Raw genomic sequence first — 144,179 nt, 5'->3', positions numbered from 1 at the left:
CATGCAAGTGAGAAAATTGTGGCCCAGAGAGGTGGAGCCTCCCACCCAAAGCCACACAGGCTGACCTGGGACTAGAATTCAGGCTCCTAATGATTTATCATGGAGTCTTCCCAAGACACGTGGCCTCTTCTGAAGCCTAATGTGGGGTGGTCGAGGATGTGGGCTGGCAGCCTGGCTCAAGTTAACTGAAGGGTAGCCAGCCTCTGGACAAACGGTGTCCGTAGGCTGCATTCTCTGCCCTCCAGACTCTGCTCCTAAACAACGTTGTGAGAAGCCAGCTTCCAGGAGGGCCTGCCAGGGCAATGGACCCGGCTAGTCTGTTTCTCGTGGAGCCAATATATGGCCAGGGCAGAGCCAGCGAGGTGTATGGAAAAATTCTGACGTGGGGTCAGAATCTCCGGGTTTTGGTCCCTACTGGGACCCAGCAGGCACCTATGGCAAGTCACTTAAAACTGAATTTCCTGATCTCAAAACCAGGCAAGAGTAAACCGCACTTGAAGCGCGCGGACGCAAAAGTAGGAATTGTTACACGCCAGAGCAATACCATCTGAGGTCAGTTTCGCGTGCTATTGAAACGTCTGGCCTTGCCGCTCTAGCGAGGCCAAAACTGCAGCAGGGGGGGAGAAAACTACAACTCCCAGGAGGCACCGGGCGGGCCCGTACGCGGGCCAAGGGAGAAACTACAACTCCCAGGAGGCACCTGGCGGGCCGGCGCTGGGCGGTGACGTCATGGGGGTTGGAGCTGGGCGCTGATTCGGTCCGAGCTGCCAGCGGGGTGGCTGCCGCCGCGGGTTGTTACAGCTGCTGGAGCACCCGCGGCCCCGGCCCCCGGGCACCCCTCCTGGGCCCTAGACCGCCGGCCCTGTACGGTGAGTCCGGGGGAGCGGCTTCGGGGTGGCCGAACCGGGAGCCTCCTCTTCGGGCTAGAGGCGGCGCGGGAAAGAAGGTGGGGGCTGCTGGGGAAGCGCCCCGGGCTGAAGGGGACCTGGGCAGGGTGAGCGGAGGTGGGAGGAGGTGCATCAGCCGAAGGGATGCCCACGGAGGAAAGTGGGGGGGGGGAGACCGAGTCTAGTGTGTCGGGAGGAGTGCTCGGGCCGGGGGAGGGGGCGGGGAGAGGCTCGGCTTCGGGGATAAAGGTTTGGCCGCCTCCAGGGCTGGGTGAACGCGTGGAGGTGGGGGTGGGGCTTCGGGCCGGGCCGGGCCGGGCCGGGCTCCGAGTGCGAGGTCCCAGGCCGGGGAGCGGAGCGGGAGGCCCCTCTTCTGCTTGAGATCCCGCGCCGAAAAACCCAACAATAGCATAGACTCCACCTCCTCGTTCCACCCTCTTCCCCAGCTAGTGGGGGTTCGCCCCGGTACTCGCCGTCTTTCCATTCCCACGGCCCTCGCGAGTCCGGGAGGCAGGGCCCGAGCTGAGAGGTGAGCGACTGTGGCCCTGCGGGTTGGGCGGTGGGCACGATGAAAATGGCATTGTGGAATGCTGCCAGGGTCTCCCCGTTGGGCTTGGATGTTTTGTGCTCCTCCTCTAGAAGGCAAAAGGTTTGCTGCTTAAAGGGCTGCCCTTACTTGGGGGAAAGAATGGGAAGCGCTCACCTGGCGGCTGTCCTGGGGCGCACTGTGGCCCAGGCTTAGGTGCCAGATTGACAGGTTGGGCAGGGATATTTGTGTGCGGAGCTGGGGGGGGGGGGGGGGGGGGAGGAAGGGAGGGAAGGAGTAGAAAAGAGCTACCAGCATGAAAGTAGTTAACAGAACGGAGTTGCTGCAGGCTTTGGTTTGAGGCAGGTTATGAAACCATATCAGGCACTGCCAGGGCAGCCCCCTGCCAGCTAGGGCAACAGAACTTTTCAGCTTCAGCCGCTGTAGACTCACTCGGCCTCTGCCAGGCTCTTCTCCCCATTTCTTTCCTCTGGGTGAGGGGTGATTGGATTTTTTGTTTTGTTTTGTTTTACTAATGGAAGTGATATGTACCCTTAGTCACACAAGCCTTAAGAGTGCTTTCTGGCTGCCAATCGTTTTCTTAGTTTCTTGATTTCTTCTGTCTTTTGGTGGGGTCTTCTGGGATTTCTGCTGTCAGGGCAACTAGTGTTCGGTCTTCAGGAAGACGCTTCCGAGGGTACCAGTTAGGTCCTAAGTCTAGGCCCCTCCTAGATTCATTGATCTTCATTGGATGCCCTGTCTCAGCAAGAAAGAAGTGTAGGATGATCTGGGATTCAGCAAAGCCCTTGGTACTGCTAGACAAAATACCAGGGACAGCTACAGGTCTCTGCACTCCTACACCTTTGTTTATCTAGGTTAGGGAGAAATGGGGAGGGACAGCAGTTTCTGGTCAGACTTGGGGAGCTCTGCCTCTCTCCTTAGTAGTAAGTCCTTCAGAGGCCTTACTTCTTAGCCAGCTCCCCACCGCCCCAGGCTTTTGCGTAGTATGTGTCCCAGGAGCCGTGTTAGGGCAACTGAAGCTCCAAGGCCCTGGGAAGGTAAACAACCGAGCCAGTTCCTGTTTTCTAGTTCCTTGGGTTTCTGTTAGGCCCAATTATCCGGCCTAATGGGCTGAGCTGATGGGCCCCAGGAGCATTACTTCTAGGATGCACCCTGGGTCATCTCACACATGTTTGCATGTTGGGAAGTGTGTTGTGGGTCACATTTCCCCTGAGGTCTCTTAGCCTAGAGCTCCCTAAGAAGAGGAAACTTGTTCTCATTATTCTGGAAGTAAGGAACTGATCCTTGAGAATCCTGGCTCCCACACAGGCTTGGCTGTGATCCTAGCCAGAGATAGATAGCAGCGGAATCTGAGGGGGGTTGTTGCAGCAGGGTGAGGGAGATGGCTTTCTGGGTACTTTCCGGATGCCCCCATCCGGGACCCCTTTCTGCACCCCCAGGAAAGATAGGGTTGTTTCCATGGTGATGACCTAAGGTCTTTATCAGGCAGGACCTGCCCTCACCTAGGGAGGTGAGCCAGTACAAAGGCAGTCTGTTCCCACCTCCCACTGGTTCCAGGGCCCTTGGGGATCTGGGGACAGCTGAACTCTAGACAAGGGGCTGCTCATTCCCCTCCTTATGTGCATCCAGAAATGCAGCTGGGTTGTGTTGTTTCTGGGGCATCAAGGGCAGCCCTTCTGGTACCTCCTGCTGCAGGACTTCTGCTACTGGAGGTGGGCAAGGAAAGCATGGTGCAGGTGCTGGGGAAAGAGGCTGAGGTGAGGCTGGGCTGGGCAGAGAGGAAAGGGGGCAGGAGACAGGCCGCAGGGGTGGTTTTTATGTCCTTGGGAGAGGCGTGTTATTGTGGGTTTGAGCGACTCGTGGGAGCCGTAGATGTTGGCCGCGTTCTCCATCCTCGCCCATCCAATGCTGGGGAAAAGGGCACTGGTGGTTTGGCAGCAGAGTGGGTGGCATCACAAGGGTTAGCCTGAGTGGCTGTCAAAGGGATAAAACATCTTGCCTGGGTTGTTTTGTGTCACCAAGAAAAAGGCCTCAAGTCTGGGTAGAGGTTGTCCCTAGTCTTTTGTCTTCTCTTTTCCCTCTCTCCCTCTTTCCACTCAGTTCTCCTGGATCAGGGTTGGGAGAAATCCAGGATTGGACAATTAGGGGAGAGGGTAGAAGCAATGACCCCTGTATATTGCATCTACTGCTGCCTGTTCTCATGGGCCCCACCCCCTTTTGTTCATTCTAATGGTGCAGGGAGCTCAGAGATAGGAGATGCCCCATATCAGGCCCTCAGCAAGATAGTCCAGAGGGGTTATGTTGCGTGATTCTGAGGGGATAGGCCTCTTCTTCCCTCCCCTGGACCTTGTGGGAAGAGGGCCCTCCTGGGAATGTTCTGGAAGATGAGATTGGGGAACAGGCAGTGGTTTCTTTGCTCTGGGCTGGATGCCTCTTGATGACCTATCCACCCAGGCAGTCCCAGTGCCTGGAGGGGCACCGTCCGGGTTGGCCAATGTGTGGGGCGGCCTGGTGTTTATCCCAGTCGAGCGCAGTGGGAAATGAATGGAGTTAAGTCCACCCAGCCTTTCTTGGGCCTCCTTGCTTGAGAATCAAAGCCAAACTGCCCGGAGTTCCTGGGGAGAGCAGAGCCTCCCTCCCTGAGGGATTTGGGTGGCGTGAGGGGGCAGGGAAAGTGGTATGACCTGTCTCACCCGTGCTGCTTGTTTGCAGAGCAGCGGCACGAGAGGGGCAGCAGGATGAATGTGGGCACGGCGCACAGTGAGGTGAACCCCAACACGCGGGTGATGAACAGCCGCGGCATCTGGCTGTCCTACGTGCTGGCCATCGGGCTTCTCCATGTCGTGCTGCTCAGCATCCCCTTTGTCAGCGTCCCTGTTGTCTGGACCCTCACCAACCTCATCCACAACATGGTGAGGGCCTGCCTGCTGCCTGCCCGGGCCATGTGGGCTGCTCTTTGGTGGGGCTGAGGAGTCGGAGGAGCCCCCCCAGACGTGGGCCAGATGTCAGGGTGACGTGCTGACAACACCTGTCACCGGAGCCCGGACGCACCTCTCATCTCTTCCTCCCCCCCGACTTCTGGGTTCCAGCCGCATGCACTCTGAGGATGACAACCTGCCGATTTGTGCACATCTCCAGCATGGGGTGGCTTGGGGACCTGGAGGGAGGGCCGCTGGGAGCTGTACTAAGGGCTCCAGAGAGTCCCCCGGACCCAGGCGCCCAGCCCGGCACAGAAATGCCCCTCTCCCGAGTCCAGATCTCCAGCCCCTCTGCTCCCTTGGCCCCTACTTGCTAGCTTGTACTCTGGCAGGCAAGCAGGGGCCATCCGCTCGACCCCAGCTCTCTGGCACAGGGAAGCTTACACTGGGCCAGAGGGGCATTTCTGCAGCTAAGTTCTCCCCATGCCTTATCCTCATGCCAGGCCTGCGCTCTCACCCAGTGGGTCCCCTTTGTCTCCTGCCAGGCTCCCAGCTGCTCCATCCTGACCTCCAGCCCACAGCCCTCTGCCCCTCAGAGGGCGGCTCCACATAACCCAGAGCCCACTTTTTTGGGGTGGAGGAGCTGAGCTGGAGGGCCTTTTGCTTTTTGTGTCCTCTAACGAAGGCCCCTCCCTCCAGGGCATGTACATCTTCCTGCACACGGTGAAGGGGACACCCTTTGAGACTCCGGACCAGGGCAAGGCGAGGTTGCTAACCCACTGGGAGCAGATGGACTATGGGGTCCAGTTCACAGCGTCTCGGAAGTTCTTAACCATCACACCCATCGTGCTGTGAGTGCCTTCAGTAGAGAAGGACGCCAGCAGGCAGGCCAAGGCCTGGGGAACCCTGGGCCCTGCCAGGCTTAAACCTGCCGCCGGCTCTGGCTTTTGGCATGGGCGGAGGAAGGGACTTTGGAGTATCCCCGGGTCCTCTGCTGGGCTCAGGCCTTGCGCCTCCCTGGCCCTGTCTTTCACCAAATGGGCCTTCCTGCCTACCAGTGATGTAAGCCCACAGACCTGGGGTCAAGCATGGGGACTGGGCTGGGAGGGACCTCTTTAACGGGGTGATCTTGCCACTCTGCTTCTGTTCTGGGGGTCTTTCCCATAACTCCTCAGCTGTGAGGATCTGCCACTCCCCACCCAGGAGTGAGGGAGGAAGGGGTCCTCCAAACAGAGTCTTATGCCTCTTCCCAACCTTCCCACCTAGGTACTTCCTCACCAGCTTCTATACCAAGTATGACCAGATCCATTTCATCCTCAACACTGTGTCCTTGATGAGTGTGCTCATCCCCAAGCTGCCCCAGCTCCACGGAGTCCGGATTTTTGGAATCAATAAGTACTGAGGGCGCAGCCCCTTCCCCTGTCTGGCTGGCGGGGGGAGGAGTAGGAGCCTGTGCTGTGATGCTGAAGACAGAAGGAGCCTCTGGATCCTGCTAGAGATGGGGGTTGAGCCTCTGGGCCCTAGTTTCCCTCCTCACTTCCCCCGGTAGCCGACTTGAAGTAGCTTGTAGTGGGGTTCGGGTGGACCCCCCCAGGTCTCTGACCCTTTCTGATTTTTTTGATCGTTTCCTTTTGCCTTTTGGATAGAGACTTCGTGGGGGCAGTCATGGAATGGGCTGGGCTCCCGGCTGAATGCAGACATGTGAGGTTGGGACAAGAGAAATCCCCTGCTCACTTGCTCATCCTCAGACTGCTAAAGCACTTTAACCCCTGCAAGGGGAGCAGGGGGTTACGGTACAGCTTCTGGATGGTTTCACTTTAATTCTTAAGTCTTTAGGATGACACTCAGTGTGTGCTCGTATATATGAAAGCAAGCGCATGACGGTGCCTCATTCCTCTGGGTAGAGAACTGTCTATTGCAAGTCTCATGCTTTTGGCAGCTCCCCTCCCACCCACCCTGGGCACTGGATTGGAGTGGGGAGGGTAAGGAGAGGGGTGGTGGGGCTGGGTGTGGATGGCCTGGTCCCAGAGGTGAGGGGGCTGCGTCCACTCTCATCTTGGCCCTGGTGGAGGTGGGGAGGGCAGTTGGGGCAGGGCTGGGGATGGAGAATTGAGACATGAAAGAAGGGGCCACACAGCAGCAGAGATTGGTGTAAGGGAGGGGGATGGGGATAGAAGCCAGACCTAACCTCAGTCTTTGGGAAGTGGACAGGATGGGGCAGGCTCAGGGGCTGCCGCACAGCCTGGTGGTGATAATAGGACGACAGGAGGCTGTGGGGGGTTGGGAGCTCCCGCGTCAGTGTGGGGGGTGCGGAGGGGTGGAAGAGGCCTGTGAGTCATCGCTAGCACCGGTCCAGTGTGACACTGCCTTGTGCGCTAGTGTGAGGGGTGTGGGGGAACTGGGACATGTGATGGGTGGTAGGGCTCTTCTGCATCCTCCGCCTTCTCCTCATGCAGACTGGAGCTGGTGCAGGGCCTCTTGTGTGGCGTGTACCTGTGGGGCTCTGGGGCCACCCCCAAACGGGGGGCGTGGGCCACAGAATGGTCCCTGCCCAGGCAGGGTAGCAGAAGGAGCCAGGAGTGACCTGCGGACGCTGTCGCCTCAGCTGCCGCCGGGAGATGTGGGGCAGGGGCCTGAGTGTGGGCTGGAGAGAGGGGCTGCTTTCTCCCCTGCTTGATCTGACCAGGGTCTGGGTTACTTTTGAAAAGGTGTGGGTGCCCATGCCCCGCCTCCCAGGGCCCTGAGGGAGGAGGGGAAGTCATTGGTCCAGTTTCCTGCCTCCCGATTCCCCTGCTCCCCACCCCATGTGTCATAGGGAACTTTCACCTCAAAATCTTTCTAAGCAATGTGTGAATAGGATTTTTACTCCCTTTGTACAGTATTCTGAGAAATGCAAATAAAGGACAATGTGTTTCTGTTTCCCCTGAGTCTGGCTGTTTCCTGGAGGGCCCCGGGGGAGAGGGCAGGAGATTGGGCCACAGCTCCTGCTGAGGCCAGTGTGTGAGCATCTGGGCCCCTCTGCCTAGATGGAGGCCGGGGCTCTGGGGCTGCGGCTCTTCCTGCTGCCGCCCTCCTGCCGTCCCTGGCAGAGCGAGTCGGAGGGGCTGGGAGGGAACTGGCAGAGGCAGCTGCAGGCCAGAGTGCAGGGTTCTGCTCTCTGATCTTCGTGCCGGTTCCTCTGTCTGAACTTACACCTCCGGTCTCCTGGGGCTGGCTGCGCCAGGCTGTCATGGCCAGGAAGGGGATCAGTGACTCGTGAATGAAGCCGAGTCCCGAGGGGTGCCCAGTCCTTTCCTCAGGATGCCTTCCCCTGTTCTCACTTCTTTTCCCTCAGTGCTCCCTCCCTGGGAGCACTGCATTTCCTCCTCGCCTTTCTGCCTTCAGGGGAACCGGTGCCTCCTCTCCTGGCCACCGCCCCCAGAGAGTGAGTGGGGGGTTGGGGAGGGAGGAGGTAAGCCTCCAGGACTTGTTTAGGCTCACAGGGCCAGGAAAGGAGGGAGCCCTTTAGTGAAGGAACTCTGATCTTTGGGCTTCTGGGCCTTTCATTGTGTGCTCTCTCTGCAGGACCAGGTGCTATTCCTGGATCCCAGGTAGAAGGGAGGAGCCGCCCCGGGCAGTCTGGGCCCCTCTCTGGCTCTGGGCCAGCGTCAGTGTCCTTGGAGTGGGTGCTGGGAAGAGCGCGGGGTCTTTGCCCAAGTGCACCGAGTGAGGCCCACACAGCGCTGGGCGGAGCGATACGGCCCCCTGGGCCCAGTCGTGAGGGTGGGGGTGCCCTGGGAGCTTCCATGCACTTGCAGGAGTGCAGTCAGGGTGAGGGGCTGGCGCACATCAACAATCATCTGCGGTCAAATCCTGCTCTGCCACTTAGCGGCCTCGTGGCCTCACTTCTGTAAGCTTCAGTTTCTTCCTCTGTGCTAGAAGGATAATCCGTGTCCGGGCTGTTCGGAGGATTAGCACAACACCTGGCACCTAGTAAGTACTTCATGTGAGGTAGCCACAGTAGCATGATTCCTGTTGTTACTACCAGGATCATCGCCTTAAACGTTGCTTCGGAGCGGGGCCCAGAAGACAGGCCAGGCTCACTCTGTGGTTATCTCTGAGGACTGAGGGCTGGGGGCCAGAGGCCTCTGCCTGGAGACAGAGGTGGGTGGAGAACACAGGCGGAGGCGCATCTCCGAGAGGGCTATGGGGGAGCACGTCCTGGGCACTGCCCTTCTGGGCACCCAGAAGAATTCCCAGGCTGGGAGGGAGGCCGAGTCCTCCTTGCTGGCCGGCCTGTTCCCCTCAGCGGTCAGCGGCTCTTGCTCTCGGTCTCCAGCCCTGCCCACCACAGCATGGCATTTTGGTAGCTGGTTCCAGCTCGACCGCCCTCCTCATATGCCCGGCACAGCCACAGCCGTTGCCTGCTGGCACTTGGATTGCACTTGGATTGGAGGCCCAGTATGCCTCCTTCTGCACCATTCTCTGGCCCAAACGCACCTCGAATACGTACTAGGTGAATACATAGGTATCTCTGTCCTGGCTCCCTGAGTCCAAGAGGAAGGAAGAGTTTCTTACGGCTAGCCTTATCTACCTCCAGCCCAGCCAAAACAGGGCTTATCTGAACGCCCGAGAGGTGGGGCCCCTAGCCCTACCCAGCTTTCCCGTTCTTTCAGTTCCCTTCTAGGGCTTCCTGAGACACAGTGGCCAGCACCTGTGCAGGGATCTTACAGAGGGCAGTCTCACAGCCGCCATTCCTGGTGAGCAGCTGAGGTGAGTGGCCCCTGGGATGGGCCTGTGGGTCCTGGGCACTGCCTTTCTGGGCACCCAGAAGAATTCCCAGGCTGAGAGTGAGCTGAGAGCTGGCCACCATGATGGGTGAGTAGGTGCCTGGGCCAGCCAGAAAGGACTTAGGGGAAGGCGGCCAGAAGTAGGTAGGATGGGGAGGCGGAGCCCAGAAAGCTTGTGAGGGGAGTCCTGGCCCCAGGAGGAAAGCAGAGGAGCCTGAAGAAAGGGAAAGAGATCTCAAGAGGAAGGAGTTGCAGAGGGATGGAAGGGGAGAGAAAGAAGGATTTGGCAGGGCACCTGGGTGGCTCAGTCAGTTAAGCATCTGACTCTTGATTTTGGCTCAGGTCATGATCTCGGGGTTGTGAGACTGAACCCTGCGTCAGCCTCCGCACTCAGTGGGGAGTCTGCTTGAGATTTCCTCTCTCCCTCTGCCCCTCTCTCTCTCAAATAAATAAATAAATCTTAAAAAAAAAAAAAAAAAAAAGAAGGATTTGGAGGTAAGAGCGCCTGAAGGGTCCATTGTGGTGGGGACAAAGAGCTCCTGCTGAGTAGAAACAGGGAAGGACCAGCTGCATGTGGCAGGCTGCACTGGTAATGGGCCTATGGAGGGTCCCACATGGGGCACTAGAGAGGTACAGGGGCCAATTGTAGACCAGGAGTGGGTGAAGGGGAGAGTGGGTGGGGGAGATGCCCCAGGTGGGCTTTTGGGATTCATTTTCTTTTACCCAGAGTAAAGGAACCCTTCAGAGGCTGACCAGTAACTGAAGAGACAGGACCTGGGGATGGAGGGGCTACCGAGGGCACCCACCCCCAAGCCGCTCTTACACGCCATCCTTTGTCTCTTGTTTCCTTCTGAGGCTGACTTACCACTATCTAATTGGGAGACGGTGGGTAAGAACACCCATGCCACTGACTTGCAGAATACAGCAAGGGAGGGAGGCCCAGGAGTCAGAGCCAAAGGAAGAAGTAATCATTGGGGTTGGCAATGTGAGGTCTGGCACCCCTTCCTGGGTCCTCTGTTCACCAACACTGGTGGGGCTCTAGCTGGAAGATGGTGAGCCTGCCTTCCTACCCCTCAGGCCCCTCTGAGCAAAAGGGCAACTCGGCTGTGGGAGATGCAGAAAATAGGTCTTGCTCTCCTTTCCATTTGGGGTAATCTCCATCTTTCCTCCAGAAGCGTTCTCTAAAGGACAGAGGAGAATCTAACATTTGTGATGGTCACCCTCCTTAGTGTGTAGTGACCACCTCACCGTCTAGAAACAGGGAAGGCAAATAATTCCAAGTCCTGATTGTTCTAGAATTTTTGGGTCTTCATTGACCCCAGGCTGCCAAAGGTAGATTTAAAAACCCGAACCAATATCCCCCTCCCCCAAACTGATATTAGCTTCTTTTTCTCCGGCTGGTCCAGGCACAATATGGAGCGTAGTTGAGGAAATCCCAAGAGTTGTGGTCCAGGAGATGGATGCTGGAGGGGATATGACTGCTGTCAGAAGCATCCTTGACGCTGACAGATTTCACTGCTGCTCTCTGGTGAGGGGGAGGAGAAATTTCTGGGGGCACCAGTACCACAGGACAGACCTCACCCTAGAGGACATACTGGAGAGAGGAAAGGGCGAAGGGCTGTTTGATAAGCTGGGTTCTGGGCCCCGAGGTCAGGGTGAGGGGTAAGAGATGGCCAGCCAGGAGACTTTGCCCACTCCTGCTCTATCTAGCACACTGTCAACTGTCCATTGCCAGCAAGCACGGCAGCCAGCCAGCAGAGAACTTGTATGTTCTAGAACATATGTCCTGTGTGCACATGTCCATATTCCTCAGTGTAAGAAATGCACAAAAGATGTTAACTAACTGGAATTAAATAAAAACTTGAAAAAATGCACAAAAGAAATGCACAAGGGGCGCCTGGGTGGCTCAGTTGTTAAGCGTCTGCCTTCGGCTCAGGTCATGATCCCAGGGTCCTGGGATGGAGCCCCGCATCGGGCTCCCTGCTCAGCGGGAAGCCTGCTTCTCCCTCTCCCACTCCCCCTGTTTGTGTTCCCTCTCTCGCTGTCTTTCTCTCTCTGTCAAATAAATTAATAAAATCTTAAAAAAAAAAGAAATGCACAAAAAAATATGCATGGGGAGAAAGGAACTTTCCCCTATTCTTTTAGTGGAAATTTATTTTTATTGGCAATTATTCCTAAATTGTCTTCCTTTCCCATGTTTTCCCCTTTGTAAATAATTCACTTTTAAATTAGCTGAGGTCTTCTGGTGTGTTTATATGTTTATCATTTAGATGGGTAAATAAACTGAGGCAGTTTGCTTAGTGGTTAAGAAAGGACACAGGCCTTAGAGCCGAGAGCACCTGGTTTCTAAGCCTGGCTCTGCCTCCTACCAGCTGGGTGACCCCTGGACAAGTTCCTTTCTCCGTCTAAGTCTGTTTCCTCATCTGTCAAATTGAGAAGACTTGCAAAAATCAAATGAGACAAATTAGGTAAACCATTTCTCACAGTGGCTGTGCAGAAGGAGCATGCAGTCACAGTTCAGCCCCATCCTCCTGCTGCTGGCTGTTATCCTTCCTATTCCCTGGAGATCATGACTAAGTAGGTGACCAGGACTCCCTAAGGACTTGCAGGATTTATAGAGGAATCTATTCCATCCCCCTGCCTCCCAACTCAGTTTTTTTGGATTTCAGAAGCCCCAGGGTAAGTGCTGTTGAGCCCTCACTGGGAGACTTATTTCAGTGTCTCACACCTGAGGGTGAGGACTTTTCCGGCTCAGACATCTCTGCTACAGCCCCTCTGGATCTCACCAAGAGATGGAAAAGAATCTGAAGAGTACCACTGTACAGTTTTAGAGCGCCTGCCATGTGCCAGGCACTGCCGTATGTCACCAAGAGCAGGGCCGTATGTCACCAAGAGCAGGGCCCAGATTACTTGGAGGCGGTGGGCCTTTCCACAAGTGGGGTTTCGTTAAGAAAGCGAGGGGCTTCAGGCAAACTTCAAGGTTATCATTTTTCAAAGACTCTGAGTTAATTTTCTGAGAAGCAAATTGCCAAGAGGCAATTTACTAAAAGCGGGTTCTCAAAAAAAAAAAAAACCAAAAAACCGAAAAACAAAAAAACAAAAAACAGTTTGCTAAATGACCAGTTCATTGAAAACAGGGGAAAAGAAAAAAACACTTTAAACTAGGATTCGGATGTTTTGCCATGATCATATTACTCTCCATGGGCAGGGGAAAGCGTTAAGTACAGAAAAAAATCAACTAAGTCAGTTAACTTCCTTTAAGGGAAAGTCTTGTCTGTTTGCATAAAAAATTCAGAGGCAGAGGTGAAACCAAACTAAAAAAAAAAAACCCTTACTAATGAAAGATTATTTTTTAACTATATGGTGCTGATGGTATGGTTAAAGTGTACATAGGGTTTTGTTTTGTTTTGTTTTCCCGTTAACTAAAGTCCACATACTTCACTCTGGTTATCTTGGTTCTTTTTTTTTTTAATTTTTTAATTGTTATGTTAATCACCATATATTACATAATTTGTTTTGGTGTAGTGTTCCATGATTCATTGTTTGTTCATAACACCCAGTGCTCCATGCAGAATGTGCCCTCCTCAATACCCATCACCAGGCTAACCCATCCCCCCACCCTCCTCCCCTCCAGAAACCTCAGTTTGTTTTTCAGAGTCCATCATCTCTCCTGGTTTGGTTATCTTGGTTCTTACCTAATATCCTTTTTCTGTTCCGAGATCTCATCCACGATACCACGTTAGCTTTAGTTATCTCATCTCCTGAGGCTTCACTTGGCTCTGCCAATTTCTCAGGCTTTCCTTATTTTTGATGACCTTGACAGTTTTCGGGAGGACTGGTCAGGGATATTGTAGGATGCTTGTCTACTGGAATTTGCTTGATTTTTTTTTTTAAAGATTTTATTTATTTGACAGAGAGAGACACAGCGAGAGAGGGAACACAAGCAGGGGGAGTGGGAGAGGGAGAAGCAGACTTCCTGCTGAGCAGGGAGCCCGATGTGGGGCTCGATCCCAGGACCCTGGGATCATGACCTGAGCCGAAGGCAGACGCTTAACAACTGAACCACCCAGGCACCCTTGCTTGATGTTTTTTTCTCACGGCTAGATGGAGGCAATGGGTTTTGGGGAGGGAGACCATGGAGGTAAAGTGCCATTCCCACTGCGTCATAGCAAGGGGTGCTATCAACATGACTGATCACTGTTGGTGTTGACCTTGGTCACCTGGCTGACGTGGTGTTTATCTAAAGTTTCTCTCCCGACACTATATCAAAAACTAATGATGTAATGTATGGTGATTAACATAACAATAAAAAATAAAAAAAAATAAAGTTTGTCTCCTGTAAAGTTAGCCTTTTTCCCCCTTCTCCATACTATACTGTTTTTGTGCGTAACATTTCGTTTCTCTTTCCTCTTGGACAAAGTACGTGCAGACTTGTACATTGCTCAAGAAACAAATGGGCCCGGGCGTTAGTGTCACATACATAGGACTGATTTGAGGCACTGTTGCCAGTTCTGTCACGTTTCCACCAGTTCCAAAATGCGTGTTTCTATGGAGATCCAGCCCTTCCGCCCCGCCCCCCAGCAGTAGAAGCTCTTCCTCCTCTGTACGGGTCAGCCTCAGCATGACCTTTACTCTTCTCTTCCCAGAAAACTCCAAAGGCTGAGTTCCAAGTTCTGGACATAGTAGACTCAAAGGGAATGTTGACAGTGAAACTGCCCAAAGAAATAACAACTGTAGGGGCCTTCCATAGGTCCCACAAGCAGAGAGTCAAGATACTGGAGCCCCGGATACCCCAACAATATCTGGATTCTCTTGAGCACTGGGAGGCTGGAGTTGGGCAGCGTGAGGAGGAGGAGGGGGAGCGCCCATTTGGAGCACTGCAGGCATCTGAGGTGAAGGTGTCCCGGCCGGTGCAGCCCCTCAACGCCCTACTCCCAACCCTCCCCGAGCCCGCTCCTCACTCCAGCCTGCCATCCTCTTACCCCTTCAGGGAGCCTTCTCATTCTTTCTGGATCAGCCTCCGGGAAACCTTCAGACACCCCCACCTCAGTCACATCCTGCTAGCCTCCAGGGTGATTGATTCCTCCGACTTGGACCAAAACCTGCTGGTTTCAAGAGGCCACTCTCCTTGTTCTCCTACTGAGTTGCCCAGATCTGTGCTTTGTGCAGCTTCACTCCGCCTGTGGCAAGCCATGCCGCCTCCCTCAGTGGAGTACGAACAGCTTGCGACTGGGCGGGACTGGCTCCACTAACCGCTGTGTTTATCCCCAGCGTGCAGTAGGTGCTCAGTAAGACAGCCGAAATGAAGGGCAATGAAATCAAAGTACCCCTGCACAGAACGTTTCCTGCACAGAAAGTGCCACCACCCCACCCCACCAGGGTGGCGCTCACAGAGCGCCACAGAGGTTCTGATGGCCCTGGGCATGGTGCCTCCAAGGGACTTAAAGGGACATCACCAGCCTTCCCCCTCAGCAGGGATTTTGTTGTTGGTGTGGGTATTTTCTTTCCCTGCTGAAGTTGTCGGAAACTGTGGAGCAGCTCAAGGGAGGAGACTCAGCCTTGCTCAGGGCTAGCCCTCCTAGAGTGCGGTGATGCCTTTTGTTTTCCTTTTTTAATTGAAAAGTGAAAGGCTTACACTGAAATTTTACTGGTCCTTTGAACTACCCCTCCCTACCATAGTGTTGCTGGGGAGGGGTCTTTGGAGTTTTTCTAAGGGAGCTCAGTTTTTTCTAGAATGCCTGTTGTTTCTAGAATGAAGCTCTGTGGTGTGTGTATAAAGAATTAGGGGGAGGTTATTAGGTAGAGGGAGTTTAGCAGAGGCAAGGATGTAGGTCTTCCTTGAGGGTCTTTTGGTTGCAAATTTGGATGAAGTTCCATGAAGCTATTTTTATATCCTTATGGAATCAAAGATGTCTTCTGGAGCCCAGGGCTGTGGACAGTGTGGCCAGGCCCCAGGGACCAACGTGAGGAATTGGAGCCCCATCTCAGAGAAGTGGGTGTTATGACCTGGGAAAATGCCTGTCTCAGTGCCATGGGCAGGGCCCATGCTTTGGACTCATACAGACTAGGGTCTGAATTCCAACTCTACACTTACTAGCTGTGTGACCCTGGACCATTCACAACCTGTTTCTAGGCCTCAATTTCCTCATGAGAAATGGGTGCAGTTCTGCCTACATCACAGAATTGTGGTGAGGGGGCAGCGAAACGATGTGGGGAGTATCTCATGGTGCTGGCACACTATAATCTTCCAGAGATGCTACTGAGTTCCCTTCCCACCTCCTACTTCCTTGCCCCTACCGTGGGTACAGTGAACTATGATGCGGTGCCATGTGCCTTGGTTTTCCAGCCTCAGAGACCCTCCATCTCAAATAGGAACTAGCTGAAGGAGAGGGAGAAATGTCACTGGCAGGTGGGGCTCCTGGGATCCTGAGCTCTAATCCCCCGCTCGGCTCCCTCCAGGAAGCTGAGGAGAAGACTCCCCACTTTGTTGCAATCAATCCGGAGAATGAGAGCAGACCTTTATCTGGTGACAGAGATTCTGGAGACGGCAAGGAAGGAAACCCTGAAAAGTGAACGGCTGTGTATGTTGTGGAGCCGGGTGAACGCAAGGTTAGGACCCTGGGGGGCAGGGCCTGCGAGCGAACCAAGCCTTGAACCACCCACGGTAGGTCGGGGGATGCCAGCCCAGACCCCAGGCTCTTCAGCTGTTCTTCCAGACCTCCCTGAGCAATCTCAACTGCTCCTGGGCCTTCTTAGGCCTTCTCTTCTCGCTCCAAGAAAGTGTGTGTAGCATTGCTAAGTCCCTCCGCTGTTACTCTCATGTGATGCTCTGTTTTCATTTGCTTCTCAGCGTTTCCTACGGTTCATAATTACATGGGGATTTTTTGCTTATTGTCTGCCTCCCTTTCTGAGAGATAGGAAGGCAGGAGCCACGGTGCCTGGAATAAAAAGGTCCTCAATAAATATTTATTGAATCAACAGTGGAAAAAACATGAGTTTTGGGGTCAGATGCGGGTTCATATTTCAGCTCTGCTACTGTGTACACTGTGAAACTGGCTTACCTACTGATCTTTTTTTTTTTAATATTTTATTTATTTGACAAGAGTGAGAGAGAGCACGTACCTGCATGCATGAGCACATGAGCAGGGGGAGGGGCAGAGGGAAAGGGAGGGGCAGACTCCCCACCGAGCAGAGGGCCCAACTGCGGGGGATCCCAGAACCCTGGGATGACCTGAGCCAAAGTCAGATGCTCATCCCATTGAGCCACCCAGGCGCCCCTACTGATCTGTTTTGAATCTCAGTTCTCTCATCTGTAAAACGGGGATTGTTTGGGAGATCTAGCAAGATAACCACGCAAAGCACCTAGGGATTAATCAGTATGAGCTCTTTTCTCCTAATACCAAAGGTCAGCGACCAACCTCCTAAAGGGGGTCCTGGGCTATTGAGTAAAGCAGCTCATCTTCCCCAGCCTGGGGACAATGAGTAAGCAAGGCCTGGTGGGGGCAGGGGAGGTTGGGGGGAGGTTCAGCTAGGCTCTGTGTCAGCCTGGAGGGGCCCTGGTGAGCTTGAAGGTAGGGGGAAGTTCCAGGGAAGGGGGAGGGCTCAGGACTGGGTAGGAGGACTGAGATTCCTTGCTCAGACACCCAGGATTTGCCCCACCATGATACAAATCCTTCCCTAGCTAGAGGTGTTAATGCCTATCTCTTTCTGAGTTTGTTTTCATTTTTTGTTTTGGTGAGGGGCAGAGTGTAAGGATTGGGGAGAGACATGAAAGAGGAAATCACAGAGACAGAGAAAGAACTTGTCTTTCTGAGAACTGGTTCTCTCTCTCTCTCTGGCACTAGTTTAGATAATTTGTTTCTTGGGCAACACAAAAGCCTTTCCAGAAGGTGAGTGGCTTCTAGGCCTTCTGTTCATCCTTCCAGAATGGGCAAGGATACTGTTTTTTAAAAGAGCATAACAAATGGCCTGGAATTATAGGGTTCTTAGGGTTGAGAATGGGATAGGGTGCACCCGGGGGTGGGAACCGTGGTGTGGGCAGGAAAAAAACCCTGCCTATTGGAGCAGGTTGGATTGCACGTTGGCCTCGGGTTTCCAGGCTCTGACAACTTTGACTTGCAGTGTCTGGGAAGAAGGATGCTTTATTTTAACAGGAAAAGATTAGAAGAAGGAAAGAGACAGAAAAGTGGTCTCATGAAGAATGGGGTCTGCAGGGGCCTTGGTGATAATGGAGCTTGTTGGCTGGGTAGGTCGAGTTTGTTTTTTTTTTTTAAGATTTTTATTTATTTATTTGAGAGAGAGAGAGAAAGAACATGAACAGGGGGAGAAGCAGAGGGAGAGGGAGAAACAGACTCTGTACTGAGCACAGAGCCTGATGTGGGGCTCGATTCCAGGACCTCGAGATCATGACCTGAGCCAAAGGCAGCTGCTTAACAGACTGAGCCACCCAGGCGCCCCAAGGGTAAGTCGAACTCTTAATTGCTGTCTCTACAGGGAAGTCCTTGAGTTTAGAGGATTTCAGAAACATGAAGGAGGAGCAGGACATGGTGAGAGGCCTCTAGGATCTGACTGAGAAGGAACAAAAAGATGTGCTAAGCTGCCTCAGAGGGCAGTTGCCACTCTCTGCTAAAGTGAGACTGGTGCTCATCTCCCCCATTTGCTGGCCCTAGGTGTTTGAGGTCCTGATCTCTGTCTGGGTCTAGACTCATCTAGAGATGGAGGGTCTAGCGGGTCTTCTCATAAGTAGCCTTTTCAATGCTGCTGGGTTCTTGGTAAAGGCACATACAGAACCCATTCTGGATATCCTGGATGCTTTGATTAGTGAGGAGGGATGTGGCTGTATGCTGGTGTGGACGAATTGCAGAGCAGAGGAGTCTGTGGGGATTCAAATCCTAGGAGGAAGGGGCCATACATTGCCTTTTACATTTTGTGCATGATAGACCTTCACATTTTAGAACCTGGCATTTTCCCTAGGCCAGGGATTAGGGGATGCCTCCTCTACCTCCTGGCACAGTCTGACCTCCTGCAGGCTAAGAGGGAAGCAGGCGCCATAGCAAGAGCCCATTTGGAATAACTCATCTATCACTGCCAGGGGCCCTCTGGAAACTCCTTCTGATGCTTGTCCCAGGTCTGATGAGACACTGAAGCCCTGTCCCACTGTGTGCTTCTCCTCTCTGCCAGCCACCCTATTCACCCTCTTTTTTTGCCTCCAGAGCGTCTGAGGAGCAGCATCTCGTGGCTGAGGCCCTAGAGAAGGGGACCCTGCCCCTGTTGAAGGACCAGGTAAGACAGCCTGGGCTGAGGGCCAGGGTCATAGCAGAAGTGAATGGCCATGCTCTCAAGGGACTCAGAAGTCCCAGGGTACAGTTCTTCCTACTTCGTAGCTCTCTGTCAGCTCGCATCCATTCAGCTGGCCTGTGGCAATTCCCTGGAACACTTGGTTTCCAAGACAACTTGGGGTGGGCTTTTTAGACTCTGTTGCTAGCCTATGGGCGGGGTGGGGGGGAACTGTTAGTCCCAGGATGACAGTGCCAACACTGATTAGCAGTGCCTGTCACTATGTTGAGAGAGTATAAGGCTTTCCAGGATCTGCAGGGAAAAGTGCCATAATGGATTACTACATCTGCCACCACCCAGGATCAAGAAGTGTGGCCAAGTATTTGCCATTTCTGGTATGTTTCCTTGTTCCTAGCTTTACAGTCTGGTGTGTTTCTTTCCAGGTGGATCTGTCCTGGAGCAGAACTGGAGTGAGCAGCCCCATGATATGGGCTGGGACCCTGACGCACGACTTCTCTGTGCCCTCTATGTTGCTCTCTCCCTCCTGCTGCAGCTGGGTGAGAAGCTGACCTCAGTGCCTTCCTAACTATCTGTTAGCCCTTGAACCATTCTTCCCACAAGCCTCTGGGTGCTCCCCTCTCAGGCCATCCCTGACCCCCAGTTCCCCCCCACCCCCCCCGACCCCCGTCACCAGAACAGTGTCTTTATAACAAACAGCCGACTATTTTGCAATACATTACTTCCCCTACATGATAATGTCCAAAAATCAGCCTGGATTGTATGCATGGGCTTCTGACTAAAAGTGGCAGATTGGTCATATTAATTTTCTCTCCCTCTTGAAACCTCACTAAATAAAGTAAAACAATAGAAAAGATGTAAACACACAATGATACAGAGAACGGGGCAGCAGATAAGAGATTCTAACACATCTGGGCGCCTGGGTGGCTCAGTTGGTTAAGCGACTGCCTTCGGCTCAGGTCATGATCCTGGAGTCTCGGGATCGAGTCCTGCATCGGGCTCCCTGCTCAGCGGGGAGTCTGCTTCTCCCTCGGACCCTCTTCCCTCTCGTGCTCTCTATCTCTCATTCTCTCTCTCAAATAAATAAATAAAATCTTAAAAAAAAGAGAGATTCTAACACATCTTTGGAAACTAGAAGGTAATTAAAGGCATTCTAGCCGGGAGGTGTGGGCCTGAGGGGAGCGGGGAGTGTGGGAGGAGAATGCTGTTCTCTCATCATGAACCTTTTCTCTTTAATATTTTTTAAGACAAGGTAATTAAAAGTAAAAGAAATATATGCTTGTTGTAAAGTATTTCAAATATATCTCAAAGTCAAAGGTGATCTCCCCTTCTTCCTCTAATATAACCACTGTTAACAATTTGGGGCTACGTTAACAGTCTTCCTGTGAAGCAGTGTCTAAAATGGTAATTTAAACACGAAGCTAGGATGATATAACAAATTTGATTTCTGTCTTTGGTACTCAAGTTGTTTTTTCTTTTAGATTGGTAAAAATATTATATGTAACAGGACTTCTCATAAATGCTGTTGGGAGTGAACTGCTTTAGAAGATTGTTTGACGGTATCTACTAAATCTAAACACATGCCTATGAGCCAGCCACTCCACTTCCTAGACACATAGCCAAGAGAAAGGAGTGCATGTCTCCACCAAAAGACACACATATACAAAAACATGAGCTTGGGGGCGCCTGGGTGGCTCAGATGGTTAAGCGTCTGCCTTCGGCTCAGGTCATGAACCCAGGGTCCTGGGATTGAGTCCCGCATCGGGCTCCCTGCTCCTTGGGAGCCTGCTTCTCCCTCTGCCTCTCTCTCTTTCATGAATAAATAAATAAAATCTTAAAAAAACAAACAAACATGAGCTTAAGAGCCCCAAGCTGAACACTACTCAAATGTCCAATAACTTTAGGATGGATACATATATTGTGGCATATTTATGCAAGAAAAGAGAACAAATTACTGCTACACATAACAATATGGATGACTTTCACAGGCACAGTGCTAAGCAGATAAATCCAAACACAAAAGAACATATTTATGTTTGAGTCCCCTGAGAGGCAGGTGCCAAAACAGAATTGGATGTGCAAAAGTCTTAGTAAGGGAAGAGCCTGTGAAGAATAAAGGGCAAGGGAGCAGGAATGGCAAGGCTTCAATGCAGGTCTAAAACCTATGAAAGGAGAGAAGGAGGGGAGGATTGAGTAGGAAGAGTCTCAGACTGCAGGGCACTTCTGAGAGTCTCTTTGCTCAGACCTGAGCAGAAGTGGTCTACTGGAGGAGTCCCCATCGGGCAGGATTGGCCAGGCTCTAATATCCACACCCATGCTCAGCCTTTGGCTAGAAGCAGCCCAGGAAAGCTTGATCTCAGGAGGGAGATCTATAAGGCAGGAGGTAGGGGCTCTTAGTCAACTGTGCTTCCTGCAGCAGGTTCTCTTAAAGAAAATCCTCCATGACCACCACAATACTGTATGCTTCCATTATATGAGGCTCAAGAGCAGGGAATAATAAGCAATGGTGGTAGAACTCAAAATAGTGGTTATCTTAGTATCTGAATAGTCTTAACTGAGAAGAAGCATAAGGGAATCTTCTGGGGTTCTGGAAATATATAAAGATTCATTGCACTAACATTTAAATCAGTATACTTCACTACATTATATATCAATGAAAAAAGTTAAAGAAGTACATAATGTATAATTCCATGTAAATGAAGTGAAAACCAAGCAAAACTAAATGATAGTGGTAGAAGTCAGAATAGCGGGGGCAGTACTGGCTTGGAAGGGGCATCAGGGAATCTTCTGGGGAATTGGAAATACTTTATAACTTGATTGGGATAGTGGTTATGTGGATGTTTACATGTATACAAATTTAATAAGCCATACATTTAAGATCTGGGCACTTTAAGTTTGTTTTTAACTTCATGTTACTGTAAGGTTTTTTTTTAACCTCAATAAAAATTTTAATTTAAAAACATTGCATACACATGAAAACATACTTGAACAAAACAGAATATAAAAAATTAAATAAAAATTTCCTCTCAAGGGGCGCCTGGGTGGCTCAGTCGTTAGGCGTCTGCCTTCGGCTCAGGTCATGATCCCAGGGTCCTGGGATGGAGCCCCGCATCGGGCTCCCTGCTCCGCGGGAAGCCCGCTTCTCCCTCTCCCATTCCCCCTGCTTGTGTTCCCTCTCTCACTGTGTCTCTCTGTCAAATAAATAAATAAAGCTTTAAAAAAAATTTTTTTTCCTCTCAAATCCCTTTACCCTATAACATAGTCCCACTTTCTTTAGATAGTCACTAAACTTTAGTTCTTGTTATTATTTAGTTTTAGTTTTTGTTATTTTTTACAACTAAAAATGATATTCTTACATTTGTTCTTGAGTTATTAATTTTAGATAGTATTTATTGACGTCCCAGTACTAAGGAAGAATATTGCAAAGAACAGACATTGAACAAGAAGTACAAACCAGGAAGAATGTTATTTAAAAAACACAGGGTACTTATGAAAGTGTTTAGTGAAAGACAACAGGGTGGTCCCCTCCTACCTGTGACATTGTCCCCTTCCCTCTTCCTTAAATTTGGATTCCAGCCACACCAAACTATTGGCCTTTTATTTGAACATCTGCTTGTACAATGACATGCTTGCTTGCTTATTTGTTTATTTATTTATTATTTATTTATATTTTGGGGGGAAAATTAAGTTATTTATTTATTTATTTATTTATTTATTTAAGTAATCTCTATACCCAATGTGGGGCTTAAACTCATGACCCCAAGATCAAGAGTTGCATGTTCTTCCGACTTAGCCAGCCAGGCGTCCCTACCTTTCCCCACATTATCCATCCTTTAAGCTACAGTTCAAATATCTTTTCTTCAGTAGTTATCCCAGTTACCCAAAGAATTGGGTTACTTCTTCTGTATGGCCCATAACACATTAAATACATCCCAATATGGCACTCATCATATTGTACTGAAATTATTAGTACATATGTCTCTTTCACTGATGTGAAAGTTTCTAGAGAACAGGGTTTAAATCTAACTTTTCTTTGCTGGGGCTCTATAAACAACTGTTTTCTTCAGAAGTACCTTTGAGTTGGGGGAAAATTTGGGAGACAGATCCAGAATTTCATGAGGCTGGCTCAACTTCAGAACTACCAGTTACCACTAGGAATTTTTGTTCTGTCCTCTCAGAGTCTCAACAAGGGACTACTTGTCCAAGGGAGATTACACTGACTCAGAAACTTGAGGTTCATATTTAATCTACAGATTTCCCTTATCTCACATTCCTGATTCCAATGTGAAATTCAATACATTAACTGCATATGTCTATAAGGAATTTCCTGTTCCAGCTGCTGAAACTGTGATAGAGATGGCTTTGGGGGCAGTTGGGACAGTCATTACTTGAGCTTGGAGAGATGTGGGAGATTCCACTAACTCTTACTCATTCTTCAGAACTCTTAGCTCAAGCAATACCCACTTCTGATAGTTTCTATATCTCTCCAGGCTGAGTTAGAGACTTCTAAAGACACTGTGCTTACCCTTTTGGGGAAGGAAACCCTTTTGGAGAAATGCTAGTTAAGCTAGCTGGAGGTAGAGACGATCCTATGGAGTTGGATGTCTTGGATAAAGGGAAAAACTACTTTGTAGGAAACAAATCAGGGAATTTATTGATTTTGCTCCTAAGATGGAGTAAAGGGACAGTGAAAGGAGAAAGAATGGAGGGGGGGAAGCACAAGCAAGACAGAAAGAGGCTGAAACTATGTGAGGTGGTAAAAACTTCTAGATATGAGATAGCAGAAGAACATTCAAGAATGGTGATACCAAACTTGTTTCTGGAAAACAGGGTTTAAATCCAGTAAGCTAGATTATTTGCTCCAGCTCTCCCATAGAAAACAATTATTTAAAATGCTGGTTAAGATAATTTATTTTTTTAAAGTTTTATTTATTTAAGTAATCTCTACACCCACCATGGGGTTCGAACTCATGACCCCAAGATCAAGAGTTGCATGCTCTTCTGCCTGAGCCAGCCAGGGGCCCCTGGATAAGATCATTTAAAACATTCATAAAAAGCATCAAACTGCTGACAAGAAGCGCAAGCCAAAATATAAGTAAAAAGGAGACCCAGGGAGGTAAGTGAAGTATCAGAACACTAATGCAATTTTGCCCCACATGAAGGAGACTGAGATTTGCAAATCCAGGCAAGCTGGGGCTTCAGTTTGGCCAGCCTTGTGGATTGATGAATCCAGAAGTCAAGGCAAGGACCCACTCAGGTGGGGAATCTCATTAAAGGAGACCTTTCCCATATAAAACTGGAATCTCAAAAGGCTACATCACTGAGGTAAAAGTGAATCATCCGGAAACCCATCCTCTTGCCTCACCTGCAGGGGATATAGAGAAGACTCTTGGCACTGAGTGAAGAAGAGGTTAAAAAAAGAAAGAAAGAAAAAATTTCTGAAATATCATGGCCATAGACTTGTGTTTTCAGAGAACTCAGCCTGGATTTGCATCATCTAGGTATTTCAGAGAATCTCAAATTGCAAACTTAGTTTGCGAGGGTCCAGGATTGTTTGTGTCCCTAGATGTCAGTCAGAATTAAACACGAGTCTTTTCTGGAAGAAGTCATCTTCATTTCCACAAATAACTTTTTAAAGAAAATAAGTGGTAAAAAATATCAAAGCATATAAAGAAATGACAAGAATAAGCAGAAACAACAAACAGCAGAAACAGGCTTATAAAGATATCATTATTGGAATTATTAGACTAGATTATAAATATATGCTCATTACATTTAAAGAAATTTGAAAATGAGCTTGATAATACCAATGGCAAGAAGAAACTATTAAAAAGTCACCTATCATATTTGAAAAGAACCAAATATAACTTTTAGAAACGAGACATTTGATCCTACATTAAAAACATAATAGATAGGTAAAAGAATAAACTGGATGTAACTGAGGACAGAGTGAAATTGAAATCGGAAAATAATACTCAAAATATAGAGACACAAAAGATGGAAAATATGGAGTGAGGTCAAGAGACATAGAGGATAGCATGATAGGTGTTAAATATATTTATGGGGCGCCTGGGTGGCTCAGTCATTGAGCGTCTACCTTCGGCTCAGGTCGTGGTCCCAGGGTCCTGGGATTGAGCCCCACATTGGGCTCCCTGCTCTGTGGGAAGCCTGCTTCTCCCTCTCCCACTCCCCCGCTTGTGTTCCCTCTCTCACTGTGTCTCTGTCAAATAAATAAATAAAACCTTAAAAAAAAGAATGAAGGTAAATAAAGTTATTTTTAGACAAACAGAAATTGGGAGAGTTTTCCAACAGTAAGTTCTCACTAAAGTAAATTCTTGCAAAAGGAAAGAGACCCCAAATGAAAGGTCTGAGAAGTAAATGAAGTAATGGAGAATAATGAAGAATAATGAAATAAGAATTAAAAAACCTGGTAAATATATGGTTAAATCCAAATGAACAGTAATTGTGGGGCACCTGGCTGGCTTAGTCAGTGGACCATGTGACTCTTGATCTCAGGGTCATGAGTTCAAGCCCCGTGTGGGGTGCAGAGATTACTTAAAAATAAATGAACAGTAATTGTATATAAAAATAATTTAAAAATATTAATAGTATCTTGTGGGGTTAAATAATAATAACATAATATAATACTACAATGAATTTATTAAAAGTCTCTATTAAAATGATATATTTTATCTGGGAAGAAAGAAAAGATATTGCTTAATTTTGGACTTTGATCATTTAGTATGCATGCTATAACTTTTAGATAACCATTAACAAAATAGAAACAAACCAGTGGAGGGAAAAAAGATACAATGATAAAAAACCTACCAACAAAAATACAGGAAATGAATGAAAGAGAAACCTAGAACAGGTGAAACAAATAAAAAACCCAAAAGAAAATATGGAATGAAATCCAATGTATTAGAAACTACAGTATGCGTACATGGGCTTAATGAACCAGTAAAAATGCCAATATTGTCAGAATGGATAAATCTTATCTATTTGTTGTTTATGAAACATCTAAAACATAAGGATAAAAAACATTAAAAACAAAAGGATAGAAATATATTGGATATGTAAATACTAACCACAGGGAAATGGGTGTGGCTATGTTAATATTAGGCAAAATAGTTTTTTTTAAGATTTTATTTATTTATTTGACAGAGAGAGACACAGCGAGAGAGGGAACACAAGCAGGGGGAGTGGGAGAGGGAGAAGCAGGCTTCCTGCGGAGCAGGGAACCAGATGCAGGGCTCGATCCCGGGACCCTGGGATTATGACCTGAGCCAAAGGCAGACGCTTAACGACTGAGCCGCTAGGCAAAATAAATTTAAGGCATAAAGCATTATTAATGGCAAAGAAGGTTACTTCATGATTATAAAAGTTTCAATTTACCAGCAAGACATAACAATTTTGAATTGCTATAAACAATTGATATTAGCCTTAAAATATAGAAGGCAAACATTGACAGATCAGAAACCAAAACAGTCGGGGCGCCTGGATGGCTCAGTCGTGGGATCGAGCCCCGCATCAGCCTCCTTGCTCGGCGGGAAGCCTGCTTCTTCCTTTCCCCCTACCCCTGCTTGTGTTCCTGCTCCCTATCTCTCTCTCTTTCAAATAAATAAGTAAGTAAGTAAGTAAGTAAATAAATAAATAAATAAATAATCTTAAAAAAAAGTCAAATGAACAATCACTTCCCTTAGTAATTGATAGAATAAGCAGCTAAAAATATCAGTAAGCATATAGATGTTTTGAACAACATGATTAGCAAACTCAACCTAACGGACATATTTAGAAAGCTGTACTAAGCGACGACTGTAGAATATATGCCCGGAACGTTTATAAACATTGTCCATATGTTGAGCCATAAAATAAGTTTCAACATATTTCAAAAAAAATGAAACCATATATAGCATCTTCTCTGACCGCAATAAAAACCACATGGAAATCAATAAAAAAACATTACTAAATATCACCATATCTTAGGGAAAGTAAGGCACATATTTATAAATAACTCATGAGAGTCAAGGGAGAAATCCTAATGAAAATTAGAATTTTGGGGATATTTAACAACAAGAAAAATATACCTATCAAACTTGTGTGATTAAACTATTTTGTAGAGGTAAAAATATGTATCACCTTAATTATTCATGTTAGAAGACCAAAGGAAAAATAAATCAAAGAGTTAATTATGTCAAGAAGCTAGAAAAGAAAAGCCAGCAAAATAAATCCAAACGAATGGAAGGAAAGAAAAAGAGCACAAGTTTGTAAAATAGGAAACAAATAATAAAGAGTTTCAATAAAGACAGTTAACAGATCTTTGAAATGATTAATAAAATGGACATACCTCTGACTAGAGTGATAAAAGGAAAAAAAAGTAGGCACATAAAGTGGACAGTCCTATAGATGCTGCAGGCATTAAAAAGATAAGAGAATATTAAGAACATCATTATACCAATAAATCTGAGATTTTAGATGAAATGGGCACTATACTAGAAAACTATAATTTGCTAAAAGTAAACCAAGAAAAAACAGAAAATATTAAAAATCCTATAACCACAAAGGACATTATATCAATAGTAAAATATCTTCCCACAAAGAAAATTCTAAGCCCAGTGGTTTCTCCAGTAAATTCAATTAAGCATTCAAGAATAAATGGTTCCAATCTATACAAACTCCCAGGGAGCAGAAAAAGAGGGAACACTTCCCAACCCATTTATAATGCTAGTATAACCTAACAAGAACAAAAGAAACTAAAATGCAGGCCACTTTTACCCACAAAATTATATGCAAAAATAAGAAATTAGCAACAAACAATGAATCATGGAACACTACATCAAAAACTAATGATGTAATGCATGGTGATTAACATAACAATAAAAAATTTAAAGTAAAAAAAAGAAATTAGCAAACCAAATCAAACAATAAAAAAAAGATAATACGTTAGGACAAGGTTAGATTTATCTAGGATTTCAAGGCTGCTTTAACACTGAAAAATCAATTTTTGTAATTCACCACATTAACAGTTTAAGAAAGAAGGATAACATGATAATCTCAATAGATACAGAAAATGCACTTGATAAAATTCAATTTCCATTCATGATAAAAATTCCTAGAAAACTAGGAATAGAAGGGAATTTCCTTAACCTGATAAACATATTACAAAATATCTGTAGTAAACATCATATTTAATGGTAAAATAAGCTGTCTTTCTGAGATGAGAAACAAGAAGAGGATGCCTGCTCTCACTATCTATATTGACATTGTATAGAAGGTCTAGCAAGTACAGTAAGTAAAAAAAAAAACAAAACCCACCAATATATAGGGATTAAAAAAAGAAAATAATATTACTTGCAGGTGATCTAATATGTATATAGAAAGTCCAAAAGAATCTACAGATAAATTATTAAAGTGAATAATGATTTAGCAATTTGTTAAAATCAATATACACAAAGCAATCATATTCTTATATATATCAGCAGCAAAAAAATGAAATTTGGAAAAATACTCATTGTAATAGCACCCAAAATATGAAATACCTAGGAATCTATCTAACAAAATGTCGTAAAGAGTTCTAACACATTAAATTTTAAAATCTTATTGAGAGGGGCACCTGGGTGGCTCAGTTGGTTAAGCGTCTACCTTCGGCTCAGGTCCTGATCTCAGGGTCCTGGGATTAAGCCCCAGGTGGGGCTCCCTGTTCGGTGGGGAGCCTGTTTCTCCCTCTCCCTCTGCTGCTCCCCCTGCTTGTGCTCTCTCCCTCTCTCTCTATCTCTCAGATATATACATAAATAAAATCTTAAAAAAAAATCTTTTTTTTTTTTTTTTTTTTAAAGATTTTTTATTTATTTTTTTTATTTTTATTTGAGAGAGAGAGAGAGAAACAGCATGAGAGGGGAGAACGTCAGAGGGAGAAGCAGGCTCCCCGCTGAGCTGGGAGCCCGATGTGGGACTCGATCCCAGGACTCCAGGATCATGACCTGAGCCGAAGGCAGTCGCTTAACCAACTGAGCCACCCAGGCGCCCTTAAAAAAAAATCTTATTGAGAGACCTGAGAAGACTTAGAGATACCGTGTTGAAGGATTACAAGACACAATATTGTGAAAATGTCAATTCTTCCCAAATTAATTTATGGATACAATGCAATCCCAACAAAATTTCAACAGTTCTGTGTGAGTGTATAACTTAAGCTGATTCTAAAATTTAATACAGAAGTGGAAAGGGACAAAAAGAGCTATGATACTCTTGAAGAATGAGGTGGAAAAACTTGCCCTACCAGATATCAAGATGGATTATAAAAGCTATAATTTTAGTGTAGCATTAGAGCAGGGATAGAAAAACAGAAGAGACTGCTTAGACATAGATTCTCCTGCATAAATGAACATTTCATATATGAGAGAAGTATTGCAGATTAGTGGGGAAAGGCTAGACTTTTCAATAAATGGTACCAGGACAATTGGGTAACCACATGGATAAAAAATGAAATTTGATCCCTACCACACAGCATATATAAAAATTAATTCCAGGTGGATTTTAGATCTAAATGTGAAAGGTAAAACTACACTAATATTAACATTAAAAACTTGTGTTCACCAAAAGGTATCATCAAGAGGTGAAAAGATAAACCATAGAGAGGGAGAAGATATTTAAAACATATGTAACTCATAAAGCAATAGTATCCAGTATCCAGTATAGGGAGCTTGTAAAAATAAAAAAAAAAAGACAACAGAAAAATAGACAAAAGTCTTTTACAGAACTTTTTAAAAGAGAAAAATCCTAAAAATAAATAAATAAGAAAATCCTAATGGATATGTTCGGTACTATCTACAATTTTGGGCATCCACTGGGGGTCTTGGAATGTATCCCTCACAGACGAGGGGAGATTATTGTACATCTATATAATGAAATACTATATAGCAATGGATACAAATGAACTAATGCTGTATGAGATTAATCCTGAGAAAGAATCAAGGCATAAAAAAATATATTTGATTCTCTCCACATGTTAAAAAAACAGAGAGGATCCAAAGTGATAGCATAGTATCTGTTTATCTAAACTCCACCTCACATTTCTAGCAGTCTTCATAAAAAACACTGACACTCTAGAACTATACTTTGGCACCAGTCATGTTTCTGCAACTTCAGGGGGCTTTTAGGCCTCGATAATTCATTATTGTGCCATAGATGTCTGAAGTTACATTACTTCCTAACAGCTACAATTTGTTTTCTTGGCTACTGAATTTTCAGTTCTGAGGAATGGGTTACTGGTGAAATAAATAAGCCTGCTACGGTAAGAAAGTAATTTAGGAATCCACACTTTGGTGGTAAAAGAAAAGAAAGAAAATAATTATTATGAATCATCCTTTTTGGAGCAGGGATATGATCAGGGAGCGGTGCACAGGAAAGGGTTGGGTTTCTAGGATGCTAGATGTATTTTTTCACTTGGGTGGTAGGTAGTTCAGATGTTTATTTGATAATTATTTGTTAAGCTATACTTTTGTATGTAATGCATGTTTCTGTATGCACATTATAATTCACAATAAAAGTGGTGGAAAAAAGAAAGAATGGTGATGTTTACTGTTCTACTTGAAGCTTTTTGTGTGTTGTGGCAGTGTAAACCCTTCCTCCATCTGCCTTCTGAAATCTTCCCTAAAGTCTACCACCGAAACAGTCAAGGGACAGAGGGTCCTAAGCTACCATCTAGGTTACAATAGCACTTAATCAAGCAGTACTGTACTAATCTGTCTCAGACACGAGTCTGTGCCCTCCCTGGTGACAGAGACAGAGACTATTGAGTGTGGTAGTGAATGAAAGATTATTGACTGATGTATACACAGTATGGAGAAAGCCATGGATTCCTAACTGTATAGACTCGTTTATCTATCACAGGTCCCACAATCTAATACAGAACTTTGAAATTGTTGGTGTTTATGGTTTACAAAGTTCTTTCTTATAAATTATATGACTACATAAAGTTACACTGTAAGGTTGAAACTGGGATTAGTTTCCCCACAGCTGAGATGAGAAAATGGTCTTTGCTAAAGATGTACTAGAAACTGAGGGAGTTAGGACTAGAATCAGAAGGCCAGGGTCTTTCCACTGTAGACTGCAGATTTTTCCTCACTTGTTTTCTGTCATTCAGGACAGACATGTCTTGGAAGATGCTTTAAAGACCATTGAATATTAGACTCAAACAAAGCTTGGTCAGAAGGAAAGAAGAGAGAGGCACATGCACACATCTCTACCCTCGACTTAGTCATCCTCTGCATTTTAATTTGTTTGACTTTCTTCTATGTGACCTACATTTCAGAAAACTTCCACAGAAATGAGGGAGGGTCCAGGAGCTTTTTCAGTCAAAAGCTGTGTGATCTATGTCTGCAAGAAACAGACTTCAAGCTCCTTTGGACTGAGGTGTACTTCCTCTACCCTCTAAGTTGTTATGCAACATCTTCTAATCAGTGGTTGGTGGTTAAACCCACTTTTTCTCTTTTTTGCTTCCTGTTTCCTTATCTCTTTTGTTTTCCAAACACCTTCATTGTTCTCTATTTGTTTCTGGATTTGGATACCAGATATCAATGTGTTACCCTGGGAGGATCCAAAGTGATAGCATGGTATCTGTTTATCCAAACTCCACCTCACATTTCTAGCAGTCTTCATAAAAAACACTGACACTCTGGAACTATACTTTGGCACCAGTCATGTTTCTGCAACCTCAGGGGCTTTTAGACCTACACAATTCATTATTGTGCCATAGCTGTCTGAGGTTATATTACTTCCTAACAGCTACAATTTGTTCTTTCTTAGCTACTGAATTTTCAGTTCTGAGGAATGGGTTACTGGTGAAATAAGCCTGCTACAGTAAGAACACAATTTCATTCTCAGCCACTGACACCTGCACAAAGCTGGCAATCTTGTGTTTTTATCCATTATTGTAACTTAAAAATTCTTTTTCTTGAGATCAGGTCTTGTTTCTGACTGTAAAACTATTTCTACGCATAGAGCTAAAGGTAATCATACTAATCTGTCAGTTTATCTACATTCTTCCTTCCGAGGGATAAAGAAGCTTACAAAACCGAAGGAGGAAGGCAAGAAGGGCCCTGAGAAACATTTATCACATGCATGGGCTGTGGAGTAAGGAAAGCTTGCCAAGGATGAACACAGTTAAGATGCAAAAATGGCAACAATCTAAAGTGTAAAAGGACACTGGAGGATGTAAAATAAAATGTAAAAGGAGAAAATAGTTTCCTGGCTCGGGGAAAAAAGAAATTCACAAACTCAAGAGCAGTGCCTACATTCTGTGGGATTATCTAAAAGAGCTGGGGAAGGGGCGCCTGGGTGGCTCAGTCATTGAACATCTGCCTTCGGCTCGGGTCATGATCCCGGGGTCCTGGGATCAAGCCCCGCATTGGGCTCCCTGCTCAGCAGGAAGCCTGCTTTTCCCTCTCCCACTCCCCCTGCTTGTGTTCCCTCTCTCACTGTGTCTCTGTCAAATAAATAAATAAAATCTTAAAAAAAAAAATAGGGCGCCTGGGTGGCTCAGATGGTTAAGCGTCTGGCTTCGGCTCAGGTCATGATCCCAGGGTCCTGGGATCGAGCCCCACATTGGGCTCCTGGCTCAGCAGGGAGCCTGCTTCTCCCTCTCCCTCTGCCTCTCTTCCTGCTCATGCTCTCTATCTCTGTGTCTCAAATGAATAAAATCTTTAAAAAAATTTTTTTAAATGTGAATAATGAATATGTAGCTACTATGACAAACATGAGGACTATTGAATAACTACATCAAAAACATTTAGAATAGTACCTGGCACATAGTGCTATGTATGTGCTATGTATGTGTCAGCTCTTCTTTGGGAGCACGTGCGGCTTTTCCCCCTTCAGTTCCCTGGGCATCTCTCTCTCTAGGATGGTTCTGGTGGTAGTTCCACCTTCAAGAAGGAGACATTTTTTTTTTCTTTTAAAGATGTATTTATTTATTTGAGAAAGAGAGCACGAGTGAGTGGGGGCGGCGCAGGGGGCAGGCAGCGGGAGAGGGAAAAAATCTCAAGCAGACTCCCTGCTGAGGGTGCAGTCTAACACAGGTCTTGATGTCATGACCCTGAGATCATGACTTGAGCCAAAATTAAGAGTCAGAGGACGCTTAACTGACTGAGCCATCCAGGCGCCCCGAGACATTTAATTCTTAAGGGGATAGAAGTTTCCCTTTAGAATTCAATCATTAAAATGTTCACATTCTGTTTCTCTCTTTTATAAAATTCTGTTTCAAAATGAGACAGGCTATTATAAATAAAAAAGAATAATGCATTAGTCTATCTCAGGGCAACATTATATTCATTAACTTGTGTGACTAATTCTTTTTACACTGACAGAGTAAAACTGTCCAAACAACAGAGATTCATCCTTACTGGAAAAGACACAAATTCTGGGTGTGGATTTGCCTTCTGTGCTCAAAATGCTTCTGCCAGCACCAGTGGACTCATAGAGTACCTTATCTACCATCATGACATATCACACGGCATTGTGTCTGATCAAGGAATTCACTTCAAAGCAAAGGAAGTGAAGCAATGGGCTCATAACCATGGATTTAAATGGTCTTACCACATACCCCATCACCCAGAAGCAACTGGCGTAACTTAAAGGTGAAATGGCTTACCAAAATCTTAGTTACAGTGTCAGTTGAGAGATAATACCCTGAAACAAAGGGGTTCTGTATATGCTTTGAATCAGAGACCAATATATATAGTGCTATCTCCTTCATAGCCAGAATAGTCCATAAATCAGAGGTGGAAGTAGGAGAGGACCCTCTCGAAACTATACCTAGTAACCCACTTGCAGAATTTTTTTTACTTTCTATCCTGGCAACTTCAAGCTCTACTGGTTTGGAGATCATTGTCCTCAAGTGGGGGAATGCTTCGACCCCGAAGCACAACAATGGTTCTTTCTTGAATTGGAAGATGACACTGTCACCTGGACATTTAAGCTCCATATGCAATGGAATCCAACAGGCCAGAAAAAAGGGAGGCGGTGTGTTAACTTACTGACTGGAACAATGATCCTGATTACCAAGGGAGAATTGAGTTGCTACAAGATGGCAGCAAGGAGGACTGTTTCTAGAACCCAGTAGATTTTCTGAGGTGTTTCTTAGTCCTTCCTTGCCCAATAATAAAGGCTAATGGAAAACTACATAGCAACAATAAAAAAGGGCAGAACATGGCGACCCATACCCTTTGGGAATGATTTTGGTCATTCCACCAGATAAAGAACCCAGAGCAACTGAAGTTCTCTGGCTGAGGCCAAGAAAAAGATGGCATGAGTAGTTGAAGAAGGAAGCCACAGATAACAATTACAACCTCATGAACAATTACAGAAACAAAGTGCTTTGCATATTTTCTCTTTGCTTGTTATATTCATGGTTATTTTAATTCACTACCCTTTTTCTTCTCTCTGATTTTTAGTTTATATTCAAGTTGTTGGAAGTGAATTTTAACAATTTAGTCCTTAGGAAACAGAATGGGACTGTGAATGAATCTGAGGAAGAATTAATATAGTCAGCAATAGAAACAATGACTATTGGAACTTTGTGTCGTTATATTTTTAGGAAATGGTGAATACTTGTATGATGGATAGCTGTATCTTCTTAGGTAGAAATATAAAATTCTTTGTCAATGTACAAATGTTCAAAGGTATGTACAAAGGTGTATATGGAAGCTGAATAGTCAAAGGGTCATACTGTGTCAGTTAATTTGTTGCCTCTCAGCTCTAAATATATCTTTTTTATCTGTTTTGTGAAAACGGATCTGGGTCTTGTAAATGTTTTCCTTTACCAGCTGGCACAGTATTAAATTTGTCAGAGACGATGCTGAAGAGACACTAGAGGAGGAAAAGAATTTTCTTTCTGGTTCTAGATTGTTGCCTTGGCAGGCTCCTGAGACATTTCCAGTGTTCATTTCCCACAGTGCATGGTGGCCAGCAGCTTTGGCAAAAACCTCTCCTCCTTGTGTGGTTTTATAGTTGAGTAAGAAATTACCCCATGAACAACTTTCCTTGGCACCCTAAAGGGTGGATCTCTGGAAAGTTAGAGTGATAAAAACTCTCAGCAAACTAGGAATAGAGTAGAACTTCCTCAACTTCATAAAGAACATCTATTAAAAAAACTATAGCTAAAGAGTGAATTTCCAGCATCAGTGACTTCTGCCATTCAGTGACCCATGGTTGTGCCCTCTTCAATAAGGTCTGGATGTCTCCTCTGGGAGATGGTGGCTCATTCTTGGACACTCTCTCTCAGTCCTAGTGGCAGTAGCTGCTCTTTATATCTGCTATTCCTATATTCTTTAGGGTTCTCTTTATAACTTACTAGCCAATTCCTTGCTATTCTAATCCCCTGTTATAGTTAATACTTCTTTGTATTAAACTTTTCCTGCTCAAATTACTTTGTGTTTTCTGTCTCCTAAGAGGATCCTGACTGACTCACTTATCTACAATGTTAATACTAATACTAAATAACCCTATTATTAAAACCAGATAATGATATTACAAGAAAGAAAAACTGCAGACCAATATGTCTCATGAATATAAAAGCAAGAATCCTCAACAGATGATTAGCAAATCAAATCCAACAGTGTATAAAAATAATTATACACCATGACCAAAAGGGATTTATTCTAAATATGCTAGAATTATTCCACATTTGAAAATCAATTAATGTAATCCATCTCATCAACAGGTTAAAGAAGAAATCATATGATCACATCAATAAATGCAGAAAAAATACTTGGCAAAATCCAATACCCATTCATGATAAAAACTCTCAGCAAACTAGGAAGAGTAGAATTTCCTCAACTTCATAAAGAACATCTATTAAAAAAACTATAGCTAACATCATATTTACTGGTGAGAAACTGGATGCTTTCTCTCTAAGATCCAGCACAAGATAAGGATGTCCTCTCTTACCACTCCTATTCAGTATCATACTGGAAGTTCCAGTTAATGCAGTAAGACAAGAAAGTGAAAAATATACAGACTGGGAGGGAAGAAACAAAACTGTCTTTGTTTGTAGATAACTTGATTGTTTATGTAGAAAATCCCAAAGAATCAGGGCACCTGGGTAGGGCAGTCTGTTGAGTGTCTGACTTTTGGTTTCCACTCCAGGCGGTTTCCACTCCAGTTGTAACCTTGGGGTCACGGAATGGAGCCTGGAATCAGGCTCCAGGCTCACCGCAGAGTCTGCTTAGGATTCTCTCTCCCTCTCCCTCTGCCCTTCCCCCATGCACACATGTGTGCACATGCCCATGCATGCTTTTTCTCTCTCCCTCACAAATAAATAAACCTTTTTTTTTTTTAAAAAGAAAATCCCAAAGAATCAACAAAAAAACATCTTGGAATTAAGCAATTACAGTAAGATCACAGGATATGAGGTTAATATGCAAAAGCCAATTGCCTTCCTAAATACCAGCAATGAACATCTGGAATTTGAAATTTAAAAAACACAATGTAATTTATATTTGCATCAAAAACTTTAAATATTTCGACATAAATCTAAGAAAATATGTACAAGATCTATGTGAGGAGAACTACAAAACTCTGATTAAATAAATCAAAGAAAATTTAAATAAACAGAGAGCTATTCCATGTTCCTAGATAGGAAGACTTGATATATTTAAGATGTCAATTTTCCCCAATGCAACCTATAGATTTAATGCAATTCCAACCAAACTCCCAGCAAGTTATTTGGTGGTTATCAACACACTGATTCTAAAGTTTATATGGAAAGCCAAAGATCCAGAATAACACAATACTAAAGAAGAACAAAGAGGACTGATACTAACCAAATTTAAGATTTACTATACAGCAATCAAGACACCAAGGTATTAATGAAAGGATAGACAAATTGATAAATGGAGCAGAATAGAGAACCCATAGACTCACACAAATATAGTCAACTGATCATTGACAAAGGGGCAAAGGCAATTCAATGGAGGAAAGGTAGTCTTTTCAACAAATGATGTTGGAACTGTACATCCATATGTAAAAAAATGAATCTAGACACACAACTTATACTCTTCACAAAAAACTAATTAATGTTAGACTTAAATGTAAAACATGAAACTATTTAACTTCTAGAATATAACAGGAGAAAATCTAGATGACTGTGGGTTTGGTGAAGAGTTTCTAGTTATGACACCAAAAGCATGATCTGTGAAAAAAAAACCTGGTAAGTTGGACTTTACTAAAATTAGAAACTTCTACTTGATGAAAGACACTGTTAAAAGACTGAAAAGAAAGAATGGGAGAAAATATTTGTAAAACATTTATCTGAGAAGGAATTTGTAGCTAAAATATACAAAGAACTCTTAGAACTCAGCAATAAGAGAATAAACAATCCAATAAAAAATGAACAAAGATCTGGACACCTAACCAAAGAAGATATACAAATAAACATATGAAAGATGTTCTGCATCAGATGTCATTAGAGAATTTCAAATTAAAACAACAATGAAATTCTACTATATACCTAGTAGAATGGCAAAATCCAAAAAACCGAAAATACCAAAAGCTGGTAAGGATGAGAGGCAACAAGAACATATTCATTGCTGGTGAGAATGTAAAATGGTAAACCAATTTGGGAATTTCTTACAAAACTGAACATAATCTTACCATACAATCCAGCAATCATGCTCCTAGATATTTATGCAATTGAGTTGAAAACTTAAGTCCACACAAAAGCCTGCACACAAATGTTTACAGCAGCTTTATTCATAATCACCAAAAACTGGAAGCAACCAAGATGGCCTTCATACATCCATACAATGGGATATTATTCAGCAATAAAAAATGATCAAGTCACAAAAAGACATGGAGGAACCTTAAATGTATATTGCTAAGTGAAAGAAGCCAGCCTGAAAAGTCTACATACTGTATAATTCCAAGTACATGACATTTTGGCAAAGGCAAAACCAGAGAGACATTAAAAAAATCAGTAGTGTCAAGGGTTCTGGAGCAAGAGGGAGAGATGAATAAGTAAAGCACAAGTGATTTTTAGGGTGGTGCAACTATTCTGTATGAAACTATAATGGTAAACACAAGGCATTATGCATTTGTCAAAACCCATACAACTGTATAACACAAAGAAGGAACGTTAATGTAAACTATGAACTATAGTTAATAATAGTATCAACTTTGGTTCATTACTTGTAACAAATTTATCACACTGATGCAAAAAGTTAATAGTAGGGGAAATTGGGGAGGGATGAGGGTATACGAAACTCTATGTAATATCTGCTCAATTATTCTATAAATCTTTTTCTTTTTTTTTTTAAAGATTTTATTTATTTATTTGACAGAGAGAGACACAGCGAGAGAGGGAACACAAGCAGGGGGAGTGGGAGAGGGAGAAGCAAGCTTCCCACCGAGCAGGGAGCCTGATGTGGGGCTCGATACCAGGACCCTGGGATCATGACCTGAGCCGAAGGCAGACGCTTAACGACTGAGCCACCCAGGTGCCCCATCTAACACTACACTTTTAAAACTAATTATTTAAAAAACAAACTAAAAGCAAAGGGACCAAAAGAAACAACTTTTTTGGTTCTAATTACAAAGGTAATATATATGCCTTATATCATATCAGAGTGATTTCCAACAAATTAATATATGGTAAGTATAAAATTTTTATTATATTAAACTTTGCCACTCTTCTTGACCTTAATACAGGCTTACGTACAGAGCAACAGATTCAGTTTGTAAACAGCAAAACATATTTCACTGAAAATCGTCCACTAATACACTTTCCTTTGTCCACTGGAGATATTAGATTCCTTCTTAGAAATGCCATGTCAACTATCATTTTAAAGTTTCTAAAATGTATGTTTTCCAATGTTTTGGTCTTACTGGTCTTATTTAATGGATCTCTGATGCTCCGGGACGTGAACAAATTATCCTATGTTCCCCACCTCCACAAGCAAGTAACAATACTTTCACCTCTAGTCTTCATAATATGATTTTTGTTTGAAGTTTATGTGCAAGATTTAGCTCCATAAATGTGGACAGAAATGCAGCTCTGACAAGTAACATCAACATCAGGACTAAAAGTCCCAGGACTACAAACCACTGCAAAGGAAAAATATGGGGTAGATTACTATCATGTCAGTTAGAAGTATTTTATACCAGTAATATAAATCTTACCTTCAGTATCACACTGTTTCTACACCTATGCTATCCTGAGTAATGTTCAGCCAATTAAGTTGTGGAAGATTATTTATGAGTTTGAAACACTGTAATTTGATGATCTTAAAGGTAGGAGAAAGAATCCTATTTTTTCCTTTAACATCAGCATTTTACAGTATCTTCTTCAGTGCCCCATTTATGAGTTCCTATTTCTAGGAAAAAGCAATTCGGTTTTCTAGATAGGACCATTCTGTTGTTTTCCTTTGTAGCATAGCAGCTTAACTCAGAACACTATAGAAATGTTTTATAAAACAGAAGAGTGCATTAGGAAGAATTAATACACATGAGGATGATTATATTTAGAAATTTGGGCTTTGAATTTTTACTTCCCTTTAACTAAATATAACTTATTGTGAAAGAATCACTATATTCAATTATCCTAAGGGAATTACTAATCTATTCTTCTGACTATATAACCTAAATAGTTAATATTTATATTTTATAATTACCGCAACAGCTAGCGCAATTACTGTGTAGACCTTCATTTTTTCCAAAGCCTGGACGACAGCTATCCACACGTATTACTTGAAAACTGTGGTCCACAAAATGCATAGCTGGTATAGTTTTATTAAAGTCATGGTAGTAAATATATGCTTGGCTCCGGAAAAATTCTTCTATCCGATCTCTTGCCTAAGATTTTAAAATACCAGAAAGAAGTACAATAACTAAATTGTGAACCAAATTTATCCTCCTGTATCAGAGGCAATGAAATATAGTATAAACATGTCATGCTTTATCCAACAGATGAATTCCTGAAAAGTTGTGTGTTAATACTAAAATTTGTCTAGCCTTGACCTTATCAATTATTGTCAATTCATATGTATAATAGTTAAGAAAAAGTAAACGGAGGTTTAAATTATTTGCAGCATGTCTATTTCATGTATGGATAACTGAGAGTTCATTATTTCTAATTCCAAAGTGTCAAGCAAAATGGAAACCAAAACTGTTCTCTAATCAGCATTAAAAACCAATGACATAATTTTTATTTTTATTTTTTGAACACAGAGTTTAATAATAACTAATATTAACTGAGTGCTTTCCATAAGCCATGCACAATATTAAGGGTATTAATGGGCTCAGGAACTAGATCAGGAGAGTAAAGGGAGTTTTTAGACCATGCCCTTAGCCTCTGAGAATGGCAGAGGGGAAAGCAACAATTATGACCAGCAGAGATACAATTTTGGAAGAACTACTGGTTTAACCTAGGATTCCATGATTGTGAGGCTGTTCTTCAAGCTGCTACTGAGTTACCATCTGGGAAACAAAAACCAGGGACCCATCCTTCCATCATAGAAAAAATACATACTATTAACCTGGGGAGCTATATATTATTCTAGATGTATTATTCCAAAACATCTTGATATAACCGACTCTCACAATCTCTGCTTAAAAAACTGAAATCAAATATCAATACTTTACATTTTTAAAAATAGTAATTTAAATCTACTTGCTTAGAATGTCTGTTATTAATATTCACAACATGGAGAAATCGATTTTTGAAGAAACATTTAAATTAATAAGATGAATTATTTACAAAAATTTTTACACATCTTTATTAACTATTCAAATACTTTCCCCCTACAATGAAATTCTCACCTGGAGGATATTATGATTAGTGATATCTTCACAGTCAGCCAAATCATTGCATGCACCTTTCCACCCTGGTGCAAAAGGATTAACTGGAGAGGAAAAAAATGGTATCTTCACAAAAGAATTCTAAAAAGTTCCAACCATTCCAATAAAGCTTTGAATGCTGAATTCAGTATGTATGCATGCATGTGTTTAATCTATCTAATCCTAGTAATAAAGTGCACAATTTGAATAATTTATACGTTATGATTTCACTCCATCTGGGGGCTAATCAAAGTAACTACAATGAATGGAAATCAATTTGGTTTGGTTCCTCTCTCTTTTTTTTTTTAAGATTTTATTTATTTATTTGACAGAGAGAGACACAGCAAGAGAGGCAACACAAGCAGGGGGAGTGGGAGAGGGAGAAGCAGGCTTCCCGCTGAGCGGGGAGCCCGATGCGGGGCTCGATCCCAGGACCCTGGGATCATGACCTGAGCCAAAGGCAGACGCTTAACGACTGAGCCACCCAGGTGCCCCTGGTTCCTCTCTTTTAATAGGTTCTTTTCAAAAACACAATTTAAGTTTTTAGGAATTCATAAATTAAATATTGGCTGGATAGTATTTATGAAATGATACTGACTTCTAAAAGATAAGCAACAATACTGGGGTGCTTGGTTGGCTCAGTCGGCAGAGCATGCAACTCTTGAGGTCAAAGTTGCGAATTCAAGCCCCACATTGAGCGTGGAGCCTACTTAAAAAAATAAGTAAAAAAATAAAAGATAAGCAACAATATACCATTGTTTAAAGTAAATAATTAATATATTAATTTTTAAAACCTTAACCAGGCTAGAACCAACAATATACTTTAGTGCTTAACAAATATTTAAGGCTTACTATTTTGTGAGATATCTCACATTAAAGAAATGTTAATTTTTTTTCTTTACCTTGAAAGGCTATAAATAGCTCATGCATGAGGCCATGTTTGGGAATTTTAACAAAATGGCATTTATATGATGGTTCTATGACATGGCATGACAAATCAGAGATTAAATTATCCAAGATTTTCTTCAGCACTCTAAAAAGCAGGTCATTGTATCTTCCTTGACAAGACTTTGTGGTAAAACGTACAGCCATCTGATATGAATAATCAGGTTCCCGATAGGCTTTAAAAAATGATGAGAATAAAAATAATTGTGTTAGCTTTGTGTTACTAAACAATTTGCAAATAACGTAATATTAAATCTCATTAATCTTGCAAATCAGCATAGAAATTTATCTAATAAAATATTTTATCAGTTTGTCCTCAAAAAATATACAAAACTAATAACTTTAATGAAAAAAGGTTGTTTTCATCTGATGTTATCTACTCAGTACAAGAGAAGAAATGGCTGGATATATATATAAATAAGTTAAAAGTATAAAAAAAATAAGATGGGCGAATGTTTAATTTGCAGAAAGTGTCATTGCTGTCAGCACAGTCCAGTGAAAAGGATCATCAATTTGCTTTTATAGAATTAAACATCAGTTTTAAATGAGCTGGCAAAATTGTGGTAAAGTAGATTGTTCAGATGGTGGGAAGTGGGAGGCTGAAAGAGGATTATTTAGGACACAGTATCTAGATATCAATTTAAGAGTTTGCACGGTCAAATACGCCAAAATACTCCATAAGTCATAATGATTGTATACAACAGACTCATATTCACTAAATGAAGAGACCATACATTTAATTCTTAACCAAACTAAATGTATAAGTTAAAATGTGCCCATATTCTTACCAAAGATCATAAAGTCATATCTCTGCTTTACTATCGTTTCTTCTTGAGTTTCCGCTCTGACAGTCTTATAAGAAAGAGTACATGTGTAAAGTCCAGAAAAAGCCTCCAGAAAATCTTCCATCATCAGCTTTCCTGTTTTAGTTATATTTATTTGATTATTTCCTAAACAGAAATAGAAATTACTTGGTTATTTAACATATAACAATTCAGACATTATTTAGTAAACTTGGGGTTATAAATAAATACAAAATTTAAAAAATTAATGAACTATTGAACTTCAAGAATTCAAAAAAATCTTAATTCTGTTATTACTCTATGGAAAACCACATAAGTACACTTTTAAAATATATTTTGGGGACGCCTGGGTGGCTCAGTTGGTTAAGCAGCTGCCTTCGGCTCAGGTCATGATGCCTGGGTCCTGGGATTAAGCCTGGCATCAGGCTCCCTGCTCAGCGGGGAGTCTGCTTCTCCCTCTGCCTGCTGCTCCCCCAGCTTGTGCTCTCTCTGGCAAATAAATGAATAAGATCCTTAAAAAATATATATATATGTATACATATATATACATATATATTTTGGTTTTCTTTAACTCATTTCTTGGCCTCTAATTTTTTTTCTTTAAATTTTTTTGTTATGTTAATCACCATACATTAGTTTTTTTATTTTTTATTGTTATGTTAATCACCATACATTACATCATTAGTTCTTGATGTAGTGTTCCATGATGCATTGTTTGTGCATAACACCCAGTGCTCCACACAGAACGTGCCCTTTTTAATACCCATCACCAGGCTAACCATCCCCCACCCCCTCCCCTCTAGAACCCTCAGTTTGTTTTTCAGAGTCCATCATCTCTCATGGATTGTCTCCCCCTCTGATTTACTCCCCTTCATTCTTCCCCTCCTGCTATCTTTTTTTTTCTTAACATATATTGCATTATTTGTTTCAGAAGTACAGATCTGTGATTCAAGTCTTGCACAATTCACAGTGCTCACCATAGCACATACCCTCCCCAATGTCTATCACCCAGCCACCCCATCCCTCCCACCCCCCCACCACTCCAGTAACCCTCAGTTTGTTTCCTGAGATTAAGAATTCCTCATATCAGTGAGGTCATATGATACATGTCTTTCTCTGATTGACTTATTTCACTCAGCATAACACCCTCCAGTTCCATCCACGTCATTGCAAATGGCAGGATCTCATTCCTTTTGATGGCTGCATAATATTCCATTGTGTATATATACCACATCTTCTTTATCCATTCATCTGTCAATGGACATCTTGGCTCTTTCCACAGTTTGGCTATTGTGCACATTGCTGCTATAAACATCGGGGTGCACGCACCCCTCCACATCCCTACATTTGTATCTTTGGGGTAAATACCCAGTAGTGCAATTCCTGGATCATAGGGTAGCTCTATTTTCAACTTTTTGAGGAACCTCCATACTGTTTTCCAGAGTGGTTGCCCCAGCTTGCATTCCCACCAACACTGTAGGAGGGTTCCCCTTTCTCCACAACCCCGCCAACATCTCTCCTTTCCTGACTTGTTAATTTTAGCCATTCTGACTGGTGTGAGGTGGTATCTCATTGAGGTTTTGATTTGGATTTCCCTGATGCCGAGCAATGTTGAGCACTTTTTCATGTGTCTGTTGGCCATTTGGATGTCTTCTGCCCATTTCTTGATTGGATTATTTGTTCTTTGGGTGTTGAGTTTGATAAGTTCTTTATAGATTTTGGATACTAGCCCTTTATCTGATATGTCATTTGCAAATATCTTCTCCCATTTTGTTGGTTGTCCTTTGGTTTTGTTGACTGTTTCTTTTGCTGTGCAAAAGATATCTTGATGAGATCCCAATAGTTCATTTTTGCCCTTGCTTCCCTTGCCTTTGGCGATGTTTCGAGAAAGAAGTTGCTGCGGCTGAGGTCGAAGAGGTTGCTGCCTGTGTTCTCCTTTAGGATTTTGATGGACTCCTGTCTCACGTTTAGGTCTTTCAACCATTTGGAGTCTATTTTTGTGTGTGGTGTAAGGAAATGGTCCAGTTTCATTCTTTTGCATGTGGCTATCCAATTTTCCCAACACCATTTATTGAAGAGACTGTCTTTTTTCCATTGGACATTCTTTCCTGCTTTGTCAAAGATTAGTTGACCATAGAGTTGAGAGTCCATTTCTGGGTTGGCCTCTAATTTCAATCGGTTTATGCTGGTAATCTAGTAAATGAGATTACACTGCTCTGTAGTACTACACAATTTCCTCACATAAGACAGAAATTAATAATGCTAATATTCCAATACACTAACATCATGAAAAATTACATATTAGATACTTCATCTCCAATACAGATGCTACAAAGATAAATTTTGTTTTTGTTTTGTTTTTTAAAGATTTTCTTTATTTATTTGACAGAGAGGGACAGTGAGAGAGGGAACACAAGCAAGGGGGCGTGGGAGAGGGAGAAGCAGGCTTCCCACTGAACAGGGAGCCCGATGCAGGGCTCAATCCCAGGACCCTGGGACCATGACCTGAGCCAAAGGCAGATGCTTAATGACTGAGCCACCCAGGCGCCCCTGTTTTGTTTTGTTTTTTTAAGATTTATTTATTTGACAGATTTATTTAAGATTTTATTTATTTATTTTATTTATTTATTTGACAAGAGAGAGGGAGAGAGCACAAGCAGGGGGAGAGGGAGAGGGAGAAGCAGGCTCCCTGACCTGGGACCCTCGGATCATGACCTGAGCAGAAGGCAGACACTTAACTGACTGAGCCACCCAGGTGCCCCAAATTTTAGGTTTTATAAAAACTTTTGAACTAATATAGCTCTGGGAAGGATACAAAAATTACTGCTTCAGTTTTTTTCATAAATAGAAAATAAGGCACAGACCTAGATATAACACGATTTGCTGTATCTAAGTATGCAGCAGGTGAAACCACAGTTAAAATTAAATTTCAATTTGTTCATCCCAGTAAGTGACAGTGCCTTTCTTTAAAAAAAAAAAAAGTCCCTATCATTTAAGAAGATAGCTAAGATCAAATAAATTACCTGTTAATGGCTTTTCATTAGGCCCAATCCATAAGTAGGTGGGGTCCACTGTTTCTTTTTTAGCACGTTTAAAATCCATACAGGCAAGGATTGGGCTACTGTGATGTAATTTTACATATATTTTCACTGACAAAATAATATAAAGCAAAATTAAATTAAGAAATACACTTCCTTCCATTTTGTCCCAAACACACACTGAGTAGTTCTTTTTGGATTTCAGTATTTTAAAAATCAGCATATCATTGTAACACTTAGAATGCTAATATAAATTTCTTCTTATAAGTTTTTAAAACTCTAGACTGATAGTATTTTTTTCTGTGATATATTTTTGTTTATAAAAATGTACATGAAATATTTAGTTCCTTTTAATGTACAGATTCAGAACTCACTTGAATCACAATTCTTTGAAGGGTTAATGGAACTGATTTAAAGATCAGAAAAGGATTTGAAATTGGTTGCAAAACTATTCTCAAGATAATCATTGTCATCCCTAAGAGGAACTTGATATTTAACAATAAATGTCCTCTTTTGGGAACAATAATTAAGCTTATGCAGGGGCATACTAGAAAGATTTTCTGCAGTTACCTATTCTGTGTTTCGGATCTGGTAGAGGCAGCAATACTCTACTTAGAACCAACGCAGTCCCACAAGATATTGATTTTAAAGTCTACTGAATGCCAGGCCCTAAACCTACAAAGAAGACACCGTCCCACAATTTGGGGGGGTAGGAAAAAGGGGAAGGGCTCCAAACATGGAGCGATCCCAAACATGACAAATGCTGTGAACTGGTCCCAAATTATCTAAAGTTAGCCGCGTTACCAATCTTCCTTGGGGAGTGTGGGAAAGCGTCATCACAGTGATAAACGACTTTTGAGCTGAGCCTTAAAGGATGTGTAGGAGCTCCAAACAGAGGGACCTGCAGTCCTGGAAATCACTCTGAGTGGGCCTCGCACATTGCAAAGCAGCACAGACACCTGGAAGTGAGGTGGCATGAGAGAAAGATCTGGATTGAATCCTAGCTCTTTACGAGCTGTGTGGCGTTAGGCCAGGTGATATACTAAGGCGTCGCTGTAAGGATGAAATGACGCGAGTGCCAAGCACCAGGCGGACATTCAGTGAACTCTCTCTCCCTTTCCCTTCGCTGGAAGAACATTAAGCAGGGCCACTGCACACCCGGCTCTTCTGATAAGACTCTGCGGGTGAAGAGGTCCTTAGTACCTGGGTGTCCCGGCTTGCCATAAATGAGGCCTTTCCCGGTACGTTCAGAAGAACGCTGCCATCCAACTGTGGAAGAAAGAAACCATTAACTTTTTAGGTAGAAGAGGAGCGGGGACTCAGAGTGGGGCAGGGCGCAGCGAAGAGGAGGGGGCAGGACTGGGAAGGGGGGGGCGAGGCGGGTGGGCAGGGGAGGGGCAGGCAGGAGGAGCCCCACCTCCAGTGAGGTACCAGAGCACCGCGGAGAGTAGGACCCACGCTCGCATCACGGCTCAGGGACTAGCGTCGCGGGAGGCGTGGAGGGGCGGGCTCCTTCCTACCTCTGCCCAGGCCCAGCGCCTCCCCATCTCTCCTCCACAGAGCGGAGCAAACCGCCGGGGTCAGCTCCCCTACTGGTCCGTCGCTACAGCGAGAGCGGACGCACAGGAGAGCGCGTGCGCGCTCTGGGGCCTCGCGCGCGGGGGCAGGGCGGGCGCGTGCTGGGTCCGAGCATAGGAGGCGAGCGCCCCGCCCCCTCGCGCGCACGCGCACGCCCTCGTGCGAGTGCCTCGCGCCTGGCGCCATTTTCCCGCGCTCTCTGTGACTTAGTTCTCTGAGTAGCCCCGTTCCTTACCCCCGAGAGAAGGAGAGAGTAATGTTAAAGAAGCCAAGCCTTCGCGTTTCGGTTTTTTCCTTTTCTGGAGGCTGAAGAGATCCACGAGAGGAATACTGTGGATCCCAAATAGGACGATGGGGTAAGGCGAGTAAAGATGCAATTACATTAGGACCGGAGGGAGGGAGACGCGTGTGAGAATTTCCTCCTCACAGGAAGCAGAGCCTGTGGGAATTTCCGGTGCCTTGCATCTCATGAATTCTGCCTGAAGTTGTGTGCAGGATCTTTTACAAATTCTTCCACCCAATTTTTACCTAACTGCATTTTATGCCCCCCAAACGAAGAACCTGAAGATCAACCACTCGTGCGCCAACAAGGCGTCTCCAGCCTTCCCACGCTAGAGGAACATTTAACCTTTAATTTCCACATCAAGTATCAGACGGCGTTGGGAGGCCCCCATGCAAATCTATCTAGGGTCCTGAAGTAACCTTGCTTTTGAAAAATGGGCGCAATCAAAAGGCAAGATCCCCCAAGTGTGCTTTTCCTGTGGGGACGGATGACAGATGAGTAAAGTTCACAGAGCTCAGAAAGAGAACATGCCCGCGTCTTTCATGGTTCCTTCTTGGCGACCAGCTTGGTGGCCTGTTTGTTGTCTATTTCTTAGCAGCGGGACATCCTCGGGGTTGGTTTTGAGTAGGCTGGTGGGTAAAGAGACCAAGGTTCAGACAGGGTGCAGAATGATTATTTTGGGTGAGATCAAGAGTTTTCAGTTTTATTTCCTTTGAGCCAAGTCAGTACTTGGACTATCTCAGATGGTCCAGGAGCAACCTTTGTCAGTGATTTCATTTTTAGTCACTGTTAATTATACCTACATAGCTTAAGCCATAAGATGTGATTCGGTGAGTCAGATCCACCCATGTCAGTTACAGTGTCTAGATTCATGGTTTAGTCTCAACTGTTCCCTTCCTTCTTGAGGTGGTGATAATGAAGACAAATTTAGGCATTATCTTTAATTCCCTAGCAGTTTGACATTCCAGCTTTAGTCAAAGTACATTATAAATCCACAGTGTTTTATTAGTTTCCCAGTTATTAGAAGTAATCGATCCTTATAAATCCTGTGTGATAAACTTTGAATACTGTGAGAAGAGACTTAACCAAATGAGTAGTAGTTGTTTGTTGAAAGTACCCCTCCATTCTTTTAAAATAAACTTTTAATTTTAGAGCAGTTTTAGATCTACAGAAAATCTGTGAGTATAGTACAGAGTTCTTGTGTACTCCCACCTAGTTTTTCCTACTAATGACATCTTACATTAGGATAGTACATTTCTCACAATTAATGAACCAGCGTTGATACATTACTATTAAATAAGGCATATATTTTATTTAGATTTCTTAGTTTTTACTTAATATTCTTTTTCTGCTCCAGAATCCCATCCAGATTCCCACACTACATTAAGTCATCATGTCTCCTTATCTCCTTAGGTTCTTTTTGGCTGTGACTTTCTCAGACATTTCTTGTTTTTGATTATCTTCACAATTAATGACAATTTTGATGACATCACCTGACCTTAACAGGTTAGGTACTTTGCAGAATGCCTCTCTATTGGAATTTGTCTGATGTTTTCTCATTATTCTACTAAGGTTATAGATTTTTAGGTAGAAGACTATAGAGATAAAGTGCCATTCCCATAACATCATATTAAGGGTACATACTATCGTTTTAACATCATATTAAGGGTACATACATACATACACGTTTTATCACTGTTGATGTTACCTTGATCACCTGGCTAAGTTAGTGTTTGTCAGATTTTTCTACTTGAAAATTACTCTTTTCTTTCCCTTACATACTGTACTCTTTGGAAGGAAGTCACTATGTGAAGCCCACACTAAGGAGTGGGGATTATGCTCCACCTTCTTGACGGTGGAGTAGCTACATAAATTATTTCATCCACCTGCTTTTTATCTGTTCTCCTAAGTACCGTTCTCTGGAGTCTGAAATACTCCATTTTGAACTAATTATTTATAGAGTAGTAACACGTTCCACTGCTAAGTATAATAACAGTTTTTACATCCTTTTAACAACCAAATAACTATTCATCCTTAAGCCATCCCTGTGAAATTTTACAGTTCCTCTTCTGCTACTTTTGATGTGCTATTTTTGCTTTTAGAAACTAACAAACAACAAATTTCCCCTTTCAATACTATAATTAGACCTGGTGTTTAGAGTATTTCTCCAAAACTGATATTATCCTGTAGAACTCCAACCCATACAATCTACAGAGATACTACCATGGTGTCATGATCTTAAAACAAAGCCAATGCAAGTTATTTACTCATTAAAAAATATCACCCACCACACATAAATGTGTATGTATATAGATACACACACGTATGTTGGCCTTCTATACCAAGGCATATTTAAAATAAACTAAAATTCATAGATTACAACATGGACACTTTAACTTGTAAGTGTGGGTTTCTTCTGATATGGTCTGCTGAAGCACAACCCCCCAAACTTAAGTCTGAATTATATTTTTATACAGTAATAATATAATTTTCTAACAAGGGTGGAAGTGGCCTTTTTGAGTATCATTCACATGTCCAATTCAACACAATGGGTATCTTTATAAGGATTCACCAGAACAATGTCCCTTAGACTTCAATGTAAAGAAAAATTCTGCTTTTGAAAACTTGTTATACGGGCACTTCCCCTTTCCTTTTCCTATAGTCAAATCTGTGCTTTACCTCTATAAAGCGGGAAGGATGTTAGGGAAAGATGTTGACTGGTATGTTTCTGTGCAGTAACATCTTTGAGTTAATTTTACTATCTTATCACATCCTCCCCTTAGTTCTATTTTCTTTACTTACTTTTCTGATATATGTATGTATATGTATTTTTGTAAGCTGTCTCAGATCCTACTTGGAAGAAGGCAGAGTAGTAGAAAATAAACACATGGAGTGCACAGTATTTTGTGAGTGGTGGCAAGCAGTTCCCAGAAGGGAAAACAAAAGTGAGAGAATTTTTGCTTCCCGAAATGAAAAAGTTGAGTTGATAAAAGTGCCCAAATCCTTTTGAACTGTCTTAGAATTTTCTGAAAACTTGGACCAAGAATTATCATGTGAAAAGAAAAACAGAGAAGAACATAATACTTCGAATGGAGTGAGTTCTCTTTGACGGTATTCATGGCTATCATCCCCGAGTCTAGACCAAAAGTTCCAGATCTTGTTAAATTTAAGACAAACCTCTTTGAACTGAAACTTGTAAGAAAACAATACAGATCGTCCCTCCTCCTCCCCCCCCCCCCCCCCCCCATATTACTCTCCCATCCATTATCCTTCTTAAATAGACACTTTGGGACAATTTACTGATGCGCCATTTCCATCCTATCTGGTTCTCGGGTTTGACATTCAAAAGGGGGCTGGAGGTGCGGAACCTCGGGCGCTCCGCGGCGAGCGTGCTTTAAAGCCACCGCCAGCCAGCGCCGCTGTAACCCCGCGCACCGGCCGGTCGCCGGCTCCTGCCCCTTTCAATCTGCGCCGACGCGGCGGCCGGATCCCGGGGACTCCCCGCGCCGGGAATCTCCCGCCAGCTGCGCGCTGCGTCCCGGCGACGGCAGGAGCACGTGGAGCGGCCGGGTAGCCAGAGCGCAACTCCAGCCCAGCCCAGCCCGGCGGCGAGATGGAAGGTGAGCCTCCAGCCTGCTTCTTTTCTAAGGGGTCTTTGAAAAGCTCGACCGGTGCATGCAGCAGAGAGAGTTCCTTCTGAATCTCGGTTTTGCTTCTATTTATTTCTTTTGTCAAAAGTAAATACGAGGCATTTCAGAAGGCAAAGCGTGTCGGTTCTCATACATCTCTCATACTGCTCCCTCCCCCCCCAGCCCCCTCCTAACTTTGGAAAGTGATAACTTCTTCTCAATTTTATGTCTTAGGGGTTGTCAGACATGAGGGATCAACTCGAAGTCTGCAGAGGAAGAGTACTTATGGGGCGTCCCTGAAATGGCAACAAACCTGGGTTGGAATCACTGAGCCTTTTGGATGCTTATTTCGTCCATGGCCTCAGTGTCCATTGGAATTATACTAATCTGAGTGACTTCTTTAGAATGAAACGTGACAGTTTTTTTTTTCTAATAAGAGTAAATGCTGTCATATGGGAAAGGTAAATTTTTAAGTGGTTGGCACTGGTGGTTCCCTTGGAACTCTATCTTCTAATGATCCTTCTTTACCCAAAGGCTCAATTAAAAAGTTTCATTTGAATTAATTTTGAAAGTCGTGAAACTCCTCACTTCTCAAAAAATTTCCAGTATATACTTACTTGGGATAACTAAAATTTCACACTGCTATTGTAAACTTATCAGTGGTCTTTTCAACAAGTGTTTGTAAAACCTTGAAAATGGCAGATGCTTTTCAAGTTGGGGAAGGTGGTGATATTTCGAAGATCAGAATTTGTGAGAAACATTTTCTTTCTCTTAATAAATGAGATACTGACACCTAATAAAAATGTTAATTTGATAAATATTATGAATAGCATGGATTGTTTCATAATAATCAAAGGATCTTCTGTTGCCAATGAACCTTGATCTTTGGCAACTCTAAGTCTAGAGTATATGAATTTATTTAAATTTGATTAAATACTTTGGGACATAAGATACAAGTGGTAGAGCTTCCCCCCCCCGCCACAATCTAATTGAATGCAGTATTGTGGTCCTGAATCCTCACTTTGTACATGGCTATGCCTACAATTTTTCTAACTGCCGTGGCCCATATAAATTTTTTTTTCTTGTAGAATGCCAAACAAGTCAATGAACAGTATGTGTTTAGTATGGATATGGAAACTTAAATGGCCATTATGAATAATGCTTCAGGTGTTTTCTCTTATGAAAAACTATGCTGTTAAATTTTAAATTATTGGGGGTTTAAACTAGCTCTAAAAATTGACATTGTGAATATTTAAAAATGGTTTATGAAGTGTAATTGTTAACATGTAAAGGTCTGGTTGGCCAAGAACAGGGAAAAAATTAGGTCACTGTACATTATAAAAAATAATTTTAAAAATTCTCATGCTTTAATTATTAGAGATGAGTTGCTGAATTTATTTTTGTGAAGTTTAAATCAATATCCAACACTATTTTTTCTTAATCATTTCAGTTCTCCGGACTAACATACAGAATAGTGTAAATCCGTGGAAACAAAGTGTTTCCCTGTAAATGTTAATACTCCTGAATTCATTTAATGTGAAATAAAGAAATTATTAGCTAAATAGCATAATTTGGGATAGTAATACCCCTAACAAGGACTTTTAGATAAGCCTGAATAGACTGTCTAAATAAGAAAGGAATGAAAACTTGTATAGAATTTGAGTTAGAACATACAAACTATAAATGGAAAGAGATGGAATATAGAATATAGGCAGTGATCAGTTGTGAGTTTAGATGTGTAGATTAAATTCATAGGTCTATAGAGATGGATGGCATATAATATGCTTAATGCAAAAACTTCACTTAAATTAAAAAATACAATTTAAAAAAGATTAGTGATGTGAATTTGGCTGTTCTAACATCAGGTCCTTGAGGACGGAGTAGTTGATGTAGTAAAATATCTAGTTCATTATAGCCACCTGAGATTAACTGGCCCATGTGTTTGATATTTAAAATATTTTTTAAATTATTTTGACATTTTGGCCTTAATATACAGAGATTCGAACGACTGTGTATACCTCTCGTTTCTTGGCAGTATGAGAAAGCAGAATACTTTATGGAATACCTTTATTTTCTGCCTAATTTGGTGGTCAGATTAACATGCTACAGTTTGTTGTGAAATGTGAACCTGTTTAGTCATTCCTTCAGCATATAAAATCTGTCTTAAATTCATTCTTCAACAAACGTTTATTGAGACATTCTGTGTGTGAAGATGTCAGATGAAATAAGCTTTTGAAATTGATATTTTGTCATGTAGAAATGAAAAGTTAATACATATAAATCAGGAGCTATAACTTTTTTCTTTTCTCAATCTGTAATCCTAAATATTTTCTATCCAAAGACTCTTGATGTTGCTAAATTTTGTTATTTGTGTTGTAATAACAGTAGTTCTTCTGTCTGTTACAGTTAAGAACTGAGGTGGTTCACAAATACGAATTTCATAGGTATTGACATGTTTCTCTCATTTAATATAAAACCTTTCTATTTAAACAATATTGGCTAGAGATCTTCCTAAGTGTATTTATTACACAACCCCCTGTCTTATAAGCAAGGTACACAAGAGATCCTTTTATCTTGTGACCCTGGGTTACTATTCTAACCATCAGGTGATGTATTATTATTCTATAATATATTCTCAGAGGGGTTTTGAACTGTGCAGAGTTGAATGCCTCCACACTAAATATTCCAGGGTTATTTGTCTCCTTCTTGATGTCAGCTTCTGCTTCTTACCACATGGCTTTTGTGGAAGCCATTTTTCATTTCTAAGTCCCTTTCTGTGCTCTGGATGGTTGAGTTTTACAGAGATATAGCCTCCAAATGGTGGAGTTTGCCAGCCCTCCATTATGAGCATATGAAGGATGAAATGGTAAAGTTCAAAGGAACAAAAGCTACAGAAAGGCCACAGGATCTTGATGGAACATAATTTTAGAAAATTCCTGTTTGTGCTTCCTATGATCCAACATGGGATTTCACACTTCCATGTCTTCACTAAAGTCTTCAGCCCATTCTTTACTTGGTTATGCCTACTTATCCTTCAAGAATCTGCTCAGGCATCATCACCGTGAAGGCTCTGCAGATGCCCGCCTTTTGATGACCTTCTCTGATGCCTTCTGGTGGTCACCCTACTGGTCCCTCACCTTCCTCCACCTAAGCTAAGTGATTTTCCTTTCTGTGCATACTTCTGCCAATTGTATTGAAGTTATTTATTGATTTAAATATTTATTCCCCCCACTGGTCTTTAAGCTTCTAGAGGGCAGAGAATATGTCTTATTTTTGTGTGCTCAGTACCAGGAATAGTTCTTGGTTCATAAAAGACCTTCAGAGTTTGTTGCCTTCAATTAAGAAAATAATGCTGAAGGGATGCCTGGGTGGCTCAGTCAGTTGGGCGTCTGCCTTTGGTTCGGGTCGTGATCCCAGAGTCCTGGGATCAAGTCCCACGTTGGGGGTCCTTGCTTGGCAGGGAGTCTGCTTCTCCCTCTGCTTCTGCTGCTCCCCCTGCTTGTGCTCTCTCTCTCTCTGACAAATAAATAAATAAAATCTTTAAAAAAATAGTGCTGAAAAGTAATTTTGTTATGTTTATTATGATGCCTTTTTATTTAATTTTTATGAGTAGGAGATTGGTGCTAGCAATTCTTTGCTAGGACTCAGAAAATTTTAAAAGTACTTAATTAAACAGTATAACAGAAAAAGAAAGCCAAGAAAACAAAAATGTTATTGGGTATTTTTGGCTAAACTATCCCTAAAGTCAAATCTTATCTATTAACTTTATATTGGTAGATTTCAGGATCACATATTAGTCCATTAAAATATGGATCAAATAGCAGAAATTTGCTTTCTCAACCAGTAAGATATAGATGATACCATAAAATTAGCATACAACTTTCCAGTAATACTTTTGTAATACATTATTGTAAACTTGTCAATATATTAACTGTATATATTCACTTATTTAGGACTAAAAGGTTATTCATAGATCTTTTATCAGACATCCAGTGTTAATAGGATCCTGACTCAAGCTGTAGTTTTAGACTATGTATGAGAAGAACTGAGAGATTAATACAGAAACCTGCCTGTAGTAGGTGCTCAATAAATGACTTTTTGTGCTAAGGATTCATTTATTATTTTGAAAAGAGATCCTAAACATCACCAGGACATAGAGATCACTCTGTTATCTAGCCTTTTAAAAATACAGCTTTTTAAAAACCATAAGGATGACTCTAAGGTCTTTTGAATCATTAAAAAAAAGATGAAATAATAATTATATTTCTACTATATGTAGATTATTTTAAATATGATCTATGTATAATTATTAGTTATTATTACTATATAATTATCAAAATACTTTAATCCCCAGTGATTTTGAATGAGATTATTTTTCAGTATTAATTGAAATCTGCTTTCTGTATCCAAAATTAAAGTTCTTAAGAGTCCAAAGTGGTGTAGAGTAAATCAAAATAAAATGAAGTTGATACCGTATTATAGTGGATATGTGTTCCACTTAGGAGAGATTAAAAAAAAGTAGGTGTTTAATAATGAATATGAAACAGAATAAAATGTATTTATGGAACAGTACTCTTTACTCACTGTCAAAAATTCATCAGTTTACCTCCCAACTTTTTATATCAATAGAATTGGCAACATATCATAAATTGTACTTGTTAATGTATGTTCTTAGAGCTGAAATTTTTGGCACATCAAATTATTTGTAGGTTTATACAGGAAACTTTTTTAGAATAAAAGAAACTGAAAATATTTCAATCGCATCACTGATGAAACAATATAAAGCTATATTTTCTACTTGTAACTCTTAATTATCTAAAGATTACTTAACTAGATTTATTGCTTATTTTGGTTGTTAATATACCTGTATCTCCTTCTAGACTGTCAGGTTCCAAAGTGTAGGCTTCTTTTTATCATCAGCCCATTCCTCAGCACATAGTATGGCTACAGTCATATTAATTGAATAAATTAATGAATGAGTTGCCTGTGTGTTTGGTCATTTGATTATTTGTTCAGCTTTTAGGGTAAAGAGAGTAAGAAAAATAGTGACATTGAAACTAGTTAATTTTGCTGGCTAATTTGTCAAAGGTGTTATTAAAGGTTTGGTAGAAGAGTTTGGAATGTTGGCTAAATCCAACAATATGAATACTACCATATTTTTCTAATCCAATATTGGCTCTACTCTGGGCAAAGTAATATAGTGCCTTCTAACTTTTGGATTTGTTTAAAATTTTTGCTACAGTCTTTATTTCAGTGAAGCACTGCACTTTCCACAATAAACCATTTCTTTATAACAAATGTTTTGATTCTTAAAGTTGACAACATATTTCACTTAATTTGAGTTCTCTATCACAGCACCATCAGTTCACTTGCAAAGTGGTATCTATTTGAAAGACTATTAACTTATCAGAATATTTGGTACATCAGAATAGTTTCCTATAGTAATAGTCATATAGAGTCTGTGGATATGAAAAAAATATCATGCTCACAAACCTATAACTACTTTATAGATAAGGAGTTACATCATAGTTGATACATAATAGCTCCGGTCTGAAAACTGAAGGTTACTAATTTTTATATTTAACAATTAATCATTTTTGCTGTCGTCTGCCTTCATCTCTGTAATTAGGAAATCACTCACTAATACTCATTAATAGTTGATTTTATGCTTGCATACGATGTAGACAGTACCACAGATGTGCATCAGAGGCTAACTTGATTTAAATTTCATTTGACTTTCATGAATATCATTTACCAAATTTTAATGCATTGAAGATTATCATTTTATAAATTTATACTCTGGCCTCAAATAAAACTTTTTTTTTACCAACTCTTTGAAACACTTTGAAATATTAACATTTTATAAATGTGACGAGTAAGATTGTGGTTCTGCACTTGTATTTTTTTTCCTGTGCATAGTTGCTCATGTAAAATTATTTAAGTAAAAACATCATTAACTCTCCTATTCCCTCTATTTAACTAAGTGCCCATAAAGGCTTAGGCTAACGTATGTGGAACATGCTTTTACCACAGTGTAGTAACTAACTGCTCAATAATAAGAATGTGAGCATGGTACATCATGATTATATATTATAAATTTTTTTAAAGATTTTATTTATTTATTTAACAGAGAGAGACACAGCGAGAGAGGGAACACAAGCAGGGGGAGTGGGAGAGGGGGAAGCAGGCCTGCTGCCGAGCAGGGAGCCCAATGTGGGGCTCGATCCCAGGACCCTGGGATCATGACCTGAGCTGAAGGCAGATGTTTAACGACTGAGCCACCCAGGTGCCCTTATATATTATAAATTTTTAAAATACTTATTGTAAGGTTGGGTTACTTCTTGCTATTTTTTATGTTCAGAATTAAAGAATGTAAAGATTTGTTAGATATTTTTAGTGATTCAACTTTGAAACAAAGATTACTTACCATTTTCTTTCAAATTTCAGGGAATAGTTTAAAAACTCTTCTGAAATAATATGAAACACTTGCAAGTGGTAATGGTTTTTATATATGCATCTTCATTTCTTTTCATTTGACAAATAAAACAAAACACAGAAATAATGTATTATTTGAAGCTGGGTAAAAAGCTGCAAGTTTCATCTATATCTATAGATTTTTAGTTTTTGTTTGTTAAAACAGCCTTATTGTTCTCATTGTTTGACCTTTCAGTAATTATTATATATTGGAACTTACTATATTGTATACTACTAAGGTACCTCTTTATCTGTTTTATGTGTGGTAATCTATGTAAGATTTCATTTGAAAAATGAAGTGCCTCTTCAAAAAAAAGTTTAAAAACTACTGGGATAGAAGCATGCTTTTTAACTAAGTAGTCTCTGGACACCACTGTTGTTTAAGATTCAGCAAGTTCTGAGGAAATTATGACTGTTAGAAATTAAACCCCTGTCCCTTTGGCTCTACAACTTCCTTTGTTAAGACTAAGCTTCCTAACTTTATTTTGGTACCGTAGATGTTTTGCTGTACCATTCAAACCTTGAGAAATAGCTGGCCCATTGGCCTACAAGAAATAGTTGTCTAAAGCAGTTGTATGCCAGTGGATTCAAGCGAGAGAGATTCTTTATAACTGGTGTAAGCCACTGATACCCTACCTCTCTTGGTTTGAGAATCATTTCAGTAGGACAAAAGACTTTATGGACCATCCTGACCAACAGACTTCTGCTTGCCACCATAAAAACAAAATCCCCCAGAATTAATGGATAAAAGATTTAGGATGAGTCACCATTTTAACATTTTTCATGCATTCTAGAAATAAGATTGTGAGCTTGTTTGGTAAACAATACTGCAGTATAAGATAGGTCATTGGCATTTACGAATGTAACCTGCTGTTTTGAGTCTCTGAGTGGCCTGAAGGAATACAAGAATACATGGAAATTTGTAAATGTAATGGCTTTTGTAAAGATTTAATTGAATTAGTAGGACTGAGAAACCAGAGTACACAAGTATATAGCTTCTATGTTAGCCTAGCCAATAGCATCCGTGCACATCTTAGAGAAATCTGGAGTTTCTCAAAGGACTCCACAGTTTTCCATTGCAAACATCGATGACCTAATGTGGCCCTATTTGTCCCAAACCTAAGCAAGCCTAGGGAATTTTTACAGGTAACCTAACTTAGGGATGGAGACCTACTCTGTGTAATGGGACAAATAAGGATTTAAAAAGTTGATAGAAAGAGTTAATGTAATGCTTACAGATCTTGTGGCTAGTACTTTATACAGTGACACTGATATTATAGGATGACTCCTTGAGCTATTCCATGGTCTGCCTCACAATTCAACAAGAATTTGGATGAGATACACAAAAAAAGACAAAAATTTGTTTTTTATCACCAGAAACCCTTTTATAAAAAAATCTTATGTGGGACAGATGCAAGTGTGATGTCCCAGTTGAGAGAAGGGTGAGAGCAACAGACTACTGCTAGGCTTACCTAGCTGTTGGCCCTTTCCTTCTCCTGACACAGAGTGGCACCTATGGCAGCCCTCTGGAACCCTGGAGTTCCATAGAACACATTTTGAAAACTATGGATTCAGACTGTTACATGTTTTTTTTCTACTGGTAACCCTGTATGTAGACTTACTTCCTTCAATCCATTTTGAGGATTGCTGCCAGAATGATCTTCCTAAAATATCAAGTTACTCCCCTACTGAAAAACCATTTTAAGAGTTTCTTAGTAGGGCATTTAAGAAAATCCACAATGTAGCTTCAATATACCTTCCAGTGGTGTCCTCTGTCCTCTAATGTTATTCTGGACTGCTTAGTGTTCCCTGAATATGCACTGCTTTTCCTAACTCCCCATTTTTCTAACGCTGTTCAAACCCAACAAGTCCAAAAATGAACTCCTCTCTCCAACTCAAACCAACTTCTCCTGAATTCCCAACACTGTTAATAGCACCACAAATCCCATTGAAATTCTTATTCATTCATTATGTTCTGTCACAAATGCCATCCCTTTTAGGAAGCCATCTTCATTCCAGGTTGGAGTTTTTCCCTTTTTCTGACACTCAGTAACATTTTATGTCTAATGACTTCCAGAACCTAACTTCATTTTATGGAAAATATTAAGTATTTTTGCATGGTTTCAATACAGTCTAAATTGTCTAAGAATGCAATTACTATATAAGTGAAGAGAGATGATTCTTTGTTATGTTCAGAGCCAAGTCTCTTTTGCCATTATTGATTCAACCTGCATCCTCCTGTATTTTTAGGTCTTGCATTCATGGTGATTCTACAAATATGTCTGACTACCTTATTATTATGTTTTCTAAAATAATTGTGCTGGTATACTTACCTATTGAAATACAGATTATTTTATTATCATTTTTCACCTTTGTATGACAGTTGTGGCTTTATTAAAAGCTTACAGGGGTGCCTGGATGGCACAGTCGGTTGAGCCTCCGACTCTTGGCTTCAGTTCAGGTCATGATCTCAGAATCCAGGAATCAAGCCCCCCATCGGATTCACACTCAGGGCAGAGTCTGCTTGGGATTCTCTCTCCTTCTCCCTCTGCCCCTCCCACTCATGCTTTCTCCCCCCCCACCCCAATAAATAAATAAATCTTTAAAAAAAAGAAAAAAATCTTACATGTCTGGGTAGGTTATATTTAATTCATGATGATAAAAGAGGTATTATAAAATATTTTTTTAAAAGGGGGCACTTCTTTCCAGATCATTGGCTGTGTGGGTCAGGGTGGGCCCTGAGCTGGGGGTCCTGTGCTGAAATGCTTCAAAGCCTTGTTAAAAATGTTGGGGTCCCCATGAAGCCCTACTATACCTAAGTTTGCCAGGGGATTTGGGGTAGGAATGGGGTTGATGGGCTTCATCATTTATAAGATCAGGAGTGCTGATAAAAGAAGTAAAGCTTTAAAAGCTTCAAGTCTTGCACATGCTCATGGTCATTATTTTTTTTTTTTAAATGATTTTATTTATTTATTTGACAGAGAGAGACACAGCAAGAGAGGGAAAACAAGCAGGGGAAGTGAGAGAGGGAGAAGCATGCTTCCCGCGGAGCAGGGAGCCCAATGCGGGGCTCAATCCCAGGACCCTGGGATCATGACCTGAGCCGAAGGCAGACGCTTAACGACTGAGCCACCCAGGTGCCCCTTGCTCATGGTCATTATTAACCAGCTTTACTTGGAGGACACATCAGATGGCACATCATTCTGGCTGTAAATCTCAGAAGTTCTGTTAGATGGGAACATGGAATATCGCTGTACACTTGTAGATGTGTTGTTTCCTTGGTGGTGTGAATAAATATAACCATGAGGTGCAAAAAATAAAATAAAATAAAAAATAAAAGGGGGACACTTGGCCTTGGTAAGGTTGAAAACCGCTCTGAGTTTACTATCCTGCAAGAGAATAGCTGCAGCCTAAATAAGATAATGTATATGAAAATCACCTTGCATAGTCCTAGACACAAAGTTGAGGTCCAGCAAATTTTTATTTTAGTTCATAAATCATTTACAAGGATCCTTTAGACCCTTGCTAATTTAAATATAGTCTGTGGACCAGCAGCATCAGCAACATTTGGCAGTTGTTACAAATGCAGAATTTTAGGCCAGACATGTTGAATTAGAATCTGCATTTTAACAAGGTTCCTAGGGAGTTCTTGTGCACATTAAAGTCTTATAAGCATTGCCCACGGTTTGAAAAGTATCAGTGCAGCTTATCATCAGTCTCATAGCACATGTTGGATTAGTAGTGGTGGATCATCTTTATATATGTGTTTAGAATATAATTTTTATTTAAATGCTGATTTTAAAAGATAGTTGAATAACAAAAAGTTTTATAACATTTATTTTTGACTTGTTTTTAATACATTTATAACACAACCTAATCAAAAAATCAGAAATCTTCATTCATTATTCATTTAAAAAATATTTATTGAATGCCTATTATGTGCCATGTATGCAAAATATTGGCAATACAGTGGCAGACAAGATAGGCAATGCTTTTGCTGCCATCGAATTTATAGTTGGGTAAGAAAGAATAAATAAGAAACAAATGAAATAATTAAAATTATATAAGTGTTATGAAGGAAATAAAAAGAGTGCTAATATGGAGATTAATGGTCAGGGACATGGTTGGTGAACCTCCCCTCTTAAATATGAGGTTTTGTTGGAGATAGAAATTTGGTCATTGGGGCGCCTGGGTGGCTCACTCGGTTAAGCAGCTGCCTTCGGCTCAGGTCATGGTCCCAACGTCCTGGGATCGAGCCCCGCATTGGCTCCCTGCTCTGCAGGAAGCCTGCGTCTCCCTCTCCCCACTCCCCCTGCTTGTGTTCCCTCTCTTGCTGTGTCTTTCTCTGTCAAATAAATAAATAAAATCTTAAAAAAAAAAAAGAAATTTGGTCATTTTTAGCACATAGATGATATTTAATGCCATGAGAATTGATGGGATCACCTAAAGAGAGAATGTATCATAAGAAGGGGCCTCAGGATTGAGTCCTGAGAAACATCTAATTTATGTGGGGTCAGGTAGAGAAGGAAGAGCCAGCAAAAGAGAAAGAGCAGCCAGCAAGGTAGGAGGAAAACCAGCGGAGTGTGGTATAATGGAATTCAAGAGAAGGGAGTGTTTCATGAAGGAGTAGGTGGTCAGCTATGTTGAATGTTGCTGAAAAATCAAAGTGAGGGAAAAAATTGCAAGTTGGTTTTAGCAACATAAAAGTGGTTTCTGTGGAGTGGTGGGGATGGATACCAAATTAAAATGGTTAAAGGAGGGATGGGAATAGAGGGAGTAAAAATGTGGATACAGACTATTTTCCCCAAAAGTTTAGCTAGGAAAGAAGCAGAGAAATAAGTGGGGCTGTTGCTGGAGAGAAATGTGGATCAAGAGATTTCATTTGTTTTTGTTTTCCAAAGACAAATGACACTTAAACTATCTATAGTCTAAGTTTATTTAAAAAAAAAAAAAAGTGTGCCTGGGTGGCTCAGTCGTTAAGCGTCTGCCTTTGGCTCAGGTCATGATCTGGGGATCCTGGGATGGAGTCCTACATCGGCCTTCCTGCTCAGCGGGAAGCCTGCTTCTCCCTCTCCCACTGCTTGTGTTCCTGCTCTCGCTATCTCTCTATGTCAAAAAAATAAATAAAATCTTTAAAAAAAAAGGCTCAGAAGAAAAGCCAAAGTTCTTAAAAACAAATGAAAAACAAAAAATACTCCAGGAGCAAAATTGAAACAGATCTTTTTTCTTTTTTTAAAAAATTTTATTTATTTGACAGAGAGATACACATCGAGAGAGGGAACAGAAGCAGGGGGAGTGGGAGAGGGAGAAGCAGGCTTCCCGCTGAGCAGGGAGCCTGATGTGGGGCTCAATCCCAGGACCCTGGGATCATGACCTGACCCAAAGGCCGTCAATTAACGACTGAGCCACCCAGGTGCCCTGAAACAGATCTTGAAATCTCAATTCTCAGGGAAGTTTGATTGGAGTATTAGCTCTCACTGAAAATATCTTCATATCTACTTGACATATGCCATGTAAATACATTTCCTCACTGTGAGAATTTTTAAGATATATGCTGCCCATTTAGTAGATGATTGATGTAGTCTGTACTCTTCTACAAAGAATCATGAGAAAACCTTGAAATTCACTTTTTTCAAAAATGGGAAGATAATGCTATAATGGCAATTCTAAGGTTTGCAGTTTTAGATATTTGAATATGTTTGAGTGTTCAACAGATTTTTTTTTAAATTAGGGAATAACTTATGCAGTGAAGTGCACATGTCTTATGTTATATAGCTTGATTAATTTTTACCTATATACACACCTTCCTGATCAAGTTATGGAACATTTGCATCACCCCAGAAAGTTCCCTTGTGCTCATTTATAATTGGTATGCCCCCTTTGCCCTAAGTTAAACGTTATTCAGATTTCTATCATCATAGATCAGTTTTCCTGTTCTTGAGTTCCATATAAATAGAACCATACAGTATGTGCTTTTTGTTCTTTAGTGTCTGGCTTCTTTTGCTCAACATACTTTTGAGGTCTACCCACATTGTTACATTTGTTGGTAGTTTATTTTCTTTTATTATTAAAAGGTATGAGTATACCACAATCTGTGTATTTATTCTACTGTTGATGGACATTTGATTTTTTACAGTGTTTGTATTATGGACATTCATATGCATGTCTTTTTTTTTTTAAGATTTTATTTATTTATTTGACAGAGACACAGCGAGAGAGGGAACACAAGCAGGGGGAGCAGGAGAGGGAGAAGCAGGCTTCCCGCCGAGCAGGGAACCCCATGTGGGGCTCGATCCCAGGACCCTGGGATCATGACCTGAGCTGAAGGCAGATGCTTAATGACTGAGCACCCCATATATGCATGTCTTTTGATGGATATATGCATTCATTTCTCTTGGTTATAGATCTAGAGCTAGCATTTCTGGGCCATAGGTTAGGTGTATATTTAGCTTTGATACATACTGCCAGATAGTTTCCAAAGTGGTTGGACCAGTTTACCATCCCGCTAGCAATATTGGAGAGTTCCAGTTGTTCCACACCTTGTCAACACTTGTTACTGTCAGTCAATCTTTTTAATTTTAGCCATTCTGGTGGGTGTGTAGTGGTATTTCATTGTGGTTTGAATTTGCATTTTCCTCATGAATAATGATTTTGAACACCTTTTCATATGTTTTATTGGGCCATTTGGATTTATCCTCTTTCCTGAAGTTCTGTGAGTCTTGTGTACATTTTTTAAGTTGGGTTGTTTGTAGTTTTTCTTACTGATTTTGCAGACATTTAAAAAATATTTTAAAAACATGTACTTTGTCAGATGTGTATTGCAAATTTTTTCTCCCAGTCTGTAACTTGCTTGTCTTCTTAATCTATTTAAGAAGTAGAATTCTTAACTGTAATTAAGACAAATATATCAAATGTTTTTTCTTTTGGAATTGAGTGCCTCTTACGTCCTGTTTAAGAAATCTTTGCCTACTTGAAGACCATAAAAATATTCTCCTCTAGAAATTTGATTTTTTTTAAAGATTTTATTTATTTTACAGAGAGAGACACAGCGAGAGAGGGAACATAAGCAGGGGGAGTGGGAGAGGGAGAAGCAGGCTTCCCGCGGAGCAGGGAGCCCGATGCGGGGCTCGATCCCAGGACCCTGGGATCATGACCTGAGCCGAAGGCAGATGCTTAACGACTGAGCCACCCAGGCGCCCCAGAAATTTGATTGTTTTAACTTTCACATTTAGGTTTATTACCCACTTCAAAATAATGATTATTTTTGACCCCAGTTATTTTATAACAGAAACTAGATATTTTGCAGTTATAAAATGAAAATCTTACTTGGAATATGTTGGATTCAATCATTTTAGCACATTTTTTTTAAGTAGCAATGACATGAAATGCCCATTCTTCCTTTTCTCTCTACATGCTTGTTTGGTGGCATGTGATATCCATAGTAAAATAAAAATGTATTTATTTTTCTACAATTTTAGAGTAATTGACCTTTCAAAGAAAATAACACTAGATGTTGCATTTGTTATTTTAGACCTGTGCCCAACAATCTATAATTTCCTCATTAGACATTTAATCTAGGGGAAAATAGGATATTTTATTTAAAAAGAATAAGGTAGGAAAGACTGGAATGGTGATGTGGGCTGTATTTGATCTGGTGTCCCTAAAGAAGTAATCTTGTTATTTCTTGACTTTTACTTTAGCCCAAGGTAGAAAGGAAGGAAGTATTTCATGGTTAGAGGAATTACTCTCATTTTATATCTTCCTTTCTCCTCAGTCATAGTCAACTGAAGCGTTTGAAATAACTGACCTACTTCTAAAATATATAATCTATATAGGAGAGCAACTTTAAAACATTGTTTAAATTCTTTGAAACAAAGATGCAATTCAAGACATGAATCCTGCTTCTCTTCTTTTTTTAAAAATTTTTATTGTTATGTTAATCACCATACATTACATCATTAGTTTTTTAAAATAATTTTTATTGTTATGTTAATCACCATACATTACATCATTAGTTTTTGATGTAGTGTTCCATGATTCATTGTTTGTGCATAACATCCAGTGCTCCACACAGAACGTGCCCTCTTTAATACCCATCACCAGGCTAACCCATCCCCCCACTCCCCTCCCCTCTAGAACCCTCAGTTTGTTTTTCAGAGTCCATCGTCTCTAATGGTTCATCTCCCCCTCTGACTTACTCCCCTTCATTCTTCCCCTCCTGCTATCTTCTTTTTTTTTCTTAACATATATTGCATTATTTATTTCAGAAGTACAGATCTGTGATTCAACAGTCTTGTACAATTCACAGTGCTCACCATAGCACATACCCTCCCCAATGTCTATCACCCAGCCACCCCATCCCTCCCACCCCCCATCACTCCAGCAACCCTCACTTTGTTTCCTGAGACTAAGAATGCCTCATATCAGTGAGGTCATATGATACATGTCTTTCTCTGATTGACTTATTTCACTCAGCATAACACCCTCCAGTTCCATCCACGTCATTGCAAATGGCAAGATCTCATTCCTTTTGATGGCTGCATAATATTCCATTGTGTATATATACCACATCTTCTTTATCCATTCATCTGTCGATGGACATCTTGGCTCTTTCCACGGTTTGGCTATTGTGGACATTGCTGCTATAGACATTGGGGTGCACGTACCCCTTCAGATCCCTACATTTGTATCTTTGTGGTAAATACCCAGTAGTACAATTGCTGGATTGTATGGTTCCTGCTTCTCTTCTTAATGTGACTCTGACATTGTACCTTTAGACAATTATGTGACTTTGTATTTTTTGTCTTTCTTTGTGTCTTGAATTTTGTGTGTATAATCGGGAGAATAATAAATGCCCCTGCACCTGTTTATCTTTCAGAAATACTATGAGATAATATGAAATCTCATTTGCAGTACTGGACTAAGTGCTTGATGTCACATTTTTGGAGAGCCACAAGCAAACAAAACCAAGTTCATAAGAAAGCTCTCACACCATTGTTATGAACTGAGTGGTAGCATCTGAATGATAACTTATCCTGTATGTTTCCAGAAAGCTGAACTAGGACCTGAAATGGACATTTCAGGAAATTTGAGTTCAGCTATATTTAAGGAGGAACTTTTTTAACCATTAGAGTTTTTCTGAAATGGAAAGGAATGACATTCTGTATTACTGGAAGTATCTAAGCAGAGGCTGTGCAACCCAAATAGGGGGATATTGGAGGAAATTCAGGGGAAGGAGAGGTAAAATAACTAAGATAGCCACTCCAATTCTGATATTCTAATTTCATTGGTTATAGAGGTCAGTTTTCATGATACGTTTTACGTTATATTATTCTTGTGGTGGTAAGATTCCAGGAATGATTTTAAGTGGTACTATTAAGAGAACTGGTGAAAGACCTTTCAGAAATAGTATCTCGTACTCCTGTTGCATTGCCACATTTACAGTATTGACTGTTATTGTTGCAAATGAACACATTTTTGTAGTCAGTGACTCAATTTCCAGAGGTTTTAGTAAGAAAGTAAAAGTGAACATTTTGTATAAGAGAAAATGTTTTTTAAAAAGGAGGCATGGGGATAGGGGTGTCAATTTACCGTTAGGAAGATAAAAAGGAGTGTCAACACTGAGAGACAGCTTTCTGGCAGCCGTCAGGCACCAGTGTTGCTGGCAGCTAGCAAACTCAGTACAGGATTTTTTCGAAGATTTAACATTTGGCTCTTCTTTAGCACCTACACTTTCTACTGGGAAAACAGACCAGTGACTAGAAACCTGATTTCTGAAACTAAGAACAGAATTTTATTAGCTGGTATTCTTAATTGAATGATAAATGATACTATAAAATAAAAGCAAGTTTACAACCATTTGAGTTAAAAATATGATTATAAATTTTGTTGCTAATGTAAATGTTTGGTTTTGTTCATAGATAATTCATATTAGAGCTAAGAGGTAGAAACCTTCACCCGTGAACTTTGATGAATTCTCAATTAACCAGACTGCTGCCATTTTCAAGTTTAAATTTTATTTGTAACCTACCCCCTTTCATTTAGCAGTGCATAAAATGCTAGAATCTCTGAGAAAAATCTCAGTATCTTAACAAAAAATTCTAATGAGTGAAATTGTCTTAAAAGGCATCTTTGTCAATGAAAAGAGAATCTGAAGGAATAAAAACAAATTTGAAATTGTCATCTTTCAGTAAACCTCCGATGGAGGCTGGTTTTCAATACTGGTAGAAAACAATTTGGAATTGCTAATAAAGCTTTGAAATTCTAGAGTCCTTGAAAAGCTACAGAAGAAATAACCTTTAATTTTTCCAGTCCAGTACATTTGTCAGCTATCTCAGTAATAGAATAATTATACCTTTTTTAGGATTTGTTATTTAAGACATAAGGTGTCAGTGGAAAACACATAATTTAATTAAAACATATCAGGAGATTAGTTATTTAGTTGTGGGAAAGGCAAGAGGGCAAATGATAGGAAAAGAGTGTTTACTAGGGTTTTCTGCTAGATTATAATTTTGGCTTTTAAATGAGATAAGAAAAATAGTTTTATTTAATGATAGCAAAAACTCCCAATGGTAATATGATGCTAAGTATATATTTGTACACATACATATATAAGTATATTTTTAAAATACTGTATCTGGGAGTTTGGCATCAGGTGGTGTTTTGTTTTTGTTTGTTTTTTTACCCTCCAAAAAGTCACATTAATGTTTCAAACAATATGAAAGGTGCTGTCTCAGTGCTTTATATCTTTGATTACTGCATTACTGGAAACCACAACTTTTTCCTGAAATTCCAATTACAGGAATTTTGGAAATACTGGTAGAAGATGGTCATAGTTTTTTCCTGGTATAGTATCTTTAAATTTTGCTTGATATTTAATTTTTATATGTGGTTTGATTTACTTTTTTCCTGATCCAGAGTTTTAATGTTTGTTTTAAAGAAATAGCTTTGCAGTGGTATCCCAAGCAGTAGCAGGATATTCTAAAATCTAGAGCAGTGCCATTCAGTAGAACTTTCTGTGATGATCAAAATGTTCTTATCTGTGCTGTCCAATATAGTAACCAGTAGCCACATGTTCTGTTAAGTACTTGAAATGTGGCAGGTGTGACTGAGAAACTAAATTTTTTATTTCAATTAATTTACATTTAAAGTTAAATCACCTCACGTGGTTGGTGGCTACTGTATTGGACAATATACTGTTAGTATTAATAACAGATCTAGAGCAGGGCTTCTGTAAAGGACCAGATAGTGACTGTTTTAGGCTTTTTGAGTCATATAGTCTCTGACACAACTGTTTGACTCTGCCACTGGGGTACAGAAGCAGCTATAGACAGCACATAAACGAAGGAGTTTGGCTCCGTCCTAACAAAACTTTATTTTTGTACACTGAAATTTGAATTTCATAATTTTCAAGTGGCACGAAACAGTATTCTAATTTTTTTTATCCATTTAAAAATGTAAAAACCAGCAGAGGGAGAGGAGGAAAAAAACATAAAAATCCATTCTTATTTCACATGCCATACAGAAACAGGTGGTAAGTTGTAGTTTGCAGAACCTTAATCTAGAGTGTCCATAAGGATCGATGACAGAGATGTAAAAATTCATGTGATCATTCGATAAATATTTATTGAGTGACCATCATGAGTAAGCACTATTTTGGGACCTGAAGATACAGCAAAATAGCAATAAAAAATACAGCCCAAGGGGTGCCTGGGTGGCTCAGTCAGTTAAGTGTCCGACTCCTGGTTTCAGCTCAGGTAATTTTCTCAGGGTTGTGAGATCGAGCCCCACCTTGGGCTCTGTGCTGGGCATGGAGCCTGCTTGGGATTCTTTCTCTCCCTCTCCCTCTGTCCTTCCCCTCCCAAATATATGTGTATATATGCCAGGTGGTGACAATGAAGAGATTTTATGAAGAGAAATACAGGAGGGTAAGAGAAAAGAACATGACAATGGAGGATAACATTTAATTTTTTAAATTTTTTGTTAAGTTTTTAATTTTAATTCCCCTAGAGTTAACATACAGTGTTATATTAGTTTCAGGTGTACAATATAGTGATTCAATAATTCTATACATTACTCATTGCTCATCATGATAAGAGTACTCTAATCCCCACCCCCACCCCCCAATAGAGGATGATGTTTTATATAGAGTAGTTAGGTAAAGCTTGTCTGGTAAGGTGACTTTTGAGCACACACCTGAATGAAGAGGAGAAGTGGGGCCCCATGGTGATCTGAGGAAAGCATTCTGGTCAGAAGGAAAGGTAAATGCAAAGATCTTGAGGCAAGAGTATGATTTACCTATTCAAGTAACAGAAGAGATGTAGAAAATAGAGGAGATTTATACTTAAACAAAATTAATCCACTTTGGAATTCTTCCATCATTAGCACCAGTTATGTGTAAACATCAGTACAGGAAACTATATTTATTCCAAAAGCAATATAGGGACGCTTCATTCTTAACTGTCTAGAACATTCTTTTGGAAAATATTTTAAAGCTATGTTGATGGCCAACATATTAAAAAGACCCCAGTAGAAATGGAACATTTCTGAGGGGTTTTTTTTTTTGACTGAAGTTAAAGAAATTACAAAATGATCCATTAAAAACTGAAAAGTTTTTGCTGTACTTAGAAATATTTAACAGGTTTCTCATCTTCAGTTGGAGATTCCTTCACTATCCACTACTGAGCTTCATGTTTTTATGAGGACCTTTAAGTTTAGGTGGAAAAAATGTACTTCAATCTCTTTGCCCTTGTGTTTTATTAAATATTTTTTTAGTACCTAAGGAGAACATCCATGTAGCCTGATTATAGATGATTTTAATGTCTCCTGTAAGTTCTGAATACTAAGGTAGTCAGAATCTCCTTTTCTCTTAGAAACTGTACTAAGTTGTTTCTGGTGTTATTTACAGCACACAAAGGCTGCTTGAAAAAATATTGAGAGCTATTTAAATGTCATTGTCAGAGAATTTAAAAGGTTCAAGGGGGCTGGGACCTTTTTTCCTTTAGGTCACCAAATCAAAAGCCATCTTGCTCTGTAGTAACTAAAAGATATTTTCACATGAAGGTTGTTTATGTGAAACCTCTGAGCTAGTTTTCTTTCTTTTTTTTCCTGTTAAGAATCCCTTTAGTGTGCAGTTAAAAGTTTCACATTTAGTTTTTTTTAACTTTTTTTAAACACTATCAAACTTGCAGAAAATTTGTAATACAGTACAAAAACTATTTTTTCAGAAATTTGAGACTAAGTTGCTGACATGATGCCCTATCACCCTTGAAAACTTTAATGTACTAAAGTGTACTTCTCCTACATAATGTAAAACAATATCCAAATCAGCAAATAAACACTGATACATTACTACCATTTAATCCGCAGACCCCATTCAGATTTCTCCAGTTGTTTCTACGGTGTTATTTACTGCAGGAAGAGTCAGCTTAGAATCACACATTGTATTTAGTTGTCAAGTCTCTTCACTCTTCTTCAGTCTGGAACAATTTCTTAGTTCCTCAGTCTTTCATGACCTTGACAGTTTGGGAGATTACAAAGCCAGTTATTGTGTCAAGTATCCCTCAATTAGAGTTCATTTTCTCATGGTTAGATGCATGTCATGTGTATTTGGCGGCAATATCACAGAAGTGATGCTGTATTCTTTTTATTATCAGATGGTACATAATTTTCATTTGTCCCATTACTGATGATGATCCCTATGTTTAGTTACAGTGGTGTCTACCAAGTTATTCACTATGTAGTTGCTCTTTTCATCTTTGTAATGATAAATAATTTGGGAGAAGCACTTTGAAACTACGTAACTATTCCATTCATCATCTGACTTTCAGTTTACTTACTTATTAATGTCAATATGGACTCATGAATTTATTTTTTTCAATAGTTTATAATTCAATACTATCATTATTATTTTGACACTTCCCTGTCTCAGATTTGGCCAGTGGAAACCCCTTCAAGATGATTTCTATATCCTTTAACATATCCTCCTCATTTTAGCACCCCTTGCTTTGTGACGCAACAAAATGTTCCAGACCCATCTTATACTTTTCCCTGCCCCAACCCTGGAATCAGCCATTTCTCCAAGGAGCCTGGTTCCCTTAAGTGGAGAATGATATTTAGAAGTTATTATCTGGATGTCAGAAGTTGTTGTAGTGTCACTGCTGCCGGGTGCTATTAGTGGACAGGGCTAGGGACTATATGTATGTATATCCATACATACACATATACACACATTTACATCTCTATTTTATATATGTTATATAGAGTAGAAGTCACGGGTTCATGCCAGTACCATTTCATTCCAATATAGTACCACAGGGTTTTTTGTTTTTTTGTTTTGTTTTGTTTTGTTTTTGTATTTGTAACTCCCTTCTCTGACAGAGAAAAATCTGGCTCTTATCCTTGTTATGTTTACTTATTTGATCAAGCCTCTTTATATAGTCAATCATCCGTTGCCACTATCATCCCTTCCTCAGCACAGATACTTTTCTTGCCTCATTTGGGTTCTGACATCCTGTACAATAGCTATTGTGCTATGTGGACAGTCTTTTCAACTGCTCAGGCTCTGACACCTCCATGCAAGGCTGTCCCTAATATGTAGATGCCCTCTCCACGCCACTCAAGTTCTGATACTTTACACTGGAGCACCCCTGTGTATGGAAGCTCTCCCCACTGTCCCCATGTGGGTGCCTTGCTTACCCCACTTAGACTCTGAAAACCCACACCAGACCACCTCTATGCATAGATGTCCTATTCACCATGCTGAGGCTCTGTCTCATGCTAAGCTGTCCCTTATCTTGGATACCCTCTTTATTTCTCTTGGACTCCAGCCTTCCAAGTCAGGCAATTCTCCTGCCTGAATGCTCTCTAGCCTACTCAGGTTCTGATTTCCCATTTGTCTGCCTTCCATATAGAATCCCTACTTACCTCATTCAGACTGCCCACCCCATATGTCATACTCTCCAGGCTAGTTGGTCTCCAGCAGCCTTCCTTGGGCTCCCTCCCTTCCTTGCATAGATATTGCTCTCCCCCATCTTAGGTTTTGACAACCCATACCAGGCTGCTCCTTTGCTTATTTTAAAAATATGTATATTTTCCCTGCCTCTATGCTTTGCTGCTATCATCTAATGGATCATATGTTAAAATTTTAAAATTAAAATAGAATATAGTAGAGTGGCTGTATTTTTCAAAATGAAAATTAAAATATGACCAGATGGGGTACCTGGGTGGCTTAGTCATTGGGCGTCTGCCTTCAGCTCAGGTCATGGCCCTGGGGTCCTGGGATCAGGCCCCGCATCGGGCTCCCTGCTTGGCGGAGGGCCTATTTCTCCCTCTCCCACTCCCCCTGCTTGTGTTCCCTCTCTTGCTGTGTCTCTCTCTGTCAAATAAATAAACAAAATCTTAAAAAAAATATATATGACCAGATAATAGTATTGAATATTTGAAATCAGTACTGTCCTGAACAGCTTTGGGTATATGATCATCATTAAAAGAAAGAACAAAGAAGGTTTTCTAGCAATGGAGGAGTACCTCCTATTGAACCAGCCTTCCAATAGATAACAATGATAGATTCTGGATAAAATATGAAAAAATCTATTACCTGAAGGCATTGGAAAATGTCAGAACCAACCTGTTTTTATGTTTGTTTTGACCCAAGGGTAGGCACCAATTTTAGCCTCAGGGTGACCAAAACTTGGATAGATAATTCACAGTTACACTAGCTTAAAAAGCCAGGGCGCCTGGGTGGCTCAGTTGGTTAAGCGACTGCCTTCAGCTCGGGTCATGATCCTGGAGTCCCGGGATCGAGTCCCACATCGGGATCCCTGCTCAGCAGGGAGTCTGCTTCTCCCTCTGACCCTCTTCCCTCTCGTGCTCTCTATCTCTCATTCCTCTCTCAAATAAATAAATAAAATCTTTAAAAAAAAAAAAGCCATAGCAACCACAGCAGGCTGGGAAGTAAGGAGGGAAATCTTGGTATGAAAAAGGCAGAGAGGGCTTTTTTATCTATAAATTCTCTGGCTGCTCCAGATCTCTAGCTGATCCTTGAAACACACATATATGGGATTACACTCTGAGCAGCCCATCTGAGGCTAAATATTGAACAGAGATTTATGCCTCTGCAAGAGATCATTTTGTCCCAGTTTCCCGGGGACTATGAAAGTTCTCTGATCTGGAAAAATCCTCAATCCCAGGCATGCTGGGACATTTGGTTACTCTAGTTGCTGCTCACTACAGTGAGACAGAATTCGTGTTTGAGTCTAGGCAAATTAATTGCATGCTTTGAAATGTAAAATAAAGAAAAACTCCTATGCTCTTCAGAGGAACATAACAAAATCCAGAAATTCTGTAACATATCATTTATAATGTCCAGGGTACAATCCAAAATCATTAAGTCATATGAAGAAGCAGGAAAATGTGCTTATACTCAAGATAAAAGGAAATCAATGGTAACTGACCCCAAGATGACATAGATATTGGAACTGGAAGAAAGGATCTTAAACAGTTATGTTAATCATACTCAAAGATGTAAAGGAAAGTATGCTTGTAATGAATTAACAAATAGGAAATCTTGGCAAGGAAACTATGACAGAAACAAAATGGAAATTCTAGAACTAAAACTTGTAATATCTGAAATAGAAAACTCACTAGACAAACTTAACAACAAATTAAGATGACAGAAGAAAGAGTAAGTGCACTTGAAGGTATATCAATGAAAGTATTCAATCTGAACAACACAGAGGAAAAAAAAAAAACCATTGGGGTGGGGGGAGAACAGAGCTTTAGGGAGTTGTGGGAAAATATTAAAATGTCTAACAACATGCAGTTGAAGTCCTAGAAGGGAAGGAGCAAGAGGATGGAGGAGAAAAAGTATTTGAAGAAATAATGGCTGAAAATTTCTCAAGTTTAGTGAAAAACATAATTTTACAAAAGTTCAGTGATCACAAGTGAGATAAATTCAAATAAAATCACACCTAGGTGTATCATAATCAAACTGCTGAAAACCAAAGGTAGGGAGAAAATCTTGAAAGCTTTCAGAGAAAAAGAATATATATAGGAAAACAATAATACAAATACCACTGACTTCTCATCAGAAACAGTAGAGCCTAGGAGGTAGTAGAATACCATCTTTAAAGTGCTGGAAGAAAACTGTCAACCCAGAATTCTGTATCAAGTAAAAATATCCTTTAAAATTGAAGGCAAAATTAAATAAAAATCTTTAAAAAAAAAAGCAGGGGGGATGCCTGGGTGGCTCAGTCAGTTGAGCATCCAACTCTTCATATTGGCTCAGGTTATGATCTCATGGGCCTGAGATCAAGACCTACATTGGGCTCCACACTCAGTGTGGAGTCTGCTTGTCCCTCTCCCTCCCCCTTTGTCCCTCCCCCCACTCGCTCACTTGCTGTCTTTCTGTCTGAAATAAATAAATATCTTTAAAATTGAAGGCAACAAAAAAAATTTACAAATAAATGAAAACTAAGAAAAATTGTCACTCACATAATTCCACTACTAGAAATGCTAATAGGAGCTCTTTTGACTGAAGAAACACGATACCAGATGGGAACTCAAGTCGTCAGGAAAACATGAAAAGTACTAGAAATGTTAAGTACAAAGTACTAATTTTTTCCTCTTCATCTCTTTAAAATACAATTACTGTGTAGATAATTCCTTTTATTCCCCTTGAGGTACTTTTTAGGGAGGATAGAGGGAGGAAAGAACAGTCCTTCTCTGAAGAGGAAATCTGCTAAAGCTTCCAAAATGGTATCCTTATTAAATTTAGAATGCTCCAAATCTGAAAAAAATTTAGTCTAAGTAGCTAATATTTATAATCCTTTTCTTTTCAGATATAAAACCAAATGTGGAACTGAAAAGCACTCAGGAACAGTCTGTGCCCACAGGTAACAGGTCTTTCTAGAAGTATACCTTTACTGAAATTACCAAAGGAAGAATATTCTGATCACAGTAAAAATGCTATAGAAATGTATTGGAAAAAATGTGGTTGTCTCTTTCTGATACAAAAATAACTCATCCATTTAGATTACATAAATTCTTTGGCATCATCAGGCCAAATCACACCCCACCTAGTGTTGATCGCTGTTTTTTTCCTTAAAATTTTTTTTAACTGACTGTTTTAAATAAAGACAGTTTTGTTGAACAGTATAGTAGCTTATGTTTTATCAACTTGTGCTTTTCACTATAGATAGTGGTCAGCAAACTTTTTGTGTAAAGGGCAAGGTAGTAAATTTTTAGACTTTGTGGGCCATATATGGTCTCTGTTGCTATTCCTTTTTAAACAACTTTTTTAAAAATGTAAAAACCATTCCTACTTCCCAGGCCCATACAAAAATAAGCCATGGCTAGATTTGGCTCTCAGGCCATTGTATGCTGACTCCTGCTCTATAGTAAACTATAAACATTTAAAATCTATTTCTTAAAAATAACTTCTATGTTTTCTGGATTGATTAACTCACTTTGGATCAAAATTTATGCTATATTACAAAATTTATCACTTAAGTACCTTTTTGTTATTGTCAGTTATAACCTAATATTTTAATTGAACCTGTACCTCATGTTAGTTGTTCAGGTGTGCACTTTATCTTAGTCATTTTGAGCTTGAGAAAAGTGAGCTACTATTTAGAACAGTGTCTAGTTCATAGAGTATATGTTACAATATGCAGAAACGAGAAACTTAACGTGTTTATAAATCAAAACATGAGTCCATGATAACCATATTTTTAGCACCTATTCATCATGGATTTTATGAAATATGTTTCCATTTTACTACTGCATTCCAGCAAAAGTCCTGCTCCATGTGTTCAGTCATGGGTGCAGCTGAAAGGAATGTCACTGCAGAGTTTCTAGTCACTTCTCCTACGTCACCTAGCTTAAACGCCACAAGATTCAGTATCTTTCACTATTTGTTGTATGTAGTAGCTACTCAGTAAATATTTTATTGAATATTAGGGAGGACATTAGGAGTTTGATAGAAAGTGAATATGTTTTTGGTTTATTTCTTTTGTTAACATCTTTTTAAGCTACCATGCTTGAACATGAAATAATGCCAGCTACATTATTTCTTTTCTTCTAATGTCTAATATTATCAGTATTTATATAACACACAAAAGTATATTTCTGTTAAACTTGATTTTTAACAACTTTGCTGTTTGTTTAAGCATGCTTTTATTATGTCTGCTCCCTTTCACTTATGAACTCCTGTAATACTTTGTATTTCCCTTCCTCTCTTGTCTGAGTCTACATTATAGTTATGATCTTGTCTTATCTACATCTACAAATTATAAGCTCCGTAAAGACAGGAATTATGACTTACTCATATCTGTAGCCTTGTCAGCATTTAGTTGTTCAAAGAAATAAAGGAACTTGAGGGCCAATATGTCTTCCACAGAATCACATTTCTAATGTGAACAGAAAAGGAAAATAGGATTTGATATATAGTTGCTTATGGGTTTTCTCTCAGGAAAACATGTTTCTCAAATTGGGCTATGCCAGTGTTGTTGAGCTCAGTATTTCTCATCACTACATTATGCTTCTTGTTCATAAATAGCAATAGCATCCTACTGAATATTGTGAGACATACCAAAGGAGAGAGAATTTCTGTCAGGAAAGAATGTGAATGCATTTTAACTCAGGTGCACCCTGGGCATATTTCTGAACCTCAAGAGTCTTCACATATATTCCACTTAGGGTATATATGAAAGGGATACTGTCTGTCATTAAGAGATTATGCTGAAATGGGAGTCTACTTAATAAAAATATTATATTTTTATATATAAAAAGTTTTATATTATAAAAATCCTTTAAAGTTGGCCTGCATAGTTAAAATTCTTTTTATCTCCTAGAAGGTCCAGTGATTTTGAATGACTACAATTTAACCAAACCACATGAAACAGAAAATGTGGACAGTGCAGAAGGCCCAACCAATGAAGATGAAGATCTAGGAGGTGGGTCATTGTGTATAGACTAAAAATGGTTATAGATATGGTTGAAGCTTAATATGTAGAAGAAATCAGGATCTCTCCAAGGAAAACTTGGATTTGTAGGTTGAGTTGGGAGTAATTAAGTTTTCTTCATTTTACCAATGTTAATACTTAGGGGCTCCTGGGTGGCTCAGTCAGTTAAGCATCTGCCTTCAGCTCAGGTCATGATTGCAGAGTCCTGGGATGGAGCCCCGCATCGGGCTCCCTACTCAGCAGGGAGTCTGCTTCTCCATCTCCCGTTCCCCCTGCTTGTGCTCTCTCACCCACTCTCTCCAACATAAATAAAATCTTTAAAAAAAACAATATTTAATAATTTGCTGAAGGATATCTGCAAACTGAGAATTTAAGGCACTTATTCAGTGTTCAAGTTATACCAACTTCATTTTTAAAATGTTTATTTGACTCTTTTCCATTATAAAAATAATAACCGTTCATTATGGAAAGTTTGGGGTATTTCCCAACACCAATAACCAATTCTCTAGTTCTTCAGACAGTAACTAGGCATCCAACAATTCAATTCAATTCTCATACTAACTCCTGGAGTTAGCACAGAACCCACAGGTTGAGGACTCAGTCCCATGAGACTGCCCTCACTTTAGACACCAGTTGAAACTTACAGGTCTCCATATTACCTGCACTTCTGTCCAGCTTGGCTACAGTGCAGGGTTTTTCACAACCACTCCCCTCAGTTTTAATAAGGTGCTAGAATGACTCACAAAATCTAGGAAAGAACTTCACTTACTATTACTAGTTTATTATAAAGGATACAACTCAAGAACAGTCAAATGGAAGAGATGCATAGGGCAAGGTATGGAGTGGGAGGGGCTGGAGCTTCCATGCGCTCTCGGGCATACCATCCTCCCATCATCTTGATGTGTTCACCAACCCAGAAACTCTCTGAAACTCATTGTTCAAGAATTTTTATAGAGCTCAGTCTTAAGTTGCACACCGCCCCCCATCACTTTGTCTTTCTGGTGACCGTCCCATCCTGAGGTTATCTAGGGGTCTTACCCTAAGTCACCTCATTAGCATAAACTCAGGTGTGATTGAAAGGAGATTGTTATAAATAACAAAAGATACTTCTATCACTCAGGAAATCCCAGGGGCTTTGGGAACTCTTGTGCCAGGAACCTGGGACAAAGACCAAATATATTTTTGTATTTTACCATAAGCTACCCACTGCTCTTTGACCACGAATCTCTTATAGCTAAAGGATCATAAAAGTCAAAATACTGATAGAGTGCCTGGGTGGCTCAGTCGGTTAAGTATCTGACTCTCGATTTCTGCTCAGGTCATTATATCAGGGTCATGATCTCAAGGTTATGAGATTGAGCCCCTGTAGAGCTCTGTGTCTGGCTCCGTGCTCAGTACAGAGTCTGCTTGAGATTCTCTCTCTCCCTCTTCCTCGGCCCCTCCTCCTGCTCGTGGGCTTTAGATAGATAGATAGATAGATAGATAGATAGATAGATAGATAGATAGATAGATAGATAGATAGATAAAATCTTTAAAAAACAAAGTCAAGATACTGGCATATTACTACAGTCACATTCAGTCATTAATAATTACTCCAGTCCATCATAATATCATATGAAAATGTCTTCCAGGGTGAGGCCACTCAGATTTGCAGACTTCCATTTGATTCTGTCAGGTTCCAAAAACAGGAGTGGTCTCAGCAATATATGGCTTCACCTTTTCAGCATCTGGTATAATTGAGCTGAGAGACAATATTTATTATTCTCTTGCTCTGAGCCTCTCTTCAGATTTTAATATAATACTGGATTTCTTTCATTATATAACCCATTGATTCGTTTCTTTACCCTCAGCTACTATTCCTTCTTCTCTTCATTTCTACCTGAACCTTTCCACTTTTGGAAGGAACATTAAGTTTAACAGCCATGCTGGTCTAGATTGCAGGCAGCAGTACTAGTCTAGCAAGTGCCTCCCCCTCAATCCACTCCTATCCCTATAGGGTGGAGTTACTTAGGTACAGAACCAGCAGGCTCTTTTTGCCACTAGCAGTAGAGCGGCATTCACTGTTAATCTCAGTTTGGGCAAATGGAGTGAAGGCACAACCTGCCCTATCAGGCTTTTAGGAATCCTGACATAAAGGTTTAAAACTATAGTTATGGTTTCTTGCCTAGGAGTCATTCTGTTTCTGGCACTTGCTGCAGCCCTAGTCCCATGACTACTGCATCAAGTAGGAAAGAGAAAGTTGAGGTGATAAAGAAAAAAAAAGTCCAATGAAAGAAAAAAAAAGTACGGACATCAAACCAGTGTCCTCTCCCCTTGGGAAGAATTATAGTCATACCAATATTTTCCCCCCATGGAAAAAATCGCATAGTCACACTAGTGTCCTCCCCAAACCCTCTTCCCCAGATCCACCAGAAAAACAGGAATCCTATCAATGGGGACACTACCTTAGCCCTGCTCACGTTGAGTGTGAGCATACATTCTTAAAGGCATGTACACCAGCCCTTCATGCCTACAAGTTCCCCTGTTTTAAGCAACCAATGTTTCAGTTACCTATTCCAATTCTCTATGAAACTATTCTGAGGACAATTCTCTCTGTTCATCATTTGACAGTATAGGCCGTAAAGTGTATTTCTTGTCCGGAAGAAATATGATTTGGTGATCCAAATTGGTGCAATATCTTCCGATCCATTTTTTTGTTTTTTTTTTTTTTTTTTAGTACTCCGACCATTTGCATCTACCACCAGGTAAGCAGTGCATAGTCCAGAGTCAATGTCTATTCTGTCAAAAGCCATTTGTAGCCCTCCCACCCCAGCTACTGGCATTGGTTAAGTATAATTTACTTGCCAGCTATGTGGGGGGGCCTTTCCTCTGAGGAATCTTCCCCATAGCCATAGGCAACTTCTGTCTCTCTTGTTGGCAGATAGAACAGTTCTTGCTGGCCTCAGAGAGTGCAAAAAGAATTTTGAGCCCCAGAGAGTGCAAAAGGAATATGTCCAGTTTCAGCCCTCTGTATTGCTGTGGTCCCCAAATGTCTATTCCTTTCATGGACCCTGGTAGCCACTTCAAATAAGTACACTGTGATATCAGCTTGGTTCCAATGACCTTCCAAGCCTGGAAGGGGATTCTTCTGATGGGCATTGACATGTCCTACTTTAATATACCCCTCAAATTTCTATAGTGATTTCTGTATGGTCATGCTTTCAATGGGCATCCCTTTAAAAGACCACTTTTCCTTCTGCCTATCCCTATGGCCAGGCCACTGGCCCATCACACACAACTCAGGTAAAACCCAAAATGTAGATAGAGGCTTTTGTCATTGTTCCATTCTTCCATCATTGCTAGGAAAACAGCACGGAATTCATCCACCGAGTTGATTTGTTTTTACATCTTCAATCGGAGTAGTGGTCTTCCAAACAGAATATTGTTCATTTACCTTGGAACTGTCACCCATAAACCAAGCAGCTCTTTGTTGTTCAGTCAAGAGCTGTTTATCATGCACCATCCAAGTAATAATTTAGCCTCATAAAGTCCCAAAGTCAGTCCTAAGGGAAAAGAGGCTCACTGCTTGTGAGTACCTCCTGTTTGCATTCCTCAGGCAGCATAATCCTGTATAAATCATTTCTGTCTTATTATGGAACTCTCCTGGGCATTGCCCTCTCAAAAGCCTTAGAGCACTTCTGTGACATCACCTAAGACATTATGTGTATTTCAGATGTTAAGATTGTTTTTGTACTGCAGTGATAGGGGCAGTTTCAATTAATGTTCAATAGCTGGCTACTAATTGCCTCTCAAATGGAATTCTCCATTTCATAGTCCCAACAGTTGCTGGGAAACAGTCGCAGACTTTTGCCATAAATCCCACTCTATGCTTCACATACAGCTACCACACAGAATCTGTTCCCACCGGCACTGCCGTTTCTCATCTACACTGTGGACTTGGGCAATCTCATCCACCCCCATTTAACATGTCCAATTAATAGGACAGATTTACATGCCTTCTGTTTTATAGAAACAGTTAATTCCCCAGTCACACACAGTGTCCATGCCCATAAGACATTCAGGTAAAGGAGATGCAGCCACTTCAAACATACCAGCTCTCCCCCAGACTTTTACCTTAATCCTTCAACCCTTCCACTCCTAACTGGGACCTATCAACAGGTTTTGGTTTTATAAAATGAGGTAAGGGAGCTGTTCCCCAGTAAGACATAATATCCATTCTCATAACACTTTCAGTTAAAGGAGACACAATTTCTTCACATAGAGCCTATTTAAACATTTCGATTTCCATCTAAACCTCCACTTTAATCCCATCAACACTTAAACATTTCTATCTTCTTTCAGTCAAATTGAAGACCCCCTATAGGACTTCACTAACAAGTTTTGGTACCACAGTGAATGAGGCTCCCAGGTCAAGGAGTCCCAGAAACTTTTTTCCCTATCCCCTGACCATTTTACCCTTTCATGTGCAGAAGGCTTTGGGTCCCTAGTGAGAGGTTGAGCCCTGTTCCTTTTGTCATGACAAAGGTGAATCTGCCTGACTATTGCCCTAGTTGATTTCAGATCAGATTTCTGTTTGTAATCTTTGTCTTTTGGCTTTGTAAGTTCTCTACACTGGAGTAAATAGAGTGGACTTGTTTGGGGCCCTTTAATGGAGGAAGTCCCTTTGGTCCACCCAATTTTGCATAGTTCTGTCTTAAGACCTTTGTTTCAAACCCATCAATGTCTGTTTCCTTTATCCCATTTCTTAATAAAAATCCAAAGATTTTCACACTGCTGAGATGAGTCCTTTGACTTTCTTTTTTCTTCTCTGTTTTGGCCTTACCAAAGTTTCCTTTATTCTTCTTATTTCTTAGTAACCATTTACAAGTTTCCACCTTGCTGGAACAAGTCCCTTGATTCTCCTTTCTGCCTCCTCCTCATTTTCTCATTAATTAACCTAATGTTTTTATTAGCATCTGTAAAACCCAAGAGGGGGAGCTAAGACAGCAGATTCACTCTGGTTTCTTCTACTGTTGCTTGATTTTGGAGCAGGAAGGTTACATGGGATGCCCATGCAAAAGGGGCCCCCTGTTCTAACTGTTTTCTTAGATTCTGTATTTGTCTCTTTGGCATTCATTCATCACAGGACCAATTTTATTAACTGTATTGTCTTATTTTCTGTATTTTGGACGCTTTGATATTTGGGGCCCTTACAGACCTGGGAAAAGACTGCTTTTCCCTGGGATAGCCAATTCCTATAGATAACAGAGGGGTTAGCCAGGATCATGCTTTTTGTATACAAACCAACCAGTCCAGAGCCTGTACCTCCCAACTATCTCCTTACCTAATTCTTATATACCAAGCTAATATTTCCCCTGCCCAAAATCATCCCACAGCCAAGTATATCAGATAACTAGAGACCATTCTGTGTCCCAAAGTCTGCCAGGATTATTCAAAGCAGCCAGTCCTAAACTGTTTACTCTGACTGCTTTGCCTTTTCTCAGAAACTCCAGTAAAAACTCTGGCCAAGGATTTCCTTCACTGCTCTTTTCTGCCTCCTGACCTACACTGGTGCTTTCCCCTGTGGCCCTCTGTGGCATGTGGCAGTACCCCTCTATGGGTCCTGTGAATATAAAATAAACTTATTCCTTCCAGTCTTTGTTCTCATCTCCTCCTGTGGCTTTAATAACTTCACCATACCATATCCAATATGCATATTCTTAAACCACAGCATTTATCATGACCTGGGTAACAGGCATATTTAATGAATATTTAATGAATGACTATCTCTGTTATCATAAAGCCAGTCCCATGTGGCTTACATACAAAGTATATCAGGTGTTTCATCTGGATGTTCCACTGGTGTTTATAGAGGGAGTTGGGTAGTCCTCTTCTCAGAGTAAACAGATTCTTACAGTGGCTTTTATCTAGTCCACGAGGCTGCTGTGTGTCTGGATCTGATTATTCCATAGCATGCTGTGGGTTGGGTATCAACCCAAACATGCTCTTCTTCTCTATAGAATTCAAAACCAAATACATTTCCCCTAAATTAGTCACTCTTACTGTCCATTTTAGTAATGGTTCTTCAGGAAGCTGGCGATTCTGATTCACAAAATGAGACAGCCCCTTCACACTATATCCCCTGGTTTCAGTAGTTTCTTGGTTTTGCCCTTCAACCATGTGAACTATCTTTTTGGTGACCAGAGCTCTTAGAGGTACTCTCTATCATTCCCTCAAAATTTTACCTTTTGGGGCAGCTTTGAGCTTAGTATCTGAGGCTTAAAGTGACCGAAGTCGGAGCTTGGTCCAACATCAAAGTTTGAGCTAACACTCTCTTTTCATTTCATGTTAGTTAATTCAGATAACAGTAACCAATTTTACTTTTTTCCTGTTAGTTTGCATTTCCTTATGCATCCAGCTCCATAAGAGGTGGATCCATTTCTGAAAACCCTTGGTAATTTTACCTCTAGTCACTGATCACAACACAGCTGCTTTTCCATAACATGGGTGACCATGTGGCCAGGAATCGGAAGAATCAATTCCTTGCTCTTTCTTCTTTTCTCTTCCCAAACCACATGTTTCCATGAACCCAGATTGTTCTAGCAAATCCCACTCCTGACACCAATTCTCGATTTATTTTCTAACACCAACAACAATTTCTCCAGACACCAACAGGGCAACCAAAAATTCAATTCAATTCTCATACTAACTCCTGGAGTTAGCACAGAACCCACAGGTTAAGGGCTCAGTCCCACAAGACTGCCCTCACTTTATTTTATTTTTTTAATTTTGTTTATTAGAGAGAAAAAGCACAAGTGGGCGGGGAGGGAGGGCAGAGGGAGAAGGTCAAGCAGTCTCCCCACTGAGCAGGGAGCCCGACGCAGGCTCGATCCCCGGACCCCAGGACCATGACCTGAGCCAAAGGCAGATACTCAACCGACTGAGCCACCCAGGCACCCCAGACTGCCCTCATTTTAGACACCAGTTGAAGCTACCAGGTCTCCACATTACCAGCACTTCGGTCCTGCTTGGCTACATATGCAGGGTTTTCCACGACCACCCCCCTCAGGTTTGATAAGTTGCTAGAATGACTCACAGAATCTAGGAAAGCATTTTACTTACTATTACTAGTTTAATATAAAGGATATGACTCCATGGAAGCTCCATGCCCTCTCTGAGCACACCATCCTCCCATAATCTTGATGTGTTCACCAGTTCAGAAACTCTCTGAATCTCATTGTTCAAGAGTTTTCATAGAGCTCAATCTCCAGTCCCCATTCCCCTTACCAGAGGTTGGTGGTTGGGGCTGAAACCCTTAACCCTTAATCACTTGGTCTTCCTGGTGACCATCCCATCTTGAGGTTATCTAGGGCCCCCACGCTAAGTTCATTAGCATAAACTCAGGTGCGATTAAATAGAGCTAGTTATGAATAACAAAAGACACTCCTATCCCTCTGGAAATTCCAAGGGTTTTAGGAACTGTCAGTAACAGGGGACAAAGACTAAATATGTTTTTATATTTTACCATCTTTTGGAAAGTTCATAGAAAGAAAAAACAAAGACTCACCTCTCTCCCTACCACCCAAAGATAGTCTTTGTCAGCACTATGGAATACTTTTAGGCTTTTTTGTGAATTATGAGCACTATATTTATATTAAATTGCATGCATTTTATTCTAATATTTATGTTGATAAATCTGATCACTATTACTTTATGAATGTCATGCAGATCTCATCTTAGATGTCATTTCTTCAGAGAGATTTTCCCTGACAACCCAGTCACTATTTTAATGCATTCCCTATTTTAATTCTCTGCATGGCATACCATGGATAATTTTGGAGTTTTATTTATTTCTTTATTGTCTTTCTCTCTCTACCTGTTATGAGCCAGGATCTTGAGCTGTCTTTTTTACTGCTAGGTATTTGCAGCACCTAGAACAGTACTTAGCCCATAGTAGGGTATACAATAAAGATTTGTTAAATAAGGGACTAAATGAATGCATTAGGCTAATTATATTGGGGGCATCTATGTGTTTCTAAAAGGAAGGAAAAAAAAAAAAGAAAATCACTTCTCAAGATCTTTTTCTTTTGTCTTAGATTCTTAAGGGACCAAGAAATAGGGTTCTATGTCTAAACCTTCTGAGATTCAAATCACAGCTTCAACTAACATTCCAGCTCTGCCTACCTATACATTCATTTGTACCAGTTCTTAACCACAGAGACAAAAAATGTTGCCTGGCACAGGATGTGGTCATTTGTGCTGAGGAAAGGCATACAGTGTTCTACCAGCTTCATGCAACCTCTTGAAGATGCTATCCATGGAGTCACACTCAGAATGAGGCAAATGATAACTGTGCCTTTGGCTTGCATTCTTCTGAGTTAGGGTTTCTGAGTTTTGGTAGGCAATGTGATTAAGTTTATGTTTGGACCTTTGGTCTAGAAATTTATAATTACGTTAGAATTCACTCTGGATTCAGAAGTAGCCTATGAGTTTTATGTTTTCAGGTGGTCAGAAAAAAACACAACAGATTAAATACTCAATCATTCCAATGTTAGTGTACCTGCTGCTGAAGTGAGCACCAGATTAAATACTTGAATATATTGGGACGCCTGAGTGGCTTAGTCGGTTGAGCGTCTGCCTTTGGCTCAGGTCATGATCCCAGGGTGCTGGGATCAAGTCCTGCATTGGGTTCCCTGCTCAGTGGGGAATCTGCTTCACCCTCTCCTTCTGCCTCTGCCCCGCAACCCCCACAGCTTGTGCACTCTCTCTTTCTCAAATCAATAAATAAAATCTTTAAAAATAAATAAATACTTGAATATAAACAAAACAAAACAAAAAAAAACCCCAAACAATTCCATTCAACAACAGTAATTTAAAACAAATATTATAAAAACCCATTTGGTACAGCACTTCCTTAGGAATCCATACAGTAGATTCCAGGCCTCTACATTTTGATCCTGTTCCAGGAGTGCATCCAGGAAGAAAAAAGAGAGAGATTCAGTCTCTGTGGTCCACTCACTTTGGATCATCTTTGACTGTTACAGCTTCCAGTGTCATTTCTATCTCCTTACCTCCAATTCCATGTCAGTGGATGAATGGGGTATCATTGTGTTTTTCTCAGTTGTTAGGATCTAGGAGTGTCATAACATTTCTTGGTAGAGGCTAGAGGATATAATCAGTCATTCTAAATAATTTGGGAAAGATAGAAGAAATGGCTCTTTCCTCTAAGCTGATTTAAAAAGAAATGAGGGACACCTGTGTGGCTCAGTTTGTTAAGCATCTGACTCTTGATTTCCACTCAGGTCATGATCTCAGGGTTGTGAGATCAGGCCCCGAGTCCGGCTCCAAAGCCGTGCACAGTGGGGAGTCTGCTTGAGATTCTTTCCCTCTCCCTCTTCCCCTCCCCCCACTTACACTCTCTCTCTCTCAAGTAAATAAATCTTTACAAAAAATAAAAAGAAATGAACAGGCTAACTTTAGCGTTAAAAGATTAACCCTTTATTTCATGATTAAGCTCCAAACTGATTACTGTTAACATTGACACTTAATCGGGGTCATTTACCTTTGGAAAAGGTTGTTAACAGGCCTCTACTTTTTAAAAATATAAAATATGATCAATAGATACAAATTATACATGCTGAATTGTAAAATAATAGAATTGAAAAGTAGCATTGCCTGAAAGAAGATATGTCTGTTGCATAATAAGGTACTTCTGTCATATTCAGCATAGGGAAACATTAAGACTAATTAGGATTATACTTTTAAAGATAATTAGAATTAGGGCGCCTGCGTGGCTCAGTTGTTAAACGTCTGCCTTCGGCTCAGGTCATGATCCCAGGGTCCTGGGATCGAGTCCCACATCGGGCTCCCTGCTCGGCAGGAAGTCTGCTTCTCCCTCTGACCCTCTCCCCTGCTTGTGTTCCTGCTCTCGCTGTCTCTCTCTCTATCAAATAAATAAATAAAATCTTTAAAAAAAAAAAGATAATTAGAATTAGGGGTGCCTGGGTGGCTCAATTGGTTAAGCGTCTGCCTTTGGCTCAGGTCATGATTTCCAGATCTTGGGATCGAGCCCCTCATTAGGCTTCCTACTTAGCAAGGAGTTTGCTTTTCTCTTTCTCTGTCCCTCTCCCTCTCCCTCCTTCCCTCTGCCCCTCCCCACTGCTCATTCTCTCTCTCAAATAAATAAAAATCTTTAAAAAAAAGATAATAAGAATTATACTTTTAAATGAAATTTAGCTATAATGTAAAAATGATTATAAACAACTTTATTTTTTTTAAAGATTTTATTTATTTATTTGAGAGAGAGAGAATGAGAGATAGCACATGAGAGGGGGGAGGGTCAGAGGGAGAAGCCAACTCCCTGCTGAGCAGGGAACCTGATGTGGGACTCGATCCTGGGACTCCAGGATCATGACCTGAGCTGAAGGCAGTCGCTTAACCAACTGAGCCACCCAGGCGCCCCTATAAACAACTTAAAAAGCATGCTTTAGAGGATCCTATTCTATTTAAATTTAATGGGAGCATTTTTTTTTAAAGTTCTCTAAAAAGTTTTAGAAACTAAGATCTGTCCTGGAATGTTTTAAATTCAGAGTAATTGTAATCATGTCTGATTTATATGTTAAAAGAAAGTGAAATGTCATATGTATCTTTCTAAGGTTCCAGCTCTTAGAAAATTGTTTATAGAAGATTAGAAATGCTCACTTTATTTTTCTCTTATGGAAAGAAAAACTAAATTTTTTTAGGGGGAAAAAGTGTTTACCAACTAGAATTATTGTGTGAGAAACAAAAAATACTTGGAAAAAAAAACTTTTAAAAGATATTAAGATTTAACATAAATTCACTTGTTTCCTACCCTCCAGATATTTTGTTCATTTTTTTAGAGTTTTTGTTGTTTTTGTTGTTGTTTTGTGGGGCTCTGACTCACAACCCAGAGATAATTTTTTTTTAACTATATATTCGTATGAGCCTAGTGCAGGAGTTGGCAATTTTTTTCTGTAAAGGACCGGAGAGTAAATATCTTGGGCTTTGTGACCAAATGATCTCTGTTACAACATCTCAACTCTGCGGTTGTAGGGTAAAGCAGCATAGAAGATATATAAATGAATGTGCATGGTCATATACCAGTAACTTTATGTACAAAAACTGGCAGTGAGTCAGATTTGGCCTCTAGATCATAGTTTGCTGACTCCTGGCCTAATGTATACATTTATTGTGTGATGAGTTAAGAATGTTTTTGCTCCTTGAAAGAACAGTGATCATGTAAATATTTCCAAAGGACATCAATGGGGAATCTAACACTATTATTTTTTAAATAGAAAAATATATATCATTAACAGCTTTGTTTATCTCACACATAGGTAGTATAGCTCTGTACATAATTGGTCACAAATAAAATGATATGTGGATTAAATGTTGTGTTACCACTTAGTTGATTTTAGTTGGTTCCTCCTTTCTTCTTGAAAATTTAAATCTAATACACTAATGAACTGGAGATATTTACATCAATTCAAGTTTATTTCCTCCATGAGGCCTCCTTGTACTATCCCACCTCCTTCAAGTGTAGTCTTAGGGCTGAGTTTTTGGAGTGTGTTTAATTAGCACTTGTTTAAGCACCTAATTATACTGTGTTTGGAATTGTTTGTGCATGACAGACTTTCACCCCATTACATTACAAGCTTTTTGAAAAAAAGAGCCCTAGTAGCCTACATTTATATCTTTGTAAAAATACCTACCTATAAAGTGATATAATCCAAGTGGATTGAAAAACACAAGAAACGAAGAATTTCAGAGTTCTTTTTCAAGCCTGGTCATTGACTCCTATGAACTATTATTATTTCTCTTCTCAGTGATGACCAACCGTAACCCTTGTCAGACTAATCTTGAGCGGTAGGAAATAACCAGGGATCTCCAAGTCTTTTATTTTTGTTTAGCATTTGATGAGTGCAGGGGTACCATAGGCACTTCACTGAATACAAAGGACATTGGGACCTTCCTGTTGGACCTAAAATGTCATTGAGATACCATAAGGTCAAAAGCAGAAGTTAAAGAAATATTTATAACATACTATAAGAAAGAATATCCCTATTGCTTGTTTGGGCCCCATGTTCCCCAAGGAACACAATAAAATAAAAGCCTCTAGACACCAGGGCTAGAGGTCAGAAGTCTCAAATCAGGGTGTCAGCACGACCATCCTCCCTGTAAGGGATCCTCCCTTGCTTCTGTCTAGCTTTTACTGGCTCCCAGCCACCCTTGGTGTTCTTGGCTTGTGGCAGTGTGACTCCAACCTCTGCCTCCTTCACACAGCCTGTACCCCATGTATATGTCTCTGTATGTCTTCTCCTTTTCTTATACAGACAGCAGTCGTTGGATTAAGGGCCCACCCTAATCCAGTGTGATCTCATCTTAACTAATAATATCTACAAAAGTCATTCCAAAGTTCCTGGCAAACATGAATTTTGGGGAGACACTTCAACAGACTATACTCTTTCCCTCTCTAATCTTTACAACTATCAAACATACCTGAAATAAAATAGGTGAAATGGATTGCTTTTTAATTATTTGTACAGTGGGGATTGATTATTCAGTATTTAATTACTTCTGTAAGAGTTAGGATTGTGCCTGATTCCATGAGAAAAGTTGAATTTGATTATTTTTTGATAGACCTTAATTTTTTTCTATTGTAATACCTTAGATCAAAGATAAAAATTTTAATTAGAAAGTCGGCTAAAAAAAATTCTTCCCACCTCAGGAGATACAGCTCCTGTCTTCAGTAGCTTTCCATGTCAGAGTCTCAGTCTATTTAGAGGTATACAATATTTTTGTGCTCATGAGAAATACAAACTACTTTGATGCTTCTGAAAGGGGGGGGAAAAAACCCAAGCCACATTTGAGGTTTATGGATGCTAATTACTGCTACATTTAGATGTGTGAAGGAGGGGTCTATGGCTGGAGTGAGCTGGGAGAGACCAAGTCAGCCTCGCCTAGGCGCTCACTGAGGTTCCAGTGGTACTGCTCAGCACACGCAAATATATGCTTCAAAAGGAAGTGTCGTTTTTTATCAAAATATTACATCTCTCAAGCCCAGATCAAGACCTGTCGCTCATGGGATGCAGGGGTTATCTTACAAAATCAGCAGTGCTTTGCTGCAGAAGTTCACTCACAGGGGATTTCTGTAAATGCTCACAATGGGCAGAGGCTTTATCGTTTCTACGGTGTCAAACGGGTACGTTCTGTTGGTGACAGAATACCTCTCCTTGAATCTTTTTAACAAAAAACTTTTCTGGATTTTTTTTTTTTTTTTTTTTTTACAAAGCTGTGTAGCACAGTGAACTACAAGGAACTTAATAGGAAAATATTTGGCATCTGCAAAAGAGGAATGGACAGCTGACAGAAAAATGGATCTGCTCACTGTCCTTAGTGGGTCCTTGAAGACTCTTTCCCCTTTTTTTTTAACTGTGGAGCAGTAGTGTTTGCACCTCCTTGGAGTAGAAACAAGAATGAGTGTGAAATAAAACGTAAATTCCAGTCCAGTTGGTTAGCTGTGTGCATGAAACACCCATGTGTGCCTGCTAATTCTCAAAGCATCTTGATTTTGCCTAGCAAGTTCAGCTGCTCAAACTAAGTTTGGCATCAGGCATGGCGACCTGGGCCATTGTGTACCCTGGTGCAGTTTGGTAACCACATGAAAGCACCCTGCTGAGGAATAAGTGAGGAATCCCAGTGGTGTGCCAGAGTCAGCTCATAATCGCTTATTAAACTTTCAGGAATTTTGTCAGCCAGCTGATTTCATGCTGGTAGCTTGAATTGGGCCATGGTATTTATACTACTAACATCAGCAAATGTTACAAATAAGCCCTTCCCCCACTCTGAGTTGGTTTCTAAGCACTTACCAGCACACCACTGGACTGAGGACTGAATGAAATCCTGTTCTGGCTTACTAGGTCATCATTTTTCATAATTTGTCAGAGGGGCCCTTTTTCTTTTTCGTTCTTTTTCTTTTGTAATTTGCATGAAGGAAAATAGTGTTGGAGATGAGAAGAGTACATGAGACCTTTCCACAACATGGTAGGTAGGATCCACAAATTTTATCTTTTTAAAATATGAGCATCACATTATTGTAAAGTTAATGAAATAAAAGGAGTTTTTTGGTAGATACTGTTACTAAAAAGCACAAAGCAACAACAGGAAGTTTAGATAAAATTGACCACACATTAAACTTAAAATATCCTAAGTAATCATGAGTCAGTTTCTTCCTTCTGAATCCCATAACATAAGAATTTTAACTTGCTCCTGTAAGTGAAGGGAGGAGTGGACAGCTGGAGGCCATCGCCAATCCTGTTATATCCAATTTTATACATATTGCCTTGTGGCAGGGTCTTACTGTACTTTAATGTCTCCCAAAGAGTTGACAACATGGCAAGGGGAGAGTCATTTTCAGTGTTATTCTTTTATGCCAGAATTTGGGGTATATAGTCAATACTCAGTATTTATCCATTTTTCTTTCTGCCTTTCCATCCAGCCATCCATTTATCCATTCATCCCCTGCATTGTTCCAAGTGCTCACTAAATAACAGTCAGTTAAGTAAAGTAAGGAAGAGCATGTGAATACATTTTGGCAATGGTTCTCTTTTAGCCATCAAACTGGGATATAGGAAGACTTTGCAAGAATTACATGGGTGTGGATAATTTTAAGAGAATCAGTTTCCAGGGTTTCAACTTCAGTATGTTCTCTTTCCTAAATCTGATATGCCCTATAAGACTGCTATAGTTAATGTTCTTCTTCCGTCTCCCCTTTCACAGCGATCCTTCTCCGCTTTATAAAAGACACATCACTCGCCCATCCCAAATCTTACTCTTTGCCCTAAGGTGTAAATACTTCCAAGATGCCATATAAAGAGTCAATTAGATAATTTCTTTAATCAAACTTTTGTAAATGAATCTCCTCCATCCATCTCATTAAAAGATACATTCCCTGGGGCACCTGGGTGGCTCAGTCATTAAGCGTCTACCTTCAGCTCAGGTCATTATCCCAGGGTCCTAGGATGGAGCCCCGCATCAGGCTCCCTGCTCAGCAGGAAGTCTGCTTCTCCCTCTCCCACTCTCCCTGCTTGTGTTCCTTCTCTCTTTGTCTCTCTCTGTCAGATAAATAAAATCTTAAAAAAAAAGATACATTCCCCCCAAATTTTACTTTTTATATTTAATAATTATTTTTTTTATTTTTTATTGTTATGTTAATCACCATATATTACATCATTAGTTTTTGGTGCAGTGTTCCATGATTCATTGTTTGTTTATATTTAATAATTATTGATCAAGATTTGTAACATACCTATATGGTTTTAATCAATTGTATGCTAATAATTATAATAATTCAGTCCAGAAGAAATTTTTTTACCCCTAGCATTTCATGGTAACAGAAATATTTTTATTTATACATATATATATTGTTGTTGCTGTAGAGATGTATGATTGGATGAGCAATAAAGATTCAAGCAAAAAAGAACAGTACATAAGGGGGCCCCTGGGTGTTTCAGTCAGTTAAGCATCCAACTCTTGATTTCAGCTCAGGTCATGGTCTCAGGGTTGTGAGATGTAGTCCCATGTAGGGCTCAGTGTTCTGCAGGGAGTCTGCTTGAGATTCTCTCCTTCTCCCTCCCCCCAGTTGCATTCAAACATGTGCGTGTGTGTGTGTGTGTGTGTGTGTGCGTGTGCGTGTGCATGTGCTCTCTCTCATAAATAAATAATTCTTTAAAGAACAGTACCTAAGGATGAAGTTCTATGGGGAAAGTGAAATGGAAATAGAAGTTCAAGGAGAAAATTTCCGATTTTTTTAAAAAGCTTATTTATTTATTTTTAAATTTATAATGGAGTAAATCAAATCACTAATACTTATATTCCATTGGATATATTGGGAAGGGTGCACTAACAGCTTAAATCATTATTATTTACAATAAACAAAATGTGTATTTGTTTAGAAAATATTTAAATTATGATGAAGAATTGTAGATGTCAACTTAATTTCCACTTAATGTCTGCTGTGTATAGGGGAGAGACATAACTTTTCAAAATTCTTTTTAGGGTACTTGAGCAAATAATTTGAAAGCCAACTCCTACCATATAAAGTGTAGAAAGCATACCACAGAGGAGCCTTTAGTTTAAGCCTCAGGCTATTTAAACGCCTAATACAAAGATTCTCAACCTGAAATCACAAGGTTTGGGAAACCTCTCAAAACTATGTGAAACTTTTTGTTTATGGGCATGTGTGCATTTTATCCGAGCCAAGGGTACAGTCTCATAGAAGTCCATAACTTAAAAGATTAAAAATCTCTGACAGGGATGCCTGGGTGGCTCAGTCAGTTAAGCGTCTGCCTTCAGCTCAGGTCATGACCCCAGGGTCGTGGAATCAAGTCCCACATCGGGCTCCTTGCTCAGCAGAGAGCTTGCTTCTCCCTGTGCATGCCACTCCCCCTGCTTGTGCTTGCTTCTCTCCCTCTGACAAATAAATAAATAAATCTTTAAAATAATAAATAAATAAATGAATGAATGAAAAGCTCTGACCAAAGTATATAAGATCTTATGGCTTCTTGACTTTGCTGTTTTTATAATAGTTCCATATGTAATGGTCTATAGAATGGCTTCCAACATAAACAATTTTGGGTCAGCTCTGTATGTATGTAAAATAACATATACTAATTATAAAAAATCAGAAAATAGGCATAATCCTCCTTTCTTCACTGACCTGAAACCTATCGTAAGGCAGTCTTTTAATTTTATTTCTGCCTGATTCAAAGGCCTTTCTTTTTCTTAATTTTGATAAAGAAATTTACAGATTCTCTGTCCATAGAAAAATGCCAGATGGAAATTTTGAAAACAGCTTTTAAAGAATAGATAGACATCATTTACCCCCAACAATTCTATTATTTGGCATCAAATAGGTGCTAAATTAAGCACCTAAAAGTCAGCAGTCTAGTAATAGGTTGATGTAATATTCAGGCTTAGAATTAGGAAGATTACATTTGGAGGTGACTGACAGCACAGTAGTTTGAAACCTTTGGATTTTAAAGTGTCACACACAACAGATGAGTGAAGATGTCAGAGCCAAGCTAAAGGAGGACCCTGGTAATCCAGCCCTTGGTGTATAACCTTCAAACACCAATAAACAAGATTATCTGGATTTAACATGTGACCTTTTTCATTCTGACTGGTTAGGTCCAGATGTTTTCTCATTCAGCTCTCTGGTTGAAATCTGCTTTTTAACTGACTGCAATTGGATCTAGATTTGAGGTTGTAGAAATGACAGTCTTGAAAACTCTATTCTGCAGGGGGTGATGCTGTCTAAACAGTAACATATGGAGACCGATGGTTTAATAATTAAAAATAATTTGTGACCTTACCCGTAATAGATTCGTTAATTATGTCAACTGAATAAGTAAAAATGGGATCGTGGTAGATATTTCACTATATTAGTCAGTCTGGTGGCATTAAAAACATTGACAAGATTTGTTAGAACCAGGCTTTCTTGCACCTGCGTCTACAGAAGCAGAAATCCCAGTCATGCCTTGGTTACCCTTAAGGAAGTTCATAGCGCCCTAGAGAAAACAGGAAAGGCTCTTTGTTAGCTTCTCTTAAGTCAGTCTAAGCTCATGGCCATACTTCCCATTCATCAAAATTTGGACACAGTTTACTATACCTTTAGCACCTCTCTTCATTGCTTGGAGCCCAGGACTATTTCTGGCATTTTGTTATGAACTATTCCTTATAATCATCTTGATTTTCTGGGTCTAGTCCTTCAGGTTGTACTAGTTCTGTCTCTGAGACTATATAAAAAAGATATTTATTTTCTTTTTTCTCATGGGAGAACTAAACTCATTATCACTGAGTAAACCCTCAGAGAGCTTCCCCATGTGATTTCATACTACTGCTGACTTGTAGGTCAGGAATAGTGTTCATTAATTAATTAATAATCATAGCCTAGTAAGGCACACTAAATTATAACAGAATAGAAAGTGATACATGAGAACATAAAAAGACATAAAACACAAAATATGACAAAGAAATAATATAATTAGAAAATTTGAATCCTTATGGTAAAATTAGCACAACTTAGGAAAATAGTAAAATCAGTAGTTACTTAGGTATCCTCTGAAGTTGATAATAAAATAATATCAGCCTGAATTTGATAATGAAATAATTAAGTACGAGAAATGTCCTGTGAGGCCAACTGTTACAGCTGATTTAGTATTCTTCCCTACTGCCAAGTAACAGATGAACCTTGTGTTTTTTAACACAACACTTATTAATTTCTGTGAAAAGGACATGACATTAGTTACACAGGAACAAAAAGAGTTAAAGCTAGTCTCATGAGGATTTGTCATATTGGATTAATCGTAGGTCAAAAGCTACACTTGTCACAATGCTTTTTTTTTTTTAAGATTTTATTTATTTATTTGACAGAGAGACACAGCGAGAGAGAGGGAACACAAGCAGGGGGAGTGAGGAGAGGGAGAAACAGGCTTCCCACAGAGCAGGGAACCTGATGTGGGGCTTGATCCCAGAACCCTGGGATCATGACCTGAGCCGAAGGCAGACGCTTAACAACTAAGCCACCCAGGAGCCCCAACAATGCTTCTTGTAATAGTTGGTAAATGAGTAGCCAAACTCCACACTCATAAGACAGAGTCAGTATCAGTGTAGCTAAATATCAGTTGTTGGGTTTGTTTTTTTAATCCTTATAGAGTTTTTTTTTCCCTAACAGCTTTAATTCACATACCTTAAGTCAATGATTTTTTTGTAAATTTACAGAATTGTGCAACTAGCACCATGTTTTGGAACATTTCTATCATCCTAAGAAAATCCCTGGTACCTGTTTGCAGTGAATCCCCATTCTTACTCCCAGCCCCAGGCAACCACTAATCTGACTCTGTCTCTATATATTTACCATTTCTGGACATCTTGTCCAGAAGGAATAATATAATATGTAGTCTTTTGCTTCTGACTTCTTTCACTTAGCATAACCTATTTCTTTTTTTAGGTTTGTCCATATTGTTGCATGTTTCAGTACTTTGTTTCTTTTTATTTCTGAAAGTATTCTATTGTATTGATAAAATACATTTTGTTTGTTAATTCACCAGTTGGTAGACCTTCTAGCTGTTTCCTTTTTTTTTTTTTTTTTTGGCTTTTATGATCCTGCTATGAACATTTGTGTATAAGTCTTTGGACATAAGTTTTCATTTCTTTTGAGTAGATACATAGGAGTCAAACTGCTGGGTTGTATGGTAAATTTATGTTTAATTTTATAAGAAACATCTATATTAGTTACTGATTGCTATGTAACAAACCTTTGCAGCTTAAAACAACACAAATTTATTATCTTAGGAATATAGGCACAACTTGTTTGGGTCCTCTGCTTCTTATGAAGCCACAATCACACCAAGTATTGACTCAGACTGTGGTCTCATCTGAAGGTTTGACTGGGGAAGGATCAAATTCCAAACTCACTTGTATCATTGTCAGGATTCAGTTCCTTGATGATTGTTGGACTAGGCTCATTTCCTCACTGTAGGTTGGCCAAGACAGCCTTCAGTTCTTTGCCATGTGGGCTCCCTAGCTTACTTCGTCAGAAAAACACATGAGAAGCGCCAGGGAAAGAGTGAGAACAAGATGGAAGTCATAATCTAACAACAGGAGTGATTTCCCATCACTTTTGCCATGTTCTTTTTTTTTTTAAGATTTATTTATTTATTTGACACAGAGAGAAAGTAAGCACAAGCCAAGGGCAGCAGCAGGCAGAGGCTGAGAGAGAAGCAGATTCCCCACTGAGCAGGGAGCCCAATACAGGGCTTGATCCCAGGATTCTGGGATCATAACCTGAGCCAAAGGCAGACGCATAACTGACAGAGCTAAGGTGCCCCGCCATGTTCTTTTTATGAGAAGCAAATCACCAGGTCCAACCCACATTCAAGGGCAGAGATTATACAAGGATATGAATACTAGGAGTCAGGAATTGTTGGGAACTGTTTCAGAAGGCTATCCATTACACAGCTAAATTATTTTTCCAAATGGCTAAAGTGTTTCACCCCCACCAGCAGCAGATTACAGTTCCATTTCTCCATATCCTTACCAACTCTCATTGTTGTCTGCCTTTTTGATGATAGCCATTCCAGTGGGTGTGAAGTGGCATTTCATTGTGGTTTTAATTGCATTTCTCTAATTTACTAATGATGTTGAACATCATTTCATTTGCCGATTGCTCATTTGTATAATTTCTATGGTGAAATGTGAATTCAAATATTTTTCATGTTTTTAATTGGATTATTTGACTTACTATTGAATTATAAGATGTTTTCGTTTATGAATCATGCTTTTAGTATCATATCTAAGAAATCTTTGCCTAATTCAAGGTCACAAAGATAATATGTGTCAGCTACTACGCTAGGCCTTTCTATACGTTATTTTGCCTAATGTAATTACAGTAACAACCCTGTTAGGTGTAGATAACATCATCATTGCACAAGTGAGAAAGTTCACAGAAATCAAGTGACTGCTGAGATCATACAGGTAGAGTACAACTTGAACCTAGATGTCATCTTATTCCAAAGTCTGTGCTCTTTCATCAGAACTTAAAAAAAAAAAAAAAAAAGACACTCAAATCATTTTCAGTGGGCAAAATAAGAGTGTACCATATTGTCTTTCCTTATAATTATCAGTACCATTCTGGTGCTATTTGAATACTGTTAGTAGAAACCTCTCTATTCATGATGATTGGAAGTTGCATTTTGAAACAGAAAAAGACTAATACTACAGTTTACTGGCTAGATTCCATCCTGGTTATATTCTGCCAGACAATATTCCCTCCACTGTTTTAGTGGAGCAAGGATGCATCATTCCTGGAAGCCTTGAATTGCATTACTGGGCAGCTGTTAAGCAGTTGTTATACTTCACCCCCAGGGACAAGCATGTTCCAGTGACAAGATAGCTTATTCCCTTATGTGCTTTTAGTGTTATACAGTCACCTAGGACAAGTCAGTGCTGAGTTCTTCCATGTTTCTTAGCCAGAGAAAAGAGAATGGAGGAAGCAGAGAGGAAGAAAAGTCCAAATATTATGTAGCAGATAGTAAATTTTCTATTATTTTGTCGATTTAATGTTAAAAAGAGCAAGAATCTTCTAATTATTGATCCTTATGTTAATTTTCCTCTCTTTCAAGAATCCTTTATGCCCTTTGGCTCTGGTTGGTATACCTTAAGTTAGAAATTACAATTTGTTGTTGCTGTGGCCTAATATGCTAGCTTAGAGGCAAAATTATAATCTGCAATTTTTTAAAAACATCTCCAACCTTAATTTTGTATTTGAAGCAAAGAACAGGATAATCATTCACCCCCTTCCTTCCTTCTTGCCCTCTTTCCTTCCTTCGTTCTGTTCATTTGGTAAGCAGTTGCTAAGCTGTGTGCCTAGCCCAGTGCTACATGTTAAGGGTGAGAGTGAAATAATATAAAAGCAGCCACTAGGTAGAGGGGAAAACAGGGGCTATTACAGAAAGAGCAGATTTGGAAGGGAAGTCAAAGGGAGAGAAATAATGAGCTAGGTTGCAACTTGTTGAGTGTGAAACAAGTATAAGAAATCTAAGAAGTGGGGTGCCTGGGTGGCTCAGATGGTTAAGCGTCTGCCTTCGGCTCAGGTCATGATCCCAAGGTCCTGGGATCGAGTCCTGCATCGGGCTCCCTGCTCCTTGGGAGCCTGCTTCTCCCTCTGCCTCTCTCTCTCTCTCTCTCTCTCTCATGAATAAATAAATAAAATCTTAAAAAAAAAAGAAAGAAATCTAAGAAGTGATTGGAAGTATCTGTTGGGCTGAGCAGGGAGGACTAGACTGGAAATACAGATGTGGGAGTCATCAGCCACAGAAGGTTGGATCAGGAGAATATGTAAAGTGAGAAAACAAAAGGTTGAAGAAACAGACCCAAGGAGACCATTGACACCTAGGAGACAGAGAAAGAGGAGTAGACAGGAAAAAAAAAATAAGTAAGGTAGGAATAGAGTCAGGCAGGAACAGAACTCAGGGAATAGGTTCAAGAAGCAGGGACTGGTCATCCTATTCCAAAGGATGGCATCATGTTCCAAAGTGGGGGGACAGGGGAGATAAAAGGCTGACCACCGTGGGCAAAGAAGTAAACTAGAGGACTGGTTATCACTATGGGGCTTGGGTCTTTTTCTAATGTATCATGAGGAGAAATCCTGCATACTACATATCAACTTCACAATGTTGTAGACAAGTTAGGGAGTGGTACAGCAAAGTGGCTTATTCCTTCTTCCCTGCCTGGCCTTTTTCTTCTTAAATTGGTTCAGGCTGCCCAAAGAGTTCATTTATTCATTCATTAATTCATTCGCTGTGTTTAGTAAGTCGGCCCTCTGAAAGGTTCTTGGGACACAAATATTATCAAAACCTGGCCCCTGCCTTGAAGATACTCCTAATCTATATGAGAAATAAACATGTTAACTGCCATATAGCACAACACATACTATGCATACTAGGAACTTATGTTGTGGATATGGAAGCATTTTCATTCCTTCCCTTACCTGTGATCCCAGGTTTGGTGTTGTGCCAATCAGAATGTTTTTAGCCAATTTAACTGTGTTTGGATGATAATTTTTTAATTTTTCTAAGTAGCATATTTTAATGTGCTTTAAATTTTTTGATTGAACTCTTTCAAAAAATAGAGTGAATAACTATAAAAGAAAAGTAAGATTTTTCTTCTGTATTTATAAATGAAATGTCTACCACGCAAATACTTTAATCTACCTCTAGTAAGTTTGGGTAGCATCTAAAACCTCATCCTCTTTAGATGTATTTTCATTCATTATTTTTTTTTAAAGATTTTATTTATTTATTTGACAGAGAGAGACACAGTGAGAGGGGACCACAAGCAGGGGGGTGGGAGAAGAAGCAGGCTTCCCGCCGAGCCGGGAGCCCAATATGGGGCTCGATCCCAGGACCCTGGGATCATGACCTGAGTCGAAGGCAGATGCTCAACGACTGAGCTGCCCAGGCTCCCCTCATTCATTATTTTTTAATGGATAGCCGTTATTTCTTAGAAATACAAATATAAAATAATATAATATATAGGTTACATGATCAATAGGAAAAGCTTATAGTTATAATGGACAGAAATGAAAAAGTCACTATAGGGGCGCCTGGGTGGCTCAGTTGTTGAGCGTCTGCCTTCAGCTCAGGTCACGATCCCAGGGTCCTGGGATCGAGCCCTGCATCGGGCTCCCTGCTCTGCGGGAAACCTGCTTCTCCCTCTGCCATTCCCCTTGCTTGTGTTCCCTCTCTTGCTGTGTCTCTCTCTGTCAAATAAATAAATAAAAAATCTTTAAAAAAAAGTCACTATATTTGTATACTGCTTTTTAGTTTAGAAGGAACTTCCACACATGTTCTTCAATCCTCACAACTATAGATAAAGAATTCACCTGACCCCATGATATCTGAAGAGTAAAGTTAGCCCAACTGAGCAGCTGGAACCTCACGTACTGCTGATGTGTAGTATATTCCTGTCGTTGAAAGTAATAAATCTCTTGTTCTAATGGGGAAGCAAAGCATTACACTGAAATTATTAAACAAAATTATTTTTATTATTATGGTAATGAATGAGCTGTTTGATAGATAATAAGACAAAGATTAACGTCATCAGTAAAATGGAGGGTGGTTCCTTCGCAAATGAAACTTTCTTCATGTTTTCATGCTAATGTTCTTGAATTTGAAGTGACATGATTCAGTAAATACCAGTCTAGATTTTTTTAAGGGCAAATTTGAATGTCTGATGAGACTATGTTTTAATGAAAACTTTAACCAAACCAAATATTATCCAAACTGCTTATCTCTTATTTCACTGCTAATGAGATACTAATATTTCAACTCTTAGTGGTCTGATTCACCCTTTCCAGTTTTTTCCCTAATTTTTAAATAGGTGTTTTAAAAATTAATAGATGCCTGTCATTTTAGATTTTAAAAGAAGAGAAACATGACAACACAATGGATCCTATAGATCAATGCCCAGAAGTTTTGCTTTTGTTGAAGCTTTATAATTTTACTGGTTAGCAAATACTAGAACTTTGTATTCTTTAGTTGGCAAAATATCATTGGTTTTCCTCCCTCCCCACTTTACAAATAAAAATGTAAATTAGAAAATGAAAATGACCCATGATTTCAGTGTTCTTGTTCCTAATACAAAGAGGCCATTGTGGGAAAGGAATAGAGATATTAATTTTATAAGGAAGATTGTTTTTAGTTGATTTTTTCTGCAGTATTGGATGATAGCAACAAATTCTGTAGTCTAAATACCTACCATACATATATCTCCCATTTTGCTCTTTAGTGCTTCAAGCTTCTAAATCCTATTAACAGCTGTCAAAACCTGGTAAACTATTTAGATGCTTTCACAATTTGTTTAATTGGATACTTAGAAAATGGCATGCTAGAAAACCCACCCACCCTCCCCCCCTCTTTCTTTTAGCCTGGCTGAACATCTGTAGTATTAGGGCCTCATTATCTCTGAATTGGCATAGCAAATCAGTGGCATCATTAAAATGCCACATTAAGATGATTAAGCTTCTTTGTTATCCAGTTGACTTTTGCATGTGCTAAGGATTTCATGGTTATGACCCCTAATCCTTGTAAAACACTTAAACAACATCACCCTTTTGTGTCTTCCCTAACAGCCTCTATCTTGTTTTGCCCCTTCTCACAGTATCTCTGGCAAACTTAAGGCTATTACTCCAAACTTTGTCCTTCTTTGAGTTGGATTCTGAGAACTCATAATTCAAAGTGGAAATTCAGAACCCCCTTTTTGCACTGGGAAATTCCTACTAACATGCTATCCAGGACACCCAAGTTGCCTGTTCCATTTGCCATCTTTGATAGGTTCTTCTCTCCAACTGAGCATTTTATGTGCCTGTAAAAACAAACTGAGGCACAGTTGGCTGAGACTGCTATTGCCCCTGAAGGATTTAGATGTTGGATCCTTTCCAAGACCCATTGTTTTTGCAATGTCTCAGGTGAAACCAAAAATGTCTACTCTGGAGTGCAAGCCTTTCATGTGATAACCATCACCCCAGGAAATGAAACCATGTGCATCAGCCCCAGTGAGCCAAGCCTTTGTTCTCTTTAGCCTACAAAATTCTCTCTGGGGGGTGTGTGTGTGTTAGTGTATGTCATCTTCCTAAGAGGCCTCCAGAACATAGACAAAGATGGGAGCAATTGTACCCCAGAGTAGCTCCTTTAGGAAGAAGTTCAGTTTAATCTAATTTTCTATGGGTTAGATTCAATTTAGACATCTTTTTTCCCCCTCTGGGAATGTTTAGCAATTACCTTTATCAGCAATTTGTGGTTTGGTATGTTCTTTTCTCCACAAGTTCACTTATAAAAAATCTACTCAGGAAGCCCTTGCCATTTTTTAGTATGACATATATCATACATAAAAAAGGCAAATATAATTACATGTATAGTTAAAAGAATAACAAAACAAACATCCATGGACCCACCACCTGGCTTAAGAAATAAAATATTGCTAGTGCCTGTGAAGATTCTTGATAGTATTTTAAGTGGCAATTTAAGTTGTATGTCTAATAAACGTGATACATATTATAGGAAACTGGAATTTACAAAACTAAAATGGGAGATTATTCACATTACAAAAGTTTTATTCACTTCATAAAAACTTTAAGGTATTATGGGGCAGTTCTTCACTATATTCAAGTATTTCTTGCCAGATTTTTTTTTAAGATTTTATTTATTTGCGAGAGAGAGAATGAGAGACAGAGAGCATGAGAGGGAGGAGGGTCAGAGGGAGAAGCAGACTCCCCGCCAAGCAGGGAGCCCGATGTGGGACTCGATCCCAGGACTCCAGGATCATGACCTGAGCTGAAGACAGTCGCTTAACCAACTGAGCCACCCAGGCGCCCCTTCTTGCCAGATCTTTAAGATCGTTGGCCTTTTTTTTTTTTAAGATTTTATTTATTTATTTGCGCGAGAGAGACCTAGCAAGAGAGGGAACACAGCAGGGGGAGTAGGAGAGGGAGAAGCAGGCTTCCTGTGGAACAGGGAGCCCGATGCGGAACTCAATGCAGAGCTCGATCCCAGAATGCTGGGATCATGACCTGAGCCGAAGGCAGACGCTTAATGACTGAGACACCCAGGCGCCCAAGATTTCTGGCCTTTATTAACAGTTCAAATGCTGCCAGTCACTGACAACTGAAAATCAAAGAAAAATGAAGAGAAACATCTCTGAATGTATAATGTAAATCAGTGGAACAATATTATCTGTTTTACATGTAACATTTTATGAACACATCAACTACATTAAGGTGAATCTGTAGAGGTTAATGATATCATGCTAAATATAAAGTTGAGTGAGGTAGGTATATGAGAAAGCACAGAAATGAGAATTTTTTTCTACGTTAGGATATCGAGGAAGACTGCATGGAAGAAATGGCATTTAAATAGCATCTGGAAGTTTGAATAGAATGTTGATGTTGGGGAAGGGCATTTTGGGTGTTAGAAAGACTGAGAAGAGGCTTGGAAAACTGCCATTAGATTGCTGCTGTAACTTCTCAACCTTTAATGTGCATAGGAATCCTTGAGGGTCTTATTAAAATGCATATTCTGATCGAGTAGGTCTGGGGTGAGACTTGAGAGTCTGTGTTTCTAACAAGCTTCCAGGGGATGCTGGAACTGCTAATCCAAGGGCCCCATTTTGAGTAGCAAGGTTCTAGTCTAGAGAAAAGGTTGATTGAGGAAGAATGAGATGATTGGGTGGCCTCAGGGCAGGTTCTGGGCAGGTCCTAGAAGGCCTTGCTAAGGAGTTTGGAAATTTGTTCTATAAGCAAAATGAAATCATTGAAAGTTTCTGAAAAAGAGTTTTAGTGCTACAGAATGATTAATCTGGAAATAAAATGTAGTATAAAATAGAGGTCGAATACACTGTGGGTCAGTTAGGAAGCTAATGCAGTGGTATATTCACGTACTAAGTATCTACTGTGTATGTACTTTATACAGAGCACTGTGTCAAAATGTAGAGTGGTGGTTTTTTTTCTCCCCCCATCCCACCCCCCTGGAGTGGCAGTTCTTAAACTTCATTGTGTATAAGATTTACCTACAAAGCATAATTTTAATGCATATTTCCAGTCTCCACACCCAAATTAGTAGGTCTATGATAAGACCCCCAACATTTCTATCTTAAAACCACAAGGCCTCTCGTCTCTACATATACAGATCAAGTAGTGTCACAGGGGATACTGAGTTAAAAAAAAAAACAAACCTGTGTAGCTTCTGACCTCAGATAGCTTACATGACCCTATGGGAGATGAGGTGAATTTATAAGTAACTCAGAGAAAGAAGGAACAGATTATTTTGCACCTGGAGGGATGGCTGGGGGTTGGGGGGAGGAAATGACATACTGGCTTTGGCTTTAAAGAATCTGTAGGTTTTGGACCCAACTGGGGCAACATTGGGGAGAGACCTTGTAGGCAGTGGAAATAATAAAAGCAAGAATACTTAGAAGTTGTTTAGTTTGGTTAAAGTTGTATGAGTATTCAAAGTCAACATTACAAAGACAGGTTGGGGCCAGATACTGAAAGGCCTTTTAAATTCCTTCTTCCTGAGTTTGGACTTTATTTTGTTGACAATGGAGAGTATTGAAGAATTTTGACAGGATCATGATATGACCAGAGCTATAGTTGAGGAAGAACAGTGTGGTGGTAGTGTATAGGATGAACTGGTAAGGAGAGAGAAAGGAGGCAGGGAGAACAATGTGGAGGGTAATCAGGGCCTGAGAGTCAGGGTACTGGGAATGCAAAGTAGTGAGGAAGAGAAACAGATTGGAGAGAGGATACAAAAATAGAACCAATGGGTTATTAAATATGGGGCAAAAACAAGAGGAAGGAAAGATACTTGTAAGGAGTCTAGCCTGAGTAACTGGGAAGATACCTAGGAGCCCTTTGGGAATAGAGGACTGAAGAAGGGAAGAGAGATTACACCTGGAGATATATATATATATATATATATAATACATACACACACTTGGGAATTAATCATATAAAATGCTAGTTGAGGCTGAAGAGTAGATGAAATTGCCACAGGGGATGGGATGTCAAGGGAAGGAAAAAGAGCATTATGGGTAGTATTTAGGAGGTCGATGGAGGAAAAAGAGCTAGAAAGAAGCAATGAGAGAGGTAAGGAAAGACGTTACAGTTTCACTGAACAAATAGTATAGAAGAAGAAGGAATGGTGGTCAGTAGTGTCAAGGGCTACAGAGAAGTTGGGAGAATAGCACACAAAAGGCCACTGGATTTAGGAATCAGGAGATGATTGATGATCTTTAGGGGAGAAGATTCAGTGAATTATGGAAGTGGAAGCCCAATTAGAGGGAATTTTACATCAGTTTTGAGGATATAGAGGCAGAAACCATAGCTTACTTTTGTAGTAAATCTGTCTAGAAAGGAGTGTTGAGACAGGATGAGTTTAGGTATGATGGGATGAGAGGCTAAACCAAATTGCAATAGGAAATAGAAAAGAGAAATTGGCATCCAAAGATCTGGAGGACATAGAATCTGTAGGTGTTGAAGACTGATTTGATGTGGAGATTGAATAAGAAAAGGATTCCATTTTTAAGACTTGGAACTGGAAGAAGGAAGATGCCATTTGGAAATATAATGAAGTCATAAATTGGAAACAAGCTTGGGTTCAAAGATGACAAGTTTGATTTTAGACATACTTTTAATATTTTTAAGGGATACTAAGTAGTAGAATGCTCCCCTTTCTTCTCCAATAAATCTTCCTCCCAAGAGAAGGAGACAAGTGTCTTTGCTGGTCTTTTTGGTGGACTGTATTTGGAGGCTGGGTGCTAAACTCTCAGAAATCCCATTCATATCTCAGGTACTAATGTATTCTAATATTCAGTTCTATGTATCTTGACATGGTAAAGCATGATGAATTGTTGATCCCCAGTAACCATTCAGAGAGGCCATTCAGTTCTTTCATCTAAAAGTAGTAAGATTCCAAAGACAAACCAACAACTGTCCAAAGAACTCTTGGTCCATTAAGTCCAAGGGACTTTTCCTAATATCCTATCCATGTGCCTCTTATGCTTTCCCTTAGGGCTCTGTGTCTCAAATACCATTTTTCTTGTTCTACAGCTAAATCCTAGGGGACAAAAGCCAAGCTTTTCATCTTGAGCCAGGTTGATGTAGTATTTGAGTTCAAGGTCAAGCTCATTAAAGCCCAAATCCTGAGGGAAGGAGCAACTCTCTTTTGTCCTGTGTTTTCAGAAAGACCTAACATATCCATCTTCCTAGTTTTTAATTGTCACTGTCCATGGAATGGCCCAAGTCTGTTCATATTAACATTTGATAACCAAAATGAAAAGGATCTTTTTTTCTGCTGGACCCTATCTGCTGTTTTTGGTTCTCAGTAGCTGAAGTTTTCCGTTGAGGTTCTTTTAAACGCCTACATGCAAACTGAAGAGCACTCAAGCTTTGGTGGGATATCACCCACAGCTGGAGTGATGGAGGAAGGGAGGAGGGTACAAGCCTCAGGTGCATCCTTCTCTTAAAAATTTTTTTTTAAAAAAACAAAACCTCTTAAGCAAACAAATTCTATCTGAAAGCAGGTGAGACCTATCCAGGGAAAGAAGGGAATGAACCTCTTTCCATGTAGGAAATGAATATGGATTCATATGTGACCCAGATGCATTAAATGGGCAAATTTGAAACATGTTGGACTGATCCTACAGCCCTACATCCTCTTCTAGTCAAAGAGTAAAAGGCTATGAACCATGAACCGTGATGAGAAGCAGAGGAACAGTGTTGCAGCAATGGCTCCTCGGTTGGGTGGTTAGGCCCTGTCTTGCTCTATTAAGCAAACACAGTTAATATAGATAAAGGTAACCTTGATAGAAGTGAAAATTGGAAAACTTGAGGTTGAAGGTAGCAAGCAGGCACAGCTGCAGTTGTACTTCCTCCTATGTGGCAACAGGAGCTGCACTTACTGGTGTTTTTTTTGGAAGGGATGCAGTTTTTTAAAATATCTTTTCTTCAGAGTGTTCTGGGTTTTAATGTCTACACCATTGATGGGAGAGCAGAATATATTAGTAAGAAGCCACCTAGACTTTCTACATCAGTGTGTGAGGTCAGATCCAAGTTCAGCATTCTAATCACACATTTGCTATTAACAGGCTATGTAGCCTTGGACAGATCACTGAAAAGATCTCTGGTGGCAGATTTTCTTACCTGAAAAACCAAAAGGTTGGATTAGAGGATCTCTTCCAGCCCTAAAATTCCACTGATTTATGATCCTCACGAGGAAGCATAACTTCCAATTTCTAAGAACAACTGTTGGCAAAGTAAGCATTTATGCAGCTTTAATTTTATATATGAAAAATCCCTTGCAAATATTATTATGATTTATCAGGCAAATATTTAAGTGTTATTAGTGTCACTACATAAATTACCTTCTTCACTTCTTATGTTCTTCAGCTTAAGAGTGTTGCAACTCTTTTCAAAATAGTACCTGGTCAGCCAACTCACTTGGGCCAGTCCTCCTCTCCTGTCCAGTCCTTACAGTTCTAGGATCTTGAGTTTCACCCTCCCTAACATGGGTATAGGTGTGCTTCCCCTTGCTTAGGCTGAGCTCCATTTACCTGTGTCAATGAAAGTGACTCCTTAGAAGATTATGTTAAAGAATTACTTCTCCTTTTATCTTTCTCAACAGTATTTCACTAATACAGCCAGCTTCCTCTATATACAATGTTGTCTCGTTATCAGTTCCAAGAGAAAACAGAGAGATAAGAGTCATTTTAGCAGTGCATATACATGGAAGGGGAAGAGGCAAAGCATGGCTTAAAATCAGAAAAACCATATTAACTATTCAACTCTCACTCTTAGTGGCTTAAATTGAATGCATTTGAAGGATTAAACAATATTTTCTTCTTGAAACCGAAGAGCTCCACCACCTTGCCTTTTAACTGCAGCCACCCAGAGAAGGTACTAAATCTGAGAACCTTTCTTCTCCCCCAGTACTGGAGAAGAGTTGCTCAAAATGTTTTTTTTTCATGGTCTCTTTGAGCCATCACGGCTAAATCCGTTCTCTCTCATTTTCTGGATGGTCTAAAACTCTGTTATCTGTGTTTGTGTGTGTGTGTGTGTGTGTTTTCTCCACTGACGGTGGTTCTGAATTCAAATAATGAGTGCTCATCCTAATAGTGTTCTCTTGTTTTGTAGATGTACAATATAATGTTAGCTTCCTTTGGTATTTGTTAGTTGTGGTCTCTCTCTCTGAGCTGCTTTGATAACTCCAAATACAATCATTGTTCATTTCTTGCATTTTCTACCCTGCAGATGAATTCGATGAAAGTGAAGATGAATACAGTGAAAGGGATGAGAATATTTTAAAGCCAGAGCCCATGGGGAATGCAGAAGAGCCTGAAATTCCATACAGCTATTCAAGAGAATATAATGAATATGAAAACATTAAGTTGGAAAGACATGTCTCGTATGATAGTAACAGGCCAACCAGTGGCAAGATGAACTGCGATGTGTGTGGATTATCCTGCATTAGCTTCAATGTCTTAATGGTTCATAAGCGGAGCCATACTGGTAAATAGTTTCCTTTATCCATTCTTCTGAAAACTGTCCTAATGCAGCCATGTGAGAAATGAAATGGTGAAATTTGGGACGACTTTTGATTACTTTCATTGATTTTTGCTGTAATTCTGATGTATCTTTCCCTCTCTGCATTTTCATTTACCCAGTGATTTTTATTCCTGCTTTACTATGCTTTTGGCAAACATTGCAAATGCCATGAATAAAAATACTGTAGTAAGCACAGTGTTCTAGGTCAGCCAAATATTTTTCTTCAGTTAATAAGTAGAAGTTGAATTGTGCGATATGCTTCTTTAGCATCGTCCATCCATTTTTGCATAACTTTTTAAAAAGCAGACCTCCTTATTATATTGGGTTCAAATTTGTTAGATGAAAGCACATAGTTTTTATAACCAGTTTAAAAATTTTATCTTCGGACAATAAACAGCCAATCTATAGAAATGCATACAAACACAACAGTCCCAATGAGCTCAATAGATTCCATCTGACATCTAATATGAAAACTTTAAAAGAGAAGCATTTCTGGCCCTTCATACCTTATTAGAATTTGAGTCTGTGATTCTGTTTTCTCAGATTGAGATTATATTCAAAAAGAATGCTAAGTAATGTTACAAACTTACATCTGGAAAGCACTCCAGAGCTATTCTTGTTTTTTTTTTTTGTGGGGTGGGGGATGTTATTTCTTTTCTTTTTTTTTTTTTTTTGCTCTGATCCAAGACCATAACTAAAATGGCCTTGCTAGATGAATGCTTTTTCTCTTCTACTGGGAAGATTTCCAGAAGTAAGTCTTACACTTGCCTTGAAATATAGCTCCCAGCTGATCCCAATATGATATGAACAGATACTATCTAAAAGATGAGCTTTTGCCATAGGCGTCTAATCTGTGCATATGCTTTGCCACTTGCTGGGTGATCAGAAGTCTCCTTTTTGTCCTTTTTAAAGGTGAACGCCCATTCCAGTGTAATCAGTGTGGGGCATCTTTTACTCAGAAAGGTAACCTCCTCCGCCACATTAAACTGCACACAGGGGAAAAAACCTTTTAAGTGTCACCTCTGCAACTATGCATGCCAGAGAAGAGACGCACTCACGGGTCACCTTAGGACACATTCTGGTAAGTGAGAGCAATGAGCCTTCCATATCTAGTAAATGTGTGTTCCATGGTGCCCATTGAGGAAACTAGAAAGAGTTAAGTACGGAGGTTTTAATCCGTCATTCCTGTTCTGAAGGGTTACAACAGCAGAGACCTCTAGGGCTAATTACACTTCCATTAAGGCATTAATTGCTCTCCGTCTGGCTCAATGGGGATGATCATCTCCTTACCATCCTTGCTCCCCTAGAGAACAAGACAGTCAGACAGGAAAAGCCTGCTCTATAAAAATGCCTTTTGAATTTTTGTGAAAAAATTATAGTCATCAGTATTTTCTTATGGTAAGCTTTATTAAGACATTATTTTCCTAAAAAACACACGGACACATTTTTCATTCAGAAGTCTGGACAAGCAAATGATGTACAGTCTGTAAGTTATGTAAAAATGTAAACAGAGCATAAATCATTGTCAGAGGGTTCCCTTTGGCCATTCTGGGCTAAAAATTTTTAAATTGAGATATAATTGACAATAGAACATTGTATTGGTTTTAGGTGCACATGGGCTAAATTTCTTAAACCTGACTTTCTTCTTGATCAGCCTGTTTATTTTTAATCTCTAGAAGATGAACAGCAAAAGAATTCATAAAAGAAGAACTATGTTCGTCTTGATGTTTTACTCTTTATTTTAACTAAGCAAGATAATAAAACTTTTTTCAACATTTAGAATTTCCCTCCTAGAAAAATAAAACTGAGTTTATTTTCAAATTTGGGACCTCATGTTCTTGATGTTATCTGACAAACTTTTTAATTGAAGAAAAAAAAGGTTTGTTTTTATGTCAATCCACGTACTCCTTTGACTAAAACCCAGCCCCAAACCCACAACTGGTCACAATTCAGAGACTAAGGATTAAACAAGTCAGTCCCAGCAAAACCCACCATGAGAGATCGTAAGTGGTACAAGAAGGGTTTCTTTTACAGTTCATTGTTCAAAGTAATGAATTAAGGATGAGTTTGGTCCAAAAAATTAGAATAGTTCTCTTCTGTTGCTTTTTTCAAGTAAGATCCAAACATAGTGGTCACTTTTTAGATAGATTCTAGAGGACCCAAATTTATGCAGAAAACTTAACAATTTTAGCCCTAGCAAACCAGCATTTATTTTAATTTGGGATTCCAGAGGATCTTGTAGTACTTTAAGTCCCAAAACTCTGTTTTAAACAGAGCAACAGGATTAGAAAATAAAAATCTCAGTTCCTAAAACTGTGACATACTCATAGGGTACATTTTATCAACAATCAGAAAGGCCAGCCCTGCACACAGAGTTGAAGTTATTACTTATAATTAGCTCAGTTTTTATTGATTTAGCCCAGACTTCACTATAGCCACTTGGACAGGATAAGCTAAATTTATCCAACTATGTCATTGCTCTGAAAAGTCCATCAGTTTCTGGCTGAATGTCTAACTCCCAGCATTCTTTACTTACAACGAGATGGATGTCACAAACTAAGGGATCTCTCTCTATTTCATTTTTAAGCCACACTAACCTCCTTGAGGAAAAAAACAGCTTTTTTCCTAAAGAAACAATATTGAATCTGGAGCCAAAACACTGTGCTCAATGATAATCATTAAATCCAAATCCTTTCATATGTGAAAGGAGGCTTTCCTTTTGAAGAAAATGCTAACATAACAATCAGTCGAAGACTATCACCTTATTTCAGTTTACTAAATTTAAAAATAATATAGCTGCAAAAGTATCCAAATACCCTGGCTTCTCTCGGCAGACTCATTCCTAAAGGACAGTTTGCACAGAGCCCCAAGACACCATTTGTTCTGTAATCCCTGAGGGTCACCTTTGTGCTCTCTTTATAGTTGAGAAACCCTATAAATGTGAGTTTTGTGGAAGGAGTTACAAGCAGAGAAGTTCCCTTGAGGAGCACAAGGAGCGCTGCCGTACATTTCTCCAGAGCACGGACCTGGGTGAGACTGGTGAGTTCATGCAACACTCGTTCTACGTACACGTAGCAAGCATCTACTTTTCTAGGTGGTGGAAGACAGTAGTGTTAAAAAAAACAAAAAAACAAAAAAACAAAACTGCGCTCATAGTTTATATTTTAATGGGGAAAGACAGACTATAAGCAAAGTAAATATGTAACATATACAGTATATTAGAAGGTAGTAAGTACTATTAAGCAAAATGAAGCAGGTCCTGGGGGCAGAAAGTGAGTCAGGGAGGTGACATTTTAACAGACTTAAAGGGCTGAGGAGAAAGCCCTGCAGAGAACTAGGAAATAGCAAGTGCAAAGATCCTGGGACTTGAGTTTGAAGAAGTATAAATAGTCCTGTGTGGCTGGAGCAAGAGTGGGTAAGGGAACATGAGGCTGGAAAGGAAATGGGAAACGAGATCTTATCAAGCCTTGTTGGCCATTATAAAGGCTGGTTTTTACTCTGAGTGAAATTGAAGATCTTCAAAGGGTTTTGAGCTGAGAGGTGACATGATTGGACTTCTCATTTAAAGAATCACTTTACTTGCTGTAGAGAAGAGATTTTATTTGCAGCAAGATTGGGAATTGGAAAGTCTAGTTAGAAAGCCATTGCATCTCCCATTCAAGTAGGAGAAAATTATGTCTTGGGTAGTGGTAGAGGTGGTGAGAAATGTTCTAATTCTCTATACATTTTATTGATTTTTTTAAAAGATTTTATTTATTTATTTGACAGAGAGAGACACACAGCAAGAGAGGGAACACAAGCAGGGGGAGTGGGAGAGGGAGAAGCAGGCTTCCCGCAGAGCAGGGAGCCCGATGCAGGGATCGATCCCAGGACCCTGGGATCATGACCTGAGCCGAAGGCAGATGCTTAACGACTGAGGCACCCAGTCGCCCCTCTATACATTTTAAAGGTAGAGCCAACAGGATTTCCTAACAGATTGATGTGGGATGTGATGAAGGATGCAGTTGCTATTCCCTGAAAGAGCAATTCAGAGTAGAGCAGGTTGAGGGGTGGCTGAGGGCAGAGTCAGTTAAAACTACAAGGATTTTTTGGAGTGCCTGGGTGGCTCAGTTGTTTAAGCGTCTGCCTTTGGCTCAGGTCATGATCTCGGGGTCCTGAGATCCAGTCCCGCATCAGGCTCTCTGCTCAGTGGCAAGTCTCCTTCTCCCTCTCCCTCTGACCCTCCCCCTGCTCATGCTTTCTCTCTCTCTCTCTCTCATAAATAAATATCTTAAAAAAAAAAAACTACAAGGATTTTCTTTGCCCAAAGCCCTCAAATCATATACTTATCTACTCATATGATTTATTGTGATGCTTATCTTTGGCTTCAGGAATTTCATATTTTATTCAGTGTTTTGAATTATTTGCCTAGGGCCAATTGGTTGAAACACTAGATGCTTTTCCATATATCAGTTGTGGTTTTCTTTCTTTCTCATTCTTCAGTTGAAACAGCATGAAACTTCTTTGTGTCACATCTTTGCAGTTGTCCTTTGTCCCATCCAGTTGACCATCATTCTGGTTCTGCAGCTTGGGTTGTCTGACGTTTTTATTTGGTTAATTGAACCAGTTGCATATTCAGAGTATCAAATCCTCAGGGGATTTGGTGCTTGCCAGCAGTAGGTGCAGTTGAATGGTTTGAACATTCTAAAGCAGAAAGATTACAAAAATATGAAAGAAATAATGTGAAACTCAGGAAAAATGGAGTGGAAATCATTAGTAGCTTAGCTGTACCTATTTTGAGTGAGAGGAAATTTTGTTTTAGATAAAGTTTATTTTATGGTGTTAGGAGCTGGCTAACTGAATTCCGTTGGTTTGCACTGCTTCTGCTTTTTATCCTGATGGCATCTTTGGTTTTATCAAGGAGTTGGATTTCCTCCTTATTTCTAAAGAGAAATGTTTGCAACAGATAGAGCTCTTACTGTGAGACATTCCCAGGTTATGAAAATCTATTATATTCCAAATAGCATTATTAATATTTAAAGCTAGAAGGTTAAAGAGAGCATCTAATCCTACCACCTCATTTTAGAGGTGAGAAAATTGAAACTCATAAAAAATTCAGTGACTTGCTTAAAAAGCACTGGAACTTTTGTTGTCTTCATGATTAGCTATATTTCTTTTATTTTCAAAAATTCACTCACTGCAATATAATTCACTTACCATAAAATTTACCTTTTAAAGTGTACAATTCAGTTTTTACTATATCCATAAAGTTATACAACCATCACCACTAATTCTATAACATTTTCATCACCCTCAAAAGACGTTGTACGCATTAGCAGTCATTCCCCATTCCACCTCTCTTCAGCCCTTGATCTACCCTCTGTCTCTGTGGATTTGCCTATTCTGAACATTTCACGTAAATAGAATCATACAATATGTGGTCTTTTATGTTTGGCTTCTTTCACTTAGCATATTTTCAGGGTTCATCCATGTTGTAGCATATATGAGTGCTTCATTCCTTTTTATGGCCAACTAATATTCCATTATACGGATTTACTACATTTAAAACAAATCTGTTCATCAGTTAATAGACATTTGGGTTTTTTTCCACTTTGGGAAAATATGGCTTGATTAGCTATTTTTTAAGGTTATATATTATCTGGTTAGTGAAAGAAATATAGTAGCACATGTACTAGTAGACACACACATATGCATATATGTGTTTCTTGATTCTCTTGGAAGTAGGGGGAAAATAATATACTATCCTCTATGAGTAGTAAGTTCAAAATTATTTATTTTTTTTTTATTTTTTTTTATTTAAATTTATTTATTCATGAGAGGCAGAGACAGAGAGAGAGAGAGAGAGAGAGAGAAGCAGAGGGAGAAGCAGGCTTCCCACTGAGCGGGGAGCCCGATGCGGGACTCGATCCCAGGACCCCGGGATCATGACCTGAGCCGAAGGCAGACGCTTAACCATCTGAGCCACCCAGGCGCCCACAAAATTATTTATTTTAAAGTAAGGTTAACCACCTTATTTCCCATCCCCATAACCTTTTTTTTAGGAATTTCAAATTAGGAAAATATCAAAGAAATATTTTAGCTATCTTCAGTGGTTTAAGGTGATTCAGGAAATGCTGAAATACAGAGGTTGAGTTAATTTGCATTTCATAGGGTGGTTTGATGGATGCGTGCAACATATTTTAAGTCTCAGCAAAAAAATAAAGGGTTAACTAAGTCAGCAAGTTTTGATTTTTTTGTTGTTGTTTAAAACAAATATTTTGTAATGGTGGTTTCATGTTATAAAATGTATAAAGTCACAGTTTAGTCAAGTATAAAAAACTGCATGTCAGTCAATATATTACTTTTTTGTATTTCAAATAGTTCCCATGATTTTTCCTGAAATCCAAAATGTAAAGAATGTGGTTTTTTTAGTCTATTATTTTTTTTAGAACCTCTACACCCAACGTGAGGCTCCAACCCATGACCCCGAGACCAAGAGTCACAGGCTCTTCTGAGTGAGCCAGCCAGGTGCCCCCAAAATTTAAAGAATGTTTAATTCACACACATCAATCCTTTAATTACTGCCACTGCTCCCTATATGGTTTTCATTTCTGTTTCCTTCTTATAATTAGGAGTCCCAGTCTGGATATCATGTTCCATTCTGAACCTAACCAACATAGTATCACCAGTGGTACATCTTATCCCTTCATCCCTAGCTTTTAAAGAGATGATACTCCATTGCTACTGTGGATGTGCCACTTTATTCATCAAGTGTTTATTGTAGATTGAAGTGCAGCCTAGTATAAGACCCAAGCTTTGAGTAAGCAGGTCTTTATGGAAGCAAAACAGAAAAAAAGGCCTTAGACTGAACAGTCAACAAAAGAACGCCATCTTGGGTAACAGGACTTCTGGCCTTACTAATCATTTTTATTTTATTCAGATAACATTTGTTGGATTCTCTATGTGCCAGAGCTGTGGCAGAGCTGTTCATAAAAATGAGTGAAAGTTTAGCCCCTACCCTTGGAGAACTCACAATCCAACAAGGCAATGGGCACTTGATCTGTCAATAAACTACAAAGGTCTAATAGAGGCAAATGTGATATTGCTACATCATCAAGATACTCCAATTCTGCTGTCTTAATGGAGTATATATATGAAAAGAAGAATAAATAGAGAAGAGCACAGATTCTGTTTTCTCATTAGCTTGATCCTTATTCCAGAAAGGGACTAACATCTGGCATAGAAATTCATTTAGCCTCATTTCACACAAATTATGAGTACTTGGAGTGGGACCTTTTTTTGTATGACAATGAGTTCTAGCAATAACAAGATTTTTAAAGTAATTGAATAATTGTATTTATTTGTGAATCTTTGAGTCACAGCCTTTTATCTTCACGCTCATTGTTTCAGCTGAGCCAATACAAGCATGAGAATTTTCGAATAAACTTACATTTTTTGCCAAGTAGCAGACCAATGAAAAAGTTATTAAAAGTTGCTTTTCCCAACTGATTTTTCTTTTTTAAAAAGTGATAACATCTTACAGGTAGTATTTATTCTACTTGCTCAAAAAGGCAACAGTTTTATGTAACTTTCTTGTTAGAACCTGCCTCAGTCTTTGATAGCAGTCTTTTGTCAGACAATTCTCATTACACAATCACACCCCTTTGTTCCACTGTCCATTCGCTACCGACTGACCACACCAGAGAAGAGACAGGAAGCAATGCCTCCTGTTGAGCTCCATTTAACACTTCAAGATCTAATGAAAGATTCTGAACAAACACAAAAACACAACCAATTACATGGTTAAATCTGCAGTCACTTTGAGATAGGAATTGCATCGGGGCGCCTGGGTGGCTCAGTCGTTAAGCGTCTGCCTTAGGCTCAGGTCATGATCTCAGGGTCCTGGGATCGAGCCCCGCATCCGGCTCCCTGCTCGGCGAGAAGCCTGCTTCTCCCTCTCCCACTCCCCCTGCTTGTGTTCCCTCTCTCGCTGTGTCTCTCTCTGTCAAATAAATAAAATCTTTAAAAAAAAAGAGAGAGATAGGAATTGCATCATGGAAATAGTTAACTGAAAACCAGACAATTAAGACTTGTGTGGAGATGAAAGATAGAAACCTGTTCTGTAATTATGACTTCATATTAGTTTTATTATTTATATCTTCAACGTGTCTTTAAAATCATTTTGCTAATGAAAATTGGTACGCCTACTATGTAGTAGGCAAGTGACCTGAAGGGGAATTGATCCAGAGTTACAGCCCTCCTCCTAGGCTCACTTATGAACCAAGTGTGTAAATTGCTCTTTGCCACTATCCCGTATTCCCCACACCCACCCCTTGCAACATTAAAACTGCCAAACACCACCCAGGAACGGATTTCCTATTTCATCATTTAAAACCCATTATCTTGTCCCCTTACTATCTTGCCAAACTGGTTTCCCTCCACTTACATTTTTGAGACATGATGTGGCAAGATAACAAGTCTAGACTATATAAATAGACAGTGGGGTCTTCAAGTTGAAGCAGAGGACCAAAAGGCAGTGGTCCTCTTTGTTTGCTTTTCAGAGTACCGCCTAAATTTGTAATCCCAAGAGACCCTCTAACTCCAGAGCATTTCCTTGTGTTGTAAAGCGTGCCCGAGTAAGGGTATTAGACAGCAAGCCGTCCAGCCACTGCAAGGGCAAAAGACCAGCGGTTTGGGGAAAGAAGGGTACAGCACATTCTGTTGAAGTTGGAGCCTTTGACTAACTTGCCAATTAGAAAATGGTTAACTTGGTAAAGATGAACTTAATCTCTATAGTGTGTTTACATGTCCAATGACGGATGGGATCTTGGAGTTGATATTTTGAGTGAACAAGCCAGGGACAGGGGTGGGGGTGGGGGGAAGTCCTCTCAGTTCGCCTCAGAGGATTTTGTTGGCTCTAACCAGAGTTGTGGAGATGGGAAAGTCTCCACCTATGCCCCCAATTATCTGTCCATCCAAACACTTAAGAATGTAATCTTTTTAAATGTCAGGCATTTGGCCACTGTTTTACAGAGTAAGATTTATCTAGAAATGACTGTCAAGACGAGCTTGGTGAGTAACCAGGGATAAAAGGTGATGTTATCTCGGAAAGTTGCCATTTAGTGACATGCCCTCATTACGTTATTTAGGTCATGTATCCCCGCTCTAGCATCCTCCTGAATATAGAGGATATTGAGTATGTGTCCTCAGAAAGCTGCTAGTGGTAATTGATAGTGACTTGGTAAAATGTAGACAGTGACTGCAGAGAGCTGAATGGGAAAAGTAGGCTGGTGACATAATGCTTGGGGTGAGTCCTGGGGCTGAAGGGACAGATCTCTGGGGGATGACTGACCCATTAGAGGAGTGACTGAAGACACCAATATGAATAGTGGTAAAATGGTGATGGACTTAAAAATTCCCACAGGACTGTTTTCCATTCTCATTTCCCTGTAAATCTTTCTGATAATAATACAGGGTTGAGGGGGAGGGACAGGGTGGGGGCGGCGGGGGGGGGGGGGGTTACCTGGATTTAATCCTCTCAAAGTTGCTCAAACCAGAATGACTGTTCCCAGTCAAAGCACCACTTAACTGCCTCTCAGATGATTCTAAGAAAAAGCCTCCTTGTAACAGCCTCAGGAACTGATTTCAAATCCCAGGCCTTTGTCTTTAATCTCTCTGCTCTTGGGGCTCTGGGTAGTGCCACATCTGGTGGTGGTTTGTGTGAAAGGAAATAATATATATAATAGTTTCCTGTTTGGTCATTTAAACCTATCCCTGTGCTGGACAGAATTTGACCCACTTCACTTAATAGCAAAGTGTCCTGTCGCTAAAGTGCCCATTATTTGCCAACAGCCGGTCAGCCAAAGTGATAGTGCTTTACCACCAGCCCCAAAAGCTGCCCAGGCCCCCTATTCTGACCTTTATTGTTTTCATTTACACAAATAGTATTGTTAATAACTGAAACTGGAGGCTGGGACTTATTTCTTTGGAGCATATAATTACGTTTGACAAGAAACTCCCAAAGTCTAGTAAATATGGTCATTGTCCTCTTAATCCTTTTTGGAGCCAGATTTCATTTTATTCCTGAATTTTAAAAACCCTGAGCTTTATAAATTTATTGTACAATGACTGGTAACACAAACAAAAACCTGCTAATAATAAAATGAAACATACTTAATATTTTGAATTCTCTATTTCTAATTTGGCTCTAGTTTTCTTGCCCTGACAGGTTTTCTTACTTGACAGTTTTGTCCTGGAGGTTTTTCTCTTGTTTACTTGCAGAGGTGGCCAGTTTTTTTTCTCTCTGGGCATGTCAGTTTATGGTACTGAATGTCTGAGAGGACCAGGGAATTTGTGACATTATTTCTGTATATTAGAATCTCTTCACACAGCAAACTCTTCAACTACAGAATAAGCACTGACCTTCCCTAAATTTATGCATATATTTGGGGGGTAAAATCTGTTCTGCAACCGTCATTTGCTTTTTACTCTAGTCTCTTAAGCTAATTTCAATTCTTCTTCCTTAGAGATGTTGGAAATGTATGGATACATCATTTTAGTTTGGACCTGCTGAAATGTTTATGATAAAACAGAGAGAGGTGTTTGTAGTAACACAGTATGAATGTGTAGGACAGGAATGAGCAAATTGTGACCTTGGGCCAAATGCAGCCAGCAGACTGTGTACAGAGGTTTTTACATTTTTAAAGGGTAGTGGGTTGGGGGAAAAACCAAAGCATATGGAACAGAGACTATATGTGTCCCACAAAGTTTAAATATTTACTACCTGGCCCTTAACAGAAAAGTTTGCTGATCTGTAGCTTGGGCTAGCATCATGTGCTCAAGTTTAAAGCCTTACATTTAGATAAGCAGCTGGTATCTCTTTGAACTTTAGGCTTGGGACTCTTACTGACTACTGCCTGCTGTACCAGGGTAAATTATACTCTATTTATTCTAGTGTACTATTTAGTTGACTAGATGTTGGTACTATTTATATATTCTAGTGATTTCCAATTCTGGCTGCATTTTAAAATCATCTGGAGAGCTTTAAAAATACTGTTGCCTAGATGCCTACACCAGAGATCCTGATTTCAGGATCTGAAGGAGAACCTGGGCATAGGTGTTTCTTACATTCTCTGCAGAGAGATTGATTCTAATGTTCAGGCAGGTCCGAGAACCACAGGCCTAAACCACTTAAAGGTCTGTTTGTGGATTAACAACTAGACCATATTGTTAGGCAGTTTTTATTCACATTGTTCATTAGAAATATAATAAAGATGCATTATACAAATTGCTCTTTAATTTCAAGACAGAAGTGTTGCTCAGGGAAATTTTAGCTGAGACAATTTTGAAATGTGAGGAGCATATGAAACAGATAATGCAGAGCCCAGAGAAATAGAATTTAAAAGATAGGAACTGAAAGGAACATGCTGGAAAAAAAGAAAAGAAAAGAAAAAAAACCACTCAGAATTTCAATACACAAATCACTGAGTAGATTTCTTGCTGTCTGGGTAAGGGTATCTATTTTCAAAAGTGCTATTAACATAAACAGAGCAGTAAATCTGGGGCACCATACTTTTTTTTTTTTAAGTTGTTAAGAAGAATTATATCAGTCTGCAGGTGTCACACGCAGTTACTCAGAATCAGAAAGAAGGCTGATCGGGGGTTAGAAGATCTCCATCTATCTATCTTTTTGCAACCAACCACGTCCAGGCTGTTTATTTAATACTTCCTCTTGCTAATGAAGATACGGGTTGGGGATGGGTCGGGCTTTCCCATCTCAGCAAAGACTGCAAGATTTGAACGTGCCCTGGTGCTGGCTTCACTGACCACAGCAGGTACCCCAAGCAAGACTCTGAGCAGTAATAACAGGTAACAACAGAGTGTGCATCAGACCTCTAACACTTTTCCTTCCAGTTTATTTCCTTTTTCTCCATCATTTACCACTGTGTTCTTTTCCCTCTTCTTTTTACATTTTTCCAAACCAGCAAGTGTGGAGGCAAGACACATCAAAGCAGAGATGGGAAGTGAAAGAGCTCTCGTTCTGGACAGATTAGCAAGCAATGTGGCAAAACGAAAAAGCTCAATGCCTCAGAAATTCATTGGTAAGATTACGACCCTTTTTCCTGCTGTTGTTAGTAGATAGTTTAAATGAGATAACATAGGATGCTTATATATTACACAGGTCCTTAATTTCTGTTAAAATAAGGTAATTGGTTTTCCATTGTACATTTTTATTCTTTGTGCTTCATTTTGATAAGTAAGGCAAATAGAATAAAATATTTTAAGTGAATAATCTTAACTCCTGAAGATGGGAGTATTTGATATCCAATTTCCTAAATGGAGTTGGTGTTAAAAATGCTGTTCCTTCCTCTTTATTCTGAATGACATATGTTGCATGAGAGAGTTTACGCAATTGACACCAGTAAAGATGTTTGAGATAGCATTTTTGTAACCTTTTGTAATTATATTTTACAAGTTGGTTTTGTAATCATGCCCCAACTTTTTTCGTGCTCTAAAACTTATTGCCATACTTTCTTGAATTTGAGGTTTGGCTTTGAGAGAAAGTTGGGAAAACATAGATTTAAATAACAAGGCTGGATTCAATCATTTGTCTTACTGGAGTTAATTTTTATGCCACTGGTTTTCACGTTGTCAAACAATGCAACAGAATGAGATGGCTAAGAAAGAATTCTGTTTTTTAAAGTGTTGGGGCTGGTGAACGACAGAGATGTTTTGTCCAACTCTTCCAGATGTTTACATAAATGTGACCATGATATTTAAAATAGATTTGTATTTGTGAAGGGGGCAGCTGAATTGAATGTATTAGTTTTGCTATAAATTGAAATTTGGTGATATTGAACAAAAATAGTTATCACACGAAAATAGACCTCCCTCGACACCAGTAGAATTTTAGAAACCTATCAATCTGTTTTTCCAAAGCTACTTAGTGCTATTGATGTCTTATTACAGTCCTTTTGTGCTTAATTCTTTTCAATAGCTTTTACAGATATTAAGTACCTGCCTGGTTTTTAAATCTGGTTAAATTTTATTCTGGTCTAGATAATTTTTGTACAGGCAGATATTTTATGTGAGTTATAGAGACATATTGAAAGAACTCATATATTTCAAAATTACCTAGGTTGGTTTTTATGCTTATTTAAGTGCTTATGCCTTATTTATTTTATTTTGATTACCTGGAAAATTTTTGTATCCTTTTAATCACATTAAGAATTGTGTCAGACTGGGGCGCCTGGGTGGCTCAGTTGTTAAGCATCTGCCTTCAGCTCAGGTCATGATCCCAGGGTCCTGGGATCGAGCCCCACATCAGGCTCCCTGCTTAGCCAGGAGTCTGCTTCTCCCTCTCCCCACTCCCCTTGCTTGTGTTCCCTCTCTCACTGTGTCTCTCTCTGTCAAATAAACAATATCTTAAAAAAAAAAAAGAATTGTGTCAAACTAAAAGTTGGTGCATTTCAGTTTAGAGAGACACACCCCTCCCACCCCCCACCCGTTACCATCTTCCCTCTCCTTCCTGAGAAATGTCAGGGGGCCCGTAGTGACCTCCATGTGGGGCTTAGGAGCAATGGATCAAGTGGATCAATTGTGATTCCAAGACATGATCTTAAGACATTGCTCATATATCAGTTGATTTTCACTTCTGTGAAGAAGTTCTGACTGGAGTCAGAACCAAGGAAAGTAGAGGTTTTTATTCTTTGAGGGTAATTTACTTTGTAATTTGATTTGGGGAAAGTTATGACTCTAGAAATGGCTGTACTTGATGTGGAGAGAGACATGGGGAGACATGGGCAAGGAAAAAAATGTAAAGTGACTCAATTTCAATCCAATTATGGTCAAGGCGCTTTGGTCTAAGAAATAACATATGAGAGAAGATGCTTGGTCCTTGTAGCTGTCCTACACCTATAGTTGTTTTTTGTTTGTTTGTTTGTTTTAATTTATCCATTTATTTGACAGAGAGAGAGGGAGAGGGAGATGTGGGGCTCCATCCCAGGACCCTGAGATCATGACCTGAACCAAAGGCAGACGCTTAACCAACTGAGCCACACAGGTGCCACTGTCCTAACCTATAGTTGAGCTAAAACCCTACTTAATATAGTAAAAGTTGCTTTGGTATTTTCATGGGTTTAAAAAAACACATTTCCTGTGTCCAAGTCCATGCCATTCTGCTTGTTGCATCAGGGATCTGTTCCATTTGTTACCCTTGTAACCAAAGGATTTTTACTCCTTCATTTCCGGACTCAGAAGAGATGCTTATAAGTGCTGATTTCTCTTATCTTCTGAACCATCATGTGCTCTCTATTTGGAATCAGGAAACCCAGTCGAGTTAGCTCTTGATTTAAGCTGAGGTAGCAACTTCAGGGCTTCAGGGCCCTGAATAACTGGGGGAAATTTTGTTTGGTAAATTGTGGTATAGTGCAGTAGGAAGAACACTGGATTTGAAGCCAAATGACCCAGGTTCCGATTCTAGCTCAGTCATTTCTTAACCGTGTGTGTTTAGACAAATCACATAACCTTTCTGGGCCTCTGTTTACTCATCTGTGAAATGAGGAGACTGAATTGGTGATGAGGTGATCGGGAAGGTCCCTCCCAGCTCTATCATTCTACGAGTCTGCAAGATGAATTAGCAAAGGCTGCAATTATGAATACCATTTTGTGTTTCTAAGCCCATATGTGTAGATTCAGGTTACTGTTTTCTCAAGGTTATACAGACAAGGTGTTTATGTTATGAACCATGTCATATATTTTAGTTTTTTTTTTTTCAGGAAGGTGTGGTTAAATCTGAGAATCTATAAAACAGCTGCATCAACCCAACATTCATCTATTTTACTGAAGGCATTACTACTTGTTCATTTGCTCTTTCACCCATCCATTCATTCCTGTCAGGAAATGGGGACAGCACTCCTGTCATATCCATAATGTTCTTGTTCCTGAGCCCTGTTCTAATCTTCTAGCATTAGCTTATATCCTGAACCCTCCTTTTAGAGATCATTTTCAAATAAAGGAAACCCCTTGAGTCATTTAATGGAATCAACCTTTCTGATAGAAAACAGTAATATTGGGGAGAGAAAAGGAACATTTTGACACTGCAGTGTATGGGATGAAGTGCTGCAAAACATACGGGGCTAACGTTTTCCCTCCTCTTCTCTTCTGTCTCTTATATTTCCTCTCCATGGTGCTGTTTTCTGAAAAGATTCAGCTGCCAGGGAAATGGCAAAGGGTAAAGTGTGAAGGAAGAATGAGTCACTCCCTTTAATCCTTGCTGACAAGTTGCACAGCACTCAGACCAACCTTGGCTTCCCTGACCTCTTGAACTATGAGGGTAAAGGTGAAATTATACCATCAGGTCAACCTGTTACTTTCCCAGCAGGCTAAAGAGAATTACCAGTAGGTATCATTTTTCACACATTAGAAATGAACCGAGGAAGAGGGACAGATTGGGTTAAGTCTAAGTGCATTTAGAAACGCAAAAACATGCCTCTATGGAAGAGTAAGAGTAAAATTAAATTGCTTCCGTAGAAGAAAAATAAAATCATTTCTTTCCTAATTCTCCAAGAAATTTTGTTTCATTCTCTGTATTTAAGACATAAATTGACATGCATTCATTAGAAATCAGCATCTTTACATCATCAAAATAATTATTTGTTTCTCTTTTCGAAGGACACAATGGCTCACTTTTATTTTTTATTTATTTTTTTAAATTTTATTTATTTATTTGACAGAGAGAGACACAGCAAGAGAGGGAACACAAGCAGGGGAGTGGGAGAGGGAGAAGCAGGCTTCCTACCGAGCAGGGAGCCCGATGCGGGGCTCGATCCCAGGACCCTGGGATCACGAACTGAGCTGAAGGCAGACGCTTAATGATTGAGCCACCCAGGCACCCCAGGATAGCTCACTTTTAGCACCTAACCCTTTTAAGAGTTCTCCTTTCTCTGCATCTTATTCTCCTGTTATAAACTTGTTTGACTAGACTTCTAACTAGGCCATCTTCAAATACTTGGCTCAAAATAGAGGCCAGATTTCTATCCTGGAGGGAGGAGGAAAATGATTACATTTCTGCATATTTCTTTTTGCTTTTCATTCCTTCTCCAAAAACAGATGTGTTATTCTGACCAAAGTGGTTACCATAGCATCTCCTTATTATTTTTAATTTTATGTATTATTTTATTAAAGGAAGTTTTCATGTTGAAAACAACATGAAAAAAGATCTCACTCACCCGTGGTAAACATGTTAGTGAGGTTTTGACACTTCAGCAAACACCATCGATTCTCCCTGTGAAGTAACTAATGAGAAATTGTCTGCTTTGGTTAACAGAGCGACAGGAAGCAGTTTGAATACCTGTTTCTAACAGCAAAAAGTATCTTCTCCCACCCCTTCCCAAGGGGCTGAAATCTATAATCCTATAAGTATTACAGAATCATAGCATTTTAAGAGCTTGAAGGGATATCAGGAACACCCAGCAAAGTTCTTTCCCCAGGGAAGGAGGGAGGATTGGAGAGATGGAGAGATGCAGCTAGTGGGTGATGGAGCAGGGCCAGGACCGAGGCCTACAATGTGCTGCAGCCCAGGGCCTTCCTACCCTGGGAGGCCACCCAAAGCATAGTGTGTCATGTGTGCTAGACCGGGGCTCTGGACACGGAGGGGTATACTCGGTGAAAGCTGGTGGAAGAAAAAGCCCCTGAAGAAGGACAGTCATTCCCCGCCCGGGGTGTGTTTTCTTGAGAAAAGAAGTCTTCCCCTGGTGACTCCATCAGGACCGATGACATCCAAATAACACCCCTCACAGGGGACAAGTCTTCTGCAGCAACAAAAGATGGTCCCCAGCTCAGTTTTCCTCACCCCCCGCCCCACAGCTCTCTCTGTGTTTGCTCCCCTTCTTGCCTATTCTGTGGCTCCCTTCTACTTTCCTCCTCCTGGAAGAAATGTTAGTCACTTTAGTCTCATTTAGCTTGAGATCAGAGCCATTACCTCACAGATATTCCATTTACTCTCCTTGCCTGGCTCCCCTCCTTTTTTTGGGTATGTGTTTGCAGTAAGAGTAAGCAGTGATAGACATGGGATATGGTATGAAGGTAGCCAGCAAGTACATTTCAGTGACTTGAAGAAACTTAAAAAGAAAACCTGAATATTTCCCATCACCCCTCATGATGCCTGTAATAGTGGAAATGTGTTATATTTCTAAAGTTCAAATCATTCCCCTCCCCTTCAAAAAAACCTTTCAATGGCTTCCCATTGGAATAAAATCCGAACTGTCCAGGTGTTCTGAGTCTTGCACAATCTGTCTCCAAGTTACCTTTTCTAATTTTATCATTTCAGCCAACTAATCTTTTAATTCAGCCACAGTGAACTATTCCCACTTCTATGTAATACTTTCCCTCTTGTATATAATGGTTCTGTCCATGCTGTCTGGAATGCCCTCCTTCACATCTGCCCTTAAAAGTACACGTGGTTGGGATGCCTGTTAGGCATTCAGCTCTTGGTTTCAGCTTGGGTGGTGATCTAGGGACGTGGGATCCAGCCCTGCATGGGGCTTCATGCTCAGTGAGGAGTCCGCTTGGGACTCTCTCTCCTTCTCCCTCTGCCCCTCCTCCCTGCTCTTTTTCTCTCTCTCTCAAACAAATAAATAAATCTTTATTTTTTTACTTTTTAAAAGATTTTATTTATTTATTTTAAGAGAGAGAGCAGGGGGAGGGGCAGAGGGAGACGGAGGAGCAGGCTCCCTGCTCTGAGCAGGGAGCCCGACATGGGGCTCGATCCCAGGACCCTGAGATCATGACCTGAGCCAAAAGCAGACCCTTAACCAACTGAGCCAAGCAGGCGCCCCAGGAAATAAATCTTTTTTAAAAAATGTACACATGGTCTACATTCTCACAGTCTCCTGAGTTCTCTCTCTGCTCTGTTCTCCCCCTGTACTCAAGGTGAGTTTAATAGACAGTTTTTTGTGATATATAGAACTGTCTCCACCACCATCACTGCTACCGCCTCAGATTACAAGGAGACTTTAAAAAATAAGTTAATATTTGTCCCACAATACGTGGCATATTTGAGAAGCTGTCCATATTTTTCTCTCTTCACTTTCTTGACTACTCTGTACTTTGTTCCACCACATAGTTTTAGGGGTAACAATTTGTAATGAAATTACAAATGCAGTGTAATGCTGTGTATTGTAAATGCTGCATCTCCTATTGGATTGCAATTATGTTTGTACTCCTCAAGGCACCTAACATGGTGTGAGGCTAACAATAATAATAATAAAGATCTACCATTTATTGAGTGCTTACATATGCCAGGCACTCTGTTAAGAACTTACAAACACCAGAACAACTCCATGCATCATAGATACTTCTTGATGCACGGTGCTAGTCCATTTGGAACACAGCACAGTTGCTTGTCCACTGCTTATGGGAACCATGCCAGCAGAGAATCTGAAATCCCTGCCAGTGGTGGGATTGTGCAGCCATGGACAAGGTGGCAGCCAGGAGACAGCAATTAAAGCTCAAACACAGGGGCGCCTGGGTGGCTCAGTCAGTTAAGCATCTGACTCTTGATTTCAGCTCAAGTCATGATCTCAGAGTTGTGAGATGGAGCCCCACGTCAGGCTCCACACTGGGCATGGAGCGTGCTTAAGATCTCTCTCCCTCTCCTTGTGCCCCTCGCCTTTCCCTCTCCAAAAAAATAAAATAAAAAATAAAATCTTAAAAAAAATGCTCAGACACAGGCAGATATATATGGGCCCTTAGACTGCATCCTAGCTCTCCATTTACTAAGTGACCTTGGCAAGTTAACCTGTTTGTAGGTTAGGTTCTTATCTGATAAGAGATGCTAATTCATCTTAGGCAAATGAGAGAATATGCAAAAAGTACTTAGGACAGCACTGGATATATAGTAAAGGCTCAATAAATAGTAGCTATTCTTGTTAGTATTAAATATAAGGCACAGTGCTAGGTAATGTGAAGTATAAAAACCAGAGGTAAACAGATCAGGGTGATGGATCTGTCACTCGGCCCCAAAGGCAGAGGTCTGAATCCATGTGCTCAGTTAAGGTCCCTTTTAGCTCTAGGCGGTGATTCTGTACTTTCAAGTTGGGCACTTAGAAGCCAACAACCATACACCCTCACCACATTGTAGCAACTCGGGTCAGCCAGTTGCTCAGTTTAGAGTTACCAAAGCCTAGATAGTAGGGATTAACCCCTTTAAAAAAAAAGCAGGTAAGGAATGGCCCTGGTTCCTAAACTCAGGACTTGCTGTTGCCAGTTGTACTTTCATCAGAAGGAAACCTCTAATTCAGCCTGAAGCTGCTATCATTAATCATTCAAAGGTGTGGTATGATTCTGACTACAAGCTGGACTAGAGGCTCTGTGCAGGTTTGGGAGAAGTTACACTCTTGTGGTTTGACTAACCTTTTTTATGAGTGTGTTACTAAAGAAACGTGAGCTCTTGGCTTTTCAATTACTGTAGCTTACCCCTTCTGGGTTTCATACACATTGAGTCATCATGTCTACAGGTGACTGATAATCATCTGCACTACTCAAGTTACCGTAACTCAGAGATGAGGGGATCTGATGATTGCAGGTTGCGTGCACGTGAAGATCTGAGGCTCTCCTGTCTTCACAGTGAACAATGGTCTGTCTTAACCACAGAACTCAGTCACATATTTCCACTCATCCAGGGCTGTATTTTCCTCTTACTGTTTTGCCTCTTACAACTTTAGCACTCAGCTGTCTTCTGACATGTGCTGCAGGTGGTAGACACTGTGAAACTGTAGGCCTAGTTCAGTAAAGCAAACTCTTGGGAGAAAGGATAAAAGCAGTTTGTGATGTGCCTGCCCCACCCCGGAAACCTTCTGGAACCTCTCCGTTAGATGAAAAGATAAAAAGATTCTCAGGGACCCCTGGTATTTTAGGAGTAGAGTAGAGCCAGCCACACTGGAAAATCATCAATGACCTCAAAAAGGCCAAGAAACCAAAGTTCATCATCTCTGTGTCACTTTCAGGGGAATGAATATTTGTGACCTTAGCTGGCTTTCATGTTCTTAGCCTCACTCTTTCAAACAGCTATCAAAGATATATCCAATTTGGAAGTTGAAAATAAGAACCACTGATGACTTTGGCAAAGGTCTACTTTTCTGTTGCTTTTTATTGAGTTGCCAAGGCAGGGTGTTTTTCTTTGCAGATTTTTTCTCTCAGGTATTTGTCTAGAAACTGTCAGGTTGGCCTTAAGGTAGTGTGGATGCAGGACAAATCCATCTTATTCAATTAGATCTTCTAGCTGGTCTTTCTGGCTCCAATTCCTCACTGTTCTGGTCTTACACTTTGCTGTTCCATTAATATTCTGAAAATTACATTTTGACACAAGCCTCCCTTGCTCAAGGGCATGAAGCGGGTTGCTCTTCATTCAAATCTAAATCTTATGGTTAGTCATTCAGAATGCCATCTTTTGACTCTACCACGTGTTAACTTTTTTCAATATCTCCCCAGATCTGGGATGCAAAATGCTAGGAGACCCACAGGGCAAGAAAATTATTTCGTTTTTTAGTTCTCTCTCAATCTTCCTGATTATACCAAGGAAAAAGATTTAGACTTAATTTGGATGTTAGTTTTTTTTCACACTAATCTCACACTTGGTAATCTCTGTTTGTTTTTGTTTTTTGGGTTTTTTTTAAGATTTTATTTATTTATTTGACAGAGAGACACAGCGAGAGAGGGAACACAAGCCGTGGGAGTGGGGGAGGGAGAAGCAGGCCTCCTGCCGAGCAGGGAGCCCAATGTGGGGCTCAATCCCAGGACCCCGGGACCATGACCTGAGCCGAAGGCAGATGCTTAATGACTGAGCCACCCAGGCACTCCAGTAATCTCTGTTTTTAACAAAGATTGGGGATCTTGTGTCCAGGTAGTCACAGTATCTGATCAAAACTTAAATAAATCGTTCTGTTTCCTTATCTTTATTTTTCATAGTTACCTTCTATTTGTGGTGAGTCTAGCTTTCTGTTTATGTTAGTGATAGAAAGTTTACTTAAGAAGCAAATTCATGGGCGCCTGGGTGGCTCAACTGGTTAAACGTCTGCCTTCAGCTCAGGTCATGATCTCAGGGTCCTGGGATCAAGTCCAGCATCAGGCTCCCTGCTCAGCGGGAAGTCTGCTTCTCCCTCTGCCCCTCCCCCACCCCTCACCCCTACTCATGTGCTCACACGTGCTCTCCCTCTCTCAAAAATAAATAAAAAATCTTAAAAAAAAAAGCAAATTGATTTTAGCAGGAAAAAAAAGAAAATGTGAACTGATTCCAACGAAACAAAACACCCTAACATTTATCAGGTGCTTTCTATGTACCAGGCATTGTTCCAAGCACTTCCCAGTGACCATGGGAGGTAGATACAGTTATTATCCCATTACACATGAGGACACGGAGCCACAGACATGTCAAATAACTTGCCTAAGGTCATGCAACGAGTAACTGATGAGCCAGCGTCAGAGCCAATCCATCTGATCCAAGAACCCATGCACTCAACCACCACACTACCCGGAGGTGTCAGTATTGCAGAATGTGAAGGAATAAGGGAAGGTTGAAAATTCTGTATTTCATACTCCCTGATACAGCTACAGCCAGACCCTCTTACTCTTCCCTGCTCCTGTCCTGCGTAGTGCCACTTCTCTGCCTTCAGTCATGCTCCTCCCTCAATTAGGATGTCTTGTCGACCTCTCTGAAAGTCTAAGTTGTACCAGTACATCAAGACCCTTCTCAAAATCTGTTTTCTACGAATGCTTTCCCTGCCCCAGGTACTCCTGAATTTTTTGCATTTCCTTAACACTTAAATATACAGGGGCGCCTGGGTGGCTCAGATGGTTGGGTGTCTGCCTTTGGCTCAGGTCATGATCCCAGGGTCCTGGGATCAAGCCCCACAACAGTCCCTGCTGAGGGTGGAGCCTGCTTCTCCCTCTTCCTCTGCCTGCCGCTTCCCCCTGCTTGTGCTCTCTCTCTCTCTCTCTCAAAATAAATAAATAAAATCTTTAAAAATAAAATAAAATCAAAGGCCCCCACAGAGCAGGGCAGCCCTTTCACAACTTCTAACATTTATTTTTTTCCGATTCCACGGATACAGGTCTTGTTTCTCTCCCACTAGGTTGGAGACACCTCAAGAACAGGAACTGGTTCTTCCAATTCTTTTGTTTTCTTGTGTTCTTTCATTATTGGACCCTTTACTGTATGGCAGTGACAGGTTTTGGAACCATAACATGCCTAGGTAGTGTTACAGAAGAGAGGATATGGTTCAGCAAATCTCTCCAGAATCTAGTGTCTACAGAATGAAAAATCATCAGTGATACCTTAGCCTCACTTTCAGTACTTGACACATCCTCCCTGCTTTCTCTTCCTTCTACCAGCCACTCACCACTGAGCACATCTGCCATCACTGCAGACCCTGCTCCTGCCTTCCCTGTGGCCAGAGAGCCTCTGTTTTCTAACACACAACACCCACACGCCCCAAAGGTGGCTAAACTCTGTTTTCAGAATTTCTCAGCAGTTTGACATGAGCAGTAGGAGAGGGTGACCACAAGTAAATTTTTCAGTTAAATGCAGGTTGGGTCCTAATGATCACATGTGTATCGATGCAATTTTTCAAGCAAAAGAATAATATACTTTATGAAAGGGACAAAGACCACGATCTTTCAAGAAACCTTTTCTAAGACTTTGTACATTTGCAGTTCTTTTATTTAAATCTCAGTCTGGTGACGATGTGTTTAAGGATTGGTAAGTTGGAGGTTTGGGGGCTATTTTTTCTGCCTCTGTAGCTGTTTAAAAAGTTGCAGAGGCCAGTGGCTGAGAGTCCCCACTTCTTGCAGCACTTCCGTTCCCTGAGCGCCCTTGTATTACCAGAAAATAACAAGCAAAATAACAGTTTGGGAATTGATTGGGTGTTGAGAGTCCATGGACAGTCGAAGTGCAGAGGTGGCCACGCGCCTGCACAGTGGTAGCTTCCTGGCTCCCTGCAAACCCTGCCCTGGGGTCCTCTCGCTTCTTTTTCTCTGCTTTTCTCCAGCACTCCCCTCTGACGTGAGCAGTGGAAACAGCTCACGTTGTAGCCTCAACTCATCAACATCTCTGACTCTCCCTTTTGCCTGCTGGCTTAATTTATTTTGACTGTCCAAATGTGTGCTGTCAGCCACTGTCCCTTGAGACTGTCCCCAGCACCGAATGGAACCATCCTGCCTGGGCTGGGTGTTCTTAAGCAGGCCCCATGTCTTTCCTCCCTTTTCAAGGCCTCTGGAAAATCATTTTACAAACTCTGCCTTTGTGTTCTTCCTCTTGTAATTGTTTCTTTCACTTGTTCTAGGTGAGAAGCGCCACTGCTTTGATGTCAACTATAATCCCAGCTATATGTACGAAAAAGAGAGTGAAATAATACAGACCCGGATGATGGACCAAGCCATCAATAATGCCATCAGCTATCTTGGTGCCGAAGCCCTGCGCCCCTTGGTCCAGACCCCACCTGCTCCCACCTCAGAGATGGTTCCAGTTATCAGCAGCATGTATCCCATAGCCCTCACCCGTGCCGAGATGCCAAATGGTGCCCCCCAGGACCTAGAAAAGAAGAATATCCACCTGCCAGAGAAGAGCCTGCCTTCTGAAAGAGGCCTCTCCCCCAACAATAGTGGCCATGACTCCACGGACACTGATAGCAACCATGAAGAACGCCAGAATCACATCTACCAGCAAAATCACATGGTCCCCCCTAGGGCCCGCAATGGGATGCCACTTCTGAAGGAGGTCCCCCGCTCTTATGAACTCCTCAAGCCCCCACCCATCTGTCCAAGAGACTCCATCAAAGTGATCAACAAAGAAGGGGAGGTGATGGATGTGTATCGCTGTGACCACTGTCGAGTCCTCTTCCTGGATTATGTGATGTTCACTATTCACATGGGTTGCCACGGCTTTCGTGACCCTTTTGAGTGTAACATGTGTGGGTATCGAAGCCATGATCGGTATGAATTCTCTTCTCACATAGCCAGAGGGGAGCACAGAGCCATGCTGAAGTGAACATCTGGTCCCAGAGATGATTGACGTCTGAGTATTCGACATCAGTTGTAAAAACCAACACCCCACCTAACAAGTTATTCTCCGAACAAACTCAGTTCCGAACTCCTCTCCATACCATTCTTAGTGTCCAAAGGGTCATGTTCACATGGGCAAAAGGGAAACGCTGTCTTCATTCAGAAATTGTTTGCAGATATATCATGTTATCATTTTTGTGAAACATTTGTTTTCTCATCAGGGACTTGAATTTTTATGATATTTAAAAGCCAATGAAGTCTTTGGTCATTATCTTTTGCAGCAATGGAACAGGCGGTCCTTGGAGTTTGTTGCCAGTCAAAAGAGTCCCCCAGTTGTGCTGCATGAGACATTCTTTCTGAGATACGTCCGTGGAAAAGCCTTTTGGTCATACGCCAGTTCCACAAAGAAGAGCTCACCAGCTAACCTCACTGGGAAGCCACACCCTTCTGCACTTAACACAGGCTGGAAGTCTAGGATATAATCTCCTCATCCCAAATTAGAGTCTAATAGTAAGGAAAAGAACAGCCATAAAATAAGTATCTGTTATCAGTTACTGAAGACGCCAGTCTCCAAGCATCAGACCCATTTCTTATCACACAATGAAAAAAAAAAATCAAGTCATTTGATCTACCCTTTTACCCTCCCATAGCAATTAAAAAGCTGCTTTGGGTTAAACCAGTCATCATAGGAGAAATTCTATACCAGAAGAACTAATGGTTTTAAACATAAACCATAACTGAAACTCCACAAAGTTGTCCGCTATGGCATCTGTGTTCTGTGATCAAGACTGGCAGAACTGGACTCTGAGGGGGAGATGGTTTAGCAGCACCCCGGGAGGAGGGGGGGAGAGCTACTTGAAAGTTCTTGGTCTCCTTCATGGAGCATTAGTATACAGACCTAAAGCAAACTTGCTGATGATTTTTTTTGACAGAAAACAACCAAACAATCCAAAAAGCATGAACTATTCTCCCCCTCCCCACAGGAGCTTCCTGAAGAAGTAAGGAGGGGCGCACCTCTGCTGACAGGTTCTCCGTGATCAAGCTGGGTGGATTTTTCTCCCCATTTTAAGTGGAGCTGCTGTATGCCAGGAAGATTCCTGAAAGTCAGATCTTGGTCCTGCAGATGTATTGGGCAGCTTTGTAGTTAATTATGAGAGACATGCTCTCAAGGAAAAGTGCAGGGATAATTGTAAAATTAGTACTGCAGTAGGGGGTCCCAAAATCTGTTTGTGAATTCCATATTGGCTGCTAATTAGCTATATGACTTTGGGCAAATCACTAAACTCTTAAAACTGAGTTTCTTCAACCTTAAAATAAGAGTTGGGCTTAGACACTCTCTAAGGTCCCTTCCAGCTTAAAATTTATGTGATTTATGCTGTAACCCTAGTTATCTTTTAAGCCTTTTAATGCATGGGCATCAAGCAGGAGAATATGGATATGAATACCTGTTTCACATTTCTTTGGTGTGCAAATGGTAGTGTTAAATTTTTCCTTTAACCACTGAGTCATGAATGTGAAGAGGATGGTGGGGAGGAACAAAAACAGGAAGGTATTTTGATCTTGCCCCAAAGTGTACACACAAAGTGGCACCTGCAGCTGCTTTGCCAAAGCCTTTTTTTTTTTTCCTTTTTTAAGAACTGGTGTTAGCGAAAATAAACTCTGCTTCCAGGGACAACTTCATGGAACCTATTTACAAATGAAGAGTAGTTTTGTGCACATTTCTACCAGAGTCAAGAATCCCCAGTTCCTGTTAGATTCGCATTTTATGTATCTGCCTTGGTATTTCAAAAGGGCTTAGGCATTAGACTCAAGCTCAACTAATTTATGTGCTGCCAGTAATTAAAATGTTCCGCCTCAGACTGCACAAATGGCTTATCCTTCTTTGTAGCATGGCGTCTGTCTCAGGAAAAAAGATTTTGTGAAATTCCGTGGTAACAGTCCCAACATGTTTGAGATTTCGGCTAAAAGACTAGATGTATTTCAGTGCATAGTCTTCAGCATTTTGCTGTTTCCATAATCCTAGACTCCAAGCCACGCCAGGTTACTGACACCCACTGTGGCAGAGGGGCTGCTTATTATACTCTTGAAATGCCATACATCTTGTTGACTTTCAGGGGACAAAAGAAAGAGCATTTGGAAGCAAGAATTAGTTGGAGAGAAAGCTGGGGAAAGCAAGCATTTCCAACATATTAGTGGGAAAGTCTTTCTGAAGAAACCAGCTTTGGCACCGTAAGATAGTGAAAGAGGCCCACCCAATGACCTGGGGACTTTTTTGAAGACAAGACCCTCATTTTCCCTGTGACTAACAGATTTTCTGAATGATTTTCATTCTTCTGAGGTCAGTTTTCTAAGTGGGATGACCACTCACAAATGCTACTTTCACTGTAGCATTCTGGGCCTGGATTGGGGCACACCAAGTCCAGAGAAAGTTTATATGTGCAAACTCCACATTTGTAAATTGTAAAGTTGAACCAGGTAGTATGTAGTGGTTGCCACCACACTGGTAAAGATTTCCTTCTGTATTCCTTATACCAATAAATGCCCCTTCCCCTTGCTGGGGGTGTGGGGGGAGAGGGTGAAGGAGAATCTTAGCACAATTGCTTAGAGAGAGGGGCAGAGTCAGGATTCACAACCGACCATGCTGGACAGTGAGGTCCTGCAGCAGCTTCAGACAGCATATTTCCTTTCTCAGTCAGCGTCCCTCTGACATGCGCCTTGTAGGTCTGATCTGTCCGTCATTTCCCACCACACACCCAGGAGGCCACAATCTGGGGGAACAACCAACCCCACGAAAAGTTCCCTTGCAGCCAAGGTGACAGAATTGGGGTAAGGGGGAAAGGGAAGAGAACTGGCTCTCCAGATGTTCCTCATCACCCCACTTGAATTGTTGCACAGGTATTTCCTACTGGCAGAGAACTAAACAGAAGTGTCTCTTCCATTACCCTCCACCACCACCACCACGGGAAGAAAAGATATTGATAAATCCACCAGCCTTTAGCTTCCCTAAGTCATTCTCCCCAAAAGATACTTGCCTTGACACAGATAAGCTAACTAATCTTATGCCTTATTACCCATTCTGAGCTGTTCCTGACTCAGCTTCTGACTTTGTCAGTGACAACATTTCTCAGCTTTTTAAGGCAGCGCTTAACATTTCGCTAGGCCCATACTCACAGTGGCCCAGATATAAAGTGACCTCAGATTTCTTTTGCAAAGAAAAAAAGCACAAAATTTTGCTTAGTTGAAACACTGTGTTACGAACAAATCTCACACCAACATAAGGTTTTTCCAAGTAGTCTCTGTATCACTGTTCTTATTCTCCTCCTCTGCTTTTTCCCCTCTGCTAAATGTGAGGTTTACCATGTTTTAAAGGAAAAAGCAGTATTGCTGATACATATCCCAGCACAGGCAGTAAGACTGCAATGGAAATGTTAAATGCTTAGAGTCCTAACTTTAAAGTGTACCCCACAGGGAACTGGTCTGTTGGTCTCTAGTGGAGATTTGGAAACTCAAGGCCACTCAAGATTTGAATCCTCAGAGATAGCCAAGCTCTTTCACAAAGACTTGGAATTGAGATTTATGAGCTCAAGAAAAGAAAGTGGAGTGAGGAAAATCTTGTCCTAGAAAATACCATCAGGTTATGCGGAAGAAGATGAGAGATACACAACGATATGTCTTCTGTTTTAAAGAATTGGGAGCTAGTTTTAGGCTCAGTATAGATCAGAGACTCTCTCTCTTTAGGCAGAATTCAGAAAAACAGAATGGATTTGGGACTTAAGTGCCTGTAAAGAAGACAATTTTGGCCTGAAACCAAAGGCTAGACCCGGGCCACCATAGGAAAAGGATTCTGTTCTCTAAAGCGAAAGGACTGAATGTTCTGTGAATGACCAGTGAACCCAGAGCTGGTCACCGCTGCCTCTAAAGACCATGGACTCAGAAGAGCCTGCAAGAGAAGTGTAGGCTTTCGACTTGTGTGAGCTCAGAACATAAGACTATAGCTCCATTCACCCAAGCTGTAGATAGTGTGTACCCCACCATGCTGTCAACATTAGATAAACAGGTCTTTGCACTTTGAAAAAGTTGAATGCAAGTTTCCTCTGAATATTACAAGACTGGACTGTCATATACATTGATGTTGACTGAGCTGTCATTTGAAAATGGAATGTTAATGTCTTGATTAAAAAATGTAAGGACATAGTGTCTACCTCCTGAGGCTGTCACGAGGTTTTATGTAATTTTGTCTATGGGATGATGTTACTTGGGGGGGTGGGGTGGATGGTTACAAATTTTCCACTCTATGTATTGTATGTGGATTTAAAGACATGGAGATATTCAAAGGCCATAATAGGACCATGATTCAGTAATTCAGTAGCCAGTGGAGGCCTCTGATCTCTAGCACACAGCTTCCTTCATGTTATTTTAATGTGTGAAAGTAAAGAATATGCTGACAATTAGAACAATACAAGTGAACCTCATGCTAAAGACACTTCATGGCATTGCAGCCAGGGAAGTAGGAATGGCTTTGCTCCCTCCCTGTCTCATGAGCTCTCAATTATTAACTCCCTGAGTAACTTAGAGTCTCCTCAAATGGTCCATTTGTCTCTTGACCATCTGTTGTCCATCTCCCTCTTGAAACTCTAGAAAGCCTGGAGAGCATTCCATAATGTCACCCACCTCTTCGCAAGCCTGTGGGGCCTAGCTTCTGAAGTTGCTTTGCTTCTTCCTCTCCTAAAAAGACTGAGAACAAACATTTTAAAATATTAGGAAAATGGGGCAGCCTTAAAAATGATCCCATTGCCAGTGACTCATTTATACAAGGACTTTTCCAGGTTAGCAGACAAAACCCTTTTTGGATGGGCCTGCTTCTGTGGGTTCACAGAAAACCAAATTACTGTGGGTTGCAAAGAATTAGCAGGTCATTTGAAAAGCAGACATCCCTTCACCCAGACTGTGGTTTTGCATGCTCAGGTTCTCAGTCTATGAGCTTTGGTGAGGGATCATTTTGGCTACTGGAAAAACCATAGGTTATTTTTAATTTCTGGTTGCCAAAACCACCACACATGTGGTCTGTAGATGACCCTTGTCTGCAGAATGACGGGGGAAGAAGGGAACCTGGTTTGGGGGTTCACGGGGGCTCAGGGTGACCTTCCCCCCAGGAGGAAGGGAGGGAGCCCTTGCCGAGTGGTTTTGTCACGGCCTGTGCTCATAGCATTCTCATCTGGGTTTCTCAGAAATGCCCTCCCTGCCCAGCAGTGACCTTCCCTCTTAACTCCTATTGAGTTTTACCCAGAGTCCAACCATTTGGAGCACTGTAAGGTGTAAAGACTTTGTAAAGACTGTTTAAAGAAAGTCAGCTTCTGAAATGTAGCAATGCTAACCTTGCCAGAACCATAATGAGTGCATTGTCACGTCAAAAAAACAAAAAAACAAAAACAAAAACAAAACAAAACAAAACAAAAAAAAAACCCTGCTGATAGTTTTCAAGGTTTCTTTATCATGTTTGATTTTTACACTGAAAAATAAAAAAAAAAAATACTGGTGTGTTTAAAATTAGTCATTGTGCATGCCTATCATTTGTAGTTGTCAGAAAATGGAAGGGTTTAATTCTGCCTCTAGGACTGTTTTCTTAATTTAGCCCCTCTGGCTGTTTCTTAAAGTCTAAGTACCAAGGTAAATGAAATTATCAGCGAAATAAGGCATCTGTTCTGATGCTTGGCTGAGCCTGCCATTGGCATCCTGTTGCTGGCTCCCATACTCCTAGAGTAGGGTTCTGGTTCCACTGGCCCTTAGTTCACTAAGGGGACCGGAGGAAGCTATGGACTGGATTTGGCAGGATCAACACTGCAGGGTCTCCCAGTTCCAAGACACAACTTTGCCCTTGCTCCCAGCAGGGGTTCTCTCTAGAAGATAGGCAAGTCCCAGCTTTTTCACCTCTGGGGTCTCAGAAACATCCAAGTTTCTTGGGAATTTGGGAAATTCAAGTGCAGTCACTAAACTCGGCCACACCTTTTTTCTTTTTTACTTTTTTTAAAAGATTTTTAGTAATCTCTACACCCAATATGGGGCTCAAACTTACAACCCCAAGATCAAGAGTCACATGCTCTACTGACTGAGCTAGCCAGGTGCCCCAGCTGCATTTAAATATAGTCTTAAGTGGGGGCGCCTGGGTGGCTCAGTCGTTAAGCGTCTGCTTTCCGCTCAGGTCATGATCCCAGGGTCCTGGGATTGAGCCCAGCATCGGGCTCCCTGCTCCGCGGGAAGCCTGCTTCTCCCTCTCCCACTCCCCCTGCTTGTGTTCCCTCTCTTGCTGTGTCTCTCTCTGTCAAATAAATAAATAAAATCTCCAAGAAGGAAGGAAGGGAGGAAGGAAGGAAGGAAGAAAGAAAAAGTCTTAAGATACTTGGAGGCCCAAACCTAAGATGTTGAGGAGAAAGTCCTAGGAGAATGGCATAGAGATTATTCAGCTTTCTCCCTGTCTTGGTTATCTTCTGTTCTCTCTTAGAATACGACAGTAAAGAGTCTAGGAGGTGATCTGGCTTTCCGCTCAGCATCTTCCAAAACACCTTCCCTTTCCTCTTTGTGAGAGAGGCAGGAGGAAGCCATTTCTGAAGTTTAGGATTAGCAAAGGTGGAGCCAGCTTGGTGGCAGCTTCCTCTGGCTCTCTGCTCAGCAGCATCTCCTCCCTGCAGCGCCAGACTGGAGGCCCTCCAGCAGGTTTTGCCATCTCGGCACTGAGGGCAGGGAGAGAGGAATTGTGTAGCAGCCTGCCTTTGTATTACAACAGTAAATACATTGCCAAGCGGCCTCTGGGTAGCTGAGTCTCAGCCTTAGAATGGTATGTGGCCTTCCTCCTCCCCACTCCCTCCCCAAAGCAGAAGCAGCTTGGAGAGAAAGGGAGACCAGGAGACCTGATCCTATTTGCCAGGGAGCAGCGGAGAGAGCTCTGGGGCTCGCTGGTGCTGGGCTCGGGGCTGGATGGGCTTCCAGCCTTCCTTTCCTAATTCCTGGGAACTAATGTGACACTTCAGAGGGTAGTGGGCCTAACAGGGGAGGCCACCCCACACCTGCACACTCTTCCTCCCCCTCCCCATCACTCAACACAACCAGGCCAATCACACAGACTGCGGTGCCCAAACCTCCACCTGCAGGCAACTGCCATCCAAGGGCAAGCGGGGGACAAGGACCTGTGTCCCTTCCCTCACCTCCCATTCCCTAGCACCCAGAGTTTGAGGAAAAGTGGAGATGAGAGCTCCGGGAAGGCCAGGAACACTGAGGGATGGTGGAGGAGCGCATGGGGCCCAGGACATGGGTTGGGGCTGCAGAGCATTCCCAGTCAGACGGTTGTTTGCATAAAAGCCAAAAGCCACTGCACCTGGGGTGGGGAGGCCCTCTGGGGAGGTACTCCCTGGCTTGGGGGAGAGGGGGAAGGAAGGTGTCATGGAAAGTCCCTGAAGGACACGGGGTGTTGAATCTGCTGCGGTTTTGTTAACTCTGTCTTGACCTGTGAAGTAGGCAGCTGCCTCCCTTCCCCCCAAATAACAGAGCTTCCCCCAGAAGAATGTGAATATACCCAAGGAAAGAGCACTGCAGTGGAAAGTATGGAGGTTAGAGGGCCTGTGGGTGATGTAAGCTGCCCCCCCTTCCCCAGGACTGATGGGGCAGGAAGCCCTAAAGCAGTCTTTTCCCATCACCTCGCCTCCCCCCTGCCCCGGGCCCCCTGGCCCAGAAGAGCTGCCTAGTCAAATAAACCACAGCCCTGGGGGTGGCTGGTGGGAACTAAGGGGGCAGATGCCACCTCCTCCCCAGGCTTGTCCTTCCACCAGGTCAATCCCCACCCCACCCCACCGTCACTGGAATTAGTCTCAGCACCTCAACCTCCCTGTCACTCACAGACCCTCCCCACCCTCCCCAGACTGGGGCCGCGGCGGGCAGGCGGGCGGGGGCAGACAGAGTCAAGGAATCCAGCAAAGCTCTGAAGTCTCAGTAAAGCCTGGTGCAGACTCCAGCTGGCTTCCAACCCCAGCCCTGCCACTCTCTGGGTGACCCTGGGCGCTTTCATTTCCCTCTCTGGGCCTTAATATTTCCCTGGAACTGGAGCTCTGAAGTTCCTTCCAACTGAGACGAAGCCTGGCCTCAACCCCATGGCTCCAGCCAGGCCTTTCCTCTAATTCCAGAAAGAAGAGGAGAGAAAGAGGGTCCTGTGCCCTCTTCCTTCTCCCCCACCACCCTCGGGCACTGACAGGGAGGTGGGGCGCTGGAGCAAGGGTTAGGGCGGCCTATGATTTTCCCAAGTGGTCGCGTTCTAAACCATTCTATGAAATTCCAATCCTGGCACCCAGGTGTGTGGGGCACGGGGAGGTGACAGTGGAATCGTGGCCTCGGAATATGGGCACGGAGGCTGGGTCTGAACTCCCGGCCTCGGCCTCGCTCAGGTTCTCTTAATTCTGCGTGGACTCAGACACCTGATTCCCGGGTCGGGATGCCCAGGCGAGAAAAGCGAAGGCCTGGCGGAGGGGGAAGGGGTGCGGTGCGAGGTGGGAGCTGAGGGGGGGTGTGAGGGGAGGGGCAGCTGCACTTCTGAGAAACAGCTCGGCGTCTCAGCAGCCCGCAGCCTAACCCCCTGCCTGCGGCTTCACAGCTCGCTCCTCCTGCCGCCCACGCCGCTCGGGGCCTCTCCGGGGGTCGGCAGCCCCCGCGGAGGCGGCGGCTGCTGGGGAGGAGCGGCAGCTCGGGGGACAGCGGAGTGGAACCCATGGCGTTGGGGGGTGGGGGAGTGGAAAATGCAGGGAGGCGTGGGGCGCGTGACACCCCGGGAGTAAAAAGTCATCCCTCCCCCGGGGTCCCGAAGGCCGGCCCTCGGCACGCCTGTGTGTCTCCACCCCCCCCCCAGCTCCACCCCTCCACCCCAGATGCTCTCCCATCACACCGGGGTAGGATCCAGAAGTGAAACTGCTCCGGGTCACAGCCCAGCGCCGCCGCTCTGCCCCGCCCCGCCCTTCCGGGCACTGCAGCCCCGCAGGATCTCCCAGCGCTCCGGCGACTGCCGAGGAGGAAACTGGGGGAGGGGAAGGGGAAGTGCCCCCGCGGGGCAGTCTGCAGAGCGCGGCCTTCTCCCTTGGGGGTGCCCGCTCGTAACCACTAGTGGGAACCTCGAGAGGCGTCGACCTTCACAGCGGGAACCGAGCGGCGGCGCCTGCACTCCCCGCCACGGCCACTGGGTGTCACTGCCGCCGCGCGGCTGGGAGGCTCGGGCGCCGTCGGCAGGCGGGGGCGCGGGTCCCGGGGAACCCGAGCGCCCGGCCCGCGGCGCCTACGAGGTCCTGCCTGGCCTTCGCCGTCCAGGCCCCGCGAAGTTTGGCTGCGGCGCTCGGACCTCGCTCCCCGCCTGGCGTCTGGGGGCCCGCGGCCCACCAATTCGAGGGGAGAACAACCTAACCCCGTGCCTCGCGAAGGACGGGCCCATGGCTGTGGCTCCACGCGAGCCTCCTTCCGTGGGGACAGGGGACCGAGGCGCGTACTCTGCGGCCCCGAAGCGCGCCCCCTGGCGAAACGGGCCGGCCTTCCCCCGCGCCCGCAGCCCCTCGACGGCTCGGCGCCCTTAAGTCCAGCCAGGTGGGTGGTTGGGAGCCCAAGGGCAGGCGGCGGGGGCAGAGCGACTGCGGGATCCTCACTCCGACTCCTGATCTCGCCTTACTCGTGCCGCCGCCCTTCCCCAGCCCCCAGCTCATCCCTTAGATGTGCGGGACGCGGTGGCTCAGCTTGGAAGAAGAGAACCAAAAGGTGGGAACCTGTATCAGGACTGATGGATGTAAGAGGTCTGGGAGCAAGAAGATGCCCTGGAATCCTTTGGAAAATCGCGGTAGTGTCTGGTAGGAATACCCACTTCTGTCACGTCCTGGATCTAATTGGGGGCGCGGGGTGTGCAGGTCATTGCAGAGGAATACGTCTTTGGCGGCAGTCCTGGGGAGGTGCAGGTGGCCTCCCAATCTCCCTCAGTCTCCCCTAAACCACTCCAAAATACACCCAATCCAAGTAAAAACAAACTGCCCACCATGAAAACGCAGCTCTAACTAAACAGTCCCCCCAGGTACCCAGCAGAGAAAAACCTGCCTCTTCCTTGGAGCAGATGCAGCCCTCCAATAGGGGCGCTAGCTTCCGTCACAGTTCACCCCACAAGGGATTGAATTTCAGACCTTAATCCATCTCAGCCCAGATAGTACCCCCCCACTTCCTAACACCCCTACCTGTATGGAGATCATGGAGAACCCCTGGGGAACAGCCCCAGCCCCCAGGATCACCCATTCTGTGGCTCTAGACTCCAGTCTGCATCATCCAACTTCCCCAAGATCCCAATGTCTTTTCCCTCCTTGCTCAACTCCCTCCCCCAGCTGGAAGCTCAGAATCCTCTGTCCTAAGAGGCCACACTGTGCACCTCACTCCCCAAGCCCCAGAGCTAAGGTTCTGCCAACAGCACAGGACATGAAATCAAACTCTGTCACAGACCCTACCTCTGTGCAAGTTGGGCCAACCAACCCCTGACCTCTCTGGGCCCTCTTTTCTGTCTGCTAGATCAGGTCAGTCCTATAGTAGCGGAAGCCTTTTTTCCAACTATACCATGAAGCCGAACTCCCAGATATAAAGGCAACCCCACCCCAACCTGACCCCCAACTCCTGCTGTAACCCTTGGACTACAGGAAGCCAGTAGAAAACTGCTTATGTAGACAATTTGGAAGAAAGGATCCTTCCGAATGGCCTTGGTCTCTCTCGCCTGTCTCCTTTTCTTCTTCCCTCCCTCCCTCCTCAGGGTGCCTGGCACTGAGCACAAGGAAGGAACCAGGCAGGATCACTGACCCAATGTTGAACTCTCCACTGGCACCAGGAGGCCCTCCACCCATGAACTTGGAGGCTGTGTAGATTTCACTGAACAGGATGTCTGGGGATCAGGGAGAGCATCAATTATCCAGAGTTTTGTCTGTCTGGATGTCCCACCTAAGGCATCCTAAGGGAGGTGGGCGTCCCTAGAATCATGCCCACCTGTTCTCAAAGTCCAGAAAGTTGGCAGCAGCCCTCCCTGCCCTCCACACTTGACCAGGCAGGGAGGTCAGCCTTGTGGCCACCTCCTCCTACAGGACCGTGGTGCTGCCAAGGACAACTATATACCCTGGCACCAGGCTCACACCAGTCATTCTAGCCCCAGGAGCTGGTGTCTAGGATGAGCTACAGACCATTTAGGGCCAGCCCCCCTGGAATTGGGCTCTGTGTCACTCTCTCTCAATGCCTGGGTCCTCCTCGGGGAGATGACAGGGAATTTTCTTTTTTCTTTTCCAAGGTGTTTTTCTGATTTCTGAAATGTTCTTTAATAAGCACATACACTTTTGGGGCACCTGGGTGGCCCAGTTGGTTAAGCAGCTGACTCTTGATTTTGGCTCAGGTCATGATCTCAGGGTCATGAGATCGAGCCCCAGGTCAGGCCCGAACTCAGCACTGAGTCTGCTTGAGATTCTCTCTCTCCCTCTTCCTCTGCCCCTCCCC

At 41.3% G+C, this 144,179-nt stretch overlaps 4 protein-coding genes, 1 long non-coding RNA gene and 1 pseudogene across 13 annotated transcripts; 5 read left to right on the top strand and 1 right to left on the bottom strand.

Annotated features, from left to right (window-relative positions):
- The first annotated feature begins 736 nt into the window (after positions 1-736).
- Positions 737-7,272, top strand: ORMDL3 (ORMDL sphingolipid biosynthesis regulator 3). 5 transcript variants are annotated; one of them, XM_027568120.2, is made up of 4 exons: positions 737-869; positions 4,147-4,346; positions 5,052-5,203; positions 5,619-7,272. In XM_027568120.2, exons 2-4 carry the CDS (start codon positions 4,173-4,175, stop codon positions 5,752-5,754), a joined length of 462 nt encoding a protein of 153 aa, XP_027423921.1. In that variant the 5' UTR covers positions 737-869; positions 4,147-4,172; the 3' UTR covers positions 5,755-7,272. The 5 variants fall into 5 exon arrangements, with proteins under 5 accessions (XP_027423921.1, XP_027423924.1, XP_027423923.1 ...); XM_027568123.2 differs by having other exon boundaries at positions 739-869; positions 4,152-4,346; XM_027568122.2 differs by having other exon boundaries at positions 820-946.
- Positions 7,273-9,006: 1,734 nt separating this feature from the next.
- On the top strand, positions 9,007-19,446 carry GSDMB (gasdermin B). Of its 3 annotated transcripts, none has more exons than XR_003515324.1 (3): positions 9,007-9,104; positions 18,334-18,403; positions 18,841-19,446. XR_003515324.1 is itself a non-coding variant. In XM_027567790.1 (3 exons), exons 1-3 carry the CDS (start codon positions 9,121-9,123, stop codon positions 18,964-18,966), a joined length of 285 nt encoding a protein of 94 aa, XP_027423591.1. In that variant the 5' UTR covers positions 9,086-9,120; the 3' UTR covers positions 18,967-19,446. The 3 variants fall into 3 exon arrangements, 1 of the variants encoding a protein (XP_027423591.1); XM_027567790.1 differs by having other exon boundaries at positions 9,086-9,209; XR_003515323.1 differs by lacking the exon at positions 9,007-9,104 and adding an exon at positions 17,527-17,582.
- Positions 19,447-37,935: 18,489 nt separating this feature from the next.
- Positions 37,936-46,666, bottom strand: ZPBP2 (zona pellucida binding protein 2). 3 transcript variants are annotated; one of them, XM_027567584.2, is made up of 8 exons: positions 46,550-46,666; positions 46,233-46,298; positions 45,015-45,140; positions 41,977-42,138; positions 41,146-41,364; positions 40,226-40,308; positions 39,079-39,259; positions 37,936-38,512 (listed from the first exon to the last, which is right to left on the bottom strand). In XM_027567584.2, exons 3-8 carry the CDS (start codon positions 45,091-45,093, stop codon positions 38,418-38,420), a joined length of 819 nt encoding a protein of 272 aa, XP_027423385.1. In that variant the 5' UTR covers positions 45,094-45,140; positions 46,233-46,298; positions 46,550-46,666; the 3' UTR covers positions 37,936-38,417. The 3 variants fall into 3 exon arrangements, with proteins under 3 accessions (XP_027423385.1, XP_027423384.1, XP_027423383.1); XM_027567583.2 differs by having other exon boundaries at positions 46,461-46,662; XM_027567582.2 differs by having other exon boundaries at positions 37,941-38,512; positions 46,447-46,662.
- Positions 46,667-50,331: 3,665 nt separating this feature from the next.
- On the top strand, positions 50,332-138,200 carry IKZF3 (IKAROS family zinc finger 3). The gene is given in 9 exon segments (XM_027626601.2): positions 50,332-50,510; positions 74,834-74,887; positions 76,847-76,948; positions 108,321-108,578; positions 109,527-109,615; positions 109,617-109,695; positions 111,537-111,653; positions 120,578-120,694; positions 131,933-138,200. Coding segments are annotated over 9 exon segments (1,527 nt in total). The 5' UTR covers positions 50,332-50,503; the 3' UTR covers positions 132,637-138,200.
- LOC113939807 lies at positions 59,543-59,930 on the top strand (annotated as a pseudogene).
- A 3,734-nt stretch (positions 138,201-141,934) lies between the features above and the next one.
- On the top strand, positions 141,935-143,803 carry LOC113908337. Its single transcript, XR_003515421.2, has 3 exons — positions 141,935-142,259; positions 142,364-142,516; positions 143,452-143,803. It is a non-coding gene; the product is annotated as an uncharacterized LOC113908337 (long non-coding RNA).
- Positions 143,804-144,179: the final 376 nt, after the last annotated feature.

This window comes from Zalophus californianus, chromosome 16, assembly GCF_009762305.2.
Source record: "Zalophus californianus isolate mZalCal1 chromosome 16, mZalCal1.pri.v2, whole genome shotgun sequence".
In the NCBI taxonomy this organism is placed as follows: Eukaryota; Metazoa; Chordata; class Mammalia; order Carnivora; family Otariidae; genus Zalophus; species Zalophus californianus.
This window is presented reverse-complemented; position numbering and strand designations above follow the sequence as displayed.

Excerpts from the sequence above, each read along its gene's own strand:
- GSDMB (XM_027567790.1), top strand. The coding sequence starts at position 9,121 with ATGGGCCTGTGGGTCCTGGGCACTGCCTTTCTGGGCACCCAGAAGAAT. Across the intron at positions 9,210-18,333 it reads AGAGCTGGCCACCATGATGG|AGCGTCTGAGGAGCAGCATC; the intron begins GTGAGTAGGTGC and ends TTTTGCCTCCAG. Across the intron at positions 18,404-18,840 it reads TGCCCCTGTTGAAGGACCAG|GTGGATCTGTCCTGGAGCAG; the intron begins GTAAGACAGCCT and ends GTTTCTTTCCAG.
- ZPBP2 (XM_027567582.2), bottom strand. The coding sequence starts at position 46,495 with ATGCGAGCGTGGGTCCTACTCTCCGCGGTGCTCTGGTACCTCACTGGA. Across the intron at positions 39,260-40,225 it reads CTAATCATAATATCCTCCAG|GCAAGAGATCGGATAGAAGA; the intron begins GTGAGAATTTCA and ends TTAAAATCTTAG. Across the intron at positions 38,513-39,078 it reads TAATTGCGCTAGCTGTTGCG|TGGTTTGTAGTCCTGGGACT; the intron begins GTAATTATAAAA and ends TTTCCTTTGCAG.
- ORMDL3 (XM_027568120.2), top strand. The coding sequence starts at position 4,173 with ATGAATGTGGGCACGGCGCACAGTGAGGTGAACCCCAACACGCGGGTG. Across the intron at positions 4,347-5,051 it reads CCAACCTCATCCACAACATG|GGCATGTACATCTTCCTGCA; the intron begins GTGAGGGCCTGC and ends CCCTCCCTCCAG. Across the intron at positions 5,204-5,618 it reads ACCATCACACCCATCGTGCT|GTACTTCCTCACCAGCTTCT; the intron begins GTGAGTGCCTTC and ends CTTCCCACCTAG.